Genomic DNA, 144,179 nt, shown 5'->3' on the forward strand with positions numbered 1-144,179 from the left:
CCTCTCAGTCCTCATCCTCAACAGAAACCTGCACAACACCTTCAAAAGATGAGCCTGGGAGCTTAAATTCATAACTCGGCTAGACACTAAAAATCATGGACTGAATAGAGATCAAACCTATATCCCACTAACCATGCCCCCTTTCACTTATTTCCCTCTCTACTTTCCCCCCATGACTAGAGGCATGTTACAGGGCATTTCACCCTTAATGGTCCTTTGAAATATGTTTTAACTTCTTGTGCTAAACAATCTGTTCCACCTTGTATTTAGCTGTGACACTTTGAGTACATTTCCCAAACCTGAAGAAGAGCTCCATGTAAGCTTGAAAGCTTGTTTCTCTCACAAATGGAAACTGGTCTGTTAGCCTGGATTTGAGGGGTGTGTGTACCCCAGAATGTGTTCAAGCTAGTTGCAATCATATTATGTGCATTCAGCCACTCTGAATTAATAAAATAGAAAACCACATAGTTAAGGGTTAATTGGAAAACAGGCTTTTAGAGGCAAGGGGAAAACCAGCTGGTAGTTTCTTTAGAATGAGAATCAGGGAAAGAAAAGTCAAGAAGTGAGACTCAAAACCTTGGTGGATGGATGACCTGGAGTCTGGGAACCTCTGATATTAGAAGTTTATTGAAAGTTAGGAAAAGTGATGTTTTTGTAGAGGTCATTATGACCTATGTGTTTTGTAGAAGTTAGTTATAAAAGACCAGTGAATACAGTGTATTCTGGAGCAGTCCTCTGAAGCCATTTTGAGAGATGTTTTTCTTGACACCTTTTCTCCCCAGTGGATAAGCAACTGGCCACTGAGAACCCACTGCTAATTACTCAATACCATTCCAGATTTTAGGTAAATACCTGGGATGCTCTAAACCTATTGCTTATGTCTGTATGTGCTTAAATCTAATAAACTGCAGGTTTAGATAGTGCCTGCTTACTTGTATTAATCTTTCATCAGGCAGAAATGCTGTATTCCCATTGAGTGAAACAGTTAAGTTGCCCCTGCTGTGGGTTCTGAAAACCGTTGGTAACAGGTCCAAAAAAAAGATATTACCTCATCCGCTTCATCTCTCCAATATCCTGGGACCAACCCGACTACAACAACACTGCAGACAGACAGATGAGAGATTTCCCTGACCTTTGCATAAATGTATGCAGTGCTGCAGGTGGGTCAGTCCCAGGATATTATAGATTCAAGCCTTTCCCTAATCCATTCACTTATCACTTACCTGTCTTCTAGGATTCAAGGCTACCATTCCAAAAATACCCACTGCCAATCCCAGCACTAGCACCTATTATCACAAGTCTCCTTGCTGCGGGATATTTTTCACCCTTATTCTTTCTGGCCACTACAGGTGATGTATGGCAGAGGGGCATGGGAAGATGGAAACCAAAGCTCCTTGGGGGAATTCATCCTGCTAGGGGTGTCTGACCGGCCACAGTTGGAGCTGCTGCTCTTTGTGCTCATCTTAATCTCCTACAGCATGACCTTGCTTGGAAACACCACCATCATCATGGTCTCATGGCTAGACCCCCATCTCCACACGCCCATGTATTTCTTCCTCAGCAACCTCTCTTTCCTGGACCTCTGCTACACCACCAGCGTTGGTCCCCAGATGCTGGTGAACTTCCGCAGTGCCCGCAAATCCATTTCCTTGGCTGGCTGCGTGGCCCAGCTCTACATCTCCCTCTCTCTGGGTTGCACTGAGTGCCTCCTGCTGGCTGTCATGGCCTACGACCGCTATGCCGCCGTCTGCCAACCGCTGCGCTACACAGCCATCATGAGACGCCGCCTCTGCCTGCAGCTGGTGGCCACCGCCTGGTTGTGTGGCTTCAGCAACTCCATGCTGCAGACCATCCTGACTCTGCAGCTGCCCCGGTGTGGGCAGAACCAAATCGAGCACTTCCTCTGTGAGCTGCCAGCCCTGCTCAAGCTGGCCTGTGTTGACACCTCTGCCAACGAGGCTGAGCTCCTTGCCAGTGCATTTTTCTTTCTGCTGGTGCCACTAGGCCTCATCCTGGTCTCCTACGGCTACATCGGCACTGCCGTGATGAGGATTCACTCGGTGAAGGGCAGGCTCAAGGCCTTCAACACTTGTACCTCCCATTTAGCTGTGGTGTCACTCTTCTATGGCACGGCCATTTCCATGTATCTACAGCCTCCATCCAGCTACTCCCAGGACCGAGGCAAGATGGTCTCCCTCTTCTACACCATGGTGACCCCCATGCTCAACCCCTTCATCTACACGCTGAGGAACAAAGAGGTGCATGGGGCCCTGTGTAGGGTGCTGGGGAGGATCCCGACCACCCAGGGGACCTGAGCTGGGTAAGCAATTGGCACAGAACCATCTGTACCTCTCATGACTACTGTAACCTCTTCTGTGTCCATGTGGAGCCTTCAACCTTCCCTACAGCACCAGTCCTCTCCATCCACACAAACCCTCTGTCCTCTCCCACCCCACAGAACAAACCTGCCCTACCCCCACACCCAACCTGTCTGGCCTCTCACCCCACACAACCCCTCTGTCACCCCACATGGCCCCCTTGCCCTCTGCTTTGCAATACAAACAAGCACCATCCTAGCTGCACCTCTAGGAACAATCCCTCCTCTCCTGCCTGATGAGATTATTCTTATTGCTGTCTATTGCAGTAGCAAAGAGGATCCGACTGAGATTAGGGTTGTACCAAGTGCTGCACAGACACACAGTGAGAGGCAGTCCCTGCCCCAGCTGAGATCAGGGCCCCATTTTGCCTGGCGCTGCACATACACTGAGAATCAGTCCCTGTCCTACCTGAGATCTAGGCCATGTTCCATGAGACAGGAAGATATATAAGTTCAATGCCTTCTGAAAAAAACTGTTGGACATCACAATCAGGGCTGGTTCCAGGGTTTTTGCCACCCCAAGCAGGGGAAAAAAAAAAAAAGCCGCGATCGCGATCAACTCTACCGCCGCCACTTCAGTCTTCGGCAGCAATTCGGTGGCTGGTCCTTTGCTCTGAGAGGGAGTGAGGGACCCGCCGCCGAATTGCCGCCGAAGAGCTGGACGTGCTGCCCCTCTCCATTGGCTGCCCCAGGCAGCTGCTTGCTGGGCTGGTGCCTGGAGCCGGCCCTGATCACAATTGAAGACTGGATTGAGTCAGTGAAGGCAGCTCTATGGGTGTTGAGAGTACCTGAAGAAGATCATGTGGATTTTGTGGAAGGCCAAAATCTCAAAGGCCAGGCCAGATCCACAGTGAAGTTCATGGCAACAGCTGATAAGCCAGACGTAGAGAAGACATTTCAGATTCTCTTAGAAGTGTATGAGACAAAGTAACCATTGGAACCAGACTCAAAGAATTCTATGAGCTGACACAGAATCCAGATGGGACCATTTGGGCCTACTCATATGAGCTCTAGGAGAGAATGAGCCAGGTGAAACACTGGGACCTACAACAAGTTCTGGACATGGATATGGTCCTGAAAGTATAGTTAGTGCTGGGGCTCCGGGATGATTCCCTCCACTGTGAAATGAAGAAGAGGTTTAAAGAAGAGCCCAGTAAGAATTTCCATGAACTTGTGTAAGCTGCCATTACATGATCTGAATTAGAGCAAGTTCCAGTGGAAGAGATGGCCAAGCCCAACCCCCATACACAAAGTGGAGGCCTAGTAAAGGAAAAAGATTCTTCCCCAAACACAGTTAACGCTGGAAAGTTTGAAAGAAGCTGTCCAGAAACTGGCCAGCTAACAGGGGGTGATGCTGAAAATGATGACTGAGATGATGAAAGATAAACTCTCCCCTAGGACGCCAAAGTATCAAAAGGCACTGGGATCCTGAAAATCCCCACCTTAAAGGCACCTGATTTTCAGAAGGCAAGTGCTCAGGGCTCCCTGAAAAACAAGCATTTAAAAATCATGTATCATGCTCCAAAAATCGTGAGATTGTCTTTAAAATTGTGAGATTTAATTCCATTATAACTGTTGGGTTCTTTTTCTTTGCCTTCCAGTTTCTGAGATTTAGATCATACTTGTGTCATGTTCTGGGGGTTTTCTCCATCTCCATGAGGGCTAGAAATGTTTCTTTTTAATTGTAAGCACATTCTTCCAGGCGCTGCAGCTTTCAGGAGAAGAAGTAGCACTGTGAGACTTTCGTTGGCAACACTGCATCAAATCAGATACCTAAAATCACCAGTCACTTTTGTAAATCTTGGTCCATATGCCTCTCTAGTTGCCTGACCCTCACTAACTACAACAGTTTGTTACGGAAGCACAGCCAAGGAAGTTGCGCTTTTGGTTCAATCTTCCCTTTATGCTCTGATACCTCTGGGTAGAATTGTCATTCACTGACTTTGCCTGTAGTGGCCGACCTCACCTCTGCAACCTGAAGGCTGAGTGCCTGAGTTAATAAATATGCCTCCAGCTTCACTTCATTCTCTGGGCTCTCCGTTCTGACTGAAGTTTTAGATAGCTAGACCAGCAGGTTAGGAGGCTGGATAGGTAGATATATTTTACTGAGACAAGGTTAGTGAGATAATATCTTTTATTGGACCAACTTCTGTCGAGCTACACAGAGAAGTTAGTCCAATAAAAGATATTACCTCACCACCTTCTCTCTCTAACATCCTGAGACCAACATGGCTACGACAAAACTGCAAACAACAGGTAGGTACATAGATAGATAGAGGGGGTGTATGGGGATAGATAGATACATAGATACATAGATAGATAGCATCAGGATTTAGACCGATAGGTATTCAGTTTATTTTTAAGTCTGGAAAGTGCCCAGTTATTTGCTCAGCACAGACACCTAAATGGAACAGAATGCTAGGATATAGACACATGTCTGAGCCAATCCCCTCAATCTGGGGTTGGATCGGAACCGGAACCCCCTAGAGAAAAAGAGGCCCCATATCGCATTCCTAGATCATTGCTGAGCTCGTGGTTTTGAAAACGTCTTGGCAGGAGGAGATTCAGCACCATTGCCTGATGGTTTCATCCCTGGTTTACACTGGAAGTGAGGGAGGGAAGGATCAGTTACACTGGACAGTGTGGGCATGTTTTTGTAGAGGTGTCATTTCCTGAGGTGTAAGTCAATCATGGACTGATAGGGGTTAGTGAGAAATTTCTCAGCTGTCCACGAAGCGTGTGGTGACACTTCATCTGAAGCTGGGACTAGCCACCGTTGACGATGGGGACTGGAAGGACCCACGTGGGATCCAGTCTGGGGACTGGTATGTTCCTGTTAGTTGTCTTTGTGCTGCGCTTCTCCCCAGCACATGTAACGTTCCCCAAGGTTGGATCCCTCTTGACACACTTAGATTCACTTCTCAACCTGGCATTGAAAAAAATGTTAATGGCCTGTCTGGCCCCACTGTGGGCTCGTCACCATTTTGTCACAAATAGCAAGCATTTTTAATAAGACCCAGAGTCCCCTCTTGATGCAGCCTCCAGCTGTGAGTGGGAGCCGACGTGCTAACAATGCCTGGCATGCTGCCTCCCGACACCTAATGAAGAGCCCTGGAGCAACAGCACCCCACACCGGGGGCCTAAGTTCTCAGGGGGTGCTCCCAGACCTTCCCCTGTTGCAGGCAGGGGCTGGATCTCTCTGCACGGAGCTGCCATGGAACTGATTGAGGTGACACAGTGGAGAGTCCAGGGCTAACCAGCTAAGGGCCGGGACAGGAAGGAGAGAGGCTTGACTGAGATCACAGAAATTATCCACTGGGGCAAAAGTCCTCCTATCTGCCTGTGCCAGACAGATCACTGGCCAGCTAGTCCAAAACTCCATATCCCTCTGCCCCAGATCAGTGGCCAGCTAGTCCAGAACCCCATACACCCCTGCCCCAGATCACTGGCCAGCTAGTTTATTTACTCTGCAATGAATGAGGCCATTGGCCTTCTCGCCCTGTAGGTCAGCTCCCTCCAGCCTCCACACAAATTCATAGGCTCACAAACCCCTCCTGATAATAGCAGATCAGATTTGTTCTCCATTTGCTGTCCGAGAGTACCTGATGAAGGAATATGCAAATATTCTGCTCTCCATTGTATGGATGGGGAAACTGAGGCTTGGGGGGGCAGATGAGACTTGCCCAAAGTCAGGAGTGGAAGTGGGAAGAGAACCATGGGGCCCTCATGCCCAGTCCAGCAGTCTAACCTCTAGACCACACTGCCTTGCAGAAGGGCACACTTATCGGACTCAGGCCTGGACTATCCAATGTGCACTTGGTACACTTGCCCAGGGCCACCTGCAACTCTATGTACCAGGTTAAAACATCACTCACTCAAATTTAGCCCATCCCTCCCACCCTTCATCACCCCTGTCACAATGGAGGGTTTGGCGCGGGATCGTGTGAGTGAGGGCGAGGTGATGGGAGGAAGCGGAGTAGGTGGCCAAGTTGGGGAGAACCTCCCTTCTCTCAGGATGGGAAAAAGCTGCTGAGCCAGGGGATATGCCAGTGAGTGGCCAGGAGGTGCCCAGTGGCATTGAGTGAGGAGCTGAGGTGAGTTTGGGGGTGAGTTGGGAGTGTTGGGGAGGGGCAGGAGGTGAGTGGGGAATGCTGGGGGCTGTGAGGGGAGTTATGGAGGGGAATTTGGGATACTGGTGATAATGGGGTGAGTGTGGAGGCTATGGAGGGAATGGGGAATGTTGGGAAGTGGGATGAGTTGGGGAGGAATGGGGGTTTTGGGGGGTGGGGTGGGATGGGGGGCTGGGATTGTAGAGACTGTGCCCAGGGAGGGGGCTGAGATGTTTGGGGATGCAGTGAATGGGATGCATGTCAGGGCATGCATCTGGGTGTTGACAACAGGGGGCGCTATGACCCCTGAAATGGATCTTTAATGGCTTCCGGTGGAGCAGATAACTGTCATACCAGTGAAAAAGGTCCACAGTAATTATCTTCAGTACACAGCAGTTTATTGAGACGGAATTACACAAGTGGTAAAGGGTTATATTAAGCACCTAACTCCTTAATAGACATTAAGAGCTATACATTCCTCTTAATGAGTCTCTCTCTCACAAACACACACAAACAGGCCCTGTATTAGCCTCACACAGTTCCTGCCTAGCAAACAGGGAAGGTGGTTGCCAATTTTATAGATGGCTTCTTCTCTCCTGGTCTGTTCTTCTCAGACCTTTGGTCTGTCTCGGATTCCCTTGAGGCAAGGCCTTGGTCGCCTTGAGACACCTCTGGTTCACAGTCCTACTCAAGCTCATGGAGCAGAGTTTTGGCTACTCTGTCTGGCAGCATTGCTTCTTCAAGAGTCAATTAAGGAATCCCAACCACAGTAATTTACTTTGCTTGATTCTTATACTCACTTTCCTCAGAGGAGTCATATGTCTAAAAGCATGCCCAGTGGGCGTATGGTTACTAATTTTTACCTAATTAGTATTTTAGAAGGGGCTGGGGGTGTGGTACGGAATGAAGATCTCCCCACGCTTACTCACTCATCAATCATTCACTCTGGCTCTCTGCGTGGTGTCATTGCTGTAAGGTCACTACACCATGTCGACCTGTGCTCCATGCTGGAACTTTATACATGTGATATTTACTTTTCCATGGCCCATATTTGCCGACCAATAGGTTCAATATCGATCGTACACACAGACTTTGCCAGTTCTTTATCATATTTACTTCTGCTTAAAGGGAACCTGATCCCAGGATCCTCTGCAGCCCTTCAGCCCCATGTTTGAGTCAGGTCAAGTTATGCTCACACCATTCATTCAGTATGGCCACACTGATTTAGCACCATCGCAACACTGGGCTATGTGTGGTGGCTGTCAGGGTAAGCGGGATCTGGTGGAGGGCTGTTGGGATATATGTGGGATAGGAGGGGAATTTGGGGGTATTTCTGTGAGGAGAAGTATGTGGGGGGAGGGGAGGAAGGGGCATCTGGGTATCTGAGTGGAGTGAGGTCTGTATCAGGTGGCGCAGGAGGGTCATCCAGGGGTCTGTGTTTGGTGGAGTATGTATGGGGAGGGGGCCCCTTGCTGTTTAGTTTACAGAAGGTGGGGGAGACCCCAATTTCCATGGTGCTCAGAGCCCCAAAATTCTTCAGTCCAGGCCTGCTTGAACTACAACCCAAATGGCCCTTCTCTCAGTTTCAGCCTATTCACAGTTTTCCCAGGTTCCTCCCCCGCCCCAACATTCCTCTCCTACTTGTTGGGGGAACTGGTGGCTTTGAGACACCTATAAATGGTCCTCCAGGTTCCCATATCTGTTAGCAAAGGGAATTCTGGGTGCCTGAGGATGTATTGACCCCACCCGTTCACTTCTGGGCCTGATATTAAGTCACCAAGTATTGTTAAAAAAAATTGATAGCTGAAGAGAAGCCAGGAGTCCTGGCTCCCAGCCCCCTGCTCTAACCCAATTCCCTCCCAGAGGTGGGAAGAGAACCCAGGTGTCCTGGGGGTCAGAGTTGTAACTTCCAGATAATGTTGCTGTGCAGTAACCCCAGCATCCTGCTGTCAGCACTGACTTGTTCTGAGAACTGTCTCTGCTTGACTCAGATGGGAAGGGACAATCCCTGCTCCATGGCCCTGCAACCTTGGCTGCCTCACAATGTTTTGCTGTTGTAGCTTCCAAAGTGGGTCACTCACAAGCAGCCTGCCAGTATGCGGGTCACACCCTGAGGGCTTGGCTACACTTACAAGTTAGAGCACATTAAAGCAGCCCAGTGCGCTCTAACTCATGGTGCATCCACATTGGCAAGGCACGTAGAGCGCTCTGACTCCATGGCTAGAGCGTTCATGGTAATCCACCTCAGTGCGAGGAATAACATTTGATGCACCCCTGCTGGAGCACCGCAGCGCCAATGTGGACGCCCTGGTCTGTTAATGCACTCTGATTGGCTTCCAGAAGTGTCCCACAATGCCTGTTCTAGCCACTCTGGTCATCAGTTTGAACTCTACTGCCCTGCCCTCAGGTGACCAACCACCAGATCAGCCCTTTAAATTCTCTGGGAATTTTGAAAATCCCCTTCCTGTTTGCTCAGCAAGGCATGGAGTGCTCTTAGCACAGGCGGGAGGGATAGCTCAGGGGTTTGAGCATTGGCCTGCTAAACCCAGGGTTATGAGCTCAATCCTTGAGGGGGCCATTTAGGGATCTAGGGCAAAAATCTGTCTGGGGATTGGTCCTGCTCTGAGCAGGAGGTTAGACTAGATGACTTCCTGAGGTCCCCTCCAACCCTGGTATTCTATGAATATCTTTCGAGGTGACCATGCCTCCATGTGCCAGGCGATCCCCAGTATGGAGCAATGGCGAGGTGCTGGACCTCATCAGTGTTTGGGTGGAGGAAGTGGTCCAGTCCCAGCTGTAGGAATTACGATACCTTTGGCCAGATATCAAGGGACATAAGAGAAAGGGGCCATGACCAGGATGCACTGCAGCGCTAAAGTGAAGGAGCTTCAGAATCTCTACCACAAAGCCTGTGAGGCAAACTGCTGCTCCGGTGCTGCCCCCACAACCTGTCGTTTCTACAAAGAGTTGGATGTGATACTTGGGGGTGGTGACCCCACCTCTGCTCCAAATACCACCATGGACACTTCAGAGCCCAGTTCACAAAGCAGGAGGAGGAAAGTGGGAGTGAGGGTGCTGAGGAGGAGAATGACACCCCGGAATCCCTAGATGCATGCAGCCAGGTGCTGTTTTCAAGCCAGGAGGAAGGTAGCCAATCGCAGCAGCCGGTGCTTGGGGAAGGTCAAACACCAGAGGAGGTTCCCGTAAGAGGCTTTTATTTTGGGAAGGAAGTTATTCGGTGCGGGCTCTTGGGGCGAGGAGGGTTAGGGCTGCATGCATGCCTAGTTGCGGAATAAGGCACTGATGTGCTCTCTCACATCACGGTAATTGGCCTCAGTGATCTCTTCAAAGGTCTCATCCAGAACTTGGGCAATGCGCTTGCGCAGATTTCTTGGGAGAGCCACTGTGGTCCTTGTCCCAGTCAGGCTAATAATGTCCGCGCCACTGTGCTGTGAGGGGTTGGGGGACCATTGCTGCAAACAGGCAAGCTGCATATGGGCAGGGCAGAAGCCGCATTGCAGTAGAAGACCCTCCCTTGCTTCCCAGGTCACCCTCAGCAGCGAGATATCTTCCAGGATGAACTCCTGTTGAAAATGTGGGGACAGTGTTCAGTATAGGGGCCCCCTGGAGCCGTTGGCTCTCCTCAAGGCACAGAAACCCGGAGGACAGTACAGCCCTGAAACAATCAGTCCCCCTTGCCCTTGTGCTTACTCACCATTTTGGGACTCTCATGGGTTATGTGCACTCGCTTTGGGATGGGCAAATTATGCTATTGTGTAGACTGTGCTTGCCCTCCTTAAGTACGGGGGAATCATTGCTCTGTCTGCTGTGAACACTGCTGCCTCTGTTAAGTGTTGCATTTTGCTTTTACAGATGCAACCTTAAGCTCTCAGCCATCCGTCTTATCACCGGCTGAGAGGCTGCAAAGAATCAGGAAAAGTCCATGTAGAAGCAAAGAAGACATGCTGCATGAAGTAATACAGCAGTCACTTAATGAGAATCTAAAAGCGCAGGAGTAGCGGGAGAGTAAAAGGGGATCCACCAGCAGAATGAGGAGCGCCAGCACAAAAGCGCGGTGCTCCGGCAGCAAAGTATGGAGCGGCTGATAAGCATCATGGAGTGCCAAGCAGACTCTATCCAGGCGCTTGTAGCTATGCAGGCGGAGTACTACCGCGCCTGCCCCCTCCCTGCAGCCCTTGTCCCAAAACTCTTTCCCTTGTGCCCCCATGTCACCTCCAACCCACTTTCCCCAACATCTGGGTTCTTATCACCACCAGCTGCCTCCAACACCTGTAGCTTCACCACCCAGCCTTGAAAACTACGACCCTTTTACCCACTGCACTCAATCCCCATCACCATGCAATATAGCCATCCTGAAGTGCAGCACTCATTGCACAGCACTCCAGACAGGAAGGCTGAGTATGATAACAGAACATATGCAAATCTGTGATTGTACCGATCCCCACCCCACACCCTTGCCCTTTCTGTTTCCCAAGCAGTTGTGTTTGTTTTCAATAAATGAATTTTCTTTTCAATAAATGGATTTTTTGGCTTTGAAAACATTCTTCCTTATTGCATAAAGTAAAAGATACCTTAGCCTAGGAAAGCAACAGGCACTGCAAGTCAGCATAGCAAACAGAGATTCCTACTAACATTGGAACCATTGCACTTCACTCCCGTGCAGGGCACCAAACATTACTGGTGGCTTTCAGCCTCAAATTGCTCCTTCAAGGCATCCCTAATCCTTGTAGCCCCACGCTAGGCCCCTGCTCTCTGGCTGTTAATAGCCCTGCTCTCTGGCTGTTCAAATTCAGCCTCCAGGTGTTGAACCTCCGAGTTCCATGCCTGAGTGAATCTTTCACCCTTCCCTTCACAAATGTTATGGAGGGTACAGCACACGGATATATCCAGGGGGATGCTGTCATCGGCCAGGTCCAGCTTCCCATACAGAGACTGCCAGCGGGCCTTTAAAAGGCCATAAGCACATCCCATAGTCATTCTGCACCGGCTCAGCCTGATGTTGAACCATTCCTTGCTGCTGTCAAGGCTTCCTGTGTAGAGGTTCATGAGCCACGGCATTAAAGGGTAAATGAGGTCTCCAAGGATCACAATGGGCATTTTGACTTCCCCTGGTGATCTTCTGGTCTGGGAAAAAAGTCCTGGCTTGCAGTTTCCTGAACAGGCCAGTGTTCTGAAAGATGCATGCGTCATGCACCTTTCCGGGCCAGCCTGCATTAATGTCAATGAAACGCCCATGATGATCCATAAGCACCTGGAGAATGATAGAGAAATACCCCTTCTGATTACCGTACTTGGAGGCTAGGTGGGCTGGTGCCAGAATTGGAATATGCATCCCACCTATCGCCCCTCCACAGTTAGGGAAACCCATTTGTGCAAAGCCAGCCACAATGTCATGCACTTTACCCAGAGTCACGGTTCCTCTGAGCAGGATGCAATTAATGGCCCTGCAAACTTGCATCAACACGATTCCAACGGTCGACTTTCCTACTCCAAACTGGTTAGCAACTGATCGGTAGCTGTCTGGAGTTGCCAGCTTCCAGATTGCAATTGCCACCTGCTTCTCCATTGTCAGGGCAGCTCTCAATCTCGTGTCCTTGCGCTGCAGGGTAGGGGCGAGATCCTCACACAGTCCCATGAAAGTGGCTTTTCTCATCCAAAAGTTCTGCAGCCACTGCTTATCATCCCAGACTCGCAGGACGATGTGATTCCACCTCTCAGTGCTTGTTTCCCAAGCCCCAAAGTGGTGTTCCACAGTGCCGAGCCTGTCCGTGAATGCCACAAGCAATCTCGTGTCTTATGCATTATTCGAGTTGATATCATCCTCAGAGTCCTCACTGTCAGTTTGGATGTTAAAGAGTAACTCAACTGCCAGATGTGACATGCTGGTGAAACTCGTCAGCATATTCCTCAGCAGTTCGGGCTCCATTCCCGCAGACTGAAAAGGGAAGACAGAGTGCGCCACACAAAAAAAACATCGAAAGATGGCGCCAAATGTGGACTGAAGCAGAGGGATTTCTGGGATGTGAAGCAATGCATCACGGGGCATTGGACAGGACCCAGAATGCCCTGCACCCCCCGTCCCCTTCCCACAAGCCACAGTACCAGAATGGGAAGATATGCTCTGTGGGATAGCTGCCCATAATGCACCACTCCCAATGCCACTGCAAGTGCCGCAAATGCGGCCACGCCAGTGCACTTGCAGCTGTCAGTGTGGACAGACTGCAGCGCTTTCCCTACTGCACTATATGAAGGCTGGTTTAACTCAAAGCGCTCTACATTTGCAAGTGTAGCCATGCCCTGAGTGTCTGTGTGTAGCCACAGCCCTGGTCGACAAAAAGAACAGGAATACTTGTGGCACCTTAGAGACTAACAAATTTATTAGAGCATAAGCTTTCGTGGGCTACAACCCACTTCTTCGGATGCATAGCCCTGGTCCAGCAACTCTTACACCAGCAGCTTGTTTCACTGTAAGTTCCATTTTGTTTAGGCACTTTGCCATTTTGTTTGTAAGGAGTTATTGTTTGTCCACCATTTTGATGACTTTCTTCTTGAAACAATTGGCACCTTTTTCTCGCTAAGGCGGGGAAAAAACAATGGTCACATGGCCTGTGTTCTGCCTAGTAACTGGAGAGTATAAAAGACTGCCGCACCCGAGAAGAGAGGCTGTCTTTCCTTGTGCTATCTCAGTACATGTCCTAGCCAAGGGTTTGAGGGATCTATGGAAGACCACAGAAGAAGATCCAAACTCCATAGCTCCCGCTATCAGTTGCTAATTGATTCTTATCTTACCTGAAATCCTGTGTCCTCACCTTGCTGTCCTGGTGTATTCTATCCATGCCCTCTGATGTGGGTCCATTCCTCTGAACCTGCTGTAGTATGCTGTGTACCACTGTACCTTACCTGTAGTAAATTCACCTTTGCTCTCATGTGTTTGGGACCTTGACTTTATGTTAATATGTTGTGCCAACCTGTATGAATCAAGTATCAGGGGGTAGCCGTGTTAGTCTGTATCTACAAAAACAACAAGGAGTCTGGTGGCACCTTAAAGGCTAACAGATTTATTTGGGCATAAGCTTTCGTGGGTAAAAACCTCACTTCTTTGGATGCATCCACGAAAGCTTATGCCCAAATAAATCAGTTAGTCTTTAAGGTGCCACCAGACTCCTTGTTGTTTTTGTATGAATCAGAATATCAGGGTTAGAAGGGACCTCAGGAGGTCATCTAGTCCAACCCCCTGCTCAAAGAAGGGCCCATCCCCAACTATTTTTTTTTGCCCCAGATCCCTAAATGCCCCCCTCAAGGATTGACCTCACAACCCTGGGTTTAGCAGGCCAATGCTCAAGCCACTGAGCTATCCCTCCCCCTATTTGTGTATTGTTTTGCCGGGGGTCCTATAAGTTACTGTTTCCTGTTTGAGTCACTGTTTAATAAACCAGTTTGCTTTATAGTTAATTCTGTCCTTAGTTTTCTCTCCATTGATAGATGAGCTTTGGGGGCACGAGTCTGCTGGGTGGGGACTCTGAGGTGTGGAACCTAGAGTACATCCAGTTAACCATAGGCAAGATCTGAGCTCCTGGTTAATAGGGTGACCCCAACACATTCCTAGTCGAGAATTCCCCCTCCCCACCCCCCCAAGATGTTTGTTCTGCACTGCCCAGCCCTCTCCTGGGCAGTTCAGATATTTTAGGTCTGTTGCCCTGTGAGGGGAGCACTATCCCACAGTTTGTTACTTTAAATGGAGTTACTCATACAATTCAGTTTAAATGCATCAGTGGATCAGTTTGGATTATGGAAAAAACATATTTATTTCACTACAAAGAGAGAGATTTTAAGTGAGTACAAGTATAAGGCATTAAAGTCAGAAATGGTTACAAGAGAAATAAAAATAAATCACTTCCTAGTACTAAACCTTATCAAAGTAGATTTCGTTCAAGGTGAAATCCCTTATCACATGCTCCCAGTAACATTGCTGAGCCAATTCTCAGGCCAGGATTGGCTCGCAAAGACTGTCTTGTGATATAGGAGAGCCAAGGAGCAGTGGGAAGTGGTAGAAGGGAAGTATATAAATCCTAGGTTAATTAAGGCGTGGTTCCCTGCAGATTAGGGAGGGTTGCTACAGGTTAATTGGAGCACCTGTAATCAATTAAGGCCCTGTTAGAAACCTAATGAAACCCCCTGCTTCAGGTAGTAAGGGGGAAGGAGAGAGGACTGGAACTTGGAGATGTGCTGTTAGGCTTGGAGGAACAGAAAACTGGAGTAAGGGAGACCCTGCCCCAGCAGGACTGAAGGTACCCCACCCAAGGGAGAAGAGGGTAAGAACCTGCAGGGGTTGAGAGGGGCTGGGACTCAGAGTGAGGAGCAAACCCAGACCCCTCCCCTGCTTCCCTCCTTTACCACCTTCCTGGGCCATTAGTGAGGCCCTTGGTGCCCCAAGAGCAGGGGTTAGGGGTGGTATTTTAGCCCCCCCACCAAGAAAAGCGCAGGACCCACCATACTATATTCACCATCTTGTCACATACCTTGGGGTGTTTCTGACCCACACTTTTATTGTCCAGTCCCCCTTTGAAATGAATTTTATTGAGGGTTATGCCTAGATAAAGTACATTCCTGCTGTGAAGATGGAGACAAGGAGTCTCATGGTGAAAGATGTTCCAGGCTGTTGTTTGTTTAAATGCAGATGGGGTTGTTCCTGCCCCCGTTCCTTGCCTAAGTCTGGCCACTTGATAGGTGATTGCCATCAACTTTGACGACACCTGGCTAGACTCCTTTGTGTTCAAGAAACTGCAAGTAAATGCATTTCAGACCTAATTTCAGCTTATGGTTATTACTTTACATAGAATGTTGCTACACACATTTTGTCATGATAGTATTGACAAGTGTCTTATTGGTTTGCAAAGCTCTCTCCAATAGACTTAGAACAGCTGAGCCAATACAGCCTTTTAAGTGTAGACTTGCCCTTAGAAAATTTTCTTAATAACTAACCTGAATCTCTGTTAGTACAGGCTAAGGCCATTACTTCTTGTCCCACCCTGGGTGGAGATAGAGAACCATTGATCACCATCCTCTTTATAACAACTTTTCACATATTTTAACACTGTTTCCAGGTCCCCCTTCAGCCTTTTGTCCTCTAGACTAAACATGCAGTTTTTTCAATCTTTCCTCATAGGTCATGTTTTCTAAACCTTTGATCGTTTTTGTTGCTGTCCTCTGTACTCTCTCCAGTTTGTCCACATCTTTCTTAATGCACAATATATTATATTATTTATTAATTAATAGTAATACTAATTGAGAGAATCATTTAGACAACCTACACAAATTAAATTCTTTCAATCTTTCCATGTAATTAATTCCTTTCAGCCATAGACTGTAGACAGATAAACAGAAATCTATTGACCTATCATCGAGTTTTTCAAAGTGATCTACAATGGACACAAATAGGTAGCTTACCCTGTAATTTTCTATGCCACATCAGGGGCAGAGTGCAGTTAGAAGTGCAAATTTAGGGTTCGGTCGTGGGGATCCTGACATACATCCTCCTGCAAAAAATTACCACTTAAGAATTGCCAGTGCTTATAATGTTTTCCTGAGCAGAACTGGGGAACAAACCATTTGCAGAAACCACATGAAATGGACGCCAGTGGACTTTCCTTGGGCTAATCTAGTGTCTCGCACCTAGAACCAGATGCAAAATTGAATGGTTACAAAGTTATTGGGTTTATAGATTCTGGGTCTATAGATTGGTAGGGATGGCTGATGAAATCTCTGAAATTGAGGGAATGCAGTGTTAAATGAGTGCCCTAGGTGTCATCATAGCAATTATTAATGGTTAGTTGTTAATGTTTGATAATTAATTGACAACTCAAATAAGCTGAAAGGCAACAAAGGTAACACAGATAAATGGAAATACTTTTTAACATGACCCAAAATTAACCTGTGTTAATCATACTCCATGACATTATCAGGGAAAGATTAGGCATTTATTCTAGATGTTGGTTCCTCACCGAGGTTGGTCTAGAGCTCCTTGGTAAATTAGAAGTTAACTTAATGACATACAATGTTTCTATGACTGCTACCAAAATTACTAATAAGATGCATGACAGTTACTAATAAGAGTTATTCAAAAATTTGTAAATTAATTTGTAAATTATTTTAAGGTCAGAGTTAAGGTTACAATTTGAGTTAAAAGCATTTTTCTTTGACGTTTCTGAGAAGGGCATTGCATCTTGAAATGACCTCATCATATACACTATTGAGGATTCAAATGTTTAAAGAATATATGTTCCCATGATTCAGGGTAAAGGTCAGCCTCTAACTGTCTCCACTGAGGAAGAAATTTCTGTTATAGGTAGGTTGTCTCATTGCCTATCCCCTGGCATAGATATCCTAGAACTACCACCAATTGCCACAGCTTCACTTTTCCATGACAACTTGTTTGAAGTATTGTTGTAGGCAGGTTGGTCCCAGGATATGAGCAAAGCAAAGTAGGTGAGGTAATCTCTTTTATTGGACCAATTTACGTTGGAAGCTTCAAAAGAAAGCTGCACAACACCTTCAAAAGATGTGCCTGAAAACGTAGTCTTCTTGTGACAGATTTATGTTACCAATTTGCCCGGGGTGTCAGGTGATCAGGCTGAGGCTGCAGTATCTTTAGGGGAGGAGATGGAGGAGCACATCAAGTGACTAAATTTTAAAGCTTTATTAATAAAATAATTAAAAAATAAAGTAACAGCGGTGAGCACTGGGAATGCTCCCATGTCTCTCAGCGGAAGAAAGAAAGCATTAGTGCCCTAGCCCTAACCCACTTTCATACTCACACCCATGCTACCCGAGGCTGGCCAAGTCTGAGTGTAATGTAAGAAGAAGAGGGGGAAGAGGTGGACGGGAGTTCTTGTCCTGTGCACAGGTCATCCAGGGTCCGCTGTTGATCTCCAACTTGCTTCAGCTCTCAGGAGGGTTTTAAAGTCCTGGGTTCTTTTGGGGGCATTTCATTCAGGGACCTCTGTTCCTGGTGCTCTTTGTACCAATCCAAACTGGCCTTCCGTGGCTTTCTCAGCTTTCCCAAAACACACCAGCCTCAGGGAACTGAAAATGGTTGTTCCCCCCTCCCTCCCGCTGGCCTTCACTGTCTCATTCATTTTTGCAGCCCCTGCAGTCCTGTTCAGCTGAATCCTCCTTTCTCATGGCTGGTCAGGGTGGAATAGGTCCCCATCTTTCTTGGCTGGCAGCCGAGAGTCAGATGTGTGCTGCAGCCTTGGGCTGGAGTCTTATCTTCGGAGTGAGCTAGATGAAATGTCAAGTTAACCCGTTCTCTGCTCTCTCCCTCCCTCTTTGGCCTTTCGCAACCTGAAAAAGAATTTTTCACTCCACACTCACACCTTTGACCCTTCCTGACATGCTTGGCAATGCCTGCACCAGCATTAGCAACATACAAGGCTGATCTGCCTCCCCCTGAGGGAGGGGGTCCTTGTGGCTGTGACATTCTGGACACTGAAAACCCTGGACTTAACAGACACTCTGGTTTATGGCCCTGTAGTGAGGCCGAGTGGCCTCTCTCCGAGCAGGAGAGCGAGGCACCATTACACTCCCATTGGAGGATGGCTCCTAGATCGCCCTGTCCCCCTCCCCAGAACTATTGGGGTGTGGCCAGAAGTATAAAAGGCCAGCTCTGCAGCACAGTTGGGAGAGAGCTGCTGGAGGCAAAGCGTCCTTTTCCTATTTGGCTGCGTTCCCGAGAGGAACATTCACCTGACTGTTCCTGATCCTCAGATGCCGATGAGGACTGGCCCAGAGTGCCTGCCGCTGTGTACCCCGAGGAGCCAGAAGAGGCCTGGAGGCTAGAGGTACTGAACCCTGGGGTGGCAAGAAGTGGCCATGGGGCAGCCATGGAGCAGCTGGCTGCAGAGCTAGGGGTGGCTCAGTTGGCGTGTTGTGGCTGGATCCCCACCAACACAGGGGCAGCCAATCCTGCCCCTGCCAGGGCCCTGGGCTGGGACACGGTGGAGTAGGGTGGGCGTGCATCCCCCTATCAGCCCACTCCTGGGTGGCTTACTCCCTACACTGTTCAGAGAAGCTGTAGCCCTGAAGAGGAGCCTGTCTGACCAGCTCCCCTATATGCTGGCTGCCAGAGCCCAGCCCAGGCTAAAGCCAGCCCAGAGACTGCTTTGCTTGCTGGCCACCTGAACCTTCTCAAGCCCAGGCCAGCTCACCTAAGACCATTTGTTTGCTGGTTGCCTGAGCTCCGCCAAAGCCAGCCCTGATAGACTCTGTTTAAGTTTGGGCCACCCAAAACCAGACTAAAGCCTGATTAGAACTATTGATCGCCCAGCCCTATTGTGGGCTTGGGGCTGTCCTGCAGACTCTGGTCCTGGCCAGGCAGGACCAGCCTGAGTGGCCTCCCTCCAAGTGGAAGAGTGAGGGACCATTATAGGCCCATTACAACAATTTGTAACATACCCTGCTGCCTAATAACCTTCCATTGTCTGACAACTGCAGAGACGTTAATTTACCATTTCATGTTTATTGCCCACTTCATTTTAAATGGGCTCCTGCAACATGTTTAATCTTCTGTCCTGTCTTGTATTTAACTTGAACACTCTCCAGAGTTCTGTGAAGCTCGAAAGTTTGTCCCTTCCATCCACATAAGTTGGTCCAATAAATGATATTATCTTATCTACCTTGTCTCTCAACTCTGTTTCTTGGCATCCAGATGTGTCAGTGTGGAATGAGCCCTTTACGAGGGAACTACTTCCATTCATCTGTGGCTCATTAACAGCCTTGACAAGGCCTGACACCTCTTACTGATAAAGAGCCAGCGGAGAAGGGAAAAGGAGGTGGAAGCTGTGAAGTTGAGCTCCAGCTTGGAAGGGCTGGAAGTGGTGGCTTTATGAAGTGGTGACTGGGACAGAAGAAGAGCCCTGGGAGTGGTAGAAGACCCCAAAGCTGCATATAAACTTTTGTGTTGCTGTGATGGGCTTTCTTTTGGGATCTGGAGGATTGTTTTGAACTGTTTCTGTTATTGAATGAGCCCCAGGTAGGGCTGCTGTTAGCCATGAGACAGACTGTGTGGATTGCTTAAGGAGTCTGAAGAGGAGAAAGAGAGGCTAGGCGCCACAGACCTAACCTGGCCATGAGAGGGCTCTCGGGAGGCATGGGGGGGCCCTGTTACAGTATCTTATGACTGCCATCAATTGCCACACATCCACTGCTCTGATTTAATATTCTTACGGATAAGAATAAAACTGGAGTCATAGTTAGGAGACACAGTCACAACCAGGACCTGCACAAATAAAGAACAAAAAGGTCTCTGTTGGAAAGAACTTACAATCTAAGCATCAATTTTCAATGACAAATCCATTTCTTGGCATATGTATCCTATTACTCCCACCAACTGCCACAGATCCAGTTTTCTAAGACACTTTGATTCCCTGGCATATGGATCCTCCTTTGTCACTAAGTGCCACAGAACCACTTTTCTGTGACAAAGCCATTCCCTGGCAGAAGGATCTGACCTGCCACCCAACTGGCCCAGATTTTCTATGACAAAGTCTCAAGTGGGCATGGTTCATTCAGAGCAAATGGGGCTACTCTTGAATGTGACCCTCCTGTGTATGTCTGTTGGGAGGGTGAGGAAGAAGAGAAGAGCTGCTAGTCCGAGAGAGAGGGGGGAGGAGTTGATGGAGACAGCACCAATTATGGGCCAACAGAGGATACAGGAAGGCATAAGGGGGAGCACAAGGGAAGATAGGAGCAGACACAGGTCAGGACTAGAGGGATCGGAGACTAGATTACTAGATCGCACTGTTGCCAGGCGACGGCAGGTGTATGTAATTGGAGACTCTTTACTGAGGAGATTGGACAGGCCTGTGACCAGGGCGGACCCGGAGAACAGAAGGGTGTGCTGTCTACCGGGTGCAAAGATACGCTATGTGGATCTGCGGTTGAAAAGGATCCTAAAAGGAGCAGGTAGGAACCCCTTGATAATCCTTCATGTAGGAACGAATGACACGGCTAGGTTCTCGTTAGAGAGAATCAAGGGAGATTATGCCAGGCTGGGGAAGACTCTCAAGGAGATAGAGGCTCAGGTTATCTTTAGTGGGATTCTGCCTGTTCCGAGGGAAGGGCAGCAAAGGGCTGATAGGATTGTGAGGATAAATAGTTGGCTAAGGGAGTGGTGCTATAAGGAGGGCTTTGGGATGTATGGCCACTGGGAGGCTTTCGGGGACAGACACCTGTTCTCGCGGGATGGGCTTCACCTGAGTAGGGAAGGAAATAGACTTCTGGGAGGGAGGCTGGCTCATCTTATCAAAAGAGCTTTAAACTAGGAAGTTTGGGGAGATGGTTGGGAGATGCACAGTTAATCTCCACGCCAGTTTCCGGTATTGAAAAGCTGAGTGTAATAAGAGGAGACATAGCCGGGGAGATGAGATTGGACATAGGAGGGACAGGGGGGGACGAACACAAAGAGGCCCGCAACATACAGTGCTAGTAATGGGAGACAGGCTAAACGACATACATTAGGCTGTTTGTACACCAATGCGAGAAGCCTAGGTAATAAAATGGAGGAATTGGAGCTCTTGGTCCGAGAATTGAAACCGGATATCGTAGGAATAACTGAAACGTGGTGGAATGGCGGTCACGATTGGAACGCAGGTATGGTGGGGTATGCGCTGTTTAGGAAAGACCGGGATAAAGGTAAAGGTGGGGGGGTGGCATTGTATGTCAATAGTGAAATAAGCTGTAAAGAAATAATAGTGGATGGAATAGATAACACAGAGTCCGTCTGGGCGATACTCAAGCTGGGTAAAAGTACTACTAGAGCCTCTCCGGGGATAGTGCTTGGGGTGTGCTATAGACCGCCGGGATCGACCCAGGATATGGATAAGGAATTGTTTAATGTATTAAGGGAGGTAAATACTATAGAAACTGTGTAATTATGGGGGACTTTAACTTCCCGGATATAGATTGGGGAACAAACGCTAGTAGCAATAATAGGGCTCAGATGTTCCTAGATGTGCTTGTGGATCAATTCCTTTATCAAGTGGTAGCTGAGCCGACGAGGGGGGAGGCCATTTTAGATTTGATTCTGGTAAGTAGTGAGGACCTTGTTGAGGAAGTGGTAGTGGGGGACAACTTGGGCTCCAGTGATCATGAGCTAATTCGCTTTAAACTAAATGGAAAGAGTACCAGAATTAAGTCAAAAAGAAGAACAGGAGTACTTGTGGCACCTTAGAGACTAACAAATTTATTAGAGCATAAGCTTTCGTGGACTACAGCCCACTTCTTCGGATGCATAAGAAGTGGGCTGTAGTCCACGAAAGCTTATGCTCTAATAAATTTGTTAGTCTCTAAGGTGCCACAAGTACTCCTGTTCTTCTTTTTGCGGATACAGACTAACACGGCTGTTACTCTGAAACTTAGAATTAAGTCAAAGACTAGGGTTTATAATTTTAAAAAGGCCAATTTTAACAAATTAAGGGGACTGGTAAGGGAAGTGGATTGGGCAAACGTATTAAGGGACCTAAAGGCAGAAGAAGCCTGGGATTACTTTAAGTTAAAGATGCAAGAGCTGTCAGAGGCCTGTATCCCCAAAAAGGGAAAAAGATTACTAAGCAAGAGACTTAGACCGAGCTGGATGAGCGACCGGCTGAAAGGGGCGATTAGGAAAAAACAGAAAGCGTACAAAGAGTGGAAGAGGGGAGGGATCAGTAAGGAAACTTACTTTAGTGAAGTCAGAGAATGTAGAGATAGAGTGAGAAAGGCCAAAGGCCGGGAAGAGTTGGACTTAGCGAGGGGAATTAAAAGTAATAGTAAGAGGTTTTACAGCCATATAAATAGGAAGAAAGCAAAGAAAGAAGAAGTGGGACCGCTGAAGACTATAGCCGGAGAGGAGATTAAAGATAATCTAGGCATGGCGCAATATCTCAATGAATATTTTGCATCGGTGTTTAATGAGGCCAATGAAGGTATTAGGGATACTAGCACCGTTACAGAGGGGCATACGGGATGGGGGATTACCGCATCCGAGGTAGAAACAAAACTAGAACGCCTTAATGGGACTAAGTCGGGTGGACCGGACGATCTTCATCCGAGAATATTGAAGGAATTGGCGCGGGAAATAGCAGGCCCATTAGCGACTATATTTAATGAATCTGTAAACTCGGGGGTAGTCCCGTTAGACTGGAGAGTAGCCAATGTGGTTCCTATTTTCAAGAAAGGGAAAAAAAGTGACCCGGGTAACTATAGGCCTGTTAGTTTAACATCAGTAGTGTGCAAGGTGCTGGAGAAGATTCTGAAAGAGAAACTAGTTGAGGACCTTGAAGTTAATGGCAAATGCGATAAATTACAGCATGGTTTTACGAAGGGCAGATCGTGCCAAACGAATCTGATCTCCTTCTTTGAGAAAGTAACGGACTTATTAGATAAGGGAAATGCGGTGGACCTAATATACCTGGATTTCAGTAAAGCGTTTGATACAGTACCCCATGAGGAACTATTGGTTAAAATGAAAAACATGGGGATCGATATGAAAGTCCAGAGGTGGATAGGGAATTGGTTAATGGGGAGAATGCAGCGGGTCGTATTAAAGGGTGAATTGTCGGGTTGGAGGGAGGTTACTAGTGGAGTGCCTCAAGGTTCGGTTTTGGGACCCATCTTATTTAATCTATTTATAACTGACCTCGGGACCGATTGCAAGAGTGGGCTGATAAAGTTTGCGGATGATACGAAGGTGGGAGGAGTTGCAAACTCGGAGGAGGATAGGGATACTCTGCAGGGAGACTTGAATGAGCTTGTGAATTGGAGTATCAGAAATAGGATGAAATTTAATAGTAAAAAGTGTAAGGTGATGCACTTGGGGAAGAATAATAACAATTTTAGTTACAATATGGGGACGCATTGGTTAGAAGTAACGGAAGAGGAGAAGGACCTAGGGGTCCTTGTGGACCGCAGGATGACTATGAGTCGGCAATGTGACGTGGCGGTGAAAAAAGCCAATGCGGTCTTGGGATGTATTAGGCGAGGTATATCTAGTAGAGATAGGGAGGTCCTGCTTCCATTGTATAAGGCGCTGGTGAGACCTCATTTGGAGTACTGTGTGCAGTTCTGGTCTCCAATGTTTAAAAAAGATGAACTCAAACTGGAACGGGTGCAGAGAAGGGTGACTAAGATGATCAGAGGAATGGAAAACCTGTCGTATGAAAAGAGATTAGAGGAGCTTGGGTTGTTTAGTCTGACAAAGCGAAGGCTGAGGGGGGATATGATTGCTATCTTTAAATATATCAGAGGGGTTAATACAAGGGAGGGAGAGGAATTATTCCAGTTTAGTACTAATGTGGACACGAGAACGAATGGATACAAACTGGCTGGGGGGAAGTTTAGGCTTGAAATTAGACGAAAGGTTTCTGACCATCAGAGGGGTGAAATATTGGAACGGCCTTCCGAGGGAAACGGTGGGGGCGACGGACCTGTCTGGTTTTAAGATTAAGTTGGATAAGTTTATGTAGGGAATGGTTTAATGATAAAACATAGTAGCCAAGGAAAACCAAGCAATGGTACATGAACAGCATAATGGCCAACAAGGGTCAGGCTAGAGACTCTTGCCTATATGCTCGGGGTATTACTGATCGCCATATTTGGGGTCGGGAAGGAATTTTCCTCCAGGGTAGATTGGCTGAGCCTCTGGAGGTTTTTCGCCTTCCTCCGCAGCATGGGGCAGGGATCACTAGCAGGAGGGTCTCAGCCGATTGAAGTCACTAAAACACAGGATTGGGGACTTCAACGGTAGAGTCCAGGGAAGGGTCTTGCGGCCTGCAGCATGCAGGGGGTCAGACCAGATGATCATAATGGTCCCTTCTGACCTTAATGTCTATGAGTCTCTATGAGTCATCCTTATCTTTGCCCCTCCTACCTGCAGGAGGAAAGAGGGAATGGGAGCTCCCAGTGGGAGTTCATCCTACTGGGGGTCTCTGAACAACCACGCCTGGAGATGCTGCTTTTTGTGGTTTTCCTGGTTTTGTACATCCTAAACCTGGTGGGGAACCTGGACATCATCGCTGTCTTGTGGCTGGAACCCACACCCCTATGTATTTCTTCCTCAGCAACCTCTCTTTCCTGGACCTTTGCTACACCACCAGCACCGTTCCTCAGATGCTGGTGAACTTCCGCAGTGCCCATAAGTCCATCACCTGGGCAGGCTGCATATCCCAGCTCTACATCTTTCTCTCACTGGCTGGCACTGAGTGCCTCCTGCTGGCTCTCATGGCCTATGACCGCTACGTCGCCATCTGCCAGCCGCTGTGCTACACAGCCATTATGAGCTGCCGCCTCTGCCTGCAGATGGCAGCCACTGTATGGTTGTGCAGCTTTGGCAACTCCATCCTGTAGGCCAATTCTGACCGTGCGGCTGCCCCGATGCAGCCAGAACTGGGTCGACCACTTCTTCTATGAGATGCTGGCCCTGCTCAAGCCAGCCTGTGTCGACACCTTTGCCAATGAGGCCCAGGCATTTGCTGTCAGTGGTCTCTTCCTCATGGTGCTGCTGGGCCTCATCCTGGTCTCCTACAGCTACATTTTCACCGCTATGCTGAGGATTCGCTCAGCCCAGGGTGAGCTCAAGGCTTTCAACACCTGCGTCTCCGACCTGGCTGTGTTGTCACTCTTCTATGGCACGGCCATTTCCATATATCCACATCCTCCATCCAGCTACTCACAGGACTGGGGCAAGATGGTCTCCCTCTTCTATGGCATTATCGCTCCCATGCTCAACTCCCCGATCTACACGCTGAGGAACAAGGATGTGCATGGTGCCCTAAGGAAGCTGCTGGGGAGGCTATTCTGGAGAAAAAGGACATGAGCCAGAGAAATGAGTTGGGACTGGCTGGCTTGGTTCTCTATGGGGCAGCAGCTCTGATCCAGCCTCATCTCAGGGAGGGAGACTGGTTGGCTCGGGGGCCCAGGCTATTGTATATGGAGCCTTTCCCATCTAGGAGCTCTGCATTTTAATCTCTCTGACCAAATGGTGCTGGGACTGGGAAACCAGAGGTCAGTCACCATGAGCCCCAGAAGGCAGAAGAGTGTGAAAAGGCCCAGCAGATGGTGTTGGGCACCACACTGTCCTTCCTTGGCTCTATCCATGAACAAAGTTGGCTCTGCATGGAGATCACTAAGCAATAGGGGGAGGGATAGCTCAGTGGTTTGTGCATTGGCTAGCTAAGCTTAGGGTTGTGAGCTCAATCCTTGAGGTGCCATTTAGGGATCTGGGGCAAAAATCTGTCTGGGGTTAGGTACTGCTTTGAGCAGGAGGTTGGAGTAGATGACCTCCTGAGGTCCCTTCCAGCCCTCATATTTTATGATGTGGGCATCTGAGAGTTGTCTCTCTGCACCAGAGCCAGACCTACACTTAACATATAATCCCTCTGATTCTCTAATATTGATCTAAAATCCCCATCAACATTGCCTCCTCTCTATTTAATTCTCAGATATGGATAGTTTTGGGGCTTCTTCCCTCTTCTCATGTTAAACTGCAGCTACTTCACCACCTGGGAAGGATGCTCACCAGAGTCACCATTCTGCACCAGGTAATTCTGCTCTTATCAATGCTCCTGCTCTTCTGGCTGTGCTGGTGGAACGGCACCATGCCATCCACTCCTGGCAGGACCCCTGTGCTCCTCCTCTCCAGCTGGTGCTTGGGCTCCACCTTCTCCAGCCAGCTCTTCAGCCAGCATCCCAACGTCTTCCACCTGATGGAGCTGGCCAAGCATATTTTCCACCACCTGCCCAGAGGCAGCCTAGAGCTGCTGCAGGGGCCCGCCTGGGATCTGCTCCATTCCATCTTCTGGTGGGAGGTGGCCATGCTACAGGACTTCATGCTGCATATTGACATTGTGAGGCCTGCGGGGTGCCAGGCCTGCTCACAGGCCTGGAGGCACCAGCCTAGCTTCCACCAAGTGCAGGAGATCTGTAAGCTGGCCATGGAGGTCTTTGTGTACAGGCCAGTCAGCTCAGAGGAGGAATAGAAGGACCTAGCACTTCCTTGAAAAGAGATCAAGGCCCAGACAAAGGGATGGGGTCTTTTCTTCAATCTTCACTGAGGATTTGGAGCAATGGTTGGACACTTGGATAAGGAGGATCTGCCTCCCTGAGCAGAGAATCCACCAGGGAATAAGTCACACACTTGTCCAGTGATCTTTCCCTCCCCCCCCCCCACAAAGCAGGGGGTGGATGCCAGTGGTAAAGCCACAATGGGAATCTGTGCGGATCAGTCAGGAAATGCAAACCCAGTTACACACACTTCTGTGGAGCCACAGATAGAACCCCTTTCCTACAGCACTAAATACCCAAGACCAGTTCACCTACAAGCAATCTGGTCTGCTGCTAGATCCTTTATCCTCCCTGCAGACACCAGTTAGTAGACAGGACTGGGAGTCAGGGCTCCTGGGTTCTCTCCCCAGCTGCGGGAGGGGAGTGGGGTCTAAGAAGTTAGAGCAGCATACTTGTCCTGGATGCTAAGACCGACCAGCTACCTCTTATCCAGAGATCAAGAAAAGCTGTACTGCCATCCTATCTCTTGTCAGTCTCTTTTGTTAAAGACAGGAAACCACCAGTCACAGCCATCAACTGAACTAAAAACCTATGAGGGATTGTCTGACAAAAGAAGTGTCTAATCGCTATCCTCTCTGAAAGGAGCTTTTGAAAAGTTTGGGTTATGTTTGGTTCTCAGAACCAGCTAATGGCAAATTCAAACTGATGTATGTCTTGTGTTGAAATTCTTTTTTTCCTTTTGTGCATCTGATTCAATACATTTCCAGACTTTGGCATGAATTTTCTAGTGTTTGGCTCATGGGATTGAGCCGGCTGAGGTCTCTGTCCTCAAAACCCTGAATCAGGTTTGACTGCTTAGTGTTAGCATGATCCTGTCACTTGTATAACACCTGTGATCTCTGGGCCCCCTTATTCCACTGGAAATTAACACAAAAGCTCTCCCACTGATCATGGGGCTCGCTCAAGTTTATCTCCCTTTGGATTCACTTAGATCCCCTTCTTAATCTGAAGCAGAAAACTTTTTAATGGCCCCACAAAGGGACTCATCAGAGGCCATGTCACAAATAGCACATTTTTAATAAGTCCCAATTGCTGGAGCCAGGAGCAGAGACTCTAACAATGCCCAGTGCATCGCATCCTGAAGCCTAATGAGGGCGCTTACTCTGCCAGGGACAATTGGCACCAATCCCAGACTTTCCTCTGTCACAGACAGGGGCTGAATACCTTGACACCAGATCTTTGGACAGCCAGACTAATACCACATACGCTTCTGCACCAGGTCATTGTCCAGTTACTCCAGTACCCCATTCCCTTCTGTACTAGGTAACGGTCCAGGTCCCTGGGGCTCTGCAAACATCACCAGCTGAGTGCCAACCCCTTGGGGATGATGCAGGGAGGAAACTCTCCCCACACTCTCCAGCTCTGACAAGCATAAAGGTTTGTCTCCCTCCCCGCACACGGCCCTTAGGAGTCTGGGACAGAGATCCTGAGCTGTGTGGGAGGAGACACCTGCAATTTCAGAGACGGGGGCCCTTCCTGGCTCACCCAGACACATAGAGATACCATCCCCATAAGCTTGGAGACACAAGGACGGTTGTAGAGGGGTTTGGCTAGCCAGCCGTCCTTCTAGCCATCCACTGTACATTTCTGCATCTATCCAGCTGTCTCCTCTTCAGTCCATCTCTCTATCGGACTTTCCCTCTCTATTTCCATCCACCCATGCCTAGCCTCTGTCAGCCCACATACACTCAGTAACTCTCTCTCATCTCTGGCTTTTCTAATGTTCCCAGCACTGCAGTCGCTGGGTTCTCAGCAGTCCCTTCCCAATGAGACAGGCTTTGGGCAGCCCCACCTGGCTGGGACATATGTAGTAGGAGGCTCCGGCTCACCTCCAGGCCCCTCGCTCGCATACCGAGCAGGTTTGGCTGCCCAGGTGGGGGACCCCATGACCATGCAAAACTGACTCAGTGTCAGGCCAATGACCACATTTGCCCCATTCTCCTCCCAGTAAGACCCCTTGGAGCCCAGAAGCAGGTGGTCTGACACCTGCATCCTCTGTTTCCAGAGCCAGAGGTGGGTGTGCTGCCCACACGGCAGGTGGACAGAGTTAGCTGGTTTCCTTACCCCCCCCTCCTCCTAAACCCCTTAGACATTCAGCCCCTCGGCCTGGGGTGCCTCATCTTTGGGCTCCGTAAGCACAGAGTGGGCTTCAGTGAAGTGGAGCAGGGATTGCAGCTAAGACTCTGCCCTGATACTGGAGCATCTGAACAGCTCGGAGCTGTTCAGGCAGGAGCGGTGTGGGGAGAGCAGAGCCGGAGGTGAATGGAGGTGAGTCTGGGGAGAAGAGGGTTTGAAATAGGCAGAGCAAGGGAGTGGGGAAGGGAACAGCGCAATGAATGCAGACAGACTGACCAGGGGAGTTAGGATGATTAGGATGGATGGATGGATGTTTACTGCCACATCTCCAAAATCAGGGTTGTTACCAGCATAGGCTTATCGATAGCACAGATGCTGTGGCCCCAATCTGAACTGGCTGGACAGAGCCTTGGTGGGAGGCCGGTGGGTGCATGGAACTCCAGTGGTGGATCTCACTGGAGTATCAGGAGCAGTTCTTTTTTTAACCAACCCTCTGTCCCACCTTACTTTCCTCCTAAAGTTTTTTCTTTCTCCCCCAGTCTCTCTGTGGAGCAGATCCCCAGTGGGTACCAACAAGTTATATTACAGTTAATCTAGAAGCTCCCACAGAAGTGGGGTCCCCGTCGTGCCAGGCACTGCCTGGACACACAGTGAGAGGCAGCTCCTGCCCCAGCTGTGATCACTGCCCTGTTCTTTTGGGCACTGCACAGACTCACAGTAAATGAGGGACACACAATCCATGCCCCAATCTAAGTAGGCAAGACCGATAAATGGAGGGTGAAAAGGAAGATTATTGTTGTCACTTTAGAGATGGGACCCCAGACTCAGAGACAAAGTCACTATCCCAAAATCACCCAGTGACTCTGTGTCAGTGCTGGGTACTGAAGCCAGCTCTCCGGAGTTCTCAGCCAGGACTCATCCCCCGGACCATTCTTGGGGATAAGATCCTCCCCTCCCCTCTAACTCACCTTAATCTCTTCTAGACTCTTCCTGTGTCATCATTCCACTCGTACTCCCATCACCCCATGCCATCACTACATTGTGTGGGACTGCAGGTAAATTGGACTGAAAGCAATTGCCAGATTCACTTTTTTATACTGTTTTTCCATCAATCCCATGGCCCCTCCCCAGCTCATCCCAACTTTTTGGAAACAATAGCCAATGACCCAGCGAGTTTAACTAACGCCTCTCAACTGTGCTGCTGAGGAGTCTGTTTCCTTTCAACTTATCTCCACTCCTTGTCTTCATCTTTCTGGCCTGAAGCCATTTTTGAAAGAATGGCCAAACAGCATTGCTCTCTGACAACCATCACCAACTGTATGTTCCTCCCTGTCTTCTTTCTCACTCAGATTTCTCTTCCCCCTGCCCCTTCTTCCTTCCAAGTCTCACATGTATGGATGTAACTACTTATTCGGAGGTATAAAAGCCTCAGTAGGTGCCCATGCCCCTGTCAGGGAGTCCAATGTATTTATAACATTCTTAGCCCTTTTAGGTGACACAGATAGAGTTAGAGGAGGGAAGGAGAGAAGTGGGAGATCAGGAATGAAGATGAAAGTGAGGCTGGGGGGAAAGTTGAAAATGTACAACCTGGGGGGAGAAGAAACTGAATGAGGATGTGATGAATGCTAGATACGTACAGTGTTTGGTATCATATTGACCACTGTCTTAGAAATGCAGACAGACAAGGTGGGTGAGCTGATATTTTTTATTGGAGCAACTTCTGTTGGTGAGAGAGACAAGGTTTTGTGCTTACACAGAGCTGTGACACTCGGAGTACCTTTCCCCGCTAAGTACAAAGAGGAACAGAATCCTAAATAGTTAACACATATTTCAAGGTAAAGTTGCCAGTAAACTTGTCTCTCCTCATGGAGGGGAAGGTGGGGGGGAGAACTTGGAGGAGGAGGCTCAGTGGTCACAGATTGTTATAATAAGCCATATATCCAGCCTCTCTGTTCAATCCATGATTTTAGTGTCTAGCAATGTTATGAATTTACAACACATACTTGATGGGGTCCACATCCTGAACCCCTTCTTCTGGCATTCAAACAACCCCCCCCAAGCTCACCATGCTCAGCATCATAAGCAAGCTCCCCACAGAGCAGGACACCAACTCAAAGTGGTACCAGACCCTGCCAGAACAACAGACACAAAACCTGCAGCTATATTTCTATTTCTAGGATGATCAACACCATCCACAACACGGCTTTCCAGATCCATTACTCTAAAACATACCAATCACAACATGTGATGTATCTCCTCCAGTGCCCCAACAACAAATATGTGGGTGAAACCAGGCAATCACTATGCTCTTGAATGAACTCACACAGGAAAATGATAAAGACAAAAACACCCTGTCATTGGTGGGTGAAAACTTGACACAAAGTGATCACTGTATATATGACCTATCAATCCTCATCCTCAGAAAACCTGCACAAAACCTTCAAAAGACCAGCCTGGGAGCTTAAATTCATAACTTTGCTGGACACTAAAAATCATGGACTGAACAGAGACAAAAATCTATATTCCACTAACCTCACCCCCATCAGCTTATTTCCCGCCCCCCTCCTTTACCCTCTATGACTGGAAGCATGTTACAGACCACTTCACCATGAATTGTCCATTGAAATACGTTTTAAGTACTTGTGCTGTAAAATCTGCTCCACCTTGCATTTAGCTGTGACACTTTGAGTACATTTCCCAGACCTGCAGAAGAGCTCTGTCTGAGCTCAAAAGCTTCTCTCTCACCAATGGAAGCTTGTCTGTTACCCTAGATTTGATGGATGTGTGTACCCCAGAATGCAATCAAGGTAATTGCAACCATATTATGTGCATTGAGACACTGTGAATTAATAAAATAGAACGCCACATAGTTAAGAGTTAATTGCAAAACAGGCTTTTAGAGGCAAGGTGAAAACTAGCTGGGAGTTTCTGCTAATCAGAATGGGAGGAGGGGAACGAAAGGTCAGCAAGGGAGATTGAAAACCTTGGTGGATGGAAGACCTGGAGTCTGGGCACTTCTGATAGAAGTTTATTAAAAGCTAGGAAAAGTGATGATTTTGTAGAGGTTATTATGACCTATGTGTTTTGTAGAAGTTAGTTATAAAAGATTAGTGAATACAGTGGATTCTGGAGCAGTCCTCTGAAGCCATTTTGAGAGAGGTTTTTCTTGACATCTTTTCTCCCTGGTAGGTGAGCAACTGGCCACTGACAACTTGCTGCTAATTACTCAATACCATTCCAGTTTTTAGGTAAATATCTGGGATGCTCTAAATCTATTGCTTATGTCTGTGTGCACTTAAATCTAATAAACTGCAGTTTTAGATAGAGCCCGCTTACTTGTATTAACATTTCTTCAGGCTGAATTGCTGTATTCCCATTGATTTATTCCTGACACCACCTGGAGTGAAACAGTTAAGTTGCCCCTGCTGTGGGTTCTGAAAACTGTTGGTAACAGGTCCAATAAAAGATATTACCTCATCCGTTTCATCTCTCCAATATCCTGGGACCGATCCAGCTACAACAACACTGCAGACAGACAGATGAGAGATTTCCCTGACCTTTGCATAAATGTATGCAGTGCTGTAGCCGGCTCAGCACTGGAATTATTAGAAATTCCAGGCTTTCCCTAATCCATTCACTTAACACTTACCTGTCTTCTAGGATGCAAGGCTATCATTCCAAAAATGTCCACTGCCAATCCCAATGCTAGCACCTATTATCACAAATGTCCTTGCTGTGGGATATTTTCCACCCGTATTCTTTCTGGCCCCTACAGGTGATGTATGGCAGAGGGGCATGGGAAGATGGAAACCAAAGCTCCTTGGGGGAATTCATCCTGCTAGGGGTGTCTGACCGGCCACAGTTGGAGCTGCTGCTCTTTGTGCTCATCTTAATCTCCTACAGCATGACCTTGCTTGGAAACACCACCATCATCGTGGTCTCATGGCTAGACCCCCATCTTCACACGCCCATGTATTTCTTCCTCAGCAACCTCTCTTTCCTGGACCTCTGCTACACCACCAGCGTTGGCCCCCAGATGCTGCTGAATTTCCATAGCAGCCACAAATCCATCTCTTGGGCTGGCTGCGTGGCCCAGCTCTACATCTCCCTCTCGCTGGGCTGCACTGAGTGCCTTCTGCTGGCCATCATGGCCTACGACCGCTATGCTGCCATCTGCCAGCCGCTGCGCTACACAGCCATCATGAGCCGCCACCTCTGCCTACAGCTGGCAGCCACCGCCTGGTTGTGCAGCTTTGGCAACTCCATGCTGCAGACCATCCTGACCCTGAGGCTGCCCCGGTGTGGGCGGAACCAAATCAAGCACCTCTTCTGCGAGGTACCGGCCCTGCTCAAGCTGGCCTGTGTCGACATCTCTGCCAATGAGGCCGAGCTCCTCGCCAGTGCGGTGATTTTCCTGCTGGTTCCACTGGGCCTCATCCTGGTCTCCTACGGCTACATTGGCGCAGCCGTGCTGAAGATTCGCTCGTCGAAAGGCAGGCTCAAGGCTTTCAACACCTGCGCCTCCCACCTAGCCGTGGTGTCGCTCTTTTATGGCACGGGCATTTTCATGTATCTACAGCCTCCGTCCAGCTACTCCCAGCACCGGGGCACGATGGTATCCCTCTTCTACACAATGGTGACCCCTATGCTCAACCCTCTCATCTACACGCTGAGGAACAAGGAGGTGCACGGGGCCCTGCAGAGGGCACTGAGGAGAAACGTGACCATCTAGGGGGTCTGATGTCGGAGAGCAATTGGCAGAAAACCATCTCTACCTCTCATGGCTACTGTAACGTCTTCTGTGCCCATGTGGAGCCTTCTGCTCTCTCCACCCACACAAACCCTCTGGCCTCTCCCACTCTACAGAACAAACCTGCACTAATCTGCCCTACAACCTGCCTTCCCTTTCCCACCCCACAGAACCCATCTCTCACCCACACAACACCCCTGCCCTCTGCTTTCCAATTCAACCAGGGGAATAATCACTTCCCTTGATCTGCTGGCAATGCTCCTACTGTTACAGCCCAATATGCTGTTGGTCTTTTTGGCAACAAGGAAACACTGCTAACTCATATCCAGCTTCTCATCCACTGTAATCCCCAGGTCCTTGCTATTGTGGTAGCAAAGAGGCTGCAACTGAGATCAGGGCTGAGCCAAGCATGGCACAGACATTGAGCAAGTTACAGTCCCTTCTCCAACTGAGATCAGGGCCCCATTGTGCTGGGCGCTGCATAGACACAAAGCAAGGACAGCTGAGATCCGGGCCATCTTCTATGGGACCAGAAGATATCTGAGTTCAGTAGCTTCTCAATGAAACTAGCACACATCTGGATAGAAGAATGGATTAAACCAGTGAAGGCAGCTCTATGGGTGTTGAGAGTACCTGAAGAAGACCATGCAGATTTTGTGGAAGAGCATCTCAAATTCCAGGCCAGATCCACAATGAAGTTCATAGCAACACCTAACAAGCCAGACGTAGAGAAGACATTTCAGCTGTATGCAGACAAAGTGAAACCAGACTCAAAGAATTCTATGAGCTGACACCGAATCCAGGTGGGACTATTCGGGTCTACTCATCTGAGCTCCAGAAGAGAATGAGCCAGGTGAAGCACTGGGACCCACAACAAGTTCGGGACATGAATATGGTCCTGAAAGTATAGTTAGTGCTGGTGCTCCGGGATGATTCCCTCCACTGTGAAATGAAGAAGAGTTTGTTTTTTTTTAAAGAGTCCAGTAAGAATTTCCATGAACTCGTGCAAGCTGCCATTACAAGGTCTGAATTAGAGCAAGTTCCTGTGGAAGAGATGGCCAAGCCCAACCTCCCCTACACAAAGTGGAGGCCTAGGTAATGCAGCTAACGGGGAAAGGCTTTTCCCCAAACACAGTTAACACTGGAAAGTTTAAATGAAACTGGCCAGAAACTGGCCAGCGAACAGGGAGTGATGCTGAAAACAATGACTGAGGGAATAAAAGGTAAAATCTCCCTTAGTATGCCAAAGGATCCCAAAGATCCCCACTGAAGGATATACAGGGAAGGTACATTTGCTACACTTGTGAAGAGCCAGGACTGAGAATGTCCACTGAAAGAGTCCTGAGCCCCAGGTACTCCAAACCAAAGGGGCACCAGGAATGAGTGGCCCATCTACAGTAGAAGGCCAAGCAGTGGCAGAAGGATTCCTAGGCCTGTCCTTGATGGAAAATCAGTCTGCATACAGTGCTGATAGGAGCTCGGACAGTGCCAGCATATCTATCGACTTGTGTGAGTGAGCATTTAGAGATTAACTGCTGAAGTACTTATAGCCGAGGTGAAGTTCAGCTGTTTATTTGATACTGACTGTACAAGGGTTAACTGGGGCTCGACCCTCTCTGGGGCAGTAGTGAGCCACACCGGCTCACTACACACAGTTGATGTTGGGGAATTAGTCTGGCCACTGGGTCTCCCTCGGCAGCCCTTGCTGTAACAGGAACAAATACTGTAAGCCCAGGCCCTGGGTCAGGGTGAGGCAACACACTGTGTCAGGTGCTCAGGCCCCCAGGCTGGAGCTGAGCACCGGTACTATAAACAGTAGCAATAAGCCCAGGGCCTAGGTCAGGATGGGGCAACAATGGATCAGCACTCAGGCCTGTAGTCAGGGCTGAGCAACACAGTACACTTAATAGTAAGCCCAGGCCCTATGTCAGGGCGGGGCAGTGCAGAGTCAGAAGCTCCGGCCCTCAGGCAGAGCTGAGCAACAACAGTAGGCCCCAAGCCTCCAACAGCCTTGGAGAGGGGGACACAGGCCCTCCCACTTTACTGCCACAAATTGGGTGGCAGGGGGGATGTAGGCCCTCCCACTCCACTGCGTCCCAGCCCGGGGCCCTAACAGCGGAAGAAGACTCACTGCATAGTCAGTGGGGATCCTGGCTGCAACACACTGACATGGGCTCTGGCAGTGCTGCAGCCAGACTAGGGTTGGCTGCCCCCGGGCTACTTCCAGACTCCCCCTCGGGTAGTACCTGGGCCCAGGTGTTGTCCTCTGGGCGGTCCAGCACCATAGGTTCTTCTGAGTAGCGAGCGCAGGGTAAGCGTGGAGGGTTGGGAATGGAATATAGGGTCTTTCCCTTCTATGGGGGTGCTGACTCTAATCCAGCTCCAGTAGGATAATCATGTTCTGTAAATCATAACCTTTCCAAAAATATCTCACATGCCTTATCCTGCACAAAATACATCATAGTTATGCCATACTCATATCATAATAATATTACTATGAAGAATATGGGGAGTAATGTGACGCTGAGCTCCCACTATTTTTTCCCATGGATGTTCCAACCCCCGAGCACCCATGGAATCAGAGCTTATGAGATAGATTTCAGAGTGAGGAAGTGGGTGAGGTAATATCTTTTATTGAACCAACTTCTGTTGGTGAGAGACACAAGCTGTTGAGCTACATGGAGAAGTTGGTCCATAGATAGCATCTGGGGGTTCATAGTATCATAGAATATTAGAGTTGGAAGAGACCTCAGGAGGTCATCTAGTCCAATCCCCTGCTCAAAGCAGGACCAACACCAACTAAATCATCCCACCCAGGGCTTTGTTAAGCCAGGCCTTAAAAACTTCTAAGGATGGAGATTCCACCACCTCTCTAGGTAACCTATTCCAGTGCTTCACCACCCTCCTAGTGAAATAGTGTTTCCTAATATCCAACCTAGACCTCACCCACTGCAACTTGAGACCATTGCTTCTTGTTCTGTCATCTGCCACCACTGAGAGCAGCCAAGCTCCATCCTCTTTTCAACCCCCCTTCAGGTAGTTGAAGGCTGCTATCAAATCCCCCCTCATGCTTCTTTTCTGCAGACTAAATAACCCCAGTTTCCTCAGCCTCTCTTCGTAAATCATGTGCCCCAGCCCCCTATCATTTTTGTTGCCCTCCGCTGGACTCTCTCAATTTGTCCAGATCCCTTCTGTAGTGGGGGTTCCAAAACTGGACGCAATACTCCAGGTGTGGCCTCACCAGTGCTGAATAGAGGGGAATAATCACTTCCCTTGATCTGCTGGCAATGCTCCTACTGTTACACCCCAATATGCTGTTGGCCTTCTTGGCAACAAGGAAACACTGCTAACTCATATCCAGCTTCTCATCCACTGTAATCCCCAGGTCCTTTTCTGCAGAACTGCTGCTTAGCCAGTCGGTCCCCAGCCTGCAGCGGTTCATGGGATTCTTCCTTCCTAAGTGCGGGACTCTACACTTGTCCTTGTTGAACCTTATCAGATTTCTTTTGGCCCAATCCTCCAATTTATCTAGGTCACTCTGCACCCTATCCCTACCCTCCAGTGTATCTACCTCTCTCCCCAGCTTAGTGTCATCTCCAAACTTGCTGAGGGTGCAATTCATCCCATCATCCAGATCATTGATAAAGATGTTGAACAAAACTGGCCCCAGGACCGACCCCGGGGCACTCCGCTTGATACCAGTTGCCAACTAGACATCGAGCCGCTGATCACTACCCGTTGAGCCCAACAATCTAACCAGCTTTCTATCCATCTTATAGTCCATTCCTCCAATCCATACTTCTTTAACTTGCTGGCAAGAATACTGTGGGAGACAGTATCAGAAACTTTGCTTAAGTCAAGATATATCACATCCACCACTTTCTCCATATCCACAGAGCCAGTTATCTCATCACCATTGCCCTTGGTGAATCCATGTTGAATGTTCCTGATCACCTTCCTCTCCTCCAATAAACGATATTATCTCATTTACCTTGTCTCTCAACTCTGTTTCTTGGCATCCAGATGTGTCACAGGGTGAACTGAGCCCTTTACGAGGAAACTACTCCTGCTCACCTGTGGCTCATTAACAGCCTTGACAAGGCCTGACAGGGGACAGGTGTTCCCGATAAAGAGCCAGCGGGGGAGGGAACAGGAGGTGGAAGCTGTGGCAGAGAAGAGCAGCAGTGAGTAAGAGGCCCTTACAGGGGACCCTGATTGGGAGAGGGGATGGGACCTGGAAGCCAGAGCCAGAAGTTGAGCTCCAGCTCGGAAGGTCTGGGAGTGGTGGCTTTATGAAGTGCTTACCGGGATGGAAGAAGAGCCCCAGGTGTGGTAGAACACTCCAAAGCTGAATATGAACTTTTGAGGTGTTGTGATGAACATTCTTTTGGGACTTGGACTTTTCAACTGTTTCTGTTATTAAATGAACCTCAGAAAGTCATAAGAAAGACTGTGTGGATTTCTTAAGGGCTCCTGAAGAGGAGAAAGGGAGGCAAGGTGCCACAGAGCCAACCCTGGCCATGAGGGGGATTTTGGGAGGTAGAGGGCCCTGTTACAGTATCCTATGACTGCCATCAATTGCCACTGATCCATTATGATTTAATTTTGTGGCATATTATTATTATAGATAAGAATAAAACTGGATCACAGTTAGGAGCCCCAGTCACGACTAGGATCTGTATAAATACAGAATAAGAATCATAATAAAACGCCCTATGTCCCAAAGACCTTACAATCTAAGCATCTGTTTTCAATGACAAATCCATTTATTGGCACATGTAACCTATTACTCCCACAGATCCAGTTTTCTAGGATACTTTGATTCCCCAGCATATGGATCCTCCTTTGTCACTAAGCGCCACAGAACCACTTTTCTGCGACAAAGCCATTCCCTGGCAGAAGGATCTGACCTGCCACCCAACTGGCCCAGATTTTCTATGACAAGGTCACAATTGGTCATGGTTCATTCAGAGCAAATGGGGCTGCCCTTGAATGTGACCCTCCTGTGTATGGCTATTGGGGCTCCTTTCATCCTTATCTTTGTCCTTCCTCCCTTCAGGAGGAAAGAGGGAACGTGAGCTCCCAGTGGGAGTTTATCCTACTGGGGGGTCTCTGACCGGCCATGTCTGGAGATGCTGCTTTTCGTGGTCTTCCTGGTCTTGTACGTCCTGAACCTGGTGGGGAACCTGGCCATTATCGTTGTTTTGTGGCTGGAACCCAGTCTCTACACCCCTATGTATTTCTTCCTTAGCAACCTCTCCTTCTTGGATCTTTGCTACACCACCAGCAGCATTTCTCAGATGCTGGTGAATTATAAGTCCATCACCTGGGCCGGCTGCGTGGCCCAGGGCTACATCTTCCTCTCGCTGGCTGGTGCTGAGTGTCTCCTGCTGGCCATGATGGTCTACAACTGCTACATTGCCACCTGCCACCTACTGCGCTACACGATCGTCATGAGCTGCCACCTCTGCCTGTAGATGGTGGCCACCGTCTGGTTGAACAGCTTTGTTAACTCCATCCTGCAGACCAGCCTGACCGTGTGGCTGCCCCACTGTGGAGAGGACTGGGTTGACCACTTCTTCTGCAAGGTGCTGGCCCTGCGCAAGCTAGCCTGTGTCAACACCTCTGACAATGCGGCCCAGGCATTTGCTGTCAGTGTGATCTTCCAGCTGGTGCCACTGGGCCTCCTCCTGGTCTCCTATGGCTACATCAGTACCGCCGTGCTGAGGATTAAATAATAATAATATACAGAGATATACCTATCTCATAGAGCTGGAAGGGACCTTGAAAGGTCATCAAGTCCAGTCTCCTGCCTCCACTAACAAGACCAATTTTTTCACCCCAAAACCCTAAATGTTCCCTTCAAGGATTGAACTTACAACCCTGGGTTTAGTGGGCTAATGCACAACCCACTGAGCTATCCCTCCCACAAGTCACTCAGCCTATGGCAAGCACAAGGACTTCAACACTTGAGCCTCCCACCTGGCCATTGTGTCGCACCTCTATGGAACGGCCATTTCCATGTATCCACAGCCTCTGTCCAGGTACTCCCAGGACCAGGGCAAGTTGGTCTCCCTCTTCTATGGCATTATCGCCCCCATGATCAACTCCCTGATATACACGCTGAGGAACAAGGAGGTGCACGGAGCCTTAAGGCGGGTGCTGGGGTGGCTATTCTGGGTAAAAGGACATAAGACAGAAAAATGTGTTTGGACTGGCTGGCTTGGTTCTCTGTGGGGCGGCAGCTCTGATCCAGTCTCAGGCCAGGGGACCGGCAGGTTCAGGGGGCCAGGCTATCGGATATGGAGCCTTTCCCATCTAGGAGGTCTGCATTTTAATCTCTCTGTTCATGTACACATATGGTGCTGGGACTGGGAAACCAAAGGTCACTCACCACGAGCCCTTGTCATAACTATAAAGGAAAGGGTAACAGCTGTCCTGTGTACAGTACTATAAAATCCCTCCTGGCCAGAGACTCCAAAATCCTTTTCCCTGTAAAGGGTTAAGAAGCTCAGGTAACCTGGCTGGCATCTGACCTAAAGGACCAATAAGGGGACAAGATACTTTCAAATCTTGGCGGGGGAAGGTTTTTGTTTGTGTTCTTTGTTTGGGAGTGTGTTCGTTCTCGGGACTGAGAGGGACCAGACATCAATCCAGGTTCTCCACATCTTTCTAAACAATTCTCTCCTATTTCAAACTTGCAAGTAAATAGCCAGGCAAGGCGTGTTAGTTTTCCTTTGTTTTCTCAACTTGTAAATGTACCTTTTACTAGAGTGTTTATCTTTGTTTGCTGTACTTTGAACCTGAGACTAGAGGGGAGTCCTCTGAGCTCTTTAAGTTTGATTACCCTGTAAGGTTAATTTCCATACTGATTTTACAGAGATGATTTTTACCTTTTTCTTTAATTAAAAGCCTTCTTTTTAAGAACCTGATTGATTTTTCCTTGTTTTTAGATCCAAGGGGGTTGGATCTGTATTCACCAGGAGTTGGTGAAAGGAAGGAGAGGGAATGGTTAATCTCTCCTTGTTTTAGATCCAAGGGGTTTGGATCTTGATTCACCAGGAGTTGGTGGGAGGAAGGAGGGGGGATGGTTAATTTCTCCTTGGTTTAAAATCCAAGGGGTTTGGATCTGTATTCACCAGGGAATTGGTGAAGGTTTTTCAAGGCTTCCCAGGAAGGGAATTCATTGAAATGGTGGCAGCGGAATCAGAGCTAAACTGGTAGTTAAGCTTAGAAGTTTTCATGCAGGCCCCTACATTTGTACCCTAAAGTTCAAAGTGGGGATCCCACCTTGCTTACAAAGTCTAGAATGTTAGTTCCTGGAGAAGGCGTAAACCCCTCCCATTGCTGCTTCACCAACTGTAATGGCCCCTTAACCTCGCGGCCATACACAAGTTCAAATGGTGAAAACCCTAAACTGGGATGTGGTACAGCCCTGTAGGCAAAAAGCAACTGCTGCAACACTAGGTCCCAATCATTGGAGTGTTCATTTACAAATTTACGTATCATGGCCCCCAAAGTTCCATTAAACCTCTCCACCAGGCCATTGGTTTCATGGTGGTAAGGGTTGGCAACCAAGTGATTCACCCCATGAGCTTCCCACAGGTTTTCCATGGTCCCTGCCAGGAATTTAGTTCCCGAATCTGTAAGGATGTCGGAGGGCCAACCTACCCTGGCAAAAATGTCTGTTAATGCCTGGCACACACTTTTAGCCCTGGTGTTGCTTAAGGGTACTGCTTCTGGCCATCGGGTAGCAAAATCCATGAAAGTCAGTACGTACTGCTTTCCTCTGGGTGTCTTCTTTGGGAAAGGACCCAGAACATCCACAGCTACGCGCTGAAATGGGACCTCAATTATGGGTAGTGGCTGGAGAGGGGCTTTAACCTGGTCTTGGGGCTTTCCCACTCGTTGGCACACCTCACAAGACCAGACATATTTAGCAATGTCCTTGCCCATTCCCTCCCAGTGGAAGGACTTCCCCAACCGGTCTTTGGTTCTGTTCACCCCAGAATGGCCACTGGGATGATCATGGGCTAAGCTCAAGAGCTTTACCCGATACTTAGTGGGAACTACCAACTGCCTTTGAGGATGCCAATCTTCCTGGTGCCCACCAGAAAGAGTCTCCTTGTATAAAAGTCCTTGTTCTACAACAAACCGGGATCGGTTCGAAGAGCTGAGAGGCGGTGGGGTGCTCCGCGCCGCTGCCCAAGCTTTCTGAAGGCTGTCGTCTGCTTCCTGCTCGACCTGGAACTGTTCCCTTGATGCTGGAGACATCAGTTCCTCCTTTGACTGTGGACTGGGGCTTGGTCCCTCTGGAAGCGATGCAGGTGCTGGGGCTGTTTCCATTGACTGTGATCCACTGTCCGCTGGTGCACTATGTGGTATCTCAGGCTCTGGCTGAGCCTCTTGGGTAGGGTTATCTGCTGCTTCCGCCAGGTCAGGCTCACTGGTGCCCTCTGGCATTGGAGTTGTAGACGGGTTTGCAAGCGCTGGACTCAGTGCTGGCAATGGTTCTGGTGCTGGTTGTGTTGCCAGTTCTGGTTCTGGGACTGGCTTTGGCTGGGTCTCTAGGATTGGATCCACTACGGCTGTTGCAGTCGTTGGCAGGGGATCCAGTTCCACTACCTTTGTCTGGGTCTCTGGTAACACAGACGGGGCCCTGGTGGACGGCTCAGGAACAGGGATGGGGGTGAAAGCTTGCTTAGCCTGGCTGCGGGTGACTATTCCCACCCTCTTGGCTAGCTTCACATGGTTGGCCAAATCTTCCCCCAGCAGCATGGGAATGGGATAATTGTCATAGACTGCAAAAGTCCACATTCCTGACCAGCCCTTGTACTGGACATGCAACGTGGCTGTAGGCAAGGTTACAGACTGTGACACGAAGGGTTGAATTGTCACTGTAGCCTCTGGGTTGATGAGTTTGGGGTCCACTAGGGATTGGTGGATAGTTGACACTTGAGCCCCAGTGTCCCTCCAGGCGGTAACCTTCTTTCTGCCCACTCTCAAGGTTTCCCTTCGCTCCGAGAGTATGAGAGAGGCATCTGGGTTTGGGGATCTTTGGGGTGATTGGGGTGTAATGAACTGTAATCGGTTGGGGTTCTTGGGGCAGTGAGCCTTTATGTGTCCCAGTTCATTACATTTAAAACTTCGCCCTGCTAAGGTATCACCGGGGCGATGTTGGTTGGTGGAGACTGGTGTGGTGGGTTGAGAAGGCATCTGGGGTTTCCCTTGGGATGTGGGTGGGGCCTTGGGTTGTCCCCGGTGGTAAGGTTTTGTTTCGGCTTGCCCCTTCTGATATTCGCTCCAACTGCTACTAGTTTTTTTCTTTTCTGCCACCTCCACCCATTTGGCTCCAATCTCCCCTGCCTCAGTTACAGTTTTGGGCTTCCTATCTAGGATGTACCTTTCTATTTCCTCAGGAACACCCTCTAGAAACTGCTCCATTTTTACTAGGGAAAGCAGATCTTCCAGAGATTTAACATTTGCTCCTGATACCCAGGCATCACAATTTTTGTCAATGTGGTAGGCATGATGGGTAAATGACACATCGGGTTTCCACTTTAGGGCTCTGAACCGCCGACGGGCATGCTCGGGTGTTAGCCCCATTCTGAGTCTGGCCTTGTTTTTAAAAAGTTCATAACTGTTCATGTGTTCCTTAGGCATTTCAGCCGCCACCTCTGCTAAGGGTCCACTGAGCTGCGGCCTCAGCTCTACCATGTACTGGTCTGCAGCGATGCTGTATCCAAGACAGGCCCTTTCAAAATTTTCTAAGAAGGCCTCAGTATCATCGCCTGCCTTGTAGGTGGGGAATTTTCTGGGATGGGAAGTGGTACCTGGAGGGGGGTTGTTAGGATTGCCTAGTGCATCCTGCTTAGACTTTGCTACTTCCAGTTCATGCTTCCTTTCTTTTTCTCTCTCCTCCATCTCTTTTTCTTTCAGCTCCATCTCTCTCTTGTGGGCCTCCTCTTTGGCTTTCTCTTCTCTGTCTCTCAGCTCTATCTCTTTTTCTTTCAGCTCCATAGCTCTCTTGTGGGCCTCCTCTTTGGCTTTTTCTTCTTTTGTAGTCATTTTCCTGTTTTCTTGTGCTGGGTCACCCCCTCTGCAGTTGACTGAAACTGGGAAGCTCTCAGCTCTGGCTGCTGCTGAGTTAACAGAGACTTTCTAACTAGCTACTCCCGAGGATGTAAAAAGAAAAAAAAAAAAAAACAATTCAGCTTGTAAATTATCTTTACCTTTGTTTGCCCATTTGAACACTTCTCTTAACAAAGGACCTTGTTAAAAAAACTTAACACCTCTGCCTTCAGGCAAGGAGAGATAAGATATGCATCTATCTACCTCCAGCTCGGCTTTCCAAGCAGCTAGAAGGAAAAAAAAAATCTCACTGGCTTTTGGGTTTAAAATGATCCCACCGCTCTACCACCATGAAACCAATGGCCTGGTGGAGAGGTTTAATGGAACTTTGGGGGCCATGATATGTAAATTTGTAAATGAACACTCCAATGATTGGGACCTAGTGTTGCAGCGGTTGCTTTTTGCCTACAGGGCTGTACCACATCCCAGTTTAGGGTTTTCACCATTTGAACTTGTGTATGGCCGTGAGGTTAAGGGGCCATTACAGTTGGTGAAGCAGCAATGGGAGGGGTTTACGCCTTCTCCAGGAACTAACATTCTAGACTTTGTAAGCAACCTACAAAGCACCCTCCAACACTCTTTAGCCCTTGCTAAAGAAAACCTAAAGAATGCTCAGGAAGAGCAAAAGGCCTGGTATGATAAACATTCCAGAGAACAGTCCTTCAAAGTAGGAGACCAAGTCATGGTCTTAAAGGCGCTCCAGGCCCATAAAATGGAAGCATCGTGGGAAGGACCATTCACGGTCCAGGAGCGCCTAGGAGCTGTTAACTATCTCATAGCCTCCCCCACCTCCAACATAAAGCCTAAGGTATACCATGTTAATTCTCTTAAGCCCTTTTATTCCAGAGAATTAAACGTTTGCCAGTTTACAGCCCAGGAAACAGATGACGCGGAGTGGCCTGAAGGTGTCTACTACGAAGGAAAAAAGGATGGTGGCGTGGAAGAGGTGAACCTCTCCATGACCCTTGGACGTCTGCAGCGACAGCAGATCAAGGAGCTGTGCACAAGCTTTGCACCAATTTTCTCAGCCACTCCAGGATGGACCGAACGGGAATACCAGTCCATTGACACAGGTAATGCTCACCCTATTAGAACCCCACCCTACTGGGAGTCACCTCATGCCAAAACTGCTATACAAAGGGAGATCCAGGACATGCTACAGATGGGTATAATCTGCCCCTCTAAGAGTGCAGGGGCATCTCCAGTGGTTCTAGTTCCCAAACCAGATGGGGAAATTCGCGTTTGCGTGGACTACCGTAAGCTAAATGCTGTAACTCGTCCTGACAACTATCCAATGCCACGCACAGATGAGCTATTGGAGAAATTGGGACATGCCCAATTCATCTCTACTTTGGACTTAACCAAGGGGTACTGGCAAGTACCACTGGATGAACCCGCTAAGGAAAAGTCAGCCTTCGTCACCCAGGCAGGGGTGTATGAATTCAATGTACTCCCTTTTGGGTTGCGAAATGCACCCGCCACCTTCCAAAGACTTGTAGATGGTCTCCTAGCAGGATTGGGAGAATCTGCAGTTGCCTACCTCGATGATGTGGCCATTTTTTCTGATTCATGGGCAGAGCACCTGGAGCACCTGGAAAAAGTGTTCGAGCGCATCCAGCAGGCAGGACTAACTAAGGCTAAAAAGTGTCAAATAGGCCAAAACAGAGTGACTTACCTGGGACACCAGGTGGGTCAAGGAACTATAAATCCCCTATAGGCCAAAGTGGATGCTATCCAAAAGTGGCCGGTTCCAAAGTCTAAGAAACAGGTCCAATCCTTCTTAGGCTTGGCTGGATATTATAGGTGATTTGTACCCCACTACAGCCAAATCGCCGCCCCGCTGACAGACCTAACCAGAAAGAAACAGCCAAATGCAGTTCAGTGGACTGATGAGTGTCAAAAGGCTTTTAACCAGCTTAAGGCAACACTCATGTCTGACCCTGTGCTAAGGGCCCCAGACTTTGACAAACCATTCCTAGTAACCACAGATGCGTCCGAGCGAGGTGTGGGAGCAGTTTTAATGCAGGAAGGACCGGATCAAGAATTCCATCCTGTCGTGTTTCTCAGTAAGAAACTGTCTGAGAGGGAAAGCCATTGGTCAATCAGCGAAAAGGAATGCTATGCCATTGTGTACGCGCTGGAAAAGCTACGCCCATATGTTTGGGGACGGCGTTTCCAACTACAAACAGACCATGCTGCACTACAGTGGCTTCATACCGCCAAGGGAAATAACAAAAAAACTTCTTCGGTGGAGTTTAGCTCTCCAAGATTTTTGATTTTGAAATACAACACATTTCGGGAGCTTCTAACAAAGTGGCTGATGCACTCTCCCGGGAAAGTTTCCCAGAGTTAACTGGTTAACAATTGTTCTTGGAATAAAAGATATTGTTAGTTTTTATATAATCAGTAGTATGTCTAAAGGTACATGTGTCTTATTAACTCTGTTTTCTCCTAGAACTCCAGGAAGAAATCACAGCCAGAGTGGAACCAAACGTCCAACACTATCTGTGATTTGGGGGGCGTATCATAACTATAAAGGGAAGGGTAACAGCTGTCCTGTGTACAGTACTATAAAATCCCTCCTGGCCAGAGACTCCAAAATCCTTTTCCCTGTAAAGGGTTAAGAAGCTCAGGTAACCTGGCTGGCATCTGACCTAAAGGACCAATAAGAGGACAAGATAGTTTCAAATCTTGGGGGGGAAGGTTTTTGTTTGTGTTCTTTGTTTGGGAGTGTGTTCGTTCTCGGGACTGAGAGGGACCAGACATCAATCCAGGTTCTCCACATCTTTCTAAACAAGTCTCTCCTATTTCAAACTTGTAAGTAAATAGCCAGGCAAGGCGTGTTAGTTTTCCTTTGTTTTCTCAACTTGTAAATGTACCTTTTACTAGAGTGTTTACCTTTGTTTGCTGTACTTTGAACCTAAGACTAGAGGGGAGTCCTCTGAGCTCTTTAAGTTTGATTACCCTGTAAGGTTAATTTCCATACTGATTTTACAGAGATGATTTTTACCTTTTTCTTTAATTAAAAGCCTTCTTTTTAAGAACCTGATTGATTTTTCCTTGTTTTTAGATCCAAGGGGGTTGGATCTGTATTCACCAGGAGTTGGTGGGAGGAAGGAGGGGGGGATGGTTAATTTCTCCTTGGTTTAGATCCCAGGGGGGTTGGAACTGTATTCACCAGGAGTTGGTGGGAGGAAGGAGGGGGAATGGTTAATTTCTCCTTGTTTTAAAATCCAAGGGGTTTGGATCTGTATTCACCAGGGAATTGGTGAAGGTTTTTCAAGGCTTCCCAGGAAGGGAATTCATTGAAATGGTGGCAGCGGAACCAGAGCTAAGCTGGTAGTTAAGCTTAGAAGTTTTCATGCAGGCCCCTACATTTGTACCCTAAAGTTTGAAGTGGGGATCCAGCCTTGACAGCCCTAGACAAGCTTGTCAAGGCCTGGTGGACGGTGTTGGGCACCGCACTGATTCCTTCCTTGGCTCCATCCATGAACAAAGCTGGCTCTGCATGGAGGAGGCAAAGCAATGGGGGCATCTGAGAGTCATCTCTCTGTACCAGATCCAGACATCCCCCCAACATAAAATCTCTCTGATTGTATATTGATCTAAAAACACCATCAACACTGCCCCTTCTCTATTTAATTCTCAGATATGGATAGTTTTGGGGCTTCTTCTCCCTTCTCATGTTAAACTGCAGCTACTTTGGCTTTTGGAGGAAAATAGCTGGTGTCAATCATTGCTCCAAATAGTGGACAGGGTTAGTGAAGGTGTTAAGCCCATTATAATCAACTTTCCCCTCAGATTTTGCCTCTTTTCTCTCTAATTACTGAATATTGATCTAAAATTGTCTCAGATTTTCTCTTTATTGAATATCGATATAAATTTCCCTCCATTTTGGGACACGTCGAATCAAGCACCTTTCCTGCTAAATTATGGAATATTGATATAAAATCCTGCAAGATTTGGCCATTTTTCTCTTTAATTGCTGAATATAGGGAAAGAAACTCTCTCACTTTGTGGTCTTTTTTTTCCCCTCCCATTTTAAAATGCAGCCACATCTGCTTTTGGAGGGAAACAGTGGGCTTGAGTTCTCTTCCCACATGATGAATGAAGAAAAGGAGGATGTTTACCCTCCTCTGATCAACTTTGTCCTCAGATTTGACTCAAATAGGGATCTCGCACCCTCTCAAACCTGGTCCCTTTTTTCTCAGCTGTTGAATGTTCATACGAAATGACAGCAGATTTGGGGGTTCCCCCTCCATTTTATGCTGCAAGAAATTCTTCTGGTCTCAGGAAGAGGGGATTAGGCCAAATCAATACCCCATAGGGTGAATGATTGCGGGAAGGAGGTTAAACATCTCAGTGAACAGCTTTCCCCTCCTGTATGAGAATCAAATTATTTTCTCTTGGGTAAATAAAAAAAACAGTGTGCGTGTTGATTCATTTGACTTTCGCAGTTCTTAAAAAACATAAAGTTTAGTAATACAGGAAAAAAATGACCCATGCTGTTTAAAATAGCAAAGCTTTCCAGCCCCTGGAGTTACCAAACCCGGGGACATGATTTACATAACTGGAATGTTAAAATCAATGGTTAGAACTTATTTAGGAACAATCAAGTGTACAACATGGGAGGGGGAGTGGCACTCTAGGTCCAAAGCAACATTACTTGATTAGACCTTTTCATGACAGATAAAAAGGAACTGATCACAGAATTGAAATTTAGTGGTAGCTTAAACACAAGTGATTTTGACTTGAACACATTTGTTATGTGCCAAGAGAATAAAGACACAACCAATACTTTAGATACTTGATGCTTTAAAAGGGCAAATTTCACAATTCTAAAAACAGTTATGAAACAAATTAGCTGGGAGGAAGAATTTAAACAGAATAGTATAAATGATCATTGGGAACTGTTTAAGAACACAATCAATGAAAAAGGTCACACTGGTTTAAAAAACAGCAACAACAACAACATGGGCCATGGTTCTGAGGGGAAGTGAGATACAAAAAGAAGAAAATAATATATAACGAATGGAAGAAATGGAAAGTTGATAGTAATGAACATAAATTAAAAGCTAGAAAATGTGGAAAATTGATAAGGTAAACAAAAGGACACTAGGAGAAATCTACGGCCAGCAGAATTAAGAACAATAAGAAGTTTTTAAGTATTAGGAACTAAAAGAATCCTAATAATGGTATTAGACCATTACTAAATGGAAATAATAATATCATTATCAATAATAATGCAGAAAAGGCAAACGTTCAATAAATACTTCTGTTCTATATTAGGAAAAAAACCCAGATACTGTCATCATATCATATGATGATGAGACTTTCCAATAGTATCTTGTGAAGATGTCAAAGAGCAGCTACTAAAGTTAGGTGGTTTTCAGTCAACAGATGTGGAAAACTTGCATCCAAGAGATTTAAAAGAGTTGGCTGAGGAGCTCATTAGACCACTAATGGTGATTTTCTATAACTCTTGAAACACTGGAAAAATTCCAGAAGACTGAAAGTCTGCTTTAAAAAGAGTAAATGGGATCACTTAGGTAATTGTAGGCCTGTCAGCCTGACATCGATCTGGGAAATATTAATGGAGTGGCTGATACAGGACACTATTAATAAAGAATTAAAGAAGGGTGTGAAGGAGCAGAGAGATTGCTGCTGGGCACAGCAGGGGTCAAAGAAAACCAGTGGGCTCACCTAGCCCCATCCCGTTATACCTGCAGCCAATGCCAGGCCTGGAGGGGAGAGAAAAGAAGAGAGTCTGGTTCAGTCAGGAGCTGACTGGCAAAGAGGCAGGAGCTCTCTGTATACCTTTCTGAAGGCACAGACCAGCAACCGGCCTGCCAACACAGCCACTGGAGGCAAGTAAGTCTTCCCCTGCCAAGGGGAATCTTCAGATAAGCCCCAACTGCATGAAAACTGGACTAGCAGGGCCACGCCCCAAACTAAAAGGACTTGCATGGGGAGCAGCTCAGGAAAACAGATTCTGAACCCTCGCTCATGGATGGAAGAAAGGTCCATTTCCCCTGTTTAGGGGTTTGCGCGACACAGGTCCTCTTACAGCCCCCCAGCCAACGAGCTAGCCACTCGGCTGTCCGGCCACTGAAGGCCCTATCACAAATGGTGGAGAATGCAGGCACTGATCTAGTCCCTGCTGAAGGGAATAAAAAAAAAAAGTCCTGAGTACAAACCCTTGAATGGAGATGAAACAGCTGCTGAAATGGATGGCTGAGCAAAACACCCACCATTAACAGCAACAACAACAACTCCTGCAGTGGATGGCCATGCAGCAGTACAGTTAGTTCACGAATTGGCAGCCCAACAGCAGCAGCAGCTGGTCCAACAAGTCACATCCATTTTGTGACCCGCTGCTCCAGCCGAGCTGCCTAACCCTGCCCCTATTAGGCTTGCCAAAGTGAGGCCCAACGATGATCCTGAGGCTTTCTTAGAGACTTTCGAGTGGGTGGCCACAGTAACCCATTGGCCCCGAGACTAATGGGTTGCAGTGCTGGCCCTATACTTAACCAGGGTGCCACAGACTGCATACCATGCATTAGATCCCACCGCTGTTCAGGACTATGCCCAAGTTAAGGCAACGATCCTCAACATCCTAGATATCTCAGAGGAAGCATTCCAGCAACACTTCCAGGGAGAGCGATACCTGCCAGGAGCCCGACCTTGCCTGTTGCCCAGAAGCTGCACAACTCATTCTGGAGATGGCTCAAATCAGAAGCAAAGATGGGGGTGCAGGTCACTGAGCAGGTCCTGCTAGAGCAGTTTGTCCAGATCCTACCCACTGGGGGAAGAGAGTGGATGTTGTGGCATCACCCTGACACCATGACGGATGCCATCCAGCTCTTGGAGAACTACCTAGCCAGCAAGTCCCCCATGATGATGCCCCCTTCAGGGTCAGCTGGAACCAAGACCCCTGTGCCCCTAAAGGATGGTACTACCCATGGACCCCAGGATCGTGAAGAACGTTGGCCTCCTCCCTCCCTACCAAAGCTCCAGAGGACTCGAGGATTTAGGGATGCCAGGGCTTCCCAACCCAGAGGTCCAGAGCCGTTTACCTGCACTCCAGCTCAGGAGTCCACAGGTCCACCAGAGGCCCAGACAGAGCCCTTGGTTGGCCCAGAACTCGGGGAGACCCATCATGACCAGACCAAATGGGTATCCAGGCAGGAAACCCCATGCGCCACCCAAGATCAGGACCCGTGTTTCACGTGTGGTCATTCTGGGCACTGGTTCAGAGACTGTCTGTACATGGAATGAAGCTTTGGGAAGGTCTGGGCTTTGTGAGTATGAGCACCCCCCAGGGAACCAGCAAAACTGACCATCCTGCTGCGGGTAAATGGGAGAGAAGTAATGAATCTACTAGTCAGCGTGTGCCCAGACTCTGGTTCGAAGTACAGTGGTGCCTAATCCCAGCCCCTAAGTGACTTTAATGGTGAGGAGATGTGAAAAGCCTCCGATGGTCGGTCTGGCCCTGACACTGGCCTACCCTAGGCAGGGACTTGAAGTATTTTGGGGAATTGTTAGCCAAACTGGTGGGACCCCTGTTCGATAGCCAAGGGCCCCTGCCTCTGGCCACTGGCCGGCCTGAAGCTGCGACCCTTGCGGGGGAACGGGAGGTTGCTGACCCTGCTGAAGGGACTTCCCAGTCCTCAGCGTCAACCCAGGCCAACCAGACCCCTTCCCAACCAGGAGGGGAGCTCCCCCCATTACCCAAATTGGAGATCCTGACTCACCTCTCTGACTTTGTGGAGGTGCAACAGGCTGACGACACCCTGAGTTGGGCATATGCCTAGGTGGCAGCGGTGAAGGGGGAGACTGTTGAACCTCACCAAGCAGGACAGTTCCCACGCTTTGAGATTCAAGGTGACCATCTGTCATAGAGAAAGACCAACCGACTGAAGAGGTTTGACATCAACTCTTGGTGCCCCGACTGTACTGGAGGGAGGTTATGCAACTCGCCCATGCCATACCCGCGGCTGGGCACCTTGGAAGGGAAAAGATGGTAGCCTGGATTTTATCCTGGTTCTTTTGGCCAGGGATCTACCGAGACATGGCAGACTTCTGTGTCTCATGCCTAGAGTGCCAGCTCATTGCACCTCGGCCAGCTGAGAGAGCCCTGTTGATCCCCCTCCCGCTTGTAAGTGTACCCCTTTGCGGATACAATAGGAAACTAGAATGATACAAATCAAAACAGCACACATTAAATGGATTAAAAACTGACTGGGAGGTCTCAAAGGGTATGTCTATGCTGCAATAAAACACCCCTGGCTGGCCCAGGTCAGCTCACTCAGGCATGCGGGGTTAGGGCTGCGGGGCTATAAAATTGCAGTGTCCCCTGGCAAGAACACACCATTGTGGTCCTCTACTGAGGCAACCTGAGTACCTTTACTGGACCTGAAAAAGAGCTCTGGGTGGAAGTTTGTCTCTCTCACCAACAGAAGTCTGCCCAATGAAAGATATTACCTTGCCCAGCTTGTCTCTCTACATAACTCAAACAGAAAGAAGGGATCCCTGATCCCTTTAGGTATATCTGCACCTTGCTTCATATGGTAGTGTGAACTCTGGCCACCTGCATCTCGTCCTTCCGCCATTCAGTATAGCTACATCTACCACAGTGAAGATCAGTTGTAATGAAGGCACATTACACAGGAAATGCAAATCTTTGGGACACTGCACTAAGATAGATAGATAGCTAAATCAATGGTCCCCAAACTTTTCAGTAGTTTCTTATGACACTACATATCAATATGGGCAGCGCATGGCATACACCCAGATCACTAAAAATACACTTAGCACTAAAACTATACTGAACATAATTTAATCTTTCCTTGCAGGGCCTCAGGGTCATCATTATCATCAATTATCATTGTAGGTGTAGGAGATTGGGCTGAATCTGTAATGACCCTATGACACACCCTGGAAGCTGGATTTTTGAATAAATCCCTGAGATCACTTTGCTTACTTGTCTTCTGCCTCTTTTGCGTAAAAGTAGAGTGCAGAATATGCAATTGCATAACCTCCTGGGCAATATATTAGTCCCAGTTACTAGATTGAAGATTTCTATTGAGAGATATCAGAAATCCCGGTGAATAGAGCTTTCAGGTTGATAAAGTGATGAATAACACAGTTTTCACTGTAAATAGATAGATAGAGAGATATAAGAATGACTGTGCATGCAACAACCTGTCTATAAATAGTTGGTTACAGTTGCACTGATAAAAATAATTACTTATCAAGTACATTTTCCTAACCTGAATTTTATAGTGGTCAAATACATGTCATCCTGCAGTCTATTATCAACAATGGAGCATATGGAAATAAATCAGTATACTCAATGAATTGCTTGTTAGCTGTACTTTAAAAGTTAGGTACCATAATTTGCGGTAGTGAACACCTTATATAGGTAAGGCAGAGATAGCACCCTCATTGTGAGCTATAATCGAATTCCAGACAGCTTTGCCCTCCTCAAAAGGTTCTCAACAGACCAAATAAACAAAGATAAATATCAGAGGGGTAGCTGTGTTAGTCTGTATCCACTAAAACAATGAGGAATCCGGTGGCACCTTAAAGACTAACAGATTTACCCATGAAAGCTTATGCCCAAATAAAAAAGATAAATATATATCTGCAGTGTGGTAGCTGTGTTGGTCCCAGGATATTAGAGAGATGGGTGGATGAGGTAATAGCTTTTGTTGGACCAACTTCTGTTGGTGAGAGAGACAAGTCTTTGAGCTTACACAGGACTTGAAGAAGAGCACTGGGTGAGCTCCAAAGTTTGTCTCTCTCATTGACGGACAGGGCCGGGTTTAGCAAGAGCGGGGCCCGCTTCCTGGGGGCGGGGCTTGCCGCAAGCCCCGCCCCCAGGAATCGAGCCACACTCTGGCCGGAGCTCCGGCTGGGGTCGTGGGGCTTGGGTCTGGCCTGGAGCCGCTCGGTGGCCGGAACCAAGCCGGGGGGCCGGAGCTGAGGCAAGCTGCAGGGGCCGGGCCGGGGGGGCTGGAGCCACGCCGGGCTGCGGGGGCCGGGCCGGGGGGCTGGAGCCGAGCCACGGGGCCGGGCCAGACCCGAGCCGAGCCGAGCTGTGGGGCCGAACTGTGCCAGAGCCGAGCCACGCCGTGGGGGCCGGGCCGGACCCAAGCCGCGCTGAGCCGCGCCGTGGGGGCCGGAGCTGAGCCGGGCCGGAGCCGCTAGGGCCAGGGGTGCTCGGCCGGGGCCTGGCCGGCACACTCGGCCAGAACCGGGGCCGGAGGGAGCTGCTCGGCCAGGGCTGGACTGGGCTGCGCCTCCCCGGAGCCCTTCTCGCGCCCCCCCGCCACCCCAGCTTACCTGGTGCTGCCTGTCCTCCCCTGCTTCTTTTCAGACTTCCCATGAACCTCTGATTCGCGGGAAGCAGGGGAGGGGGAGGAGCAGGGGGCGGAGCATTCAGGGGAGGGGAGGAAGGGGAAGTGAGCTGGGGGCGGTGTGGAGAGCTGCGGTGCAGGGCCCTCTTAGCGCGGGGCCCAATTCAGCCAAATTTGCTGAATCGGCCTAAAGCCGGCCCTGCTGACAGAAGTTGGTCCAATAAAAGATATTACCTTACCCACCTTGTCTCTCTAAAGATAAGTATCTATTATTGGGGTTCTAGCCTACCATATAAGAGGGCTGGATTTAAACCCCTGCTCCAACCCAGACTTCCTTTGTATGCTTGGACAAGTCTGTTGGGGTATGTCTACACCGCTGCTGGGAACATGATTTCCAGCATAGCTAGACAGACTCACATTAGCTTCGCTCAAGGTACCACACTAAAAATAGCCACATGGCCATTGCGGCTCCAGTGGAGACTCTAGCTACTCATCCAAGCTCAGATCCCGGGGGTTAGGCAGGTTTGGACTTGGGTGCTAGCTGGAGCCTGTCCTGGTGCTGCAATGTCCATGCTGCTATTTTTCATGCACTAACACAAGTCTGTCCACCCATGCTGGGAGGCTCACTAAGGGTATGTTTCTATTGCAGTCACAGGATATGACTGAAGCATGAGCAGACCTATCTGAGATACCTTTCATCTAGCTAACTCAGGTACCGGAGCACTGAAGTCCCGACATTGTGACCTTCAGCATGGGCTAGCCCGGTGAGTAATGTCCCAGGGTTCCATCTGGCTTTGTACAGTCTGTGCTGAAACTCGCCCTGCTGGGGCGTCACTGTTCTGAAACCTGAGCTAGCCAGATTGAAGCTAGTTCAGGTATGTCCGCTCGGGCTGCATTCACACCTTGTAATTGCGGAATAGACGTACTTGCAATTTCTCTGTTTTCTGGTTCCCGATCTGTAAAATGGGGGTAGTACCACTTCCCTACCTAACAGCGATAGTGTGAGGATAAACACATGAAAGGTTGTTGTGAGGTGCCCAAATATTATGGTCAAGGTAGCCATACAGGTACTTTAGATCGAAAGTTAGAAAATCTGGCTGTTAAAAATACTGAATAAAACCGTTTTGTTTTATTTTCCTGGGTTTCTTTCTGCTTCAGCTGAAAACCCCAAAGTGCCACCTCCAACTTTTTGTGTAACAAGAATGTTCTTAGTAACCCTTAAGACATAAAGTCTTCAGTAAGGCCCCACCAAGACCTAATTATCATTTGTTTAACTGTATGCCTCCAAAACATTGACGTTACTAATACTCATGATTATTCATTTGGACCCAGCCAACTGCATTATTTTATTCACCAAACAAAAGCTTCACAATGGAAACTCTGGAGAGAATGTCCCAGTTAATGAAACGTTAGTGGATGTCCTTTGTGAGATAGCTGCCCCAGGGGAATCTTTGGGATAGTTCAAGTCCCTGACAAATTTACATCCAATTGCCAAGTTATGACTGGGTTTGTTTTTTTAAACTTGATTAGATTAGCCAGTGATTTTTTTTTTTTTTGCATGGGGTGATTAACCCTTTAGCTACTGCCCCTTCTAACAAGGAGATGTTTCCTTCATTCTAAAATGTAAAGAAGCCAAAGTTCATAGAATCTAAGTGGGACTCAATCTCCGGAGCTCAGGATCCATTGTAAACCTTGATGGCTTGTTGCAACACAGTAAACAGCTTTAGTGCAAAAAACATTTGGCTTACTAAACATTTCTTCTCCAGGGTATATATTATCTATAATAATGTAATAAATACTAAATAAGTACACCATGAGTAAGGCTAAGATATTTACATGTTTATTTTTAGTAAAGGTCAGGAACAGATCATGGGCAAGAAACAAAGTCACGGCTCCCGTCCCATGGAGCTGGCTGGTCTTGGCTCCCTGCTCCAGGCACTGTGATCTCCAGGGTTGGAACATGGCTCGGGGTGGGCAGGCCCAACCTGAGCAGCGCTGCGACTCCCATGTACCATTTTACAAGGCCTGGATTGGGGAGCCGAGACCAGTCAGCACTGTGGGATGGGAGCTGCAGGAGGTGCTGCTGTGGGGTCAGTGCAGATCGAACCTTCTCTGCAGCTCCCCATGTTACCCTTTGGCATGTTCTGGCAAGCCAGTTTTTGGTCATGACCCACATGGTTGAGAAACTCTGCAGAATCTGTCCTTGGACACTGCAACCTACTCTTACTATCCAGTCACTTTGCCGCCCTCATGCGGTACCTTCACCTAAATCCTTCAAAATCAGGGTTCTCCAAACCTGTGATAACACAGACATCTCCAGAGAAGCGCTGTCCTGTGGACTTGTTACTCTTCCATTTGTGATGTTGTCCGCGGTGGGGGAGTGTGGAGAGGTGGTATGTCAAACAGAGGGAAAGAGCTCCAAAGTTTCACGATGGACCAGTGCCCTCCCGTGCCGCAATTCCAATGGACCAGTCTACTCCCCCCTCCCTGTCATCAGATGTTTGGCTGCGTGTGTGTTCATCTCTGCGCAGGCAGCTGGCACAGCAGGCCTCGAGTGAACTGCCCAATGACCACAAGATCCATTGAGTATGAAGGCACCCTGCCAGGTTTATTGTTGTCGAAGCATGGTATAAATATCCTGCAGACTCTACGGGGATACTAGACATGTATGCCCGTGACTGTGGATGCGGCGCAGTGAATGACGGGACTTTCCATTCCCCCCTCAGCTGGCCAAAGATACTCCCTCTGAGACCCCTCTTTATACACCGATACAAACAAGTTACGTATTGCTCCTCTGACATGGCAAGGTGCCACCCTCAGACGTATTTAGGTGACACCCATTACTTTGTACATGTTGGTTTGATCAAAACATCTCTATCAATCACACTGTCTTCCTGACCTTTTCTTTAGGATGGGTCAGGATGCTCCTGTTCTCTTTGGGGAATCGGTTGGTATTGAGGTGTTCTAGTGCCACCCTTCTGGAATGTGTTTGCATCTGTGTTTTGTGCCTAGCACCTCTGAGGAGTGTGTGTTTCTGCAATATCAGCCCTGTTCTTAACAGATTCTGTGAGTAGGGCCTGCCTCTTGCTCACAGCCTGGCTTTTCTTTATATCAACAAAGCTTGGACCACTACTTTAGCCTGGGCTGCAGGCCTCATACCAGGCCTCTGATACAAGGGCTTATGTTTGAGGCCCTCCATTCCCCTCCTCTTAGCTCGCTGGATATGGCTGAGAGACACTTGGTGCAGGACCTGAGAAGGTGCATTGGTGGGGGGGGGTTTGCATTATTCATAGATGCATCTATGCATAGATTCCAAAGCCAGGAGGGATCACTTTGATTGTCTAGTCCAGTGGTTCTCAAACTTTTCAATAAGGCGACCCCACAACTGCATTTTCTCTTCTGGGGGGATCCACCCTTACCCCTGCTCCCCCCTCTCCAGCCCCATATTTCCCCCTCCCCTCCCCAGCCTCCTGCTTCCCCTGGCCCAGCCTCCAAGCCCTTTGCTTTCACTCTCCCAAACCTGCCCCTTCTTCCAGCACCGGCCTGATCCTCTCTCCCCATGGCCAGGGCCGGCTTTAGGCCAATTCCCCCGATTCCCCAGAATCGGGCCCTGCGCCTAAGGCGCCTTTTTAATTTTTTTACTCACCCGGCGGCAGTCCGCTCCGGGTCTTCGGCGGCATTTTGGTGGCAGGGGGGTCCTTCAGTGCCGCTGAAGACCCGGACCGCTGCTGGGTATTCGAATCGGGCCCTGCAGGTCCTAAAGCCAGCCCTGCCCATGGCCAGGCCATGATCCTTACCAGGCTGCCAACCGTCCATGTGGCTGGCTCCAGCCACTTCCTCCACACTGCTGCAGCTGCCCAGATTCTGCTCCCCACTCCAGTGCCTGATGCCCAGGGGAGGTGAGAGTGGGGTCCAAGGCAGCCAGAGCCAGTGAATGGACAATCGGCAGACTGTCCCTGCCCTGCATGTGTCCCAGTGGTGTTTCCCCACCCCCCCGATCCACATGCAGCAGGTAGCAGTGTGGGGAAAGGGATTCAGGCAACAGAGCACTGCTGCCTGCTGCCCAGGGAAACTGAGAGAGCAAAAAATCATTTTGAAACTATCGAAACAGAACTTGATTTTTATTCAATTTTTTTCTTAATGTTGTAGTCTAATTTTTGTGGTTTTGAGTGAAACAATTTGGCAAAATTGACATGAATATGCAAAATGTTTCACTTGATCCAAATTGTTTGTTTGGTTTTTTTAGTGAAAAAGAGTTTTGTCTGAAAAATTTTGCCTGTGTCTATCACCAGAATGCTATCATACCAGCTCTCTGGCCTTTTGGCAAGCATCTGTTGTGAAATGCTGGCAGCAATGGGAGATGAGATTTCTCACAGTTTTGTAAGATCTGTCCCCATAATTTCTTGGCAACTGAAATTAATTAATAATAATCCAGAATAAACGTAAGTAAAAGTAGATTAAAGAAAAACCCCTTTGAAGCAGGATGGCCTTTTGGTTAAGACACTGGGCTGGAACTCAATATAGCTGGGTTCAGTAAGGAATATAAGAACTGATGCACTGAGTGAGACCCATGGTCCATCCACTCCTGCATCCTCTCTGCCTCCAAATCCCTGTGCTACACTGAGCAAGTGACTCCATCTCTTTGTGCCCCATCTCCCCATCTGTAACGTGAGGATAATAGCCATCTCTTTTCCTGCCTTTTCTTTGTCTTGTCTATGTAGGCTAAGATCTTCAGGGCAGAGACTAAAGCAGGGCCCAGCCCAGTGTGCCTTTAGGTGTTACAATAATCCATATAATAAATGGTAACCAGACAATACTCTTGAGTGGTGTCATAATTTAATTTCATCCTTCAACTCTTTCTCCTTTCCCACCTTTTGTCTGTTCTGCTTATTAAACTATAGTTTCCCAACACAGGGACTCTGCTCATCATCATCATCATCTGGGTTTGTACAGTGGCTTTTACAATGGGGGCTTGCTGTTGATTAAGAACCCTGTTCCACCGTCTCTCTGTGCCTCAGTTTCCCCATCTGTAAAATTTGGATAATAATCCTTACTTACCGAGCAGGTAATGGTGAAGATAAACACATTAGTATGTTTTAAGCAGTCATATCCTGGGGACATGAGGTGCAGATAAGTAACTTTTTACATTGTGTATATTTTCAGCTAACAAGTTTGTTTTAATTGAATGGCTAGAGGACAAAACCCCTGAGAGACCTGAAAAATAACAAGTTGTTTTTGCCTTTGTTGAGTTTATTTAAAAACAAACCAAAGAAAGGCCTGGGATTTAAAGCCACCTTTGAAATATCTCAAACCTTTTCGCAGGCAACCCTTGGAACCTTTGGGTTTATTCATAGGGCAGTGGACCTGAGAAGGGAACGAACCACTCTTAACCTTTATTCTTTTAGTTGATTGATCTTTTCCCCACAGTGTTATATGGACATTTTTATTATTTTAGCCTTTGCTTATGTCCAGTGTATTGTGTTTACCTTTTTGAAGCTGGGACAGTGAATCAGATTCACATCATGGGACAAACAGCAAATACTCTGTAATCTGCTGAAGAAAAATAAACTAACAATTGTTATGCATGCATACACGACCAAAACTGTGGTTCACAAAAACTTCAGCCCATTTATAGTCTAACCTAGTGAAAATCTGTAACAATGTAGCATTGTAAATTCATGCCTCCTGTATCATATCAGTTTCAGTTCAGTTAGAAACACATTTTCATTAAATTTATCATACACTAGCAAACTATTTAATTTATCTTTGTTTTATTCGTTTTTTCCCCCCACACCTGGAGCCAGTGAGAGGTACCCAAAAGTCTTCTACAATACCTGGCACTGTTCTGCAACTTTGCCTGAGGAATTAGCTTAAAGTGATCCTTTTGATTAATAAATCCGGATCGTGTACTTTTACAACTAAAGACACTATGCTGTTCTCTCACAAATGAAGGTAAGTGGATTTTATAATGAATGCTGTGGTGATGAAAATACCACACTGAGGAATTTGTATATATATTGGTGAGAATTAATGACCAAATGATTGGAAAGGATATAAACTCTCAAACTTTGGAACCTAAACTAACTTCTAAGTCTTGGGGTTTAGGAGGGAAACTTTCCTTGTGGGCTGGTAATTGCATAATTAACCACTAGGGGGCTTCCTACACTTTCCTTTAATTCAAAGCTGATACTGGCCACAGCTGTAGATAGGTGATTGAAGGAGATGGACAAGTAGTTTGTTACAGTCTGGAAATGCCTATGTTCCTAGAAATAAGAATTAAGAGACTGGAACAAATGGACTACTAGTTAAATTCAGAATAAGGAGAGGACTAGAGAAGGTTTTGTGGCTAAAAGAACAGGAGTACTTGTGGCACCTTAGAGACAAACACATTTATTTCAGCATAAGCGTTCATGGGCTAAAACCCACTTCATCTCATTCATGAAGTGGAAAATACAGTCGGAAGATGATATATATACAAAGGCACTGGATAGAGATTCAAAAACAGAGATAGAAAAAAACATGCATAGACGCAGCCCCTACCCCAAGAGCTGAAATGTGCATATCGATGCCCCACAAACACACGCTTTTGGATTGTTTGGGAATCTATATAAAATACTACATAATACCAGGGTGGAACTGATGTCCTTCTTTAGCAATCACTGTTTAAATTGGCAATGTATCAGATTTAGACTGAGATTTAATTTTGAGCTGTTGCATTCTTCTCTGCTCCATCGTGGGCCATATTAATAACTTCCTCTCACTGGTATGTTCCTGGCCAAATAAAAGAACAGTGTGCACCAGAATCACTGGTACGCTAGGCGTGCTTTACAGCACTCTGCAGCAAAATGGGGAAAGCAGCCAAGGAAGCCATACAGCTCGTTCACCTGTCTGTTTAAGCCAGGTTGATGGCTGCTTTGCACGACTGGACCAATGCAGCTCTGGACCCCACAGCATAGCAGTAAATCTGGGGAGGTGATTTTTCCACTCTGTTCAGCGCTGGTGGGGCCTTGCCTGGAGTATTGCATCCAGCTTGGGCACCACAGTTAAAGAATTTGTGAGCAAATTGGAGAGAGTCCAGAGGAGAATAATAAAAATGATAGGCTGTTTAGCAAATATGAGCTGAGAGGAAAGAACTGGGCATGTGTAGTCTAGAGGATAGAAGTCTGAGGTGCGGGGGGAGCATACATAATAATGGCCTTCAAATATGTAAAAGGCTGTTACAAAAAGGACAGTGATCAGTTCTTCTTCACATCAGCTTAGGATAGGACAAGAAGTAATTGGCTTAGCTTGCAGCAGGGGATATTTAGGTTGGGTATCAGGAAAAGCTTTCCGGGGCTATGGCTACACTAGAGAGTCTACAGGGGGTAACAGCAGGCAGCTAATGACTGCAGAGATAACTGCGGTGCCAAGTGGCACCAGACTACAGCATCAGCAGCATTGGTCAATGTCCTTCCCCTCTCATTTTCAGGGATGAGAGGGGAACACACTTCCGGATCTTTGCTGACCAAGGACAGCCAACCGTGAGCGGGGTGCAGCGGAGGGAAAGGGAGTGACATGTTAAAGGGACTTTCGTTCGTCAGATTTTCTCTCCACACAGTGGGAAACTGAGCCAGAAGATACTGCCCAATGCACTGTGAGGTGGGTGTTTGCTTAGGGTTACATGCTTTGGAATCATGGTTGTGGGTGTTTCTCAAAATTAATTCCAGGTTCCCTTTCCCTTGTAATAAAAGTTCTCTTTTGTTACACACAGATTCATTGCTTGCTAGTGGGGCAGTTATTGCCTTTTAGAAGTGCCCAGGGGTGGCGTTTAGTTTTCTCAGATTATTGGGTGGGGGCTGGAGCCAGCTCTGTTTTGTATTGTTAAGAGGAACCTCTAGATAGTGCTGCCAACTCCACCTGGTAGAAGGGATACATGTACAAACAGAGCCTAGTATGATGCTGCCCTGATGTTATCTGGTTAAAGAAAAGATGTCCTTAAGTAAATGACTTAATCTACCTTTTGCCTCAATTTCCCCAACTGTAAATGGGAGATAGTGTCTGCTTCCTTCATGCGCAGGGCTGTCACGAGGCTAAAATCCATTGCTGACTGTGAGGCGCTCAGATACTACTGTGATGAAGATCACATATGTGTGGAGATAGATGGAACCTATGAACCTTCTGTGCTTTATCCCCCTTGAATGTGTTTTTTGTCATTTGTCTCTCCCCACCCCTCTCCCCACCCCATCTCACCCCCTGTCACGTAAGACATGATGAGAAATCTTACATGGCAGAACAGAAGCTCCGTGTCAGAGTTTATCCTGCTGGGATTCTCCAGCCAGCCTGGGATGCAGATGCTGTTCTTTTTGGTCTTCCTGGCCATCTACCTAGCCATCCTCTTTGGGAACAGCCTCATCTTTGCCCTTATCAGGATCGACTCTCGTCTCCACATGCCCATGTACTTTTTCCTGGCTAACCTCTCTTTACTGGACATCAGCTACACCACCACCACTGTGCCGCAGATGCTGCTCCACCTCCTCTCCAAAAAGAAGAGCATCTCTTACACAGGCTGCATTATCCAGATGTACATCTTCCTCTTCCTGGGGATAACTGAGTGCATCCTCTATGCTGTGATGGCCTATGACCGGTACGTGGCCATTTGCCACCCGCTGCACTACACCCTCATCATGAGCAGGTCGGTCTGTGTCAAAATGGCCGCCAGCTCTTGGGTGGGTGGTTTCTTCTTTGCCATGGTGCACACTGGCGTCACCATGAGGCTGCCCTACTGTGGCCCAGATGAGATCAACCACTTCTTCTGTGAGGTGCCAGCCATTTTGAAGCTGGCTTGTGAAGACACACGGGTCACTGAGGTGGTGCTTTTCGTGATGGGGGTGATACTGCTCATGACCCCGGTCTTCTTGATCCTGGTTTCTTACGTGTTCATCCTAGCGGCCATCTTGAGGATCTCCTCAGCGGAGGGGAGGTTCAAGGCCTTCTCCACCTGCACTGCGCACATCACCATGGTTACACTCTTCTATGGTGCTGCCATGTTCATGTACATGCGTCCTGTCTCCAGCTACTCACCTGAGAGGGACAAATACTTCTCTTTGTTTTACAGTGTGGTGTCTGCCCTCCTGAATCCTCTCATCTACAGCCTGAGAAACAAGGATGTCAAAGGAGCTCTGGTCAAATTGATGGGTAAAAAATGACCTTTGCATCAAGGGGGAAGAAGAATTGTCATGTGGTTCAGGACTCCTGGGTTCTGGTCCCAGTTCTAGGATAGGAGTGGGGGATAGTGGTTACAGCCAGTAGGAGTAGAAGTCAGGACTCCTGGGTTCTTTTCCCAGCTTTTGGAGGAGAGAAGTGTCCAGTGGCTGGACCAGGGAGGAGTGGGGATTCAGGACTCCTGGGTTCTATTCACCATTCCAGGAGGGAATGGGGATCTAGTGAGTTAGAGCAATGGGCACTAGGTATCATAACTCCTGATTTCTATCCCTCGCTGTGGCCCAGAATAACTGTGTGACACTGGGAAAGTAAGGCACAGAGAAAGGGAATGAGCTGTGTTCAAAACCCAGGACTCCCCCTGACTGCCTGCCATACTGCCTCTCAATTTTGAGTTGTTTAAGTTAATAGAGCTGCCCTGTTATACGTCAGGGAGCTAATGACAAGACATTTTAAGTGAAGGCTCCTTAACTATAGAAATCACTGCTCCATCCATTATGTTTGGACTGACATCCTTAGATGGTTTAAGGCAATACAAGGTGTATCTATTCCCTAAGGTGAAATTCATTCCTGTGTAAAGATCCAGCAGAAGACCTATGTGCCATGAAAGGACAGAATTTGCATTGTTTTAAAACTGGTGCAAACGCCTATGTGGACACATTTATGTTGGTTTATAAGGCAAATGTATACTAATAGAATGGTGTCAATACACAAAGTTGCAGAAGTAAATGCTTCATTAAATTATGTGCCAATCAGAGCTTAATTGAACTTAAACTCTCAAAATAGGATGTAAATGGTGCATAGGTATTTTCCTGGCCCTTTGCTTGGCTGTGAATTTCAGCCCAAATCTTTGGGAAGAGGTTGATTTTGTGGAGAATAAGTGGGCCAGTTATTAGTAGGGCTGGATTGCATGGGCAGGGACACATTCATTAACAATCCAGTTTATGTTTGTTGGCTTGTATGTTTATGTTAAATATGCATATAGAGATAGAGACACTTTATATAAATAAAACTAATTAATTCATATTAATGACGAGCTCCAATAGGGATTTTTTTCATCCCTACACGTCAAAGCAGGTAACTATTATTAACCACCTTTTACAGTTGGGGAAATTAAGGCACAGGGCCTGCAGTGTCTAGCTCTAGGCAAATCCACCAACCAGTCATATAGCCAGGAATAGAACCCAGGGCTGTTGAGACTAAGTTCAGTGCTCAATACATTAGGTGACTTTGCAAGTATTTACCAGTGATTGAACAATTTTGATTTATTGCCACACTTACCAAATAATTCCATTTAAATTTTCTTCAGAATTGCTGATCTCCCTTCAAATCTCTCCCCAGGCATGTCTGTTCTGCAGAGTTCACTTGAGTGACTGGCACCTGGGTCTGAGCACAATATGAAAAGTAAAATACAAATTTAAAAAATGTAAACGTGACCCATTTTTTTTTCTTTTTCACAATTTACCATTTGGAACAAAGAAAAGAAGTGTGAAAGAGTACGGTTGACCTACTTTCTTACATATTTTATATATTCTACCTTTTGAAGAAGTAAAAAAAGCAAGGTAGGAACTTGGGGAAAAATGAAAATTCAAAATCTGAAAACAGAAAACAAAAATTTGGCAGGTTCCAAAAGTCAAAATGAAATGATATTTTTAATTCCAAGTTTGGAATGTAGGACATTATTCAAAATTTGCAATTCATAACAGAGCACATATTCTCTTTCAAGAATCTGAGTGCTAACAATAAAATAAAAAACATCAAATGTTTAGAAACTCAGGAAATGCAGTTTTAAAGTTGTGTTTCTCAAACAAGGCACCCAAATGGTCTAAATTCTGACCCACTAGAAATGCCTGCTGATTATATTCTCTTCTTTGTAGAAGATAAAATGTATGTATAACAGAAAATTGGCTTTGCTACTTGTTTAATATAAACTTGTCTCATGCTGAATGTACTGCAAGTTCACTGCACTAATCTTTGTTATTTACATGCATTTGCTCCACTTTCATGATCTGAATTATTGGCAGTATATGCAGCCAGTCTAGCTTTTCCTCATATGACATTTAGACAATCGGAAGCATAGCGCCAGAAGGTGTGATGCAATGAGGTACTTTGTGTCATGAGCACCTTGCAGGACAGATACTTTAATAAAGACTGGGTATTGTGTGCCTTTGTTATGCTGCTCATCTAAGCAATTTCTTGTATGCTGCATACTGTCAATGTCTGTGAGCTTGTCTATATGTACAGTGCTGCACCGGCTCAGCTGAATCGCTGTAACGCTTAGTGAAGATGCTAACTATGCTGACGGGTGACCTTCTCCCATATTCCACCTCCCTAGATTGACCAATTTAGGTTGGACATATTCCTGGAGGTTTCATCACATGACATAATCTTTAATTAAAGCTTCACCTTTAATTCCTGGAGACTCCAGGACAGACCCCGAGAGACAGTAGCTGTGTTGACAGGCGAAGTCCTCCCATAGACCTAGTGCAGTCTACACCAGGAGTTTGGTAGGTATAACTGCATCCACACCCCTGAGCAATGTGGTTATACTGAGATAAATCCATATTGTAGACTAGGGCTAAGAAAAAGGCTGTAAAGCACCATGACCATTATTCAATTCAGCAAAAGTGGCGTAAAAGACTAGAGGACATGAGGAAATGGTGGGGAAAGTGAATGCTTTTCAAGGAAGAATAGAGGGCAGTCAGATTCAGATGTGTCTGATGGCAGATGAAAGGGGCAGGGCCTCCCAACACCCTGTCACAGCCGCACCAGGTCTCCCTCTGTGTCTCTTTACAGCAAGTTCAGCCAAGCCAGATGGAGGTGTATTCTGGTTTCTGATTATTCTGGTCTCCAATCAGCTGTCCAACCTTGTCTCCTCCCTTTGCACTCAGTACATAGCCGTAAAAAGCACCGAAGGAAACTGAGGCACATGACTCACAAAAATATTGCCAACATTTCCACATTCATCACACAGCCATACTTCCCTTGTTCCCAAGTCCCAAGTGTCTGGAAGTTGTTGACTCCACCCAGAGCGAGCCTGGGACTGTGCTCAGCACATCCTACAATAATGCCGATGATTCAATGTGTCAGCAAATTCCCCATATTTCATCAGTCACACAACTAGGACTTCCTTATAGGAACACCCACACTACCTTTGTTCCCAAATCACACGTACGCTGCACCTGGCCCCTGTTGTATTAATGACGATGGAATAAATGGGTCCGAAGAGCCAAAGGTGTCAACATGACCCTAAAACTGTCCAACATTAAACAGCTTTAAACAAGGTCTGGGGTTTGGTATATAAAGACCTTAGTTTGCTTAGCACCATGGCAAACACACCATTAAACAGCCTTTTGACTTTTTACAACAGTATTGCAAAATATATTGTCTCAGCCAGCTAAGCCAGACTTTTTATAAACAGAAGACAAAAGATGGGTAGGAAAAAGAAGAAATGAGGTGGAGAAGATAAAGGACACACGGGAGTGAGGGTGGTCACGGGTCCACAGGATTGGTGCTACACCCCCAGCTTTGGAACAGTCTCTAGGAGGAACCCCTTCAGTATGCCAGACCCCAAAGGGTTCTCACTCCTCCCACACAGGGTAGGCCATGTGGCCTCATTAGCTTCTTGATAGAACCTCTGATCTTCAGCCCTCCTGCTTCCCCCGGTGAGCTCTGTACAGTGAGTCCAACGGAGACAGACTCCTCATCGAGACATGTCCACTCTTTGGGGGTTAATGCACGTCATCCAACATTTGCAGTGACACTCACACAGTGACACTCAAAACAGTCGAGTTTATTAATGAACTGGAACACAACCTAGGAAGTCCTTAGATTAATTAAGCCAGTGCTTAATTTGTGCCAAGGCTGAACATAAGAAGAACATAAGAACGGCCATACTTGGTCAGACCAAAGGTCCATCTAGCCCAATATCCTTTCTTTCGAGAGTGGCCAATGCTGGGTACTTCAGAGGGAATGAACAGAACAGGGCAGTTATCAAGTGATCCATCCCTTGTCGCCCAGTCCCACCTTCTGGCAAACAGCGGCTAGGGACACCATCCCTGCTCATCCTGGCTAATAGCCATTGATGGACCTATCCTGCTGAGCTCTAGGCTTGGCAGTTCATATCCCCGGCTCCTCTGGCATTGCTGCATCAGTTATGAATGTAAAAAAATTGCTTGCGTCCTGGCAAGTCTTTCATTACATATGAAGCACTGATTAAAGCCTAGTCCATTCTGGTGAGCTCAGAGCCCAGACAAGCTGTAGAGAACCTCATTTTTCAAACTCTGTCTGTCTCTTCTTCTGACTTCCTTGGTCAGATCCAGGTGAGAGCCCCAACTCCTTCCAGCAGCCAACTCATCCTCTCACCTCACACCTTCACAGTTCTTGAACTGAGCTATGTTGTTCCATTTCCCTGCTGAGAGGTGGGAAAATCCATCTCCTTCTGGCTCCTTGGCTGCAAAGTGTCAATGTCCTGGTGATTGGCTTTGCCATTGTCTTCTCAGATTCTCCATTGGCAAGGTGTTGGCCTTGGCCAGTCCTTTGCAATGATTCTTTCAGTCTCAGACAGTTAGGCCTCATTCATACCTATGTCTCTTAGTCTGTCCTAAGAGTAAACCATCCCCCACCCCATGTGGTAACAATGCAAAACACAGGGGAAACTGAGACATGTCTAGGATTCATAAAAAAATATTACAGAAAATTTCCACTTTGTTGGTGGGGGAAACACAGGCTTACCTCACAGATCATTTTCAGGACTTATCAGGAGCCGGTGGAGGTGGTGGTGTCATCTGGTCCCTCTCCCTAATCTGGTCTGGTCAGGACATCTCACAGGATCTGAATGACAATGGCCCAGTGATGTTACATCTTTCAATCAGCCAGCATCCCTGACCCCATCTTCTAATTTTCATCCCAATGTCTCTTTTTCTAAGGACCCCAAAGGCGAGTGATGGATGGAATAGCTGGTCCCCATCGTTATTTTGTCCATCAATTAGGCCTAATTTCTGACACACCAATTTTAGTTCATTGATTTCCTGTCCCAAATTTCTCTTGTTTACCAGAAATGATCTTAACACAGTCCTTGAGCTGTATCAGTATGCCTTTTCATTTGGACTAGTTCAGTCATTCCATCTCCCTTTTTGCACTGTTTCCCATCTCCATATATGTGATTGGAACATTTTGTAAAGTTGTATTCACTTTTCCACAGTTGAGCTCACAGTCACCTTAAATGTGTAGGCGCATTTATTACAACACATCCCCATGTCAGTCTTGGCACATTACGTACAAAGGTATGCAAGACGATTTAAATAATTAGAGACTAAGTAGAAGACAGTAATTGTTGAGAGCATCAAAGCCTTTAGTTCAATTGCTTGGAGTTCTCACAGTGCCACTGAATATACATAACACACATTCATCATTGTGCCCAGTTGCTTGCAGAAGCTGCAGCATGGACAAAAATATTGGCATGGAACTCAAACTGAGATGGAGCAGCAAATTAAAACTAGGATGGTCAAAATTTGTTAACCCTCTGGAAAAAGAAAGGCTTGGTGAAAATGAAATTTATCATTTTTTACTAAATATTTCAACTTTTGGAAATTGGAAAATTTCAAAATGGAATGAAACAAAAATATCTTTTCATTTCCAATTGGCATTTTAAATATGTCAACATTTTTAATATTTCAAGAATTTAGATTAAATTCTCAGTTTGTTTTGGCTTTTAGAAACTAAAATTTTCAGTTTCCCGCCTTTGTTTTGATTGGATTTTAAATTTCTTGCTTGCTTGCTTCTCCCTCCCTCCAGGGAAAAATTGTGGAAAAAATACAAACAAGAGAGAGGGAAGGACAAAACCCAAATGTCTGGAAAACATTTTTTTTTAAAATATGAGAAAGTGGTGGAAATACATTTAGCATTTTCTTTTTATTAATTGGAAAAATGAAAAAGGTTATTTTTTAAATAATAAGTTAAATAAGGTTTAAAAGACAACAAATTAAAAAAAATGTTTTCTTATCTTTTCACTTGGAAAATAGTAAAGATGTAGATGTATTTTGACCTATTTTTTAAACATTTCCTTCCTTTTGAAAAAATGGAAAAAAAGAGAGAAAGGGGATTTTTTTTTTTTGGTCAGTTTCCAAAATCCAAAACAAAATGATATTTTAATCAAAAATGTGGTACATTATTCAAAATTCACCATTCATGGTTCTTGCATATTACCTTTCAAGAACATTAGAGTGCAACATCAAACAAAATAAAACTTAGCGTGTGCCTTTGCTATGCTGCTTGTCTGAGCAGTAATTTGTATGGTGTGTACTGTGAATGTCTACAAAGAAGGCGGTAAAACACTACAATCACTATTCAGTTAAGTAGGCATGATTCGCAGGACAGAGAGGCTATGGGTGTAGGAGGAGATGGCAGGAAATGTGGGTGATTTCCAGGGAAGAATCATAGAGTTACAACATTTAAGGCCAGATGAGCCCACAAGATCAGCTTGTCTGACCTCCTGTATATCTCAGGCCACCAACACTACCCCGCCCCCGCACATTAAACCCCAGCAACCACAATGACACCCAAGTATTACAGCCCTCAGGAAACTAGACTATTATGGGCCACAGGCAAAGAGTAAAGGGACCAAGGTGCACCAACGCAAAGGCAGGGAAATGATTAAGTGAGATATACCCAAGTAATCCTGGGTTATGACCCACACCCATATGCTATCGAGGAAGGTGAAAAAACCCCAAGGTCACTGCCAACCTGACCTGGGGGAAAATTCCTTCCCAACCCCACATATGGCGACCAGTTAGACCTTGAGCCTGTTCACAAGAACCAGCCAGCTAAGCACCTGAGAGAGAGACAATGATCAGTGCCAACTCAGATCCTTCGTCCACTCCACTCAAGGCCTCATCTCCAGCCATGGCCCTCTCTGATTCTTCAGAGGAAGGAGATTTTTAAAAGTCCCTTCCTGACCCCTGCCAGTGGCCATCTGAAACCCTGAAGCATGAGCTTTGGGAATAGAAGACATAAACCAGAAGTGAGTCCTGGGTTTGCTGAGCCCTGCCTCCCACCATCACATGCAACCCCATCATACAACTGCACTCTTAAATTTGGCCAGCTTTCACTTAAAACCAATTACATTGTTTGCCCCCACAACTCCTATTGGGAGGCTGTTCCAGAACCTCACCCCTTTGATGGTTAGAAACCTTCTTCTATTAGAAGTCTGCATTTCTTCATGATCAATTGATATGCATTTGTTCTTCATCCTTTAGCTTAAATAACTCTTCACCTTCCCTGGTGTTTACCCTCCCGCCCCCCAAATATATATATACAGAGAGAGTAATCATGCCCTCTCAGCCCTCTTTTTGCTAGACTAAACAAGCCAAGCTCTTCCAGTCTTGTCTCATAAGATAGGCCTGCCATTCCCCTGATCATCCTAGTAAATCTTTTCTGCACCTGTTCTAGTTTAAGTTGAACATGGATGACTAGAAATATACACTATATTTCAAAAGAGGTCTTGCCAGTGTTTTGTACAATGGCATTAATACCCCCCCCCCTCTTTCTCTCTCTCTCTCTCTCTCCTGGAAATGCCTCCTCTAATGCATCATAGGACCACATTTGCCTTTTCATAGCCACCTCACTGGTGGCTCACAGTCATCCTGTGATCAGTCCATGTACCCAGTCTCTCTCCTCCACTGTCACTTCCAACGGATGGTCTTATTATTAGGCTTAAGTGCATGAGCTCACACTTTGTACCACTTCTGTCACTCCAGTCTTCAGGGTCATCCAAATTTTCCTGTATAATAGTCCAATTCTCCTCTGTATTGATGATGCCTCCCAGTATGCATCGTCAGCAAATTTCATTAGCACACTCCTACTTTTTGTGCCAAGGTCATTAACAAAAATTTGGGATAAGATTGGTCCCAAGACAGATCCCTGAAGAACTCCACTAGTAACCTCCCTCCAGTCCAATAATTCATGTTTCAGCACAATCCGTTGACTTCTCCCCTTTAATCAATTCCTTATACTACTTACAATTCTTATACTAATCCCCATTTTCCCTAACTAATAATTTCCCATGTAGTACAGTGTCAAATGCTTTACTGATGTCCAAGTATGTTAGATCTACTAAAAAAGATTAGTTATTTTCTATCTATCTAAAAAAATTAGTTATTTTCTCAAAGAAAGAAATTAGGTTAGTCTACTTTTCGTAAACCCATGTTGCGCTACATCTCTTTACCTCTATGAATTTAATTATTCTTTCCTTCACAGTTGGTCCTTCAAAATTGCATACTACTGAGCTCAGACTAACAGGTCTGCAATTGTCTAGATCTTTTTTCCCCTTTTCTTAAATATAGGCACAGTGTTAGCTATTGTCCAGTCATAAGATACAACCCCCGAATAGATAGATTTATTAAAAATCCTTGCTACCAGACTCATGTGCCAGTTCTTTCAGTATTCCAACATGGAAATTAACCTTTGCCCTCAATTTGAGCACATTAAGCTCTTTAAGTTTTTCTTGTATCTCGGATGTAGTCATGTCCAGTTGTAGGCACTCATTTCCACCAGCCATACTGCCTTCATGTACATTTTCCATATTATTGAAAACCAAGGCAAAGTATTCATTTGGTTTTTGGACCATTCCTAGATTATCTTTAATCTCCTTCCCATCCATACTGCATAGCATCCCGACCTTCATCCTTCCTTTTCTTTTTTTATTTACATAACTAAATAACTTATTATTATTTACTTTAATTTCCTTGGCAAGAGCAAATTCAGCATGACTTTAATCAATTCTCACTTTGTGCCTACATTTTATAACATCCATGATGTGGCTTTCTTTGCTGATCAACCCCTTTTTCCAGTCCCTTGAGGTTCTCGCCTTATTCCTAATAATTTTTTTTGAGATGGTTATTCATCCGTATGGGTCTTGGCCTTTCCCTACACGTTTTTTCCCCTTGTTTGGGATGCAAATTTTAGTTGGTTTTTGCACAGTAGCTAATTTAAAGAAATTCCAAGCCTCCTCCACAGTTAAGTCCTTGAGCTCTTCAGGCCAGCTGGCTTTCTTGACTAATTCCTTCAATTTCCCGAAATCTGCCCTTTTCAAATCAAAAACCATAGTTGATGATCTGGGTTTGATTATCCTTCCATTTAATTTAAACTGAATCAACCTGTGAGCACTCTATCCAAGGTTATTTCCAATGGCCAGCTCATCTGTGATGTACTCACTATTTACCAAAATGAAGTCTAAAATTGCATCATGTCTTGTTGGTTCAGTGATGATTTGATGAAGAGAGCTGTCCTCTGTCACATCCAGGAATAACTGAGCCTTACCATTATTAGTTGGATGTATTTTCCAATCTATATCTAGGAAGTTAAAGTTTCCCATTATGACACAATTCCAAAAGTATTTATTGTTCTAATTATATTAAAGAGATCACTATTCATATTGGAATCTGACCCATGAGTTCTATGAGAGAGACAAGAGACTGAAGGTGGGCGAGGTAATATCTTTTATTGGACCAACTTCTGTTGGTGAAAGAGACACGCTTTTGGGCTACGCAGAGTTTTTCCTCAGGTCTGGGCTTCTATAGCAGACCCATAACACTATCCGAACAGAACCTCTTTTACAATCCTTCAGCAAAAAGGTTTTGATCCAAACAGTTTCTGTTTTGTCCACAGTATCACTTTGTATTTCTTTACAGTTTACCATTTCATGGATGTACAATGTCATCCCACCAACTTTGCCTTTATTTCTATTTCTCCTAAACAGCACACACCCTTCAGTGCCGGTATTCCAGTCCTGAGTGCTATTGCACTATGTTCCTATGATCCCTGTAATAGCTACTCTGATCTCCTGCAGCAGTAATTCCAGTTCCTCCTATGTGGGGGAAGTTATCAGATTCAGAGGGCAGTAGCAAAAGATTGCAGAGGCAGAGCCTTCCAATACCAACATATTTTTTTCCCCGAGGCCAATGTGTGATTCAATCCAGAGTAACCCACAAGCTGTGCTGAGCAATTCATAGGAAGAGGCCCTATGAGTCCATATAACAGCCATCTCAGTGTCATTAGGCTCAGAGCCAACAGTTCCTACCAGGAACTAGCGGAGTGTATAAAGTGACAGGGCTCATTGATGACTTGAGCTGCCAGCTGAAACATGGACAGGTTCTGTGAGTGAAACTTCTTGTCTTAGAACTTTTGCAGTGGGATGTGATGGGTTGCAATTCTGGGCACAGAAGGATGGGACAGTTTGCCCTTTTGGGCCCATCTTACTTTATCAGTTAGCTGATGATATTCAATTAGCTTTATTATTTCACATCTTTCTCTCCCTCTCGTTACCATCATTGTCTTTTTCTTTTTCTCCCTCTTTTACAGTTGATTTTCTCCCAGAATCCTTTACTCCTTTTTAAGTGTGGAATTTGGCGAACACAACACCAATGGTGTATTTTTGTTTGTACTTGGCTTCAGCTACACATTAAGATCAATTTTATTGTCCAATGCTCCAGTACAGAGAATGTGTTGGGGACAAATTAGGATTTCAGGAGATGGAGGAAGTTACTTGTGGGGCAGCTGTTTTAGATTTGATTCAGACTAATAGAGAGGAACTGGTTGAGAATCTGAAGGTGAAAATCTAAGTTAATTTTACAGCTGCTGGAAATGTATCATATGAAAAATAATTTATGGAAAATTTTAATTTCTATAAAAATCATTTTTAATGAAAAAATGAGAACTGAATTTGTTTTTCAAAAACCGAAATATTTTGGAAACAGCAGAAAAATGATTATTTGTGGGGCTTCTTTTTTGTTTTTGTTTTTGTTACTTTTTGCTTGCTTTTTAGTCAATAAAACAGAAAATTTCAATGAGAATTTTTGGAAAAAATGAAATCTGTGCATTTAAAAAATATCAAAGGAAAAATACCATTTTGTGTCCAGTATTAGTTTATTTTATTTCTGCTCTGGGGAATTTTTATCTGCAAAGCCTTCACTTATGTTAGATGGAAGATTCTAGCAGTCACATGACTTTTTCTGTTATTCCTCCATAGTCCAAAATACTTGACTTCATGGCATGGAATTTGGATGGGACTGATGCCAAACCCACACTGCATGGATTTAGCTGGAGGGGCTGGTTAATGAGAGACTCACGGTGTATGGTTATGAAGGAGACTGGAGAGGAAGAACATGGGGAGACTGTGAGAGCTGCAATGTATTTAGTGTGCTGGTATCTTGTTCTTTGTCAAAATTCTGATTTGCCCCTCGCAATGTAGTAGAACTGAACATCCGATGCTTGCTGGAGATCAGGGCATTTATGAGGATTAGCTGCTTGAGGTTCACTTCAGATGAGCAAAATAATGTTGGTAGATTGGAGAAAGCAATATGAAGAATTACTGAGCCATACATCAGCCCCCACAACTGGGTGGGGCTGAGCATGATTTGAAATAAATGTTAGGGGTTTTGGTTTGATCAAAGATTACTGCTGGGTGCTCAGGGGGAAGTCATCACCATGATACAAATTTCTTTCCATCTTTGGGTGAACATTCCCACTTGCCTGCAAATTAATTTCAAATCCATCAGTAAATCCCAAATGAATGTATAACATAAGTCCCAAGTACATTAAAGGTTGTTATAAGAAGCAATGGTCTTAAATTGCAGCAAGGGCTGTTTAGGTTGGATGTTAGAAAAAACTTCCTAACTGTCAGGGTGGTTAAGCACTGGAATAAATTGCCTAGGGAGGTTGCAGAATCTCCATTATTGGAGATTTTTAAGAGCAGGTTAGACAAACACCTGTCAGGGATGGTCTAGATAATACTTAGTCCTGCCTTGAGTGCAGGTGACTGGACTAAAAGACCTCTTGGGGTCCCTTTCCAATCCTACATGTCTATGATTCCTCCAGGAGTTCCATGCAGTGCAGAGAGTTCCACACCCTTCACAACACAGCTGTAGTTTTTAGGAACTGAACCAGGAGCATGGAACTCATGTGGTGTGTAGGACCTTTTCTGACCCAGGACGAATTCCACCCTAAATTGTTTTCATGCCCCAGATGAGCTTTGGAAGTGATTACCCTTGCTAACCTGTTGCTAGAGCTACCCTCTGCAAATTAATCGCTGTTTGGTATGTAGCTCTATGGAAATTAACCTACAGAGAGTATTTCCTGTTCTGTAATTTAATTGCAAAAACAGCAGTTGTGGCAACTCCTATCTCCAGCCCACGCATCCCTTTGGAAATCTTAGCAAATCACGTACAGAACATGCAAAAGATGTAGATAATTACAGAGGAAGAACATAGTAATTATTGAGAGCATCAATGCCTTCAATTTACTCCTTTCTGGTTTCACCTATGAAAATGCATTACATAAACATATTTCTGGTTGCGGTGATCATAAACAATTTCTGATTTCAAAAGATGGGATGGGTTACTCAGGTTACTTTCAGTGATTCTGAAATATATGGCGTTGGACTCAGATAGAGTTGGGAATTTAAAGGGCACTGGATTTTAGGGGGAAAATAGTGTCTTATTCTTCCAACACCCGGAAAAATTACACTTTGTACTTTTAAAATTATTTTTCATTTCTCCAGAAAGGTTCTTGGAATTTGGATTTCTCCCCTCAACCTACAAGGCTGTGTCTACACTACAGTTGCTACCATGTCGGGAACAAAGTTAGAATACATTTGTTCCCAGATCTGTTTGTACACAGGTCCATTTTGTACTGGAAATGGGACCTGAAATATGTCCCCTAACTTGGAACATAGGCCTCCATATCATTAGCGGCTCAGTTTTTGGACTGAGTCAAAGCTTGGATTGAGTGTAGCTTGGTCAGGGGTGTGAGAAAAAGGAGATTTTGCATCCCTGATCTGGGGGCTCTCTGTCTGCCAGACCAGTCACTGGTGCAAATTAAAGGAGGCTCAGAGATGCTCTACTTTGTCATAGAAATCATAGAACAGTAGGGCAGAAAGGGATCTCAAGAGGTCGTCTAGTCCATCTTCCTGCTGAGGCAGGAACAAATAAACCTAGACGATCCCTGACAGGTGTTTGTCTAACTTGTTCTTAAAAACCTCCAATGACGGAGATTCCACATAGTTAACCTGTTCCGGTGCTTAACTATCCTTACAGTTACACATTTTCCCCAAATATCTAAGCTAAATCTCAGTTGCTACAAATTAAGCTAATTACTTCTTGTCCTTCCCTTGGTGGATATAGAGAACAATGGCTCATCATCCCCTTGATAACAATCTTTTACATATTTGAAGATGGTTATCATGTCCCCCTTCAGCCTTCTGTTCTCTAGACTAAAGATGCCCAATTCCTTCAACCTTTCCTCTTAGCTAGTCAACCAGTGGAACTCCGTGCCAGAGGATATTGTGAAGGCCAAGACTATAACTAGATACATTCATGGAGGATAGGTCCCATTAATGGCTCTTAGCTAGAATGGGCAGGGATGGTGTCCCTAGCCTCTATTTGCCAGGAGCTGGGAATGGGTGACAAGGGATGGATCACTTCATAATTACCTGTTCAGTTCATTCCCTCTGGGGCACCTGGCATTGGCCACTGTTGGAAGACAGGCTATGGGGCTAGATGGACCTTTGGTCTGACCCAGTCTGGCCATTCTTATGTTCTTAGCTCATGTTTCCTAAACCTCTTATCATTGTTATTGCTCTTCTCTGGACTGTAGTTCCTCATATTGGTCACCGTTGAGGCCACAGAGCCAAGTAGAGCAGAGGAGTTGCCTCCCGTGTCACACATACATCACTCCAGTTAATGACATTTGCCTTTTCACAACAGCAGCACATTCTTCTTTTTCCTTGCAACAGTCCCATCAAATAGGGTCAGCTCTCCGAGTCCTATCCCTCTTGTCAGTTTATGCCATGTTTTTAATGCCAGCTGCCAGCTTGACACCAACCCTCCTCCTTTTTCAGCCGGGCTTGGGACCAGGTATGGTTGACTCATGCAATTTGTGATCCACTATTAGCTCCCAGATCCTTTTCAGAAAGACTACTTCCTAGTCAGTCATTTTGTGTTTGTGCATTTGATTTTTCCTTCCTAAGTGCAATACTTTGCATTTGTCTTTGTTGAATTCTTGTAATTCATGTTGGACCAGTTCTCCAATTTATCAAAATCATTTTCAGTTTCCAATCCTGTCCTCCAAAGTGCTTGCAACCCCTTCCAGCTTGGTCCAAGTGCTAGCAACCCCTTTCAGCTTAGTGACACCTACAAATTTCATACCCACATGCTCTACTCCATCATCCAAACCTTTGATGAAAATATTTCATAGTACCAGACCCAGGATAGACCTCTGTCGGATACTAGATACATCCTCCCAGACTGACATCAAATCATTGATAAACTACTCTTTGAATAGGGTTTTTTAACCAGTTGTGCACCCACCTTATATTCATTTCTCCTAAACCACATTTCCCTAGTTTTCTTATGAAAATGTCACGTAGGACAGACTGTGTGAAAAACCTTACAAAAATCAAGCTATTTCATGCCATGTCTTGCAAGATATATTTATTTCAGCAGCCAGTGGCCCACAGGGGCAGTCAGAGATCTCTGGGATATAAAGTTAATGCCTTTTTTGCCAGGCAATGCTACCTATGTTAGCATGGGAAGGAAGGGTGGTGTGGGTGCTGCTAAGGTTGCTCTGAACCATACAATAGAATTTAGATGGTTAAATTGATCTTTTAAAGCTCTAAGCGGAGTGGGAATTGATTATGTGATGAACCACACGTTTCTCCATGTGACACTTCCATAGTTGTGCTCAACAGAAGAGACAGCGCCTTCACACTCAATGACGGGAGAATCATGGAAAAAACAAAAATTTATTTTGTCTAATGGAAAGGAACAACATACCTGAGTTTTTGAATGACATAAAGCAGACTCTCGTTAGGTCCCTCAATTCAGCTCATGAGGCCAAATATTGAAGACCTCATTCAGAGTCACAGTGTCCACTATACATGATTTTCTCCTGCATCATTCCCTCTGAGAATGGCCAGCCCCCAGATTGTTAGATCCCTGTGGAACACAGGGATCATATCAATGACATAACTGAGCTCTGTGGTCTAAGAGAATGAGTTTGCTTCACCATTTGTGTCATCTGTTTTCTTTCCATCTCTTTCTCTCTAAGGCCTTGTCTACACTACGAGAGTAGTTCGATTTTACTTAAATCGAATTTTTGGAATCGATATTGCAAAGTCGAACGTGTGTGTCCACACTAAGGACAGTAATTCGACTTTGTGAGTCCACACTAACGGGGAAAGCGTCGACATTGGAAGCTGTGCACTGTGGGCAGCTATCCCACAGTTCCCGGAGTCCCCGCTGCCCATTGGAATTCTGGGTGGAGCCGCAAATGCCTTCTGGGTAAAAAAAATGTGTCCAGGGTGCTTTTGGGTAACTGTCGTCATCCGTCCATCACTCCCGCCCTCCCTCCCTGAAAGCACCGGCGGGAAATCAGTTCGCGCACTTTTCTAGTCAGTGACAGCGCGGACGCCACAGCACTGCGAGCATGGAGCACACTGCGACCATCGCTGCAGTTGTGGCCGCTCTCAACGCCTCGCAGCTTATCATCCACCTTTCCCTGAGGCAGATGCAGATAAGTCAGGCGAGGAGGCTACGTCACCGCGGTGATGGCCTGAAGTCTGAGAGTAGCACAGACCTCTCAGAAAGCAGGGGACCCAGCGCCGAGGACATCACGGTCGCAATGGGTCATGTTGATGCCGTGGAACGGCGATTCTGGGCACGGGAAACAAGCACTGAGTGGTGGGACCGCATAGTGCTGCAGGTCTGGGATGAATCCCAGTGGCTGCGAAACTTTCGCATGCGGAAGGGAACTTTCCTGGAACTTTGTGAGTTGCTGTCCCCTGCCCTGAAGCGCAATGACACCCGGATGCGAGTAGCCCTGACTGTCCAGAAGCGAGTGGCCATAGCCCTCTGGAAGCTTGCAACGCCAGACAGCTACCGGTCAGTCGCGAACCAGTTTGGGGTGGGCAAATCTACTGTGGGGGTTGTTGTGATGCAAGTAGCCAAGGCAATCGTTGATGTACTGCTGCCAAAGGTAGTGACCCTGGGAAACGTGGAGGCGATCATAGATGGCTTCGCAGCGATGGGATTCCCAAACTGCGGTGGGGCCATAGATGGAACTCACATCCCTATCCTGGCACCGGACCACCAGGCCAGCCAGTACATTAACAGAAAGGGCTACTTTTCCATGGTGCTGCAAGCACTGGTGGACCACAGGGGACGTTTTACAAACATCTACGTCGGATGGCCGGGCAAGGTTCATGACGCTCGTGTTTTCAGGAACCCTGGTCTGTTTAGACGGCTGCAGCAAGGTATTTACTTCCCGGACCACAAAATAACTGTTGGGGATGTGGAGATGCCTATAGTCATCCTCGGGGACCCAGCCTACCCGCTAATGCCCTGGCTCATGAAGCCCTATACTGGCGCCCTGGACAGTGAAAAAGAACTCTTCAACTACCGGCTGAGCAAGTGCAGAATGGTGGTGGAGTGTGCTTTTGGCCGTCTCAAGGGGAGATGGAGAAGCTTGCTGACTCGCTGTGATCTCAGCGAAACCAATATCCCCATTGTTATAGCAGCTTGCTGTGTGCTCCACAATCTCTGTGAGAGCAAGGGGGAGACCTTTATGGCGGGGTGGGAGGTTGAGGAAAATAGCCTGGCTTCTGATTACGCACAGCCAGACAGCCGGGCGATTAGAAGAGACCAGCGGGACGCGCTGTGCATCCGGGAGGCTTTGAAAGCTAGGTTCCTGAGTGAGCAGGGTAACCTGTGACTGTAAAGTTTGTGTACAGAGAAGCCGAACCTGCCCCCGTTTCTTTACCCAGTTAATGTTGACTATCCTCTCCAGTTACATACCCCCTTCTCCCCCCCTTCCAACACACGTTTCGAAATAAAATCAGTTCTACTTTGTTAATGAACACTGTTTTCTTTACTACTGTTTTCGCGGGAATTTTTTAAAACTGGGACGCGGATTGTGGTGCGGAGCGGGTGTAGTGTAGTGACGCAAAGAAAGCTTCTAAACTCAAGGATTGACAGGCTCCGCTGTGGTGGGCTGGTTCTTTCAACGGAGCCTGTCACCCCTCCTGATCGGGACTGTGTGTATGGGGGGGCTATGTGACTTTGTGGCAGGGGGAGGACGGTTACAGATCTCCTGCTGTGTGGCTCTGTGATCCTGCATAAGGACCGCCGCTTAAGATCTGTAACTGCCCTCCCCCGCCACAAAGTCACAGAGCAACCCACCCCCCACTACAGAACATGAAAACCACCTCCCAGACTGACCAGGGCAACTAGTCACTGCACTGTGTATGTGCCCTGCTGCTGTACCTGCCCCCGCCTATGTACCCTGCCAAAGGTGACTGTCCTGTCCAATTACCATCCCCCTTTCCCCCCCTCCTCCAAAAGAACATGATGGAAACATTAGTTAACAGAAACATATTTTTTATTATCAACTACACATGGAACTGGGAGGTGAAACTTGGACGGGGGCTTGTGTCAGGCGGGAAGGAAAGAACTTGTCAAATTTTGGGGAATGAGAGCCTTCTGCTACTAGAGCTCTCTGCAGGGGTGGAGTGAGAGTTGGCGTGGACTCTGCCGCCTCTCCTTCTGTGCACTTTGGGTGAGGGGGGTATGGGACTTGGTGGCGGGGGAGGGCGGTTAGAGATGGACTGCAGTGGGGCTCTGTCCTCCTGCAGAACATCCACAAGGCGCCGGAGCGTGTCCGTTTGCTCCCTCAGTAGTCCAAGCAGGGTTTGAGTCGCCTGCTGGTCTTCCTGCCGCCACCTCTCCTCCCGATCCATGTTTGCTTGCTGCATTTGGGACAAGTTCTCCCGCCACTGGGTCTGCTGTGCTGCCTGGGCTCGGGAGCAGGCCATAAGCTCTGAGAACATGTCCTCCCGTGTCCTCTTCTTCCTATGCCTAATCCTCGCTAGCCTCTGGGAGTGTGATGCCAGGCTAGGTTGTGAGACAGTCGCAGATGGGGCTGTGGGAATGGGAAAAAGGGAGTGAATTCCTCAGAAAGATAAATGTAGTTGTGAACAAAGAACATAGTCTTTCTCTGTGAACAAGACCATGCACAGCACCTATCACATGCGCACTCAGCACAAGGTCGAATTCTCGGCCTTCGCATTCAGTGCCTGGGGTCTTGCACAGCACATTTGAGAACCGTGTCAGGACAACGGAATTTCTGTTGCAGGCAGACATGGTAAGCCGTAGACTTGTGGCAGCTTAAAACTTTAATATTAGCAATGGCCTCATTTCACATTGAAATCAATGTCGGTCCCTGCTGCCAGCAATCCGGCAAGCAGGAACTCTGCTCCTGTCCCACACCCTCGCGGCTGTCCCCGGGAACGATCCCTTTTGGCTGCCCCTCTCCCGCCTCCATCGCGTGGCTGCAAACCAGCGGTTACAGTTCTGTAAAGGAACGGGCAAGCAGTCCCAACACTAACATTCCCCTACCTCATTCAAAGCAGGTCACCATGAGCGACATCACCCTCATGAGGATCTCTGACAGCGAGAAAGAGAGAATGCTCCGGGAAAGCCTCCAAAGACCAGGGCCGTATGCCGCCCTGCTGTGCAGAGCAATGATTCCCGAGTACTTGCTTGTCTCGTGGCGCGGCAACGTGTCGTACTACGGAGGACCCAATAAGGCCGCTCTCCCCAGGAACCTAATGCAACGGATTTCCAATTACCTCCAGGAGAGCTTCCTTGAGATGTCACAGGAGGATTTCTGCTCCATCCCCGGACATATAGACCGCATTTTACTCTAGCTGCTGTAGCAGTGACTAAACAGTAGAGCGGCTTGGGCAGGACAATCATGCAAAACTGGACATTGCTAGATTTTTTTTTCAATAGTTGCACTGCCCATGACTGAACCGTTAAGCGCCTAGGGCAAACTAATCATGAGAAACCCATTTTTTTAATTGTTAATATTCCTGTTCTGTTAAAAATAAATGTTTAGATGTTTACAACACTTACTGGCTGATCCTTCCCCAGATTCTGTGTCCGGGGTAACGGCTGGGGACGGTTGGTAGGGGATCTCTGTAAGGGTGATGAAGAGATCCTGGCTGTCGGGGAAACCAGCGTTGTGAGTGCTGTCGACTGCCTCGTCCACCTCTTCTCCTTCCTCATCTTCCCCGTCCGCTAACATGTCCGAGGATCCGGCCGTGGACAATATCCCATCCTCAGAGTCCACGGTCACTGGTGGGGTAGTGGTGGCGGCCGCACCTAGGATGGAATGCAGTGCCTCGTAGAAACGGGATGTCTGGGGATGGGATCCGGAGCGTCCGTTTGCCTCTTTGGTCTTCTGGTAGCCTTGTCTCAGCTCCTTGATTTTCACGCGGCACTGCGTTGCATCCCGGCTGTATCCTCTCTCTGACATGTCTTTAGAGATCTTCTCGTAGATCTTTGCATTCCGTTTCTTGGAGCGCAGCTCGGAAAGCACGGACTCATCACCCCACACAGCGATGAGATCCAAGACTTCCCGATCAGTCCATGCTGGGGCCCTCTTTCTATTCTGAGATTGCACGGCCATCACTGCTGGAGAGCTCTGCATCATTGCCAGTGCTGCTGAGCTCGCCACAATGTCCAGACAGGAAATGAGATTCAAACTGGCCAGACAGGAAAAGGAATTCAAATTCAAATTTTCCCGGGGCTTTTCCTGTGTGGCTGTTCAGAGCATCCGAGCTCGTACTGCTGTCCAGAGCGTCAACAGAGTGGTGCACTGTGGGATAGCTCCCGGAGCTATTAGCGTCGATTTCCATCCACACCTAGCCTAATTCGACATGGCCATGTCGAATTTAGCGCTACTCCCCTCGTCGGGGAGGAGTACAGAAGTCGAATTAAAGAGACCTCTATATCGAACTAAATACCTTCGCGGTGTGGACGGGTGCAGGGTTAATTCGATGTAACGGCGCTAACTTCGACATAAACGCCTAGTGTAGACCAGGCCTAACTGTATTTGAGAGGGTGGGGCCAGGACCCTTAATGGTAGATTGTGGTTTGAATAGTCCATGTGATATTTTACAGTTTATAAGACAACTGTGAGGGTCTGAGTATTCACTTTGCTGCTTTCAACTTATATGCTCACTGCATTTGATCATAATAAAACTCCTTGTTTGTTAATATATCTGAGCTCCACAGCTGAGACTCTTAGCCTCCCCCTACAGCTCAGATGGATCATATCAATGACATAACTGAGCTCTGTGGTCTAACAGAATGAGTTTGTTTCACCATTTGTGTCATCTGTTTTCTTTCCATCTCTTTCTCTCTAGTACTCCTCCAGATCTTCCTCCTGGTGGTAGTCCCAAGTTTACAGATTCTCCCTGGCATAGAGACGAAGTGGGAAAAATGCTTCATTGACCCTGACTATGAAGAACTGGTGGCTATTGCCAAAAATGGACTGGAAAATGGGTGTCGTTCAAAGAAGGTGGTGATCGTTGGGGCAGGAATAAGTGGACTCACCGCTGCCAAACTGTTGAAAGATGCTGGTTGTAAGGTAATTCCATGGGCAGCATGTAATGGATGCTGGGGAAGGCTAAGACTCCCCAAACCTCGCATCACTGGGGGGGAAGGCAGTGGTGGATTGCCACATGGGTCCACAGGGCCCGTGCCCAGGGACCCCGAACCAATTTAGGGCCACTGGAAAAATTTCCCCCACCATAACCCCGGGGCTGGAGAAGCTCTTGCTCCCCGCTGCGGCACAGAGCTTTTTTGGTCTCAGGGTCACAGTGGGGGGGAGGGTGCGGAAAGGAGCGAGTGGGTGCGGGCCCTCAGGGGGAAGACGCATAGCGGGGGCAGGGCTGCAGGGAAAGGGGCAGTCCCGGCTGGGGCTGAGAGCTTGACTCTGGCTGAGGCTGAGCTCTGAGCTGCTCCCCTCCCCACCCCAGCCGGGGCCGTGGGTGGGAGGGGCTGAGCTCTCAGCCCCTCTTCCTGGCCAGGGACACGGGGGGCTGAAAGCAGCGACTGGGGGCGTGGCCTCAACCAGAAAAGGTGGGGCAAGGGACTAGCCTCCCCAAGAGGAAGCTTCACCCCCTGCTCACGGGTAATTCTATTAACTGAGAGGAGCCAGAGACAGGCCAGGGAGTAAGTGCTCCCTTGAAACGGTCTTATTGCTTCTTTTTCATAGAGTAGACAATACTGAAGAATAAAACAAGGTGAACTTAAGTAAGCTAACTGTGAAAGGAAGGAAGCAAGAAAGCATAGTGCAGTATATTATTGCCATTTCCAGGGTGGGAAAAGTTAATTAACTTAAAGTTAAGGTTGCCAGAATATTAATAACATTGCCATAAGAAAACTTAAATACCAAAAATGTTGCAGGTAAAATAATCCCAATCCCTACATTTAATGGAAATGGTGATTAGTTAAGGGAATATTCTCAAAGGTTCATGTATTTCTAACAAAATTCTATACGCGTTAAAATTCATATTCACTATCTCACAACAACCTTAACTTTGCCCTTTGCTCTTTTTCTTTATTTTGTTTTTCCATCGAAGGTGCTACTCTCCTGGCTTGCCTGTGGGCCTTGAGAAAGACTGGAACCCATTATCCCTACCCATAGCCCATATATCTGCTATTTCCCCTCTCAGTATCGCCCAAGAAATACAGCCCCTAGAGCTGCAAAAGTCAACAGAAATCGCTTGGGCACTTACATGAGAAGGGCTTAGTTGTTGCATTAAAGACTCTCTCATTGAAAACCTGTTTTCTGTAATACACGGGAAAGGATATCTTCCATATTAGAATCTGTTTCTTGAGAGCCCAATTCAGGAATATATCTCTATTCAGGAAGATTGCTTGAGTACATTCTTAACTTTAAGCACATCCTTCAGTCCCATGGAGTTCAGATTCATCTTAAGCACATGCTTACACGGGTTCCCAAATCAAGGATAGAGTGCGTCCATAAATTGTCCAAAATTACTTTTATAAAATAAGCATTTTCTTTGTGTGGTGACCGTTTGCAATAGAAATGACAATAGATAAATCAATTGTTATCGTTCAAGAGAGAAATATACAGTAGAGGTTTTCAAACTCTTTGTATTTGTGACCCCTTTCACACATCAAGACTCTGAGTGTGACCCCCCCTTATAAATTAAAAATGGGGGGTTAATTTAATTTAATGGTGCTCGGGGCTGTCAGCCCCACAGAGCTGACAGCTTGCAACCCCCATGTAACCACCTTGCGACCCCCTGAGGGGTCATGACCCCATGGGCAGCTGGTGATCTGGCCAGTGGGGGAGGCTAGCCCCCGGCCCCTTCCCTTCTGGTCAAGATCCTGCCCCTCCTTTTTTGCCCACCTCCCCAGCAGGAGCCCAGAGCACCCCCACCGCAGCCCTGGGGAGGCCAGGTGATGCGGCAGCAGTGCCCCCAGCCCCAAAGCACCAGACAGTGCAGTCCGAGCACCAGGCAGCCAGCTCGGCCCCAGTGCCAGCCACCCCAAATCCCCATGACAGGCCAGCGAGCCCCAGTCCCAGCCAGCATGGGCTGGGGCAGAGCACTGGGAACTGCAGGAGGGGGACTGGAGGTGGAGGGTGGGCAGGGCTACACCAAGCTGTTTGGGGAGGCACAGCCTACCCCAGCCTATGATACCCGCTGCCCGTGCATGACCCCCAGTTTTAGAACCTCTGATACAGTCACCAGGTACCGGCAAGGGATTGAAAATCATAATCTGTATTTCATTCCCAGGTTCTCATTCTGGAAGCCAGTCACCGTTTGGGAGGACGCATCATGACCCACAGAGAACAAGATTGGTATGTGGAGTTGGGAGCCATGCGTTTGCCAGGACATCACAGGTAATATACTGTTAACCCTCCTCAGCCACTAATCTTGTTCAGAATAGGGGAAGCCCTATTTTTAAAACTTTTGTGATAATTCCTGGGGGACGGGGGAACTCATTAAAGGCTCAAATTTGAATAGGCTAAAATGCCCCTTTACTCCATGACATCACGCTGTCAGTCTGTGTGCAGAGGGGAAAGAAATATCCATGGAATTGTCACTTTTCCTGCATAGGTGGGCTGAGAGTAGGTGGGTACAAGTAGCTAAACCAGCCTAGAAGACACAGGTTTTAGGGCTGGACCAGATTAATTCCCCACCCCACCCCCGCAGCAAATGGGGAACTGGATATTAGAGTCATAATTAGGTCCCAGATATGTTCTTGGACTATGCAACTACACCACAATGGAGCGTTAAAGTGAAGTTACGACTGGGAGCATGTATCAGTAAATGAAGGACAAAACTCCACCTACAACACTTCAGTCAGCAAAACAACAACACTTTATAACCCAGGAAATCAACAGTTAAGGTTGATCTTACAAACCCCCCTCCCCCACATATTGGAAGGTTTGGACCTCATCATATAAAATACCAAGCTACCAATGCTCTGTCCCCATGGAGACCCCAGCCACCTTCCAGCCACAATTTCTTTCATACCTTCTTTGTAAAATGTGCTGGTTTTGTATTATGGATTTTTTCAAAGGGCTTTCTGAATATTTATTAGAGCTAGTCAGGGTTTCAGACTGACCAGCTGGTGACCACATAGGTCCTCCAATTTTCTGGGTCCATGTTGCTTATTGAAAAAAATGGGACTCAGGGTAAGTTTTATAATTAAACAGCAAAAAACTTAAGACAGCATTGACGTTGGCCTGTGATTGCTCATGCCCTCCCAAAAAATTGAGTTCCTCAAAACTCAAACCATCTAGAAACCAGAAAATACAGAGTCAAAGTTAATGCCCACAGAAACTTAACTTGGCCACTCTAGAACTGGCGATACTTACTGGGCAGTACCTGCATGCACGCCAGCTGCATTCACTGTGTTAGGTGTAGCTGTATCGTAATGGTGGAGGAATATGTTGGAGCAGGTTGGAAAAGTGGTGATTGCGACCTGAGGATGCTGAAGGATTTGTTTCAGGAGCATCATAGAGCTGTGGTTGTGATATGAGGAGATCTGGTTCCGAATCCGCCCATGTGTATTATCAAAGGAAAGAGGTGTATATATACCTTGAAGTTCCAGACCACTTTTAAATGTTTCAAAAGGTCAAGTAGCAGCTCCTGTCCCATGGGGCTGGCTGGGCTCACCTCCCTGCTCCAGACACTGCAACCTCTGGTGTCCCCGTGCCACTCAGGTTTGGCCCAGCTGTCATGACGACGGGAGTCTGGTTAGGCCAAATCTGAGTGAGTGACCCTGCAACCCCATGAGCCAGGTCACAACTCCACTCAGACAAACATGTTTTGACATTTCCGAATAGACATTGTTTGGCATTTTTCATTCCACTTTGAGGTAAAAATAATGTCAAAATCTGTTATTTTGACATTTCCCACTGGATAAAATGTACATTTGTCCAATCAGCTCTATATATGAGTCTACTACTACCTTCAGACAGCTCCATCTGGTTCTTTAGCTCAAGTACTAGTGGGCTTTGTTTTAAATCCACAGGTCCCTAAATTCAATCTGTGCATTTATACTAACTAGGAGCATTATTAAGATGCATCTATATCACCAGCCCGTTTGTTTGTTTGTTTGTTTGTTTGTTTCCTGTTAAGAATTTTAGGAAGGGGCAGCTTTTGCTATCATGTCTCTTGTAATAATCAAGGAAAAGTCTGATTTTACAATTAGTAGAAGTAATACTTCCTCATGGGTTATCCTGGAAGTCAATGGGACTGTTCAGGGAGCAGACAATGTTGGGAGAGATGGTCTAAATTTCTCAAACAAAAAGTAGTTTTCATTGAAAAAAAACGACATTTTTCCAAATGTAAACTGTTTTGCGAATTTTCAAATTTTTTTAGTTTTGAGAAAAATTTTTCATTTCACTAAAATTTATATTCACTAAAATTGTAAACATACTTACAATCATTACTGAAATGGTTACCAAGGTGGTTCATTTTCTGCAAAACATGGTTTGCAGTAAATAATTTTTTTGATATTTTGTATTAAAAAGCTTGTGAAAATGGGTCTGATGCAAATGATGCCAAACTGAAATAACTTCCGTATTTCAAAAGTTTTCACAATTAAAAAAAGTAACCAGCACTAGTTGCACGATTGACTTTTGGTAAAGTGTGGATCTGGAGTCATTACACACAAATTATTTCAGTTACATGGGTAGGATTGTGGCATTTGTGTTAGAGGATCATATGCAAGCATATAACTTTCTTTCACATTTTTGAAATTTTCTCTTTTTTCCCCCCTTCCCTTTTTCTTTAGGCTTGTGCGTGAATTTATTAAAAAACTGAAACTGAAACTGAACCCGTTCTATAATAGTAATGACAAGGGCTGGTATTTCGTTAACAACATCAGGGCAAGAGCTGGAGAGGTAGATCGAAACCCTGATATCTTGCAATACCCCGTGCTTCCCACGGAAAGAGGAAAATCTGCCAGTGAGCTTTATAATCAGACACTGGATAAGGTATGTGTGTTGTGGAAAGGATTCGTGAATGTCAGTTTGTTCTCACTAAAGAGTTAACTTGGATTCTTGCTTGGGTGTTGGCCCTAAACCCCTAAAACTTAGTGGTCTTTTCAGCCCAGTCTCACTGGCACATTGGAGCCTGGACTTTGCTTTCACTTGCACTCCGCGATCGGCGGCGGCGGCAGTTCAGCGGCAGGTCCTTCGCTCCTAGAGGGAGTGAGGGACCTGCCGCCCCCAAATTGCCGCACGTGCCACCCCTCTCCCTTGGCCGCCCCAAGCACCTGCTTGTTAAGCTGGTGCCTGGAGCCAGCCCTGCCCACTGTGCAGTGAAGATGGAGGATAAAATCCTTGGTTTCAGAGTAGCAGCCGTGTTAGTCTGTATCTGCAAAATCCTTGAGTGCTGATAGGCCTCCAGTGCCTTCCCACAATTCCCCCTGGGTGGTGGTGCTCAGGAAGACAAACAAGTTCCAGGGATGAAATATAAAGTGGCTTTGCCTACTGCACCATAGAGAACCATGGAACGTGCCTCTGGAAGTCCTAGCGACACACATGGGTCAACGTAGCACCATAGAAGGGACAGTCCCTTGTCTTCGCAGTGTGGCAGCTCATGCCCGTGGTAGGCTAACCAGATGCAGATTTTTTTGGTTGTTGAAAATTTGAAGTTAACCACTGTTAGAGAACTGTTAATTTGAATAGGTGATGGCTTCTCGCTTCTGAGAGTTTCGCTAGTTTTCTTTGTCGATTTACACACACAAAATTGCTAAATTATAGTTGTACGCATGAGACTTAGGCTCTCAGGGTGTGTCTACACTGCAATAAAACACCAGTGTCTGCTGACTTGGGCTAATGGGGATATAAAATTGCAGTGTAGATTTTTGGGCTTGAGCTGGAGCCTGGGCTCTGGGAACCCTCCCACATTATGTGTTCCCAGAGCCCAGGCTCCAGCCCAAGCCCAAAAATCTACACCGCAATTTTATAGCCCCGCAACCTGAACTCCGTGAGCCCGAGTCAACTGACACGGGCCAGTTGCTGGTGTTTTATTGCAGTGTAGACATACTCTTAAAGGACAGATTTTCAAAGGTATTTACCGTCTAAAGAATGCAGAGAGGCACCTGGGGCTAGATTCAGAAAGGGACATAGATGCCACCAGAGCGATAGAGTGAGAATGACTCTATAGTCTAGTGCAGTGGTTCTCAACCAGGGGTATGTGGATGGTGATCAGATGTCGTCCCAATTTTATAGGGACAGTCCTGACATTTGGGGCTTTGTCTTATACAGGCGCCTATTACCCCCATCCCCGACCCAATTTTTCACACTTGCTATCTGGTCACTCTAGGTACATGTACCCCTGGGGGAAAGCAGAGGTCTTCCGGAGGGTACATCAACTCATCTAGATATTTGCCTAGTTTTACAACAGGCTACATAAAAAGCACTAGCGAAGTCAGAACAAACTAAAATTTCATACAGACAGTGACTTGTTTATACTGCTCTATGTACTGCACACTGAAATGTAAGTGCAATATTTATATTCCAGTTGATTTATTTTATAACTATAGGGTAAAAATGAGAAAGTCAGCAATTGTTCAGTAATAGTGGCTGTGACACTTTTGTATTTTTAGGTCTGATTTTGTAAGCAAGCTGTTTTCAAGTGAGGTGAAACTTGAGGGTATGCAAGACAAATCAGCCTCCTGCAAGGGGTACAGTCAGGGTTGCTGGGACAATTCATATAGTGGGGGTGCTGAGAGCCATTGAACCAAACTGTAAACCCGGCCAGGGAGTGCAGCAGCACCCACAGCACCTATGGGTATAGTAGTCTGGAAAAGTTAAGAACCACTGGTCTAGTGGGTAGGACATTCATGTGGGAGACTCCGAATCCAATCCCCCTGCTCCACTGATTATTTATCCAAGCTGGAACAGCTTTAACAGGAGAGACTAAGGGAGGCCCCCATGGGGTGAGGTGGGAGACTCCTCCTTATCAGCTAGAAGGGGAACATGAACTGGTGGTCTCCCACATTGTGGAAATCCCCTAACCACTGGGGTAAAAGCTATGAGGGCTGTACTGTGCTGCTTGCTAGAAATGCTGTAGGTGGGAAGAGCTCACGGCTTAGAATCCAAAGCAGAGATAGGTGCTGAACTCCCTAAAATGGGGGGGATGGGGAAGGGCTTAAGACACATCCCTTTCCTTGGTGTCTCCCATTGGCTGGCTTAGGTGGTTCCGTGTGCTGGCTTTTGTGGATTTTGTTCTGCAGCGCTTAGAGCATGCTATTCATTGTAGAGAGCCTGAGCACATGACTCAGGCTTTGTGAATCCCAGCAGTTTTCCAGGCAAAGAAAGTTAGGCATTGTGATGCTGAGTGTTGCAACTCCTAAGTCCCATTGTGAATCTAGCCCATAATATTCCATGAGATTTAGGCACTTTTGGAAATCCATGTAGCTGCCTATCTGCATCTTTAGATGTCTAAATATCTTTGAAAATCTGGCCCTTAAGTACCTAAGTCACTTCTGGAAATCGGAGTTAGGCCCTATATTCACTTTTGAAAATTTTACATTTAGTCTATTTATTTTTGTTGTTTAGACTGTCTCAATGAAAGCAGTTCAGTCAGCTGGAGAATTGTAGGAGCAGAAAACAAGAGCACTATTAAAAAGATTTTGTTAACAGCTCTTTCACCTGGGCAGTCATGTCATGTCCTGCCCCCTTGTGCCTATGCCCTAGAATATGGCCTATAAGTACATTGTCACATACAGGGAAAATAATAAACTTTAAAGGTAAAGCTGTCAGCATGAAACAAACAACTGTTTTCTTGTTTGCTCCCCAGGTGACAACAAACTGCAGTGCTCTGAAAGAGAAATATGATTCCTTTTCCACAAAGGTAATTGAAGTTGGCATTCCAGTATCTTTAAATCTAAAGGTGCCGACTTTCTAAATCTTTCCTCACATTAGCCATGGAACTCCTTGTGGGATAGATCTTGCCAGGTCTACACAGTCCATGGTAGGAGATAATGCATCAGAACCCTCCTAAAGATTCTGGCCGGGCAGAGTTTGCATGCTCACTTCATGAGTCTTCCTGGGACACCGCATACTTCCCCCTTGGGTCTTCCTGGCTCTGATTTGTGGCACGGGGAGGGCAAGGACGTGGATCCATGTTATCTCTGTTTTTCCCTACCCAAAACTCCAACAAATAGAAAGGGAGCAGTCTCAGTGCTCCCATACTCCCAGTGTGTGTGTCATGAAGACACAACCCTATTCCAGTCCTGTGCAACCAACTTGGCATCTCTTCTTCCTATCCCAGCTCGCTGTGTGACATCCAGCTATGAATCTTCATCCACAATTATTTCTATGAGATAACCTTCCTCTGTGGTCCTACCAATCATTATTTTTACCCTACAGGAGATTTTGGTCTGGACCATAGTTCTTTAACCAAAGACAATGATATCTTAGTAGGGACACTTTGGGTGAAATCCTGGCCACATTGAAGTCAATAGCAAAGCTCTGATTGACTTCACTCGGGTCAGGCTTTAACCTGGTGACTCAAAAGGGATGAGGGATTGGGTCTTGAATGTGAGCATCAGCATTACTTCAGTGGCTGGTAATGAGGAAGAAGACAAATCACACTGGAGGGTAGTGAATGGGTTTGACACCTCCCCTGCTTCATTGATATTGAATAATTCCTGTGTTCATTTGAAATGAAATATCCCTTTGACTGTCATTTCTCAATGAGGATATAATATGCATGCGCCTTCTACCATTTCCGCTCTTCCCCACCCAGGAGTATTTGATTAAAGAAGGAAATTTAAGTAGAGGAGCCATTGACATGATTGGTGACGTGATGAATGAAGATGGTGTATTCCACATGTCATTTCTTTACTCTGTCATGGTCTTTTCCACCTTCTCTGAGAAGAGGTGAGTAGAAAAGCATCTTTATTTACTTGCTTTGTATGTGGAAGCACAATGTGTCTATGGTTATTCAGTACATCCATCTGTCTGTCAACCTCCTACTATCTCATCCATTTGTCATCTCAGCTAACAGTACAGCTGGCTGCCTTCTCTGAAGTAGGCACTGATGGTCTGAATTGTCATAGAGGGTAGGTGCTCATTACTATAGATTTATAGCCACGGAAGGCCGGGGACACTTTCACTGGAGATGAGCTTGGCATTACTGAAAGTGTCCACAGCTTCTAACTGAGTGAGTTCTGATGGGATGGCATTCAATAATTAACTCCATAGTGCGAGTATGTGTTAAGGGTATATTGGACCGTAGCTGTGTCATATTTCAGGAAGCCCTTGGTCAAATGATCTCAAATCATGGCTCACTAATTCCACCCAGCACCTCTATGAGGCACACCTACTTCCAAGGCAATCTGAGAACCATGGGGATTTTAGAGCGTTTAGAAGAAACAAGCTTTAAACTGAAAGCTGGCCTTAAGCTTAATTACCACAGACCTAGCATTCCGCTCTAATAAAACAAGGTAGAGTTGTACAGTCACTAGTGGCTAGATTCTCTCTCCTATTATGCAAGCTCTGCCTATTACTCTTGTGACATTCTCTCAGATAACTGTGGTCAGATGCTGTAACTGTTTGACTATCATCTTTCCCCCACCTTTCTTTCAGTTATGATGAGATCACAGGGGGATTCGATCAGCTTCCGCAAGCTTTCTACCAGGATATTCACAGGAGCGTTATATTTAACTCCCCGGTAGTGAAGATACTACAAGACAATGACCAAGTGAAAGTGTTTTACCGCAGACCACACACTTCATTCCCCTTATCTGTGGTGGCCGACTATGTCCTTGTCACAGCTACGGCAAAAGCCACACGGCTCATTAAATTTTCTCCCCCTCTTTCTGCTAAGAAGACCCATGCCCTGCGCTCCATTCACTACGCAAGAGCCACTAAGATATTCTTGATCTGTTCTGAAAAATTTTGGCAGAAGGATGGAATCTATAATGGGAGGTCAATCACTGATCGCCCATCTAGAGTCATCTACTACCCCAGCCACAATTTCTCCAGTGGGTTGGGGGTGATCCTGGCTTCCTACACCTGGGTGGATGATGCTGAATTCTTCATTCCCCTCGATGACGAAAAGTGTGTTGATGTGGTGCTGGAGGACCTGGCAGAAATCCACCAGGTGCCCAAGAATTATATCCAGAAGGTCTGCAATAAACACGTAATCAAGAAATGGGGCCTGGACAAATATACAATGGGAGGATATGTTTCATTCACCCCGTACCAGTTTGTTGACTACTCCAAAGCTTTGTTTCAGAATGAAGGGAGGGTCCATTTTTCAGGAGAACACACTGCCCAGCCTCATGCCTGGATCGAAACTTCTATGAAATCTGCTGTGAGAGCAGCCAGGAACATACATGGTGCTATAAATGTATTGCCCTGGCAACAGGAGAAGAAGCTGAAAGAAAATGAATTGTAATTAATAGTAATAATAATTATAATAAAGGTGATTGGGGATGCATCAGCTCCTGATTGGGGAATTAGAAATTGCACCGCAAATCACCAGGCATCAGTAGATTGTGACTTTATGTGCAGCCCTGAAGTGGGGGTGCATAAGATTCCTGCACCAGGAATAGACTGCTACACTCACACTGCTGCACTGCCTCGGTCACTGTGCTCAGCCACCAAAGGGTGAAACCCAGGTTGTGCCTAGTCCCCTAACTCCCCCGTGCTCCAGAAAGGCAATTTGTGAGCAAATAGCCTCAGTTACTCCTAGGTATCCTACTCCAAGGTCTGGGTAGCCCATGTTGGAGTGTAAAGGGGGTTTCTACTCCCTCCGATTTCCCTGATCAGGCGCATAATCTGAACCACATTCTAACCTCCTGTCTAGGTTGCATGGAAACTGTGGTTGTTCTGCCTCCCGCTTCTGGAGCCAGCCACAATTCCAGCACCCTTGCAGATCCTGTCAGCCACCCCGGCACTCCCCAAAGCGGACAAGGTGCAGAAGTGAATGGCTGCACAGAGCAGTCTTCATCTCCAAACAGGTAGCAAAGTCGCTGCAGGAAAAATGGTCTCGTAGGGCTCCTCCTGAGATGGGATAGATAGCTCTGCACCCCAGCCCATTCAGGTCTGTGCCTCAAAGACACAATCAGTCCATTGGTGATATGCGGTGCCTAATAGGAAGCCATTTAGCTCATCTTCAGCCTTGATTATGGTCATGGTCTTCCATGGTCTACTTGGATGGAAGCTGGCATGATGTATGTAGATGTTGACTATCCCTTGGATAGATTGTTAATAACTACATGCCATTGTAGTTTGCAAGGGTAAAATCCAAATTCATTTTCCTCTCAATGCCACAGGAAAATCTTACACACACCTCTGTTTACCCCAAAATCATGCCTCGCCACTTCTAACTCCAGCTAGAAAATTAAAACTATAGGAGAACATCAATCCACATCCCAAGGTATGAATCACATTGTCTAAGGAATCCCCCAAATTTGAAATTGCTAGCTGAAGCTCCCTCCTGGAAAATTGAAAAATAAGGATAAAAACCTTATTTCCTAAACAGATTGGCCCGTTGTATCCACTGATTGAATCATGTTCCAGATATATGAGTGGAAACTGCATGATTGAACTAACTAGGGAAAACAAAACAAAAAACAAAAACCCTTGTTGTTCGTCCCCAAAAAACTGAAGGATGAAGGTCTTAATACCCCCAGAATATGAACCACCTGCCTTTCACCACAAATTAAATCCCAAAAACTTGTACTCATGTCTGCCTTATGAATCTGATATACCGTCTCTCTACACGTGACTAATCTGTTTTATTCCTCCAATAGTATGTCTTTTATTTTGTTGTAAACCCCTAGAGAAGGTGAAAGGAAATGTATCAAAGAATGTAAAAAACTTGTCTATGAATTGTACGGAAGAAGAAGAAAAAAAGCAAACAGTGAAAGATGTAATTACTTAATATGTATGGCTTTCGACTATTAAGAGGAATTACTTAAAAGGGGAAATTCTAAATAATAATGGGGGCTAATAGAGAAATACAATCTCTGAAATGAATAAAACCTAAAAAAAAATTCTGACAAGAAAAATATCCAATAAGTGCCATGAATGCCCTTTTCCAGCTACTGAAGGAAATAGCAGAGAAACTGGAGGAGTAGTAATGTGAGAGAACAATGGTAAGTTTAATTTAAAAATAAGATGATAACCATTCTCCAAAGACCGCAGGATAGGGCATGAAACATGGGACCATTGAGTGGAACGTCTGAGGTCCTGAATGCACCAAAGAGCTGCTCATCCCCAAAAATGTGACTGGATACTTCGGACCAGCCAGTTCGGACAACCTCTCTCATCCTCCCATGGTTACCAGGACTAAGAGGAAGTGTATTTCTCTTTGCTCTATTAAATATAAGTACCTGCAAAGTTAGCTGCACTGAGTCTGTGCTCTCTAACTACCCCTAGAAGAACTGAATTTTAGGATTTTGATTGAGTAATGCTACATGCTGGTTTATTCTTTACATGTCCAAACTGGTTGGCTGAAGGGAAATCTCAAAGAATAACTTTTAGGCAGAGTAGGTCAGCACAGAGTTCTATCAGAAAATGCTGGTTCTAAGGAATCAAGGTGTTCTGCAGCATAGGTGCTGGCTTCCTCATTTGCCCAGGGGTGCTTGATCTCCGCTCTCCAGACCTCGCTCCCACTCGACCCCTGTTCCCCCTCTTCCCCCCCATTCCACCCCCTCCCCTGAGCGTGCCCTGCCCTTGCTCCTCTCCCTCCCCCCAGTGCCTTCTGCATGCCACTGAACAGCTGATCATGGCAGAGAGGAGCAGTGGGAGGAAGGGGGAGGAGCTAATTGGTGGGGTTGCCAGCAGGCAGGAGGCGCTGGGGGGGGAGGGGGAGGAGGTGATCGGTGGGGCCACCGTTGAGTGCTGAGCACCCACTATTTTTTTTCCATGGATGCTCCAGCCCCAGAGCACCTACATAGTCGGCACCAATGTTCTGCAGGTATGTATTAATTCCATTGCCATTTTCTATGCTAGCAGACACATAGGTCAAAAACTAGGTCACCCACCAGCCAGCTAAATGGTAGGTGAGCTATCAGGGTCTCAGGGACTCCTGGTTCTGAAGCAACTTGTATGGTTGACTGCCTGGGAGCCCCCTGAGCAGCCAGGAAAACCACCTACCTTTTTTGAACTCTTACAAGATTTATTATGAAATGGAAAATTCCATTCCCATGTAGGTCTATTTTTATGTGATTCCTTCTGATGTTTTAAACTAGTCCCTCTCAAACTAATCAGCAGGAATTAAGCATATTCATCAAAAGCAGGAGACAAAGTGCAACTTTCATTCCTTTAAGAGTTATATTATATATGTTAATTGTATTAGAAGTTCAAAAGAATTGTTGATAACTGATTATTATAAAGTAACTGTTGTAAGAAAGAACTGTAGACAATTTGATTGTTCTGTGCTTGGCCCCAGCATTAGCCTATGTCAATTGCTTTCGCAACTGTATGTTGTATTCAGTATGTGCCTGGAACTGCTAGCATACAAACTTAATCTACAAGCCTTCTTTAAACGGTTGATTGTATACATGTAGACTTGATGGTGAATTAATAAAACTGTTTACTTAAGAATAGCAAAATGTCCTGATTTGAGAAGAACTGTCCAAGGTAAAAGTTGTCCTGAGATGATCCTATCATTAAAATTAGTAAGGTAACCATCTCTGGATTTGGGGTGGCTTTATTAAATTTCATACTGTGACAAAGTTCCTCCTCTATCTTGGTGGGTCCTTCGCTTATTGGAGGATTTTCTTGCCTCAGAGATTCACCATGTGGGTTGGGGAACAGCCTAGAGACCTTCCCCTCTGGAAGAACCCACAGTCCAGGTCAATTAGGAGGTTTGGGGGGAACCCGGGCCCACCCTCTACTCCGGGTTCCAGCCCAGGGCCCTGTAGACTGCAGCTGTCTATAGTGCCTCCTGTAACAGCTGCATGACAGCTACAACTCCCTGGGCTACTTCCCCATGGCCTCCTCCAAACACCTTCCTTATTCTCACCACAGGACCTTCCTCCTGGTGTCTGATAACGCTTGTGCTCCTCAGTCCTCCAGCAGCACACCCTCTCACTCTCAGCTCCTTGCGCCTCTTGCTCCCAGCTCTTCACACTCACACCACAAACTGAAGTGAGCTCCTTTTTAAAAACCCAGATGTCCTAATTAGCCTGCCTGAACTGGTTCTAGCAGGTTCCTGATTACTCTAGTGCAGCCCCTGCTCTGGTCACTCAGGGAACAGAAAACTACTCATACAGTGACCAATATATTTGCCCTCTACAAGACTCCTGTACCCCATTGGTCTGGGTCTGTCACATATCCCTCCCCCGTGCTCAATGCCAAGGGGTTGGGCAGCTTGGGATGTCAGACAGTGCACACATGATAAGCCATCGGCGTTGCCATGACGGCTCCCTGCTCTGTGTTGCACACGGAACTGGAAAGGTTGGAGGGATAAGAACCATCTGGTCACCCTTGTTTTCTTCTCCTTGTTCCGCTGCATCCATTGAAGAGGGGCATGGTTGGTCACGAGGACAAAGCTGCGCCCGAGCATGTAGTAGCACAATGTTTCCATGACCCATTTTACAGCGAGGCATTCTCTCTCCACCACTGCATATTTTTGTTCCTTTGGAAGGAGTTTCCGACTGAGGTATAGAGTTGGGTGTTCCTCCTCCCCGACCATCTGTGATAGAACAGCCCCCAACCCTACTTCCGATGCATCCGTCTGCAGGATAAACTCCTTGGGGAAATCAGGGACTATCAGTACAGGGTTACTGCAGAGGGCAGTCCGTAGGTCTGTGAATGCTTCCTCTGCTGCGTCAGACCATCTCATCAGATCAGGTCCATGGGCTTTCACTAGGTCTGTCAGGGGGCTTGCCCTTGTGGCAAAGTGGGGGATAAATCATCGGTAATACCCCACCACACCTAGGAACGCCTGGACTTGTTTCTTGCGACTTGGTCAGGGCCAATTTTGGATGGCCTCTAACTTGTTCACTTGGGGTTTTACCAAACCTTTTCCCACAATGTAGCCAAGATATTTGGCCTCTGTAAACCCTACAGCGCACTTGGCAGGGTTTGCTGTAAGGCCAGCTCACCTGAAGGTATCGAGGACTGCCTCCACCTTCTCCAGGTGGGTTTCCCAGTCTGGGGTATGAATGACCACATCGTCCAAGTAGGCAGCAGCATAATTGTTATGCGGGCGTAATAGCTTGTCCATGAGGCACTGGAAGGTAGCTGGGGCCCCATGTAGTCCAAAAGGGAGGACAGTATATTGAAAAAGACCCTCTGGTGTAGAGAAGGCAGTCTTTTCCTTTGCGTCTTCTGCAAGCGGAATCTGCCAGTACCCCTTTGTCAAGTCTAGGGTAGTCAAGTACCAGGCGTTACCCAGACGGTCCACTAGCTCATCTATGCGAGGTATGGGGTACGCGTCGAACTGGGATACTTCGTTTAGTCGCCGGAAGTCATTGCAAAATCTTGTAGTGCCATCAGGTTTGGGCACCAGCACGATTGGGCTGGACCACTGACTGTGGGATTATTCAATGATCCCCAACTCCAGCATTTTTTTTAGTTCTGCTTTTATTTCCTCCCTTTTTGCTGCTGGCACCCGATAGCGCCTCATTATTACTCTGGCCCCAGGGTTCGTGTCGATGTGGTGATATGTCTCGGTTGTTCGACCCGGTTTTGTCGAGAACACATTTTGGTTCCGGAACATCATCTCAGACACCTCATTCTTCTGGTCTGGTGTTAAATCGTGAGACACTCTCACCTGTTTGGAAGGCTTGTTTTCCTGCGTTAGGTCTTTTTGGACCGTTGTGGATGCCTCTTGTGCATGCCAGGGTTTCAGAAGGTTAACGTGATAAATCTGTTCTTGTTTTCTGCGTCCTGGCTGCTGCACCTTGTAAGTTACTTCCCCCACGGGTTCAACCACCTCATAGGGCCCCTGCCATTGGGCCAGAAGCTTGCTTTCTGCCGTGGGTACCAACACCATAACCCGATCCTCTGGTTGGAACTGTCGCAATTTTGCCTGGTGATTGTAATGGGTTCGCTGGGCCTCCTGTGCCTTCTCCAAATGTTCCCATACAATAGGGGTAACCTGGGCTATCTGGTCTCGCATCTGCATTACGTGCTCGATTATATTTCTCCCCTCATTGGGTTCCTTTTCCCAGATCTCTTTGGCGATATCTAGTATGCCACGGGGGTGACGCCCGTTTAATAACTCAAAGGGGGAAAACCCAGTTGAGGCCTGAGGTACCTCCCGGATAGCGAACATAAGGTAGGGTAGTAGGGTGTCCCAATCCTTCCTGTCCCGACTTACCATGTTCCTTATCATAGCCTTGAGGGTTCAGTTAAACCTTTCTACCAGCCCATCAGTCTGCGGATGGTAGACCGAAGTTCTCAGGGTATGTATATGGAGCAGCGTACAGAGGTTCTTCATTAGCTTTGACGTAAATGGGGTTCCTTGGTCGGTTAATATCTCCTTCGGTAGCCCCATACGGGCAAAGATCCCCACCAGCTCTTTGGCTATAGTTTTAGAGGCCGTGTTCCACAGGGGGATGGCTTCTGGGTAGCGAGTAGCATTGTCCAAAACAACAAGTATATATTGGTGGCCCCGAACCATCTTCTCCAGGGGTCCCACTAGGTCATGGCTATTCGCTCAAAGGGGACCTCTGTGATGGGAAGGGGTAGTAAAGGTGCCCTCAAGTGGGGACGGGGACTGTGCAGCTGACACTCTGGGCAGGAGGCACAGTACCTCTGCACTTCTTCATGTACTCCGGGCCAGAAGAACCATCGTAGGACACGTGCCAGGGTCTTCTCTACCCCCTAATGCCCCCCAAAAAGATGACTATGAGCAAGACTTAATACAGTGTTCTGGTGTTTTTGAGGTACTAGGATCTGCTGTACCTTCTGCCCCTGTACTGGTGCAACCTGGTATAAGAGATCCTTCCTCATTATGAAGTAGGGTCCTGGTCCCTGGGTTTTCCCTTCCATGGGGACCCCATCTATTTCAGTCACCTCCTTCCTAATGTTGTCATACCTTGGGTCTTCTGCTTGGTCCCGTCCAAAATTTCCTCTCCTGGGGCTAATCTGCCCAAGATCTAGGGGCCCAGTCTCTGTTGCCTCTACTGGTTCAGAAGCATTAGGGTGGAGGTCAGATTCAGGTGCTTCTCCCTCCTGCGTGGCCTCCTTTTCAGCTGCACGGGTCCACCTACCTACAAGAGCGACCCTCTGGCTTTGGGTCAGTATTGGGGTTCCCAAGGCCTTAGCTGTCCTTCTTTTCCTTTTTGTCTTTCTACTCTGTCTGGGAGTGGAGAACAAATCTGGGGATATTTCAGAGAAGATTGGGGTTTGATAGTCTGCTGTGGATGCCTCACCAATTTTAGGGTCCCCCTCTTTCTCCAATCCCCCTACTGGGAGTAAGTTTCCAAACCCTGGGAAGTCCCTCCCTATGAGCTCCAAGTATGGGAGTTTAGGGACTACAGCTGCTGCTACCTCAGTAGTGTTCCCTTGGATCTCAATTTTAACTGGGATGGTGGGGTAGTAACTAACTGTCCCATGGACACATGTTATCCCCGTACGTTTAGCCTGTAGCAGCTGACTACGCTTCACAAACTTCCCTGAGATAAGTGTGATAGCACTCCCCTAATCAACCACTGCCGTGGTCCCTACCCCATTTAGTTTCACTGGTCTGGTATACATATGTGGGGTTAGTGAGACCCCCACAAGGTGGATTAGGGAGCATGGATCTGCCCAGTTCCCCAGGTTACACTGCATAGGCTCCTCAGCATTGGGACACTGTGCAGCTATGTGTCCCCACTCCCCGCAGGCATAACATCTGTATGGAGCCCTAGGCGTTCCCCGGTCTCTTGGTTTGGGCAGTCTAACATCACGATCTTCTTCTCCCTCAGTGCTCCGACTCTTTGTGGCCTCTGATGGGCCTTCAGCCTCTTTTTCCACCTGGGCCCTCCTGGTGGCCCAGTCACCTGAACTTTAGGGCTTGGTGCTGCTAGTTTAACCTGGGGTGGCTCTTCCTTAACTGGTTGGGTTAGCTCCCTCGCTGTCCTTCGCCTCTTTACCAGGGCGACAACCTCGTCATAGGTGGAGGGTTCGTTCTGGCTTACCCAGGCACGAAGGTCTGGTGGTAGTCCCCGCATGTATCGGTCGATGACCAGAACTGCTAGTATCTCTTCCGGACTCTGGGACTCTGTTTGCAACCACTTTCGTGCGAGATGGATGAGGTCATACAATTGGGACCACAGGGTTTTGTCTTCCTGGTACCTCCAACCATGATACTGCTGGGCCCACACTGATGTCGTTACCCCAGATCTGGCCAGGATCTCTGCTTTCAGCTGGGGGTAGTCTACCGCAGCCTCTTCAGGCAGATCATGGTAGGCCTTCTGGGCCTCCCCACAAAGGAATGGGGCAAGGATGCCAGACCACTGATCTCGAGGCCAGGCCTCCCGTAGGGCTGTCCTCTCAAAGGCCAGAAGGTATGCCTCTACATCATCCTCCCATGTCATTTTCTGCAGCCAATGGCTGGCCCGTATGAGCCACGTCCCATCATGGCCGCGATTCAGCTCTGTAAGGGACTTTACCTGGTTTACCAGTTCCCGCAACATAGCTCGGTCTTGAGCAACCTGGTCCATCAGCAAGCGATTAGTCTCTTGCTGCAGCTGCACTGCCTCCTGTTGGGTGGCTGCCTGGACATGGGTAGCCTCCTGCTGGGCCGCCATAGCTTGTATCAGTGCCCGCACTACGTCATCCATTGTGTGAAAAAAAAAAAACTCTCCCTTTTTTTTTTTTTAAATCACCCTCCTTCTTCCGCCGCGCTGTGCACCCCAAGATCCCATCCCTGACACCAGTATGACAAAGTTCCTCCTCTATCTTAGTGAGTCCTGCGCTTATTGGTGGATTTTCTTGCCTCAGAGATTCACCATGTGGGTTGGGGAACAGCCCTGAGACCAGCCCTGAAGAACCCACAGTCCAGGTCAATTGGGAGGTTTGGGGGGAACCCAGGCCCGCCCTCTACTCCGGGTTCCAGCCCAGGGCCCTGTGGACTGCAGCTGTCTAGAGTGCCTCCTGTAACAGCTGTATGACAGCTACAACTCCCTGGGCTACTTCCCCATGGCCTCCTCCAAACACCTTCCTTATTCTCACTACAGGACCTTCCTCCTGGTGTCTGATAATGCTTGTGCTCCTCAGTCCTCCAGCAGCACACCCTCTCGCTCTCAGCTCCTTGCACCTCTTGCTCCCAGCTCTTAACACTCACACCACAAACTGAAGTGAGCTCCTTTTTAAAAACCCAGGTGCCCTGATTAGCCTACCTTAATTGATTCTAGCAGTTTCTTCGTAATTGGCTCCAGGTGTCCTAATTAGCCTGCCTGCCTGAACTGGTTCTAGCAGGTTCCTGATTACTCTAGTGCAGCCCCTGCTCTGGTCACTCAGGGAACAGAAAACTACTCATCCAGTGACCAGTATATTTGCCCTCTACCAGACTCCTGTACCCCAATGGTCTGGGTCTGTCACAATACACATATGAGCTATAATATTTACTAAAAATAGGCAAATCGTATTTGTTACATTTGGGCTTTAAAGTCGAACTGGCACCTGGCAAATTTATAAAAGTTGACTCCCATTTATGCTTACACCAGTAGAGACTTGCAGAAAACCCCTTGGCAAATAGATAGAGGGACCTTGTCATGGGCAGCAAAATGGGGGAGCCCCAGCCCCAGGTAGAGCAGAGAGCTCCACCGTGGTCCCAGCTGAGGCTGAGAGTTTGACCCCTGCTGAGGCCAAGCTCTCAGCCCCCCCCCCACCCAGGGGCCCCAACCAAGCTCTCATCCCCCTCACCCTGGGCCATGGGCGGTGGGGGAGGGGAGCTGAGAGCAGGAAGATAGGGCAGGGTCTCGGCCAGAAGAGGTGGGTCACGGGGGTTAGCTTTCCCAAAGGGAAGCATCACCCACCACCCATGAACCTTGTCAATAAGTTCTTGCAAATGCTCACCCCACCTATTCTGGGGAGTACAGAAGAAAGGAGTTTGGCCACAGACATTCATCCCATGTCCTGGAGTTCCCAGACAACAGAAACTTAGCCTTCAAGGGTAATCAGGTAGGTCCATATTGTCCCTTCAGCTAAGTATGGCTTTCCATGTCCTTCTGCACAGCCATGTGGATGCCAGCTCCAAGTGCAAAAGCTCCATGTTAGATTTTAGCCTTCTGGGATTCTCTCCATCTGTAGGAGGATGGAGCTGCTGCTGTTTGCAGATTTCCAGGCCATCATCCTGGAAAACCTCTTTGGGGCTCCCATCTGTAACGATGCTGGCTTTGGTGGGACCCAAGTAAGAGTACTAATTCAGGACAAATTGCTTAAAGCAGGGCAGTTACAGCCCAAGGCTGAGGTTCCTTTGCACGCCAAGGGAAACCAAACCAGCCAAACAGAGAAGAGCTTCAGTTTGTAGCAATGTTCCTAAAGAAGTAAGAAGCAGGATTGAAGACAAGATGAAAATGAGGCAGCTGCCTTTTATAGTCTCTTCCAGGTGGTAGGACACCTCTTTGTTCTTACTGTGGAAAATTACAGCAAGATGGCTTTTGGAGTCACATGTCCATGCATGACTCAATTCTTTACAGGCCGATGCCATTGTTTACAATTTAGTTTGAACATTCCCAGGAAAGCTAAGATGTGGATTGGCGTCTTCCAAAGTCCATTGTCCGTTAAGTGTTTCTTGATTGGGCACTTACTGAGAATAGTCCCTTCTCAAGAAGCTGACCAAATGCTTCACTGAGGCTACTTAGAATCAAAACATATTGAGATAAAAGTATCTAGCCAATATTCATAACTTCAGATACAAAAATGATACACACATACAGATAGCATAATCATAATCAGCAAATCATAACCTTTCCATAGACTCCTTACATGACAACCTTTGTACAATATTTGCTGGAAATATATCACAGTGGTTGCAACAATGATCTATACGGTCACAGGTTATGTCAGTAACATCACACCATCTCCACATACTTCTTACTGGCTAACCAGTCATTCCTGGACATCAGTTACACCATTACCACTATGCTCCAGATACTGCTCTACCTCCTCTCCAGGAGAAAGAGTATCTCCTATGCTGGCTTCATCACCCAGATGTATATCTTCCTCTACAACTGATACTTAGCCAATTGCTGCTCTCTGTGCTGTACCCTTATCAGGAGCAGGCTGATCAATGCCAGGATGGCAACTGGCTCATGGACATGAGGTTTCCTCTTTGCCACAAGGCAAATCAGCTTCACACCATGAGTCTGGTCTATTGCAGCCTGAACAAGATCAACTACTTCTTCTGTGAGGTGCTGGCCATTTTGAAGCTGGCCTGAATGGACATATGAGTTAGTGAGGTGGTAGACTTCATTGAGGGGCTGATACTGCTCCTGATTCAGTTCTCCTTGATCTTGGTATCTTAGGCTTTCATCCTAATGGCCATCTTGTGGATCTATCCAGCTGAGGGGAGGTCCAAGGCCTTCTCCACATGCACCTCACACATCACCATGGTGACGGTCTTCTATGGTTCTGACATCTTTGTGCCCTTGGCCTCCAGCTATTCTCATGGAGGTATAAAAATCTATCCATAACCTTCCGTTAAGTTCACCCTAAATCATTTTCACGCTCCCAGGTGGGAGATGGAGTTAAGTACTCCTGCCTGTCTGTTGCTGGACATAATTTCTGCAAATGAATCTATGCTTGGTATTCACATCCATGGAAGTTAATCTACAGGGAACGTTTTCAGATTCGCAGTGTGATTGCAAAAATAGCTGTGGTGGCAATTCCTCTCTCCAGCCCAATCATCCTTACGTCTCTCTTAACATATCACTTACAAACATTTGCAAGGAGATGAAGATAATTGCAGAGTAAAAAGAACAGAGTAATTATCAAGAATGTCAATGTCTTTAACCCAGCCTTTCCTGGTAATGCTAGGAGTTCCCACACTACCACTAAAATTCATTACATTACATACATACATATATGAACAGCCACCTTGTAGAGCTAGAATGTCAGAATATAGCTCCAGCCTGGCCAAAAATATTAGCTCAGAGTGAATCAGGGAAGGAAACTTTACAGTCCTTGTGTTGACTACACAATGTTTAATGGGAAAATCTCTTTATTTTTTACTAAATAATTTCCATTGTCTCATGGAAAATTTACAAAATTGAATGATGAAAAAGTTTCATATGAAATAGAGATTTTCAATATTTTTTATATTTCAAGGATTTGACTCCAAATGTCAGGGTTTTTTTTTCTGTTTTTGGAAATTGAATGATGTCAGTATCCTCTCTTTGTTTTATTGCAATATTGGTACTTTCCCAAGTTTTCTCTGCCTTTTTTCCTTTTCTCTCTCCTTCCAATGGAAAAATTGTAGGAAAGGTACAAAAGTGAAAGAAAGTAGGGAAAAACCCAAATTTGGTGGGGCTGGAGGAGGAGTTTTAGAAAGTAATGGAAAATAGGGGAAATAACATTTTTTACATATTTATTACCAACTGGAAAAGGGTGAAAAAACAAAATATGTAAAATAATTTTTTTCACAAACAAACCTTGAAAAATCTTTAAGCGATGATTTCACAATTTATAACTTGGAATACAGTAAAGACATAATACAAAGAGTAATTCTCAACCTACTTTCTCATATGTTTTATCTTTCCTCCCTTTTGAAAGGGCATAAAAGGGAGAAATCTGGAAAATATTGAAAACTGAAAGAGGAAAACTTTTTTTCTCAGTTTCCAAAATCCAAGCCAAAATGATGTTTTAATTCAAAATGTGAGACATGAGGCAAAATTCACCATTCATTGTTGAGTGCATATTACCTTTCAAGACCATTAGAGCTCAAAATGAAATAAAATTTCAAATATTTTGAAATGGATGGCCAAGCATCTCAAACAGGTGATTAAGAGAAAGCAGAAAGCTTACAAGGAATGGAAGAAGGGATGAATCAACAAAGAAAGCTACCTGGATGGATAAAGTGACAATTGTCAAAAGCCAAGCAGAGATGGACTTGCAAAGGAAATTGAAACAAATAAGAAAGGTTATTTAGCTAGCTAAGTAAAAAGAAAGCAGGAAAGAAGAAGTGGGACTGCTAAACATTGAAGATGGGTGGAGATTAAAGATAATTTAGGTATGGTCCACACCTAAATGCTTTGCCTACGTTTTTAATAAGGGTAATGAGGAGCTTGGGGGCAAGGCCAGAGTGACACATGGGAACAAGAATATGGAAGTAGAAATTATCACATATGCAGTGGAACGCAGACTCAAACAGCCTGTTGGGACCAAACTAGGGGCCCCAGCTAATTTGTGTGATGCTGGCACGCCAAAGGCCAGCTCTTGCCAAGGCTGCAAACATTAGCTAAGAACTGACAAACTCATAGCTGAAGATCAGACCAGTTCACTTGCGTGTTAGTGTTGCTCAAAATAGGTATTAGTCTTATAAGAATGTATTCAGTGTTTAGACTCTATAGAATGTTTGTAAGTTGTTGCATGCATTAATCATATTTATAATGTCTGTATTTCATGCTAGCAGGAAATATGTTAGTTTTGCTTTACGACTTTGAAAATGTTTACTCTAAACTTGTGAATCCAGATGGGAAGAGTGTTCCCCTGGCTTCCATCCAGAGGAACTATCAAAATCAAATGGGCCATCAAGGAACACAGCAATACAAAGGATTGGTTAGTGGCCCTATCACACCTTGGAAATGCTACGTGCAAGGAAGCTTGTCCTGTGGACTTGGACGCTGAACGAAGGAAATGAAACAAAGACACTGAAACTTTTTCCATCTCTTGCTGTTTGGTCTCTCACAGGGCCAGAGGTACCAAACTGAAGCCAGACCCAGAGGCTACCTCCTGTGTCTGCTCTGAAAGATATTTTGAATTAACAAAACATTACAACTCTGTCTCTCTTAGGATTTAGATTGCAGCTCATTTTGTGTGTACGTTTGCTTGCTTTAACCTGTAAATCATGCTCTTATTTCTTTTTTCTAGGTAATAAACCTTTAGAAAGTTTATTACAGAATTGGCTACTAGTGTTGTCTTTGGTGTCAGGTCTATGGTACCAATTGATCTAGAATAAGTGACTGGTCTCTTGGGACTAGTGTGATTTTTGGTGTAAGTGACCATTTATCACTAAGTCCAGTTTGCCTAGGTGACAAGACAGACTGGAGAGTCTCAGGGGACCAGTCTGTGACTCCATAGTAAAACTGTTATAGTGATATAGGAATTCACATTTGTTATTGGCTTGTTAAAATGTAATTATAGACCATATCACCAGTTTGGGGTGTCTGCCCTGTTTTTCACAGTTTGCCCTGAGGTAGGCATGCACAGTTGTGAAACACTCCAGACAGAGTGACAATCTCCATTGAAGAATAAGAAAGGAACTAGCACATAAAATTGAAAGCCCAATAGCAAGGATGATTAATGAATCTGTAAATTCGGGGGTCGTATTCTATGACTGGAGAATTGAAAATATAGTACCTATATTTAAGAAAGAAAACAAAATGATCCAGGAAATGACAGGCTCGTTAGTTTGACCTCAATAGTATCCATGGTGGTAGAACAGTGATTCCCAAACTGTGGGTCATGACCTCACATGAAGCCACTCCATGAGCAGATGGGGTTGCGGCAATCCCAAGTATGCGAAAGATGCTATTTAGTAAAACATGTAGCATGACCTTGCAAACACCAGACGTGTGCAAGCTCACACTGTGTGGACGATGCCATTTTTCTAAAGCAACATGGTGTCCTTGATGTGGCATGACCTTGCACGTATAGTGCGTGAGAAGCCAAGCTGCATGGAGGACGCTATTTTTGAATGGTATCCTCCATGCTATCTGGGGTCACAGGAAGCAATATATCCGAAAATGGGATCATGCAGGGAAAACGTTTGGGAACAACCATCTTAGAACAAATTTAGAAAGAGAGAATAATTAAAGGCTTAAAAGATAAATGGCAATAGGGATAAAATACAACATGGTTTTACATGGTTTTACAAAAGGCAGATCATGCTAGACCAACCTGAATTTTTCGTTTGAGAAGATAATTATTTTCTAGACAAAGGAAATGCAGTAGATCTAATTTAACTTGATTTCAATAAAGCATTCGATACAGTTACACATGAGAAAATTTTCATTAACTTGAAGAAGCTGGGGATTAATACAAGAATTGAAAGGTGAGTAAGGATCTGGATAAAGGGGAGACTACAGCGGGTCATACTGAAAGGTGAACTGTCAGGCTGGAGGAAGGTTACAAGTTGAGTTCCTCAAGGATCAGTCTTGGAACCAATCTTATTTAACTTTACCTCAATGACGTTAGCATAAAAAGTGGGAATGTGTTAATAAAATTTGCAAATGACACCAAGTTGGGAGGTATTGCCAATGTGGACGAAGACAGGAATATCATACAATAAGATCTGGATTACCTTGAAAACTGGAGTAATAGAAATGGGATGAAATTTAGTAGTTCAAAGTGCAAGGTCATGCACTTTGGGGCCAACAACAAGAATTTTTTCTGTAAGCTGAAAACTTACCAGTTGGAAGTGACAGAGGGGGAGAAAGACCTGGGTCTGCTGGTTGATCATAAAATGACTATGAGCTACCAATGTGATGTGGTTGTAAAAAGGCTAATGCAGTCCTAAGATGCATTAGCAAGGTATTTCCAGTAGAGACAAGGGAGTGTACTGTGAGCCGTTCTGGTATCCCATGTTTAAGAAAGATGAATTCAGGTTAGAACACGTGCAGAGAAAGGCTACTAGGATGATCGGAGGAATGGGGAACCTGCCTTATGAGAGAAGAAGGTTGGCTTGTTTAAAAAAATGAAAGTTGAGGGGAAATAGGATTGATCTCTATAAATACATCAGAAGGACAAACATCAGGGATGCAGAGAAGTTCTTTAAGTTAAGGGCCAATGTCGGCACAAGAACAAATGGATATAAACTGGCTATCAGCAAGTTAAGGCCTGAAATTAGACAACTGTCGTATGAATGAAGTTCAAGAACAGCCTTCCAAAGGAAGTAGTAAGAGGGAGGGGAAACTAACTTGTTTCAAGACTGAGCTTGATATGTTTATCGAGGGGATGGTATGATAAAGTGTCCTACAGTGGCATATGGCCCATCTGTGACGGCTATTAGTGAATATCTCCAATGCCTGAAGATGGGATGCTGAAGAAGGAGGGCTCTCTGTTAGTATATAGAATGCTTTCCCAGTTTAGCCCACATACTTAGGGTCTAACTGAACACCATACTTGGGGCCAGGAAGGAATTTTCCTCCAGGTCAGAGTAGCAGAGATCCTGGGGTGTTTGGTTTTATCCTGCCTTACTGTTCAACATGAGGCGTGGCTCAATTCCTGGTTTGAATTAGAATCAATGATGGATTCTCTGTAATTTGAAGTCTTGAAATCAAAATTTGAGGACTTCAGTAACTGAGCCAGAGGTTAGGGGTCTATTACAGAAGTGAGTGGGCAAGGTTCTGTATCCGGTGATGTGCGGGAGGTCAGACTAGATGATCATGATGGGCCCTTCTGGCATTAAAGTCTATGAGTCTATGAAACTGAGAAAATAAAGATTTGAATTGTGCTTTTCAAACAAGGCCCCAAAATGACTTTAGCTCTGCCTGAATAGAAATGTCAGCCAAACATCTTCCTTTCTCTGTAGGATATAACAACTATGTATCACAGACAATTGGCTTTGCTCCTTGTGTCATGTATAACTGTCTCTGATACCAAGTGCACTGTATATTCCTTGTACTAATCCTAGTTATTTACGTGGATTTGCTCCAATTCCATTATCCGGGTGCACGGTAAAATTGGAATATGGAAACACCCGAGCCATTTGAAATTCAGAGAACTGGGTGCTACCCAGAACCATAAGGTCTGATCCAGTGAGGTTCTGAGTGTCCTGAGCAACTTGCAGGACTGGATCCTAAATAAAGACTGGGGAGTTTGTGCCTTTGTTATGGGTCTAGTCAAAGCCATAATTTGCATGGTGATTAAAGTATATGACTATGAAAAAGGCTATAAAGTATCACATACACTATTGGGTTCAGTGGGCATGCTATGGAGCACAGAGGATCAAGGGAGGCAGAAGGAGGTGAAGGGAAAAGAACGTGCTTTTCAGGTAAGAATGGAGGGCTACCAGATTCAGAGGGACTTGAGGAAAGGGCAGAGCCTCTCAACACCCACACATTCTTTGATCCTGAGTCCCATGTACCCGGAACGTGCTGACTCAACCCACAAGCTGTGCTGAATACATCACAGGAGGAAGCCCTTTGATCTCCAAGCTTTATTAGACATGGAGCTAGCAGTTCCCTAGAGGCTATTTATCAGCCAGGCTAGTTGTATGTATAAAATGAGAGGGCTCCCTTGATGACTTGAGCTTCCACTTGAGACATGGACAAGTTCTGTGAGTGAAACTTCTCTTAAAACTTTTGCAGAGGGATGGGGATAGATCGTTGTTTTGGGAACATCTTACTCTACCAGATATTCAATTAACTTTCCTGTTTCACATCTTTCTCATTCTCTTGTTATGGTGTCTCATTTTCTGTCTTTTTCTTTCTCTCTCTCTCTTTCAGTCATTTTTCTCCCATTATCATTTACTTCTCTTTAAGTGTGGCAGACAACAGCACTTATGGCATATTTTTGGTTGCACTTGGCCTCAATTACACGCAAAATCAATTGTATTGTGGTACGCTGGTGTAATAGCTCTGCTCTGTCCAAACTGGAAACCATTTTTTGTTTCAGAAGGTGGAGGAAGTATCTGGGGTGGGGGGCAGTTATTCTAGGCCTTGTCTACACTACATGGGGAAATTCGATCTAAGCTATGCAATTTGAGTTACGTGAATAGGTGTAACTCAAATCAACATAGCTTAGATTTACTTACCATGAGGTCCACACTACACAATGTCAACGTGAGATGCTCTCCCATCGACTCCCCCTACTCTTCTCAATCCGGTGGAGTACAGGGGTCTACGGGAGAGCGATCTGCGGTCGATGCATCGATCGCTGCTTGTCGATCTCCCGGTAAGTGTAGACAAGCCCTTAGATTTGATTTTGACCAAGGAAGAGGAACGAGTTGCGAATGCAAATGTGGAAATCTAAATTAATTTTATAGCTGATGAAAATGTATCATATGAAGAATTACTCAGTGGAAAATTGATTTGCTTTCCAAATAAAAAATGTTCATGGCATTTTTTATTTGTTTAGGGAGTCATTTTTAATAAAGACTGAATGCTGATTTGTTGTGGGGGGGTTTCTGTTTGTTTTCAAAAATTGAAATATTTTGGAAAAAAATGAAAAAGGATTATTTTCCAGGGGTTTTGGCTTGGTTTTTGGTCAGTAAAACAGAACATTTCCACAAGCATTTCTGAGAAAAAAATGAAACCAGTCTATTACAAAAAAATACAAATAAATAACAAAAAAGAAGGAAAATACAATTTTCTGTCTAGCACTAATTCACTTTATTTCTGCACTGGGAATTTTTTATTTGCAAAGCCTTCACTTGTTTCAGCGGGAAAGTTCTGTTAGTCGACTGACTTTTTCTGTTACTTCTCCATAGTGCAAGATACCTGACTTGGTGGCATGAAACTTGGGAAGGGTCAATGCCAGATCCACACTTTGTGTGAGACTACTTGTATAGACTTAGTTGGAGGGGATGATTAAGCTGTGACAATGAGAGGCTCATGGTGTATGGTTACAGAGGAGAGGGAGAACATACAGCACTTGTAAGGCTTTGCTGATGATAATGTGTTGATGATAATCCCCTCTCATTTGACCCTTGACAATGCAGTGAACCTGATGATCCCATGCTTGCAAGAGATCAGGGCATTTATGAGGATTAGCTGCTTGAGGTTCATTTTAAATAAGAGAGAAATAGATTTGGTAGGTTGAGGGAAGCAAACATAGGAATTGTTCAGCTGTATATCACCGCCCACAACTGAATTGAGTTGGACATGACTGGAAAAAAGTAATAAAAGAAATTGCAGATGTTTCCTTAGATCAAAGATTGCTGCTGGATGCTTAGCGGTCCGACATAGCCATTATATTTGTTTTCCTTTCCTCTTCCACTTGCTTCACTTGCCTGCAGACTAATTTCAAATCCATCAATAAAGAAAAAATGAAATTATGGTGACCATTCCCAACCCACGCATCCTTATGTCCCTTCCTCCAGGCATACCTTCTGATGTAGAGGGCTCCATACCATCCCGAAGATGGCTGCTCCTTTCAGGAGCAAGTGATTATGGAACTCATGTGGTGTGTAGGACTTTATTCTCCACCAGGATGAATTCCATCCACATTGTTTTTATATTCCCAGCTGAGCTCTGTTGATGGATATAACCTCTGCCAAATAATCTCTGGTTGGTGTTTAGCTCTGGTAGACATCTCTAGTTCTGTAATGTAATAGCGAATATATCACTGGCATCAGAACTTCTTTCTCCAGCCCAATCATCTCCATATCAGTCCTATCGCATACAAAAGATAAGGAAAAGAATGCTGATAATTTCGGAGTAAGAAGAACCTAGGTGTGACTAATATAGAAATCTCCTGCAATATCCTAGACAAACCTTATGAAATTAAGCATCAATATTTTAGGAGTTCACTGTATTAAAAATGCAAATGTTAATCTATCATTGTGGGATTGTAGGGGACATTTCTAGGGAGGAGACATGGCAAATTAAACTTTGATAAGTGTTATGATCTTAAAAGGACTATTTGAAACAATGTAAATGTTTAAAGTTAAGGGAGTTTCCCAGGAAATCCACAGGAGGAAGGGTATGCAAATGTCACACTTCCAGTTGGGCAAGTTCCCAGCCTTTTGAAGCTATATCCTGAGGAGAAAAACATTGCCTGCAAATTATCTATTTTGTAACACTTCTGCCCATCTGAGTTGGCAGCAACAAGGGCCGGGTTCAGTATCTAGGGGTTCCGTTTCAATAACGCAATGCAAAACTGGCTCAAGCCCACACCCAGTGACCTGGGACAATTACATACCACCCCCTGGGTGCCTCTAAGAGGCAATACTTCCCCTCTTGCAAGCACGGAGTCTGAGTGTAGCAGAAAATGTTTAATAACATGAGGAAAACGACATCAGGAAAACAACATCAGCAGTAAATTGGAAAAACACCACAAACAGGATTCATAACACAAACCCTGAGCAAAAGACCCACCCCAGCAAATTGGGCTGTATCCTTTCCCTTTGGTTCTTGAATCCAGCAACCCAAGAATCACCCAAAGTCCCAAAAGTCCAACAACCCCCAAAGTCTCTGTCCCTGGTCAGTGCAGCCCCAGAGTTCAAAGGGGGGGCATGCATGGTGTTAAGGGGCACCTTACGTGATCTGAGGCCTAATGGCCGCCTCTCCATGGGGTTCAGCCTTCACCACAAGCCAGTCCACTTCCACCAGCCGTCCCGTGAGCCGCTCCTGCCATCCCACAAACTGCTCTGCTCTACCAGCTGCTCCGCTCCGCTCACCGACCTGTGAGCCACTCCAGCCGTCCCCGCAAATGGCTCCACTCACCGTTCCTTGGGCCCCTCCAACCATCCCCACAAGGCTCCGCTCCACCAGCCGTCCACGCAAACTGCTCCGCCAACCGCTTAGCAATATAGCTTCAGGTTCCCCCACTAGTTAACACAGTGATCTCAGCTCTTAGTAACTTTAGCTCTTTTGTGATTTCAGCTCTTAGTGATTGCACTAGTGGTAGGGGAGCCCTAGTGCTGGTGCACCATTGGCCCAAAGTGAATTCCACGTAGCAGCCTGTAACTAGACTCTCAATAGAATCAAAATTAGCTCTGCTATTCCACGGTGGTGGTGCAATTGGTGTTTCAGGCCCTCAAAGGGGGGGGGAGCTATACCATCAGGTACAAATACCTGTCCCCCTCCTCTCTCAATTCACTGGGTTTTGGAACCCATGCCCCTTGTCTAGCGAGTGCTACTTAGTTAATGGTGAGTTCCTGTGGCATACAACAGTTCCACTGGCCTTGATTCACATAATCAGGGTAACAACACTTTATTCTTCCTTCTCCAATAACAGAGAAACTGGGGATCCCACACCAGCCAAAGTAACCACTTTCGGTTGCTGTGGGCTTATGCTAGGCATGTGGGTGTGCCTATGCAAACAAGATCAGCCTGAGGTTCTTTTCCACACTCGCCATAATTCATCACCAGATGTCAGGGTAGAGCTCATCCTGACTCTGCTTACATCTTACAGATCAAAGACCCTGGCTGTATAAAGGAGGGACTAAACTTTTAATGAGGGTGCTTGTCCTGAGGAACAGCTGTTATGAACTTGTGATCATAGAAAGCTGCCTTGATGGGGTTTGTAGGGCTGTTCACTTGCCCTGGCTGGAGTTAGGGTGGTCTCTGGTAAGCTTACTGGATTGCGTGTCTAAGTTCTTTTATTGTTTTTAATAGATTTTCTCTGGCTATGTCTACACTGGCAATTGCATGACAAAATTTTTGTCTTTCAGAGGTGTTTAAAAAAAAACCCTGAAAGACAAAAGTTTTGGTGACGACAAGAGCCAGTGTGAACAGTGCTTTGTTAGCAGGAATGCTCTCCTGCCGATAACACAAATGCCACTCCTTGGGGATGGAAGTTTTTTGTCGTCAAGAGAGCCGACAAACAGCAGCTACGCTGCGCGATGATTAGCGGCACGTCTGTAGCGACACTGACATGTCGCTAAAAGCTGTGTAGTGTAGACATAGCCTCTGTAACGCTTTCACCTTAAGAATGAATGTACTGGTTTCGAAAGAGTTTTGTGATGAGAAGTGGACAGTTATGCTGTTTATGACGTCTGAGGAGAAAGCAAATTAGGCCTGCTGGAGTAGTCTGACTTGCTAGGGAATTTGCAGTGTAGGCTGGCAGCTGTGCAACCTGGAAATACCCCAGTCAGGAAGGAGGGAGATGCAGGTCTCCACCCAAGAGGGGTGATGGCTGGGGAGCTGTAAGCCTAAGGGTGGGGAAGGGGAAACACAGGTGCAGTTGCCCTGAACTGTGACACACAATGTTCAGTGCCTTCAATCCAGATCTTCCTGGAGTTCTCACACTGTCAGAGGAAATACATTACATAAACGTATTTCTACCTGTGGAGACCCTATATAATTCCTGGGGTCAAAGGGTTGGATACATTTTGTGCTCAGTTACTTTCAGTCAATCTGAAATATATGGCTCTGTCCTCACCCAGAGTCGTGGATTTAATGGGCAGACAATACTGGCTTTTAAGGAAAATTTAAGAGTGCCTTATTCTTTCAATACCACAAAACAAAAATTAAACTTTCCATTTGGTACTATAAATGAGGCACTAACTATGTCTCCAGATATGGAAGATAGTCCCCCTCCATCTCTTCAATCGCTCAGTTCTTGGACTGAATTGCAGCTTGTACCAAACTTAGCTTTTTGCCTCCCTGATCTGGGGGATCTCAGTCTGCCAGTGGTGTAAACGAAAGGAGGTTCAGAGTTGCTCCACTTTATGCTGACTGCCAAAGGAAAACTAGAGGAGGCTCAGACATCCTTTACTTCATCACAGAAATTACAGAATTGTAGGGCTGGACGGGACCGCAAGCATTCTTCTAGTCCATCATCTCTGTGCTGAGGCAGCACCAAGTATATTTCAGCTATCCCTGATAGGTGTTTGTGCAACCTGTTCTTAATAACCTACAATGATGGGGATTCCACAACCTACCTAGGTAACCTATTTCAAAGCTTGACTATCCTTACAGTCAGGAAGTTTTCCTACTATCTAATGTAAATCTCTGTTGTGACAAATCAAGCTGATTATTTCTTGTCCTTTTCTCAGTGGACATGAGAACAATTGATCATCATCTCCTTCATAACAATATTTTGAAGACTGTTATCATGTTTGAAGACTGTTATCATGTTCCCCTCAGCCTCCTTTCCTCTAGAACAATCATTCCCTGTTCTTTCAACCTTCCTCATAGTTCATTATTTCTTAACCTCTTAGCATTCTTGTGCTCTGCTCTGGACTCTCTCCCAGTCATCCGAATCTTTCTTAAATTGTGGTGCCCAAAACTGGTCACAATACTCCAGTGGAGGCCTCACCAGAGCCAAGCAGAGCAGAACAATTGGCTCCTGTGTCATACATCCGACATTCCTGTTAATACAGAAGGACATTTGCCTTTTCACATTGTTGACTCATATTCAGTTTGTGATCCACTATAACCCCCAGATCTTGTTCTGCACTATTGCTACCTAGCCAGTTATTCCCCATTTTGTATGTGTACCTTTGATTTTTCCTTCCTAAGTATAATACTTTGCAGTTGTCTTAATTGAATTTTTTCTGTTGATTTCAGACCAGTTCTCCAATTTACCAAGATCATTTTCAATTTCCAATCCCATCCTCCAAAGTGCTTTCAAGCCCTTCAGTTTGATGTCACCTGTCAATTTCATAAGTATAATCTCTATTCCATCATCCAAATCATTGATGAAAATATTATATAGTACAGTACCAAACAAAGACCTCCACAGGACTCCACTTGATACAGCCTCTCAGTTTGACAGCAAACCATTGATACCTACACTTTAAGTACAGTTTTTCAACCAGTTCTGCACCGACCTTATATTCATTTCACCTAGACCATATCCCTAGATTTTTTTAATGAGAATGTCATGTGGGATTTTGTCAAAAGCCTGACAAAAGTCAAGATATATTATGCCGTGTCTTGCAAGATATATTTATTTCAGTGGCCAGTGGCTCACAGGAACTGTCAGAGAGCTCTGAGGTATAAAGTTCACCTCTTTTTTGTTCAACAATGCTGCCTACACAAGCATGGGAAGGAAGGGTGGTGTGGGTGCTACTAAGGTTGCTCTGAACCGTACAATAGAATTTAGATGGTTGATTTGATCTTTTAAAGCTCTAACTGGATTGGGAATTGGTTATGTGATGAACCACATTGTTCGCTGTCTGACACTTAAACAGCAATGCTCAGCAGGAGTGGGAACTCCTTTGTGCTTTGTGAGAGGGGGAATCAGGGATTTATATGTTGGAAAAACAGAAGAAAAAATTGTCCTGCACCATGAAAAGGAAAAGCAGAACTGAGTTTTTAAATGCTGTGAAGAAGACTCTGGTTAGGTTCCTCAATTCAACCCATGAGGTCAAGTCTTGAAGACCTTATTATTGTAGTCGGCCGTGGCTCCCATCCATGGCTTGGTCTCTGCCAGGCAGGAGCAGCTCCTACTCCATGGGGACGAGGAGCAGCCCATGGCCCCCCTGCATCTGCCTTTTCAAGCAGTCTCTGCCTGTGTCTGTGTAGACTTCCTGTCATGTCCTTACCTTGCTTTTGAAGTGCAGTTTGCACAGCTTCCTGTCTGAACCACAAACACCAGTGGAAGTCCTCACTGATATGAGGGGCTTGCTTAAAGCTATATTACCAATTGTATTCATGCTTATGAATATGTAAGTAATATGTAAGGAGTGAGTGAGATAGTATGCGTGTAAGAAACCAGTTACAAGGCTTGAACTGAAATATTACTATGTAAGGATAATCAAGGTGTATATGGGACTGTATATAAACCTATGGCAGTAGTGGCCAGAGAGAGATGTAACCCACGACAGCAAGAACTCAGGACCGGACCAGAAGAAGTAGAGTCCTCCCGCAGATCCAAAGGGATTCCGCGGGGTCTCGTCACCTAGTGGTTCGATCTCTGGGAAGCTGAAACCTGGCCAGTCTCAGTCACCTAAGATCGAAAGCAACACTTTCATCTACAGCCTGTCACCAGTATGCATGGAATGTGTGTGTGAGTATAATTGTGCAAATAAGGGAAGCAAGCAATACATTAACCCTCAGTACTGCTTCAATTTGACCTTTGTTTGTGGTTATTTCTTGCCCTGAGCATTGGCCTGCTAAACCCAGGGTTGTGAGTTCAATCCTTGAGGGGGCCATTTAGGGATCTGGGGCAAAAATCTGTCAGAGATGGTACCTTGGTCCTGCTGTGAAGGCAGGGGACTGGACTCGATGACCTTTCAAGGTCCCTTACAGTTCTATGAGATAGGTATAACTCCATATTAATTATCAGTTACATCATATGAATTTGTCCTGCGCCATTCCCTCACAGGACAGCCAGCCCCCATATCATCAGTTCGCTGTGGGATGCATAGATTTAAATGTATCTGTGGGGGCCAGGACCCTCAGTGTAGAAAATGTTTTGAATGGGCCATGTGATATTTTAGTTTAGAAGAGTGCATCAACTGTTAGAGGATTTGAGTATTAACTTCCCTTAGCTTATATGCTCTCTGCATTTGATCATAATAACTCTCCTAGTTTGTTCATACAACTGAGCTCCACATTTGAGGGTGTTAGCCTCTTCCTAAAGCTGAGGTGCATCATGTCAGTGACATTACTGAGCTCTGTGTTCTCAGAGAAAGAGTTGCCTTCACGTATGTCATCTGTTTTCTTTGTATATCTGTCTCTAGTATTTCTTCAGCTCTTCCTCCTTGTGGCATTCCCGAGCTTGGAGAGCCTGCCTGGCAAACTGAAGAAGTGGGAACAATGCTTCAATGACCCTGACTATGACGAACTGGTGGATATTGTCAAAAACGGATTGGAAAAAAAGTGTAATTCAAAGAAGGTGGTGATTGTTGGGGCAGGAATCAGTGGACTCACAGCTGCCAAAGTGTTGAGAGATGCTGGTTGCAAGGTAATTATATCAACTGAGAGGAGCCAGAGAAAGGCCAGAGAGTCCGTGCTCCCTTGAAATAGTCGTATTGTTTCTTTTTCAAAGCATTAACAATGCAGAAGAACCAAAGGAGGTGAACTTAAGTAAGCTGGGTGAACTAAGAAAAGAAGAAAGAAGGATGGCAGATTTTTTTTTTATTTCCAGACAAAAAGTTAATTGACTTAAACTTAAGATTGTTAGTAAAATAACAACATAACCAAAAGAAAAAATAATAATGTTGTAACAAATAAGCCCTGCAATCACTGTATTTTATGAAGATGGTGAATAGTTAAGGAAATGTTCCAAAAGACTCAAACACTTCACCATAACCCCTTTACAGTCCATGTGTTTCTAACAAAATTCTCTGTGAGAAAATTGATATTAGCCATTCCATAACAACCTTAATTTGCAACCTGGTCTTTTTTGTTTGTTTTGTTTTTCCAAGGAGCTACTCTATTGGTCCTCCTGTTAGCCTTGGGAAAGACTGAAATCCACTATCCCTATCCACTGCCTACACATCCACAACTCTCCCTCTAGAGAGCACCCATGAACTACAGCCCCCCAAGGCTGGAAAAATCAACAGAGCTCACTTGTGCACTTAGACTTTAAGCGCTTAGTTGATGTTCTAAACACTTTCTCATTGAAAATCTGTTACTTACAATACATGGGAAAGGCTACTATTAGTGTAAAAACTACCAGATTAGAATCTGATCCTTGAGATCTCAGTTCAGAAATACATCTCTATTTAGAAAAGCTGCTTGAGTACATACTTACATTGAGTACATGCTTAAATCCTAGGGAGTTCAAATTCAAGTTTAGCATATGCTTACTCATTTTCCTGAATCAATGCCTGAGTGCTTACTTACTGTCCAAAATTACTTTTATAAAATATTAATTTTATTTCTGTGATGACCAAATCATCCTTTACCATACAAGAAAGAAATATACCGACAAGGGATTGAAAATGATGGCCTGTGTTCCATGTTCCTAGGTTCTGATTCTGGAAGCCAGTGGCCGCTTGGGAGGACGCATCGAGACCTATCGAGAACGAGACTGGTACATGGATCTGGGACCCATGCGTTTGCCAAAACATCACAGGTAATATACAGTTCGCCCTGCTCAGCCACCAACCTTGTTCAGAATAGTGGAAATTCCATTTTAAAGATTTTTATGATAATTCCTAGGGAAAAAAATCTTTGGAGGTACAGATTTGAATAGTTAAAATACCCCTTTATTCTCTCATGTGGACTACAAGCACTACGTTGAATCATCAGCCTATCTGCAGGAAGGAGAAAAATTGGAGCTGTTACTCTTTTTGCACAAAGGGGCTGGGAGTGGGTGGGCTGAAGCAGAGAGTGGGTTAAGTAATGGCTTGCTACTGCACCAGCCAGTGCAGCTAAATGACCATAGAGATCCCAGGGCCCAGGACTACTCCAAATTAATTCCCCCAGAAGCAAAATGGAACCAAAGATTTGGCTGTGGCTGCTCAGGCAGTCGCAGACAAACATTTCATTTCAGGTCAGCCAACCAAACTGAAACATTTTGATTTGCGAATGTCTAGATGTTTTGACATTTATGTTCAGAACCTTTCATCACACTCTGGGATGAAAACAACATGAAAATACCAGTATTTCTCTCGCAATAGAATAACAGTTTTCACAAACAGCTCTACTTATGAGTCTGCTACTCCATTACCCTGTAGCTCAACCACTGCAGGGTTTTGTTTTAAATCCTTAGGTCCCAGGTTCAATCCCTGCAGATACACCCCCTAGTAGTGTTATTACAAATACATGTATATATTTGATCTTTTTTTGCTCTGAAGAATTTTAGGAACGGGACGTTTTTGCTGTCATGTGTCTTGTAATGAGTGAGAAAGAGTCTGATCTTACAATTAGTAGATGTAATACTTGATCATCATGTGTAATCATTGAAGTCAATGGGATTGTTCTGATTGGAAGAGATGGTCAAAATTTTTCAAGCAAAAAGTATTTTTCATTGAAAAATGGCATTTCCTGTTTTTACCAATGTTTTTCATGACACATTTACCTACATTTTTTATTGGAAACAAATCATTATTTAAATACTTATCAATGTTGCTCATTTACTGAAAACTTGGGTTGGTAGTACATTTCCCCCCCCCATTTTTTTAATTAAGAAGTTGTGAAAGTGAGTCTGATGTGAGCCCTGCAAAACTGAAATAAAGTCAATATTTCAAAAGTTTTCACAATTGAAAAAAGTTAACAGCACTAGTTGCATGATTGTTTTCAGGTGAAATATATCTTTAGGGTCATATACCCATAAATAATTTCAAATACATAGGTAGGAGGCATCTGATTTTTGTTAGAGGATCATATATGAGCATATAACATTCTTTCACATTTTTGACATTTTCTTTTTGTCTCCTCTTTCCTTTATCTCTAGGATTGTGCGTGAATTTATCAAACAATTTAGACTTAAACTGAATACATTCTATAATACTGATGCGAATGCCTGGTATTTGGTTAACAATGTCAGAGCAAGATATAAAGATGTGGAAAAAAACCCTGATATCTTGCGGTACCCTGTGCATCCCGCAGAGAAGGGAAAATCTGCCACTCAACTTTATGAGCAGACACTGGATAAGGTATGTGTGTTGTGGAATGGAATCATGTACTGTAGGTAGGTCTTCACTTCAAAGTTAGCATGGGATGTTCATCAGATTTTGGCCCTAAACCTGTCTCATCCACAGACACAAAACCATCTCGCTCAAGTTGAAGAGTCCTTTCAACCCAGGCTAGCTGGCAGAGCTTGAGTTTTAGGTGCTGACCTGCCTGAGAGACAGTGCTTAATTTGTGCCAGGGCTTGCCAAGACTGAGCCCTGGCACCTCTAGGTTAGGAAGTTCATAACCTCGGCATTACTGGGCTTGCTACATCAGTTATGAATGTAAAAAAAAATTGCTTGAACATTTCATTAAAAATTAAGCCCTGCTGAGAGGAGTAGGGCTTAGGACACACCCCTCTCCTTGGCATCTCCCATTGGCTCATTTAAGTGACTTGGCATGCTAGCTTTTGTGGTTCCCATTCTTGGGTGTTATCTCCTTCCATTCATCAGGTAGGAACCTGAGCGTCTAACTCAGACTTTGTGAATCCCAGTGCATTTCTAGGCACTTACTCGTTAGGTATTGCAATACTGAGCATGCAATGCTTAAGTCCCTGTGGGAATCTAGGCCCAGATGTTTAAAGATAACTGACTGAGGAGCCTACATCTCATATTTAAAAGGGATTTAGGCACTTAGGATTCCCATAGACAGTCAATGGGATTGAGATGATTAAGTATGGGATTCACAAAGATATTTAGGCTCCTAACTCCAATCAATTACAAAGGGAGTTAGGCACTTAAATCGCTTTGTCAATCGCACCATCTCAAAATGAGACTTAGTCTCCTAAATCAGTGTGTCAATGAGCACAGCAATGTCTTTCAAAATGTGGGCCCTAGCACCTAGTGGTTTTTTCACAAGACCGACATTCCTAACTCCCACTTATTTTAATGACAATTAGATTCCTAAATGCTTTGCGAATCCCAACCCAATATGCTTTCAAAAATCTCAGAAGGTGGTTATTGGCATCTCTGGATGCCTAAATATCTTTGAAAATCTGCCCCCCCTCCCGAGTACCTAAGTCACTTATGAAAATGGGAGTTAAGGCCCCAAATTAATTTAGGCACTACTAAAAGGTTTCCCTTTGGTCTATTTATTTTTTATATTTTAGAAAGTCTGAGTGAAAGCAGTTCAGTTAGCTAGAGAACCGTAGAAGTGGAAAACAAAAAGCTACCTTACCCTTATTAAAACAATCTTGTTAACAGTTCTTTCACCTGAGCAGTCATTTCATGTCCCGCCCCCCTGTTCATATGCACTAGGACACTGTCTTTAATACGACCCTATCAAATACATGGTCCATTCTGGTCAATTTCATGGCCATAGGATTTGAAAATTAATCAATTTCATGTTTTCAGATGTTTACATCTGAAATTTCATGGAGTGGTAACTCTGGGGGGTCCCGATCCAAAGGAGGCCGGTGAGGATGGCGGGGGTGTTGCAAAGCTGTTGAGGAGGGGTTGTGGGATTGCCACCCTCACTTCTGTGCTGCCTTCACAACAGTACCCTCTGGAGCTTTCTGCAGCTGCAAGAGGTTTCTGGAGGTGGAGCTGGGTCTGATCTCCCCTGTGCTGCTGGGAGTGCCCCAGCTGGGGGCTCCTAACTGCTCGTCTCGGCCGGGCTGAGGGGGAGATCCCGGTGTAGATATCCAGAGGTGGGTCTGATCTCCACCCCAGAGTGGATGCACAGGGGAAGGGTTAGTCACATCCCTCCCCAGCCCAGAGGAGACTAGCAACTGGAGCCGGGGGGCCAGTAAGAGCCCTGTCCCTGCCTCTGATTCCACTGTCCGTGAATTTGGTAGAGCCCTAGTCTGTAAGTACATAATCACATAGGGGTGGGGTGAGTGGGGGAAGGAGAACCTTTAAAGGCAGAGCCATGATCATGAAACAAATGACTGTTTTCTTGTTTGCTCCCCAGGTGACAACAGACTGCAGTGCTCTGAAAGAGAAGTATGATTCCTTTTCCACCAAGGTAATGGAAGTTGGCATTCCAGTATCTTTGAATCTAAATGTTTTTAGTTTCCTAAACCTTTCATTACGTTAGCCAATAGAACTCCTTGTGGGATAGATCTTGCCACATGCACACAGTCATGGTAGAAGATAATGCATGGGACTTCTCCTAAAGATCCTGGCTGGGCAGAGGTAGTACATTCTATTCATGGGTCTTCAGGGGACATACAGGGGACTTCCCCCTTGGGTCTTCCTGGCTCTGCTTTCCGGCAGGAGGAGGGCAGGGACATGGATCCATGTTATCTCTGCTTCTCTCTACCCAAAACACCAGCCCATAGAAAGCAAGCAGTCTTGGTGCTCCCATACACCCAGTGTTTGAGTCGTGAAGACAGGACTCTCCTCCACTCCTCTGTAATAGATTTAGCATCTCTGTTTCCCATCCCAGCTGACATCCAGTTTTGTATCCACAGTTATTTGAATGAGACAACTTTCCTCTGTCTTCCTCCCACTGTTACTTTTACCCTATAAGAGGTGTTGTCTGGACCACAGTTCTCTAATCCAAGGTAATTAAACTGTGGTATGGACACTATGGATGAAATCCTGTGCTCATTGAAGTCAATGGCAAAGCTCCCATTGACTTCACTGAGATCAGGATTTCATCCTGTGAATGGAAAGGGGTGAGGGATTGTGTCTTGAAAGTGAGCATCAACCTTACTTTAATGATTGGTTATGAGGAAGCAGACAAATCACACAGGGGAGTAGTGAATAGGTTTGACCACTGCCCATCTCTAATGCATACTGAATAATTTCTGTGCTCATCTGCAATGAAATATCTCTTTGGCTGTCGTTTCTAATTGAGGATATAATATGCATGCACTTTCCACCCTTTCTACTCTTCCCCATCCAGGAGTATTTGATTAAAGAAGGAAATTTAAGTAGAGGAGCCATCGACATGATTGGTGACTTGCTGAATGAAGATGGTAGATTTTACATGTCATTTCTTCACTCAGTCATGGCTCATGTTATCTTCTCCAACAACAGGTGAGAAGAAATGAATCTATTTACTTGCTATATATTTGGAAGAACATGTGCCTGTGGTAGGATCTGTCTATCTAACCATCCATTTTTAAATACCTCTGCAACCTCATTCTATCTCATCCATCTATCATCCCTTCTATCAATGCAGCTGGTTACCTTCTTTCACAAAGGCACTGTTGATCTCAGTAGTCACAGAGGGTATGTGTATAATTCACTAGCCATGAAATGCAAAGGTCCCTTCACACAGGGTGAGAAGGACATTACTGAAAGAGTCCATGGCTTCTAGCTGGGTGGGTTCCTATGGAATTCAATAATTAACTCAAGTGTGTATGTGCTATGGTCATATTGGGGCAGAGATCTGTTGTATCTCACGAACCCTTTTGTTAAATGACCCCAAATTAGGATCACTAATTCTACCCACAATCCTATGAAACATACCTAATTCCAAGGCAATGTGAATAATCATGAGGTTTCTAGAGCATTTGGAAGGGTGAATCTTTAATCATAGAACTGGTCTTCACCTTAACTGCAGCAGATCTGGCACTCTGCTAGATTCTGGAGCTGGAGAATCAGTGGAGGGTAGCTTGTATCTTCAGCTATGAAGCTCCTTACAGCTCTCCTCATAATTATTCTTCTTGTGAAATTCATTCAGATAACTTGTCAGAGGATGTCATTGTTTTACCATAATCTCTTTTCCCTCTTTCTTTCAGTTACGATGAGATAACGGGGGGATTCGATCAACTTTCTAATGCTTTCTACCAGTATATTCATGGGAGTATTCAGTTTCACTCTCCAGTAGTGAAGATTCTAACCAAGGGTGACCAAGTGAGAGTGTTTTACCGTAGGGCAAACACATCGGTCCCCTTATCTGTGATGGCCGACTATGTCCTTGTCACAACCACGGCAAAAGCTGCACGGCTCATTAAATTTTCTCCACCTCTTTCTCCTCTCAAGACCCATGCCCTGCGCTCCATTCACTACACAAAGGATGTTAAGATTGCTTTGGCCTGTACTAAAAAGTTTTGGGAGAAGGATGGAATCCATGGCGGGAGATCAATCACTGATCGCCCATCCAGATTCGTCTACTACCCCAGCCACAATTTCCCCAGTGGCCTGGGCGTGATCCTGGCTTCCTACACTTGGGGCGATGATACTGAAATCTTTATTTCCCTTAGTGATGAAAAGTGTGTTGATGTGGTGCTGGAGGACCTGGCAGAAATCCACCAGGTGCCCAAAGATTATATCCGGAGTGTCTGCAATAAATATGTGATCAAGAAATGGGGCCTGGACAGATATTCCATGGGCTCATATGTTTCCTTCACCCAGTACCAATATGTCGACTACTCCAAGGCTCTGTTTCAGAATGAAGGAAGAATCCATTTTTCAGGAGAACTCACAGCCCAGCCTCATGCCTGGATCGACACCGCTATGAAATCTGCTTTGAGAGCAGCCAGGAACATCCATGCTGTTATTAACGCCTCACCGGGGCAGCAACATGAGCTGAAGGAAAATGAACTTTAATCGATTCAATAACTGTAATAGTGAGGGTGTTTGGGGAAGGGACAAATGAACCAGCTAGCACTTGGGGAATTAGAAATTGCACCACTAATCAACATGCACTACTCGATTGTTACTTGAGGTTCAGCCCTGAAGGGGTGGTGCATAAATTGCCTGCACCAGCATTAGACTATTACTCACATTGCTGAGCTGTCTCAGTCACTCTGCTTAGCTCCCAGAGGGTGAAGCCGAGGTTGTGCCCAGTCCCTGCCCAGTCCCCTTGCACCCACATGCTCTAGGAAGATGATAAGTGAGCAAGCACTTAGTCCTAGGTCTGGGTGTCCCATGCAGGAGTGTGAAGGGGCTTCTGACTCCCCCTGACTTAATCAGTCACAAAATCTGAATCACAGCCTACATAGCATGGAAACTGTGGTTGTTCTGCCTCCCTCCTCTGGAGCCAGCCACAAGTCCAGCCCTTGCTGATCCCATCAGCCACCTCAGCACTCCCCAAAGGAATAGCTGCACAGAACAGCATACGTCCTGGTCTCCAAACCACTGGCAAAGTCTCTGCACTCCCTTGGAGATCCTTGCAGAAAAAAAATGTTTCTTGCATCGCACCCCATTCAGATCTCTGCCTCACTGACCCAATCTGTCCATTGGTGAAAAGTGGTGTGATTATGGTCCTGGTCTTTCCATGATCTACCTGTGTGGAAGACAGTGTGATGTATATAGATGTCAACTATCTCTTGAAAATATTGTTAATAACTACATGCCCTTGTGGTTTGCAAGGTTAAAATCTGAATACATTCTTCTCTCAGTACCACAGCAAAAATTTGCACCATCCCATTTTACCCCAAAATCATGCTTAGCCACTTCTAACTCTAGCTAAAAAATTAAAACAACAGGTGAACACCACTTCACACCCCAGGGTATGAAACATATTGTCTAAGGAATCCCAGAAAAATTGAAATTGGTACTGAATCATTCTCCATTCCACCCCCAAAGATTAAAAGATGGGATATTTAATTAATATTGTCAAACTACTGTTAGTTACTGGGACAGAAGAGTCTCAGAAATTTACATATGGATGAGATTCCTTTTTCTGCCCTGTAGTTAGTTGAAACACCCTCCCTGAAGATTGACAATTAAGCGTAAAATTCTGTTTTCCTAAATATTGGCCCATTCAGTCCTCTGAATCAAAGAAGTCCCAGATATGTGAATGGGAACTGTAGATCTGAATTGACTAGAAGAAACTTGCTGTTTAACCCCAGGAAGCAGGAAGAAGATGAATAGATCAAATGTCCCGATACCCCAGAATATGAACTCCCTGTTTTTCAACACAAATTAAAAAAACAAAACAAAATAAACAAACAAAACTCTACTCTCGTCTTCCTTGTGAGTCTGATATACCAACTCTACATGTGGCTAATCTGCCTTGTTCCTCCAACAGGCTCTCTTATTCTGTTCTAAACACCAAAAGAATGTGAAATGAAATGTATCTGATATCATCTTTGTATTGGATTTTTGGCACTTCCCCTCCCTTTCTCTGCCTCCCCCACCCTTTCTTCTCTGCTTTCTAATGAAAAGATCTATGAGAAAAGTACAAAAGTGAGTACAGAAAAAAACTAATTCGGGGGGGGGGGGAATATTTTAGAAAGTAGAGGAAAATGGGCAAAATAATATACTTTGAATTACAACTTCTCTATCAGATGACTGGAGGACAGCTAATGTAACATCATTTTTAAAAAAACCTCCAGAGGCAATCTTGGCAATTACAGGCTGGTAAGCCTAACTTCAGTTCTGGGCAAATTGGTTGAAACTATAGTAAAGAACAGAATTTTCAGACACATCGATGAACACAACTTGTTGGGGAAGAGTCAACATGTTTTTTTGTAAAGGGAAATCAAGCCTCACCAATCTACTAGAATTCTTTGAGGGGGTCAACAAGCATGTGGACAAGGGGGATCCAGTGAATATAATGTATTTAGATCTTCAGAAAGCCTTTGACAAAGTCCCTCACAAAAGGCTCTTAAGCAAAGTAAACTACCATGGGATAAGAGGGAAGGTTCTCTCCTAGATCAGTAACTGATTAAAAGATAGGAAACAAAGGGAAGGAACAAATGGTCATTTTTCAGAATAGAGAGAGGTAAATAGTGGTGTCCCCCAGGGGTCTGTACTGGAACCAGTCCTATTAAACATAATCATAAATCATCTGGGGAAAGGGGTAAACAGTGAGGTGGCAACATTTGTAGATGAGACAAAACTACTCAAGACAGTTAAATCCAGAGCAGACTGCAAAGAGTTGTGGAAGTGGAATTTGAACATACAGATCTTAATCTCTAGGAATAGAGCAAGAGTCAGGCTGACACTGACTCTAATAACACGAGACTTGAAGGCCTAGGCGAGTAGAAAGCAAATGGGAATGCACCGTAAGAGATACAGTTTTGACCTTGTGTTAGATAAGAATGGAATGTAGACTGTGGCAGAAATTAATGAGAAAAGTGAGATATCAGGAAGAAAAATGTATAACAAAATACAGCTGTTGCTCATTATTGTATGTAATGAAAGGTATAAAAGCTTGCCTAATTGTTTACCTAATGGAGACCTGCCCGTGGGTACTCTCCCATACATATTGCAATTGCTTGAAATAAACCTGCCTCTGGCTTGTTGCTCCAAACTCAGAGTGAGGATTTGTTTTTCTCCCACAAAGTTAAAAAGGGACCTCAAACAACTGGGTGGCTGGGCAACAAAATGGCAGATGAAATTCAATGTTGATAAATGCAAAGTAATGCACATTAGAGAACATAATCTGAATTATACATATAAAATGATAGAGTCTAAATTAGCTGTTACCACTCAAGAAAGAGATCTTGGAGACATTGTGGATAGTTCTCTAGAAAACATCCACTCAATGTGCAGTGGTAGTCAAAAAAGTGAACATAATGTTGGGAATCATTAAGAAAGGGATAGATAATACAAAAGAAAATATTATATTGCGTCTATATAAATCCATGGTACGCCCACATCTTAAACACTGAGTGTAGATGTGATCATCCCATCTCAAAAAAGATATATTGGAATTGGAAAAGGTTCGAAAAGGGCAACAAAAATGATTAGGAGTATGGAACAGTTTCTATATGCAGGGAGATTAATAAGACTGGTCCTTTTCAGCTTGGAAAAGAGACAATTGAGGGGGGATATGATAGAGGTCTATAAAATCATGATTGGTGTGGAGAAAGTAAATAAGGAAGTGTTATTTACTCCTTCTCATAACACAAGAACTAAGGGTCATTGAATGAAATTACTAGGCAGCAGGTTTAAAACAAACAAAAGGAAGTATTTCTTCACACAATGCAGAGTCAAACTATGGAACTCTTTGCCAGAGGATGTTGTGAAGACCAAAACTATAACAGGGTTCAAAAAAGAACTAGATAAATTCATGGAGGATAGGTCCATCAATGGCTATTAGCCAGGATGGACAGGGATAGTGTCCCTAGCTTCTGTTTGCCAGAAGCTGGGAATGGGCAACAGGGGATGGATCATTTGATGATTACCTGTTCTGTTCATTCCCTCTGAAGCACCTGGCATTGGCCAGTATTAGAAGACAGGATAGTGGGCTAGATGGACCTTTTGTTAGCTCCAGTATGGCTGTTCTTATGTACCAACTGGAAAAGTGTGAAAAATGTATTTTTCCCCAAACCTAATCATAAGTATTTTTAAAAGATGTTTTCACCATGTATCATTTGGAAAAAAGTAAAGACGTAATACAAAGAATAATTCTCTACCTACGTTCTTATCCTTTTTTCCTTTTCTGCTTTTGAAAGACTATAAAAGGGAGAAAGAGCAGGAAAATAAAATTAAAAAAAAACTGAAAAAGGAAAATGTTTTGTCTTGGTTTCCAAAATCCAAACGGAAATGATATTTTAATTCAAAATGTGGAAATGTGAGACATTATTTAAAATTAATCATTCATTGTTGAGCGCATATTATCTTTCAAGAATGATAAAGCTAAAAATAAAATATCAAATGTTTAGAAACCAAGAAAGATTTAAAGTTGTGCTTTTCAAACAAGGCACCCAAACTACTTGAGTTCTTTCCCAATAGAAATGGCAGCCCTACATCCTGGAACTGACATGGTTACAACAACATTGCCTTCAGCCCCACATCCTTTTTTGTAGCATGTAACACATGTGCATCACAGAAAATTGGCTTTGCTACTTGTTTCATATATTATTGTCTCTGATACTGAGCATACTGCTGTGACCGGGTGCCTGGATGGGCCACACTGAGAATGCTATATTCAGGGCAGACAATCCCCAAAATTGGTTCTGATGCTCATTAAAAAAATAATGTGTGAATTAAATTTGTGATTGAACTCCTTGCGGGAGAATTATATGTCTCCTGCTCTATGGTTTTACCTGCATTCTGCCATATATTTCGTGTTATGGCAGTCCTGGATGACGACTCAGCACATCTTGTTCGGTTTAAGAACACTTTCACTGCAGATTTGACAAAACGCAAAGAAGGTACCAATGTGAGATTTCTAAAAATAGCTATGGGACTCAACCCAAGGTTTAAGAATCTGAAGTGCCTTCCAAAATGACAGAGGGATGAGGTGTGGAATATGCTGTCAGACGTCTTAAAAGAGCAACACTCCAGTGCAGAAACTACGGAACCCAAACCACCAAAAAAGAAAATCAGCCTTCTGCTGGTGGCATCTGACTCAAATGATGAAAATTAATGTGCATCAACCCACACTGCTTTGGCTCATTATCGAGCAGAACCCGTCATCAGCATGGAAGCGTGTCCTCTGGAATGGTGGTTGAAGTATGAAGGGGCATACAAATATTCAGCACATCTGGCATGTAAATACCTTGGAATGCCAGCTACAAAAGTGCCATGTGAATACCTGTTCTCACTTTCAGGTGATATTGTAAATAAGAAGCGGGCAAAGCATTATCTCCCGTAAATGTAAACAAACTTGTTTGTCTTAGCGATTGGCTGAACAAGAAGTAGAACTGAGTGGACCTGTGGGCTTTAAAGTTTTACATTGTTTTATTCTTGAGTGTAGTTATGTAAAAAAAATAATTCTACATTTGTAAGTTGCACGGTCACAATAGAGATTGCACTACAGTACTTGTATGAGGTGAATTGAAAAATACTATTTCTTTTGTTTACCTTTTTTACAGTGCAAATATTTATAATAGAAAATAATAAAGTAAAGTGAGCACTGTAGACTTTGTGTTCTGTGGTATAATTGAAATCAATATATTAGAAAATATAGAAAACATCAAAAATATTTAAATAAATGGTATTCTATTATGGTTTAACAGTGCAATTAAAACTGTGATTAATCGCGATTATTTTTTTTAACTTTGTGATTAATTGCGAGTAATTTTTTTAATCAGTTGACAGCCCTAGTACACACACACACACACACACACACACACACTTCTTTTGAAAATTTTCGAGGACAATACCATTTTCTGACTAGCTTTACTTCATTTTATTTCTGCACCAGGAAATTTTCTCTTTAAGTCTTCACCAGTGTCAGCAGAAAAATGCCACCACTCCACTGACTTCTTCTGTTACTCCTCCATCGTCCAGGATTCCTGACCTTAGTGATATGAAGTTTTCACTGCAGAACTGGAAAGATTCCATGTGGTTTCATTTCCATGAATCCGAATGCCAAGCAGAGATTAATTGGCAGAGTGAGACTCTACCTGTATGGATTTACTTGGAGGGGAGAACGAGACTCAGGTGGTGGGATTGTTAGGGCTTTCCCTCACCCCCTCACTTGGTTCTTGTCATGCAGACAGAAAGCAGAAGACCGGAATCTGAAGTGCAGGCAATGTGATGTTTATTTGGGTTAATCAAGTAAGCATATCCATAGTTCTGTATGCCACAGAGCTTTTTCCTGTCCCCCTCCACTTTCTTAGCAGGCATAATTATACCTGTAGTGCATGTCCCTTACCATTTATGGTCATGTTCCATTTTGGAGGGTTGTGAGCCTTGAGGGTTTGATACCACATCTTTTATACCCCATGGGAGGGGTAGGGAATAAGGTTATGTACCGGCCAGGGTCACCTTTTCTCTGGCTTCTTAGTGTTTCTTATGCCTCCCCTCCCCGCCAGCCCTCCTTGCCCCTCCTGATTGGTTGGTTGACCTTGCCTTGAGATAGGAGTCGAGGCAGTCTTCAAATGTACACTTATATATTAAACTCCCGCCATACCCAGCAACACTTTAACTCTCTTCCTTATCTTTTCCCATTATACTGACAAATCCATCTGGTTGGGCAGAAGCAACACACAGCATCTTTGTTTTTTGTTCACACATGTTAGTAAGAATATAAGAATATCAAATGAGCCAACAAAATCCAAAATTCTATCTCAGACAAATATACAGGCCCGAATGTTATATTACCATCACTAACAGTGATTGTGGAGGAGAGGGAGAACATAGTGAGAATGTAAGGGTTACAATGAATTCAGCATGCTGATGATAACTTGTTTTGTCACCCACTCATGTGATCATTGACAGTTCAGTGGTGCTAATGGTCCAGTGCTTGCAGCAGGTCAGGATATACACAATAAAGGGGCGTTTGAGGTTCATTTCAGCAAATAGAGAAATTATTTTGGTAAATTGGTGGAAGCAATCAGGGGAATTATTAAGCCTTATGTCAGGATCCAATCAGACTCATGCTCCTGTGTCGATAAGCACAGTCCCACTTGCCTGCAAATTAATTTCAGATCCATCAATAAAGCAAAAAGGAATATAAAGTGACCATTTCCAACCCATGTGTCCTTATGTCCTTTTCATAAGGCATTCCCTATGGTGCAGCAGCATCCACACTATTCCCCAAATTAATGTGCCCTTGAGAAAAAACTGAACCGTGAGCACGGCACTCATGATGTGGGAAGAACCTTTTTCTGCACCAAGATGAATTCTACTCTAAATTGTAGCCATGCTCCCAGCTGGGTTCTGAAAGTGGGTGCCCTTGAAACCCTGTTGCTGGACATAACCCCTGCAAATTAATCTCTGCTTCGCGTTCAGATCCAAGGAAATGATGTAACCAAGAATAAGAGATCAGGTATATTTAGAATACTTAGGTGACATATCAAGTATTAATTAATGTTGCAACACAGGGCATATGGGCCTCAGACCTGTAAGATATTTAGCTTAGCCAAACAAAGCCTCTGGCCTAAAAATAGACTGAATAGTTAGTTGATGAATAAAAACTGTCACACGATAAAACAGTCAAAGGAATAGTTGTGTTATCTGCTGATATTTAAGAAATATATGTTGCAATGTACAAGTTAAAACTGGTTAGAGTATTTGCAGACACCAGGGTGTCAGCAGTGTGCTAATCACTAGTTGTTATGGTGGCTCAGTAACATAAATGCTAATCAGTATAAGGGGACCTAACAAGTTAGCCTATGAGAAATGGGGAACCCCAAAAGTAATAGGGTGTGGAAGTTCAAATAAGGAAAAAATTGTCTGAACCCCAGTGGACATGAGCGGATCATCAGCATCATGTTCCTATTACGCCTCTGGCATTTAGGGCAGTGAGGAAACTCCTCCACTCCTATCTGTTTCTGGGAAGTTTTTCAATGGTTCCCCAGCTGTGCCCCAGGTTTTTCAGCTCAGCTTCCACAGCTTTTCACCATGTTGTTTTCAGGTGGCCTTGTTTTTGCTTGCTTCAGGCGTCCATCTTATTGCTACTCTGGTGATAGAATCAGTTTCCACCCAAAGCACATGACCAATCCATCTCCAACGCCTCCTGGCAATGTTGGTGCTTAGATCCTTTTGGCTGCACTGTGTCAATAGACCTTGGTTTGAGATTGTTCTGTGCCAAAAGATATGCAGGATTTTTCTGAGCCAGGTTGTATGGAATGAAGACAGTTTGACATGTCATACTTTCTCATTCCCCAGCATTATGCACTATAAAGTAGTGTTGAAAGTACGCAGCTCTGATAAATCTTGAGTTTCGTTTTGGTGTTGTTTTTTCTTGTATATGGTGTTGGGTATGTGATAGGAGAGCGACATCATCTGCGAAGTCCAGTCTTCAAAGGATGAGAAGAGTGTTCATTTAATGCCTCTTGCCATGTCTTCTGTTGTATGCCGCATTACCCAGTCGATCGCAATGTTGAAGAGGATTGCAGACATGACACACCCCTGACGTATTCCTGTTTTGACTTCAAACCTGAGCTCACTGTGATCAACACTTCGTGTAAAGTTGAAATAGAAGCTTCTGATGACATTGATTATATGGAAAGGAATTCCATATGCCCACAGAATGCGCCATAGGCTGGTCCTGTGAATGCTATAAAAGCCTTCTCAAAGTCTATGAAATGTATGTAGAGTTGCCGTTGCCATTCTAAGCACTGTTCTTTTATGTTTTGTAGAGTGAAGATCTGGTCTGTGCATCCAGGCCCTTTCCAAAAACCAGCTTGCTCTTTTCTAAGAATTCTATCAACCGCCTCTGATACATGCTGGACTATGATCTTACACAATAATTTGCTTGGCACAGATAAAAGTCTGATACCACGCCAGTTATTACAATCACTGAGAGTTCCTTTCTTTGGTATCTCCACTATAACCCTATCTGGAACTTTTTGCCTTTCCCAGACTGATGTAAATAGAGGGGCCAGGATAGATGCTGCTAATTTAGGATTTCCCTTGAACAATTCAGCATTCAAGTTATCCTTGCCAGGAGCTTTCCCATTTTTTAAGGATTTGATAGCTTGAATGATCTCTTCCTTAGTTGGGGTGTCTGTGTTGATATCAAGATCTTCTTCTGCCTCCTGGATGTTTGCTTCCTCTTTAGGTGGCTCCTTGTTCAGCAATTCTTTGCAATGATCTTTCCAGCGCATTTCTTGTTCTTCTTTGGTTGTTAGTAGGTGTCCTTGTTTGTTCCTGATGAGAGTGTTCGTTGGTGTTTACCGTTTACCACTGATAAGCCATGCCATTCTGTAGACAGTTCCTTGTTCAACACAAGCAGCTGCATCCTCTGCTTGCATTACCAGATTAGCAATATAATGCCGTTTGTCCGCTCTCACAAGGCGTTTTACCTCCCAGTGTGCCTTGCTATACTGCTCATAGTATTTGTCCTTTAGCTTCTGGGATTTTGTGTCTAAAACGTTTTTCTTCAGGGCTCGTCTGGTTTCTATGGTGTTCCATGTGCTGGGTGTAATCCACTCCTTCCTTCTTTTTTGCCTGTAGCCTAGACAGGCTTTACTGCTCAGTTTATAAATTGATGTTACTTTGTCCCACTTCTTGTTGATCTCCTTATCTGCATTCCCCTCCTCTTCATCAAGGTCTGCAAGTGCTTGAAACCTGTTCTTTAACTGCAGAATGAAGGCTTTCTGTATTTCAATGGTCTTTAATTTGTCAATATCATAACATCTATGTCCCTTGTTTGGTGGACCCACACTTCTCAGTTTTAGCTTGATGGAGGCTGTCACAAGGTGATGGTCCCTGCCAACATCTGCACCCTTTCACATCTGTCATTGAGCATTACCATTTGACATTGATCATGATATGGTCAATCTGGTTCTTATCTCTGCTATTTGGAGAACACTGTGTCAGCTTGTGAATTTCATGATGTTCAAATAGGGTTCCGCTGATGACTAGGTCATTCATATTACAGAAATCAACAAGCCTTTCTCTGTTTTCATTCATGGTGCCACACCCATGTCTTCCCATTGGTCTGTCATTATTTGTGTTATCCTTACTGACCTTGACATTCAGGTATCCCATGACAATAGTTAGGTTGTGGCATGGTACTCTCTCTAATTCTGCCTGTAGTATAAGGTAGAATTTGTCCTTTACTTCTTCATCACTGTCATTTGTCGGAGCATAGCACTGAATCAGAGTGATATTATTATGTTTCACTTTCAGTCTAGCTCTCATAAGTCTGTTGCTGATGGATTTCTATTCAAGCAGGGAATGCTCCACTCCCTTCTTCAAAAAGATGGCAACATCCTCATGGTGTCGTCCATCATCCTGTCCAGAAAACAGCAAAGTTTCTCCTGAGGCTGTTGTTAATCTTCCTGATCCCATCCATCTGCTCTCGCTGACACCCAGGATGTGTAAACTCTAGCATCTCATCTCTGCTGTGATCTGAGCTAGCTTCCCTGTTTCGTACATTGTCTGTACTTTCCAAAAACCAAGTTTGGTTTTTGGCTTGGTGTTGAGCACTTCAGTCTTCATGCCTGTAGCTTCCTCTCAGCTTTCACCACTGGCAGTCATATGGGTCATTGACTCCTGAAGGCCACCACACACGGTAATGGCCGATTTCTCCACCATTGTTTCTGTAACATAAGCATAACATAAAATCTGTATCCCAGCCTGCATGCCCTCAGTGGTACCAGGAGGACACCCACTGGTGAGGACGATGACAATGAAGATGATGATAAGGAAGATAAGGACTGAGACTCTGGGGTTCCACAGAATGAGATGTGAATGATGCCAATTGTGATGCTGTATGATTAGGGCCCTACCAAATTCAAGTTCCATTTTGGTAAATTTCACAGTCATAGGATTTAAAAAATCTTAAATTTCACAGTTTCAGATATTTAAATCTTAAATTTCACAGTGTTATAACCAAGGGGGTCCCAAACCAAAAGAGGGTAGTGTGGGGGGTCGCAAGGCTAATGTAAGGGGGTCACAGTATTTCCACCCTTACTTCTGCGCCGACTTCAGAGCTGGATGGCTGGAGAATGACGGCTGGTAGCCAGATGCCCAGCTCTGAAGGCAGCACCACCGCCAGCAGCAGAGGAGAAGGAAGGGTAGCAATACCATACCATGCCACCCTTACTTCTGTGCTGCTGCTGGTGGCAGCACTGCCTTCAGAGATGGGTGCCCGACCAGCACCACCACTTTCCAGCCATCCAGCTGTGAAGGCAGAGTGGAGAGTGGCGGCTGCTGGCTGGGTGCCCAGCTCTGAAGGCTACGCTGCCACCAGCAGCAGCAGAGAAGGAAGAGTGGCATGGTATGGTATTGCTACCCTCCCTTCTCTGCTGTTGCTGGCAGCGATGCTGCCTTAAGAGGTGGGCACCCAGCTAGCAGGTGCCGCTCTCTGGTCGCCCAGCTCTGAAGGCAATGCAGAAATAAAGGTAGCAGTACTGCAATCCCCTTACAATAGCCAGGTTTCATGGGTGGAGGGTGCAGATTTCATGGTCTGACACAAGTTTTTCATGGCCATGAATTTGGTAGGGCCCTATGTATGATTGAAGATGACTGTATAATTGTTGCAATTTTATAACAATGGTAGCAACAAATCTTATACTAAACATATCATGTAAGTTGCCAACGGAAAAGTTACAATCTGTCAAGTCTGATTATCCTGGTGAAATCCATGTATCATCACTATATCTGAAGTTATGAATATTGGCTATGTATCTGTATCTCAACCATGTGTTGTATGCCTGGGTGACACCCCAGACAGACTTACTTCTAGGCTAGACAGTTATGTGTTGATGGCCCATTACGGACACTCCACTATCACAAAGCTCCATTGAAGAAACTCCTCCTACCCAGTAAGCCTTTCCCGTGGATGCCTCAGAAGGAATATGGACAATGGCTGCCCCTGTGAGTCAGCAAAGCATGTAAGGACATGTGGTAAGGACATGTGACCTTGGACTCTATCTTGAGTCAGTAACTTTGCATACACAGGGGCTACAGGCTTTGTTTGGGACAGTAATTTTCCATGCACATGGCAGAGGATATAAAAGACACCAGAGACATCTCCATGTTACCTCATTCCTGGTCCAATTCTCTGGACTGTGGATTTACAACAAAAAGGAGTATTTTGAACTGTGAACTGAGGACCTTCCAATCTTCTGTCACCAGAGAGACTTTTGTAAGCCAACAGTCTATTCCATCACTGCTATGATCCTGATCTATGAACACTGACAGTCACTTGAATGTTAATTATTCTTTAATCATTCAGTAACTCCCTTATTTTATTAAGAAATCTTTAGTTAGTTTACTAAGGATTGGCTGATAGTGACAGTGTGATTGATATATATATAGACCTGGAAGTAAGTCTCCGATCCTTTGGAATTGGTAGAACCTCAGATATGGTGAAATGGTTTTACAGGAACCTATGTCCATATTTGACCAATTTGTCTGTATGGGAACCAAGGACTGGAATGCTTAAAGGGGACTGTGTTTTGCTTCTGGTTAACCAGTGTGGTGTTACAGGAGCCCTTTTGGTTTGGTGAATCAAATTATAGCATAAAGCACCAGTTTTGGGGGGTTGTCTGCCCTGTTTCTTCCAGTCTGCCCTGAGTGTGGCATTTTCAGTGTGGTCCATCCCAGGCACCCGGTCACACCAGTCTTAGGGCTAAACATTTAGCCCTATCTCTCTATCTGCTGTTGTATTTCAGTATTTGTGGAATTATCTCTGTAGTGGTTTTGTTAACCACTTATCACAAGGGACTTGTGATAAATTGCAATGGTTTCTCATGTGCTTCTTGGGTGTCTCATTCTGATTATACTGGTAATAACCTTTATGATGCTGTAAATGCTCAGTAGACCTAACCCTTATTGACCACTGTGGTCCAAGAAATTAATTAATACAGCAATCCATTGAGATGATGAATCTACAGGGAATATTTTCAGTTCTGCAGTGAAACTGTAAAACTAGCAACCGACAACTCCTACCTCCAGCCCACCCACCCCTGTGCCAGTCTTCACATATAACATTCAAAAATATGTAAGCAAATATAGATAATTTCAGAATATTAATAATGTATTAATTTGTCAGGAGAATCAATGTCTTTAAGGCCCCTTCCCTAACTATTGCACTCAGTGGGCGTGATTTTAACAAATACAATTTTTGAACAATCTCTAACTTTCATAGCCTTCCCCCGCTCAATTTGAGTTCTAAGCTAATATTTTGATCGTGAAGCAGATTCTTTCTGGCAGTCCAGCCCTGCAAAATGACTGTAAATTCAGAACATCAGGCCATAGGATCAACCCCTGAACAGGGAAACCCTATGTTTTCACAGGGAAACCCTATGTTCAGAGCCACTCCAGCAGCCTCCATAGTACCGGTCTTCCTCATACTGGCATAGGCAGCATTGCTGGGCAAAAACAAGGTCACCTCTATATCCCAGTGATCTCTGACTTCAACTGTTGGCAGCTGGTATAAAGTAGAGCAGCTCTGAGCCATCTCTAATTTATACCTGTGACTGGCCTGGAAGACAGAGGTCTTCCAGTGATTTTCTAGGCCCCTGGAAGTTAGCCACTGTTACTCAGCATTGCAACACCTAAGTCCCTTTGTAGATCCCACCCTTGGTGTTAACCCCACTTAAACCATGAAAGGATTAATTGGGGCCTGAGAGGCCAATTAACCACCCTGCTGGAGGGTGGGCCAGGCCTAATTCGAAATAAAACACAGGTGGGGGAGAGCAGGGTTGTTGCCACAAAGAGCTGCGTGAGCTCAGTTGGAGGAACGTGACCCACAAGAGAGGAGGAGGGGAGCACTGTCGCTCTGCGGAGCAGCCTGAAAGTTGGGAGAGATGAGCAGGCAGGATCGTCCCAGGGGACCAGGAAGCCTGACTGAGACAGGAACTCTGCCGAGCTACAGAGTGCTGCCTGAACCCCCGAGTGAGGGGAAGAGCATGCCAGCCCTGGACAGTGGGGCTGTGGGAGTCAAAGGAGCCTGGGATGAGGTGTGGGGAAGGTTTGGGGTTTGTATGTGTTACTTTAGGACTTGGGGACAGGATGCTGTGGCTCCAGAAGGGCAGGACTCTATAAAGCTGTCCAGCTTGAGGGCCAGCTCCCTTCTACAGCTGGCACAGGCCAAAAGAAAGTGGAGGAAACTGAGGCAAAAGGTGCAGCCATGCTACAGCCAGCCAAGATGGGGTGTGTTGGGGCAGCAACTTTGCCACAAGCGCATACAGTGAAAGGCTATGAAGAAGGCAGTAAAGCTCCAAAACCATGGGCGGTGGGTATCAAAGGCTGGAGAAGGCTGAGGCTCCCCAAACAGCCAGGGGTGGCCCTGCTCCCACTTTGCCCCCATGCACCCTCCTGCTTCCTGCTCTGCGGCTCTTCCTCGCCCATGCCAGGGGTGTGTCCTGGGCTGGTGCTGGGGCCATGGCTCGTGCCACCCACCCGCCTGGCCTTCTGGGGTTGGGGGGGCTGAAGGTGCTGGGGTCAGGCTGCCGCCCACCCCAAGCTCCAAGCCTGGGGCCATGCTGCCCACCCGCCTGGTGCTCCAGGACTGGGGCCATACTGCCAGCCTGCCCGGTGCTCCACGTCTGGGGGCGCTGGCTGGGGCCATGCCTGGGGTGAGGGACTAGTGGCCACAGTGGGGGGCTCTGGGCTCCAGCGGGGAGTGGAGGGGGTGGGGGATGAGCCTTGGGCAGATGGGGTGGGGCTGGGGGCTAGCCTCCCCAAACACACATTTCACATGCCACCCATGACCAAAATCATGACTTATTTAAGCAGATAGGGTTTGGAGGACAGAGAGATTACAGGGGGCAAGAGGAGTTGGACGGAAACATGGGTGCTTTCCAGGGAAAAATGGGGAGCTACTTAATTCAGAGGTGTCTGGCATAAGATTGAGCCTCCCATTACCCACCCCTCCTTTGTTTCTGAGTCCCACATGCCTGGAAAACACTGGCTTACCCAGAGTAAGCCAGAGGCAGTGCTGATCAGCTCCTAGGATGTGGTCCTGTGATTCCTTGTGACAGTCAGTTCTCCCAGTTTCATTTGATACAGAACCAACAGGTTCCCCTAGGATATTTATCAGCCAGCCTAGTTCTGAGTTCAAAAGGACACAGCTCACTTGATGACTTGGGCTGCCGGTTTGAACATGGACAGGTTCTGTGAGTGAAATTTCTTCTTTTGAAACTTTTGTGGAAGAATGGGGTACTTTGCCTTTTTGGGCACATCTTACTTTGTCAATTGCTTAATATTTCACTAGTTTCTTGTTTCATAACTTTTTCCTCTCTCTCTTTTTCTCATTATTGTATTTCTGTTTTCTCTCTCTCTCTCTCTCAGTTGATTTTCTCCCAGAAACCATTACTCCTTGTTAAGTGTGGCAATGTGAATTTGGGGAAAACAGCACCAATGGTGTATTTTTGGTTGCACTGTGCCACAAAGTTACACAGAAAGACCAAATTTATCATGGGTATAATAATCCTGCTCTGACCAAAGCTTTAACATGGCTCTTGGACTCAGTTGAAATGTTAAGAGTGGACTGTATTTTCACCATATCAACAGACATCAATGTTCTAAATCAGTCTTATAATAAGGAATAGGGAAGCCCTGTAGGTTTTAAATACATTTACTCAAAACCAAGGTCCTGATCCTGCAAAACTCCTGCAAAGTGTTCTTAGAAAGATCTCCTTTGAGTCACCATTGAGGGGTGCATTTCTGGCAAGCTAAGTTAATGTTAGAGCTGTTCAAAATGTATAGTTTGAAAAAAATGGGCACAAAATTGAATTGATTATTAACAAATACATATGTTGAACAAATCATTTGTAATGAAAAATTCAATATTATCAGTTGGTTGGTTTGTTTTTCCTTCAAAAACGGAAACACTTTGGAAACAGCTTAGGAAAAAAAAATTTGTCAAAAAAAAAAAAATCCCATGAGACTTTAAAAGAAAATTGTACACTTCTTTTGAAATATTTTCAAGGAAAACATCACTTTCTTATTAGTTCTGGCTCATTTTACTTCTGGATTAGGGAAAAATATTGTAAAAAGATAAAGATAATGCTATCACACAACTGACTTCTTCCATAGTAGTACATTCCCTCTCTGTTAATATAGCTAAACTCCAGAATCTGAGGTTATTAACCTCTTCCTAGACCTCAGGGGTATCGCATCCGTGATGTTACTGAGCTCCATGAAAGAATTAATTTCTTTCTCCATTTGTGTCATCTGTTTTCTTTGTATATCTGCCTCTAGTACTTCTTCAGTGCTTACTCCTTGTGGTAGCACCAAGCTGGGAGAGTCTCTCTAGCAAACTGAAGGAGTGGGAAAATTGCTTTACTGACCCCAACTATGAATAACTGGTGGCTATTGTCAAAAATGGGTTGGAAAAAGGGTGTCGTTCAAAGAAGGTGGTGATCGTAGGGGCAGGAATAAGTGGACTCGCTGCTGCCAAACTGCTGCAAGATGCTGGCTGCCAGGTAATAATGATCGAGAGGAGCCAGAGACAGGCCAGGGAATCAGTGCTTCTCTGAAATGATCTGATTGTTTTTACAGAGAAAACAATGCTGAAGAAAAAAACAAGGTGAATTTCAGTGAGCTGGGTGCTCTGTGCACGCAAGCAGTATATTACTCTCTTTTCCAGACACAAAGTTCATTGAGTTAAAGTTAAGGGGCTAGGTTCACAAAAGGACTTGGGAGCCTAACTGCAACTTTAGGTGCCTAACTCCCAGAATCAGGCCCCAGTGAGATTTGCAAAACCCCTGCTCAGTTGTCCCTGAACCTTCTAGATGCCTAAACTCACTTGATGCCTAAGTTTGAGGGCGCCTATATTTTTGTCCGTGAGCATGCGCACTGCAGCCTACCTCTAGGCCCCCGGCCCCCTTGTCCCAGTGGGATGGGGGAAGGTCATCATTCCTCCCCCTAAGGGATCCAATCTGTGCTCAGAGCTCAGGCCACACGGATGAGTTCACACAAAAGAGCCAGAGATGGGAGGAACGGGAGGACTTCCCTCATCACTTCCAGCCCAGTGATTAGGGTATTCATCTGGGAGGTGGGAAACTCTGATTCAATTCTCCCCTGTGCATGGGGGGAGGAGGGAGAGAAGAGATTTGAACAGGGATCTACCACACAGGACTGGTTTTAAGGGAAAGGGCACCCTGGGCTAACCTGTATTTTGGCACCCCTGGTTTCCACTGCCTCCCTGGGCACCCCATCCATTCCCCCATTGCCCCTGGCCCCTGCTGCCTCCCCATCCATCCCCCTCTATTGCCCCCAGGTCCTGCTGTCTCCTGCCCCCCCCATTGTTCCAAGCTCCTTTCTGTGGCTTCATAACCCAGGCCCACCCCGCTACTTGCCTCTTGACCACAGCGCCCCCATGACCACAGCACCCTGAGAAGTCACCTACATCACCCACCCATAACGCTGGCCCTGATGCCGCCTCTCAAAAGAGTGCCCTGACTACTGGGCAATGGGATAGTCTGATGTAGGTGTCCCTTTCTCTGAGCATGGCGACTGAGTTGGGCCCTGCTGATGAGCTGTGTAGAAGTACACCTATCTTCCCCCAGTTCATAGATGGCTCTGGGGCATAGGTGTTCAGATACCTAGAGGGAAGCAGCATTCCATCACATCTCTCCCTTTAAGTTTTGCATTCCTACTCATCCCCAGAGTAGAACCTTAGGTACTTAGGGAACTTTTACAGTGAAAATGTAGGCACTGAGTGACTTTAGATGCTTGAAAGATGAGCGGGAAGTTTGTGAATGCCCCTACATTTGGGATTTAGGCACGTAAGTCCCTTTGTGAAACTCGCCATTACAAACTGGCAAGTGAAAGAAAACCATGGCCAATGTTTTGTTTTTAGGTTCTGATTCTGGAAGCCAGTGATCGCGTGGGAGGACGCATCATGACCTATCACAATAAGGACAAAAGCTGGTATGTGGACCTTGGACCCATGCGTTTGCCCAAACACCACAGGTAATACATTTACCCCGTCTCAGCCACCAATACTGTTCATAAAAGGAGAAGCCTCAGTTTTAAGATTTTTATGATAATTCCTAGAAAAAAAATAATGAAGGGCTTGTAGCTGATGAGCTTAAGGTGCCCCCTTCTTGCCTTGCGTGGACCACCTGCATTGTCTCATATTGTCAGTTTCTGTGCAGGGGACAGAGATATCTTTGAGGGGCTGTTACTCTTCCAGAACAGGTGGGTTGCAAATGGA

General features: G+C 45.8%; 5 protein-coding genes and 3 pseudogenes across 6 annotated transcripts; all 8 read left to right on the forward strand.

The window, feature by feature from the left end:
- Positions 1-1,352: 1,352 nt before the first annotated feature.
- Positions 1,353-2,315, forward strand: LOC128847926 (putative olfactory receptor 2B8). The gene has a single exon (XM_054047655.1). It carries the CDS (start codon positions 1,353-1,355, stop codon positions 2,313-2,315), a length of 963 nt encoding a protein of 320 aa, XP_053903630.1.
- Positions 2,316-24,382: 22,067 nt separating this feature from the next.
- Positions 24,383-25,357, forward strand: LOC128847927 (olfactory receptor 2B6-like; annotated as a pseudogene).
- A 7,101-nt stretch (positions 25,358-32,458) lies between these two features.
- LOC128847928 (putative olfactory receptor 2B8) lies at positions 32,459-33,412 on the forward strand. The gene has a single exon (XM_054047656.1). It carries the CDS (start codon positions 32,459-32,461, stop codon positions 33,410-33,412), a length of 954 nt encoding a protein of 317 aa, XP_053903631.1.
- Positions 33,413-37,739: 4,327 nt separating this feature from the next.
- LOC128847930 (putative olfactory receptor 2B8) lies at positions 37,740-47,796 on the forward strand (annotated as a pseudogene).
- A 5,088-nt stretch (positions 47,797-52,884) lies between these two features.
- On the forward strand, positions 52,885-63,107 carry LOC128848334 (putative olfactory receptor 2B3). Of its 2 annotated transcripts, XM_054048309.1 has the most exons (2): positions 52,885-52,907; positions 62,201-63,107. In XM_054048309.1, the coding sequence occupies exons 1-2, from the start codon at positions 52,885-52,887 to the stop codon at positions 63,105-63,107; spliced, it is 930 nt and encodes a 309-aa protein (XP_053904284.1). The 2 variants fall into 2 exon arrangements, with proteins under 2 accessions (XP_053904284.1, XP_053904283.1); XM_054048308.1 differs by lacking the exon at positions 52,885-52,907 and having other exon boundaries at positions 62,172-63,107.
- A 10,154-nt stretch (positions 63,108-73,261) lies between these two features.
- On the forward strand, positions 73,262-93,922 carry LOC128847931 (L-amino-acid oxidase-like). Its single transcript, XM_054047658.1, has 7 exons — positions 73,262-73,274; positions 83,381-83,604; positions 85,787-85,893; positions 88,299-88,500; positions 91,316-91,369; positions 92,267-92,400; positions 93,109-93,922. Exons 1-7 carry the CDS (start codon positions 73,262-73,264, stop codon positions 93,920-93,922), a joined length of 1,548 nt encoding a protein of 515 aa, XP_053903633.1.
- A 16,979-nt stretch (positions 93,923-110,901) lies between these two features.
- On the forward strand, positions 110,902-126,316 carry LOC128848295 (L-amino-acid oxidase-like). Its single transcript, XM_054048208.1, has 7 exons — positions 110,902-110,914; positions 118,934-119,157; positions 120,167-120,273; positions 121,597-121,798; positions 123,726-123,779; positions 124,665-124,798; positions 125,506-126,316. Exons 1-7 carry the CDS (start codon positions 110,902-110,904, stop codon positions 126,314-126,316), a joined length of 1,545 nt encoding a protein of 514 aa, XP_053904183.1.
- A 14,803-nt stretch (positions 126,317-141,119) lies between these two features.
- The window catches only part of LOC128848296 (L-amino-acid oxidase-like), an 18,783-nt pseudogene continuing 15,723 nt past the window's right edge, over positions 141,120-144,179 (forward strand).

Source organism: Malaclemys terrapin, chromosome 13 (genome assembly GCF_027887155.1).
Source record: "Malaclemys terrapin pileata isolate rMalTer1 chromosome 13, rMalTer1.hap1, whole genome shotgun sequence".
Lineage (NCBI taxonomy): Eukaryota > Metazoa > Chordata > Testudines > Emydidae > Malaclemys > Malaclemys terrapin.

Coding starts and splice junctions, on each gene's coding strand:
- LOC128847926 (XM_054047655.1), top strand. CDS start 1,353: ATGTATGGCAGAGGGGCATGGGAAGATGGAAACCAAAGCTCCTTGGGG.
- LOC128847928 (XM_054047656.1), top strand. CDS start 32,459: ATGTATGGCAGAGGGGCATGGGAAGATGGAAACCAAAGCTCCTTGGGG.
- LOC128848334 (XM_054048308.1), top strand. CDS start 62,172: ATGAGAAATCTTACATGGCAGAACAGAAGCTCCGTGTCAGAGTTTATC.
- LOC128847931 (XM_054047658.1), top strand. Junction 85,894..88,298: donor CGTTTGCCAGGACATCACAG/GTAATATACTGT, acceptor CTTTTTCTTTAG/GCTTGTGCGTGAATTTATTA. Junction 91,370..92,266: donor ATGATTCCTTTTCCACAAAG/GTAATTGAAGTT, acceptor TTCCCCACCCAG/GAGTATTTGATTAAAGAAGG.
- LOC128848295 (XM_054048208.1), top strand. Junction 119,158..120,166: donor TGAGAGATGCTGGTTGCAAG/GTAATTATATCA, acceptor CCATGTTCCTAG/GTTCTGATTCTGGAAGCCAG. Junction 124,799..125,505: donor GTTATCTTCTCCAACAACAG/GTGAGAAGAAAT, acceptor TCTTTCTTTCAG/TTACGATGAGATAACGGGGG.